Source organism: Amphiura filiformis, chromosome 13 (genome assembly GCF_039555335.1).
Source record: "Amphiura filiformis chromosome 13, Afil_fr2py, whole genome shotgun sequence".
NCBI lineage: Eukaryota > Metazoa > Echinodermata > Ophiuroidea > Amphilepidida > Amphiuridae > Amphiura > Amphiura filiformis.
Genome location: NC_092640.1, coordinates 29,730,101 through 29,870,114, shown reverse-complemented (window position 1 = coordinate 29,870,114; position 140,014 = coordinate 29,730,101). Strand labels below are relative to the sequence as shown.

The 140,014-nt window shown below is 36.5% G+C and overlaps 5 protein-coding genes across 5 annotated transcripts in view; 2 read left to right on the top strand and 3 right to left on the bottom strand.

Moving 5' to 3' along the window:
- Positions 1 to 36,768: 36,768 nt before the first annotated feature.
- On the bottom strand, positions 36,769 to 37,191 carry LOC140167570 (uncharacterized). Its single transcript, XM_072190870.1, has one exon. The coding sequence runs from the start codon at positions 37,189 to 37,191 to the stop codon at positions 36,769 to 36,771; it is 423 nt and encodes a 140-aa protein (XP_072046971.1).
- Positions 37,192 to 37,697: 506 nt separating this feature from the next.
- LOC140167569 (craniofacial development protein 2-like) lies at positions 37,698 to 38,560 on the bottom strand. Its single transcript, XM_072190869.1, has 2 exons — positions 38,478 to 38,560; positions 37,698 to 38,181 (listed from the first exon to the last, which is right to left on the bottom strand). The coding sequence occupies exons 1-2, from the start codon at positions 38,558 to 38,560 to the stop codon at positions 37,698 to 37,700; spliced, it is 567 nt and encodes a 188-aa protein (XP_072046970.1).
- Positions 38,561 to 63,722: 25,162 nt separating this feature from the next.
- LOC140167568 (forkhead box protein J3-like) lies at positions 63,723 to 110,372 on the bottom strand. Its single transcript, XM_072190868.1, has 11 exons — positions 110,013 to 110,372; positions 104,204 to 104,278; positions 96,071 to 96,115; positions 92,886 to 92,984; positions 87,736 to 87,856; positions 83,008 to 83,223; positions 78,437 to 78,490; positions 74,476 to 75,099; positions 67,843 to 67,983; positions 66,480 to 66,647; positions 63,723 to 65,769 (listed from the first exon to the last, which is right to left on the bottom strand). The coding sequence occupies exons 1-11, from the start codon at positions 110,370 to 110,372 to the stop codon at positions 65,537 to 65,539; spliced, it is 2,136 nt and encodes a 711-aa protein (XP_072046969.1). The 3' UTR covers positions 63,723 to 65,536.
- Positions 110,373 to 121,388: 11,016 nt separating this feature from the next.
- LOC140167567 (uncharacterized) lies at positions 121,389 to 135,456 on the top strand. The gene is given in 7 exon segments (XM_072190867.1): positions 121,389 to 121,396; positions 126,068 to 126,201; positions 126,300 to 126,481; positions 128,032 to 128,094; positions 128,097 to 128,285; positions 128,979 to 129,164; positions 129,774 to 135,456. Coding segments are annotated over 7 exon segments (858 nt in total). The 3' UTR covers positions 129,870 to 135,456.
- A 3,760-nt stretch (positions 135,457 to 139,216) lies between these two features.
- The window catches only part of LOC140167565 (BLOC-2 complex member HPS3-like), a 21,411-nt gene continuing 20,613 nt past the window's right edge, over positions 139,217 to 140,014 (top strand). The window contains exon 1 of the mRNA XM_072190866.1: positions 139,217 to 139,323. The gene's annotated coding sequence lies outside the window, so the exon portion shown is untranslated. The remainder of the gene's footprint in view (positions 139,324 to 140,014) is intronic.

The window sequence follows — 140,014 nt, the reverse complement described above, 5'->3', positions numbered from 1 at the left end:
ACATTTGCAATGAATGTATGACTATACCATGCTATACATACATTTGTTATGACTGTATGACTATCCCATGCATGCTATACGTATGATATGAATGTACCGGTATGACTATACCATGCTATACATATATTTGCAATGAATGTATGACTATGCCATAGTATACAATACATACATTTGCAATGAATGTATGACTATAGACCCTATCGAATACTACATTTGCAATGAATGTAATGACTATACCATGCTACATACATTTGCAATGAATGTATGACTATACCATGCATGCTATAAATACGTATGAATGTATGACTATACCAATGCTATAACATACATTTGCAAAGAATGTATGACTATACCATGCTATACATACATTTGCAATGACTATACTTACATTTGCAATCATTATGAATATTATACATTATACGAGAGGGTATCCAAAAGTTTTTGACATCATCCAGAAGGAAAAGAGCTATATTGATGAAATTTTGCCAGTGTAATCACTGGTCCTTATGTACATTATGGTCCAAAAATGGTCTCATTATTATGTTTACTTTCTTTACAGGTTGCGCTAGATGGGCAGTAGGCGCATAACCTTTTCATGATAAGATCCTCCACTTTCTTGAGTTTTTTCACTGTGGCCACATCATCTGTAAGTGATGGACGTCCACTTCTTGGCTTATCTGTGAGGGACATGTGGCCAGTTTGGAAATTCCTTTTTCAAAAAGTAACAGTGCCATATGATGGGCAATCATCACCAAAGATAGCTTTCATTTCATCATATATTTTCTGAGTATTGCAGGCCTAACCCTTCATATGCAGGAACTGAATCATGCTGCATGCCTCAATTTTCTCCATCTTGTAGGTTATGCGCCTACTGCCCATCTAGCGCCACCTGTAAAGAAATAAACTTACTAATGAGACCATTTTTGGACCATAATGTACATAAGGACCAGTGATTACACTGACAAAATTTCATCAATATAGCTCTTTTTCTTCTGGGTGATGTCAAAAACTTTTGGATACCCTCTCGTACATATCACTGCAAAAACAGTGTTTGAAAATCGAGGACATTTGTTTAGAAAGTTAAATGTATAGCAAACATCTAAACACAAAATAATATAAAATGTGTTTGGGATCTAAACATTAAAGTGTTTAAATGATAGACATTTTACTTTCTAAACACAAAATAATATAAAATGTGTTTGGGATCTAAACATTAAAGTGTTTAAATGATAGACATTTTACTTTCTAAACACAAAATAATATGAAATGTGTTTGGGATCTAAACATTAAAGTGTTTAAATGATAGACATTTTACTTTCTAAACACAAAATAATATGAAATGTGTTTGGGATCTAAACATTAAAGTGTTTAAATGATAGACATTTTACTTTCTAAACACAAAATAATATAAAATGTGTTTGGGATCTAAACATTAAAGTGTTTAAATGATAGACATTTTACTTTCTAAACACAAAATAATATGAAATGTGTTTGGGATCTAAACATTAAAGTGTTTAAATGATAGACATTTTACTTTCTAAACACAAAATAATATAAAATGTGTTTGGGATCTAAACATTAAAGTGTTTAAATGATAGACATTTTACTTTCTAAACACAAAATAATATAAAATGTGTTTGGGATCTAAACATTAAAGTGTTTAAATGATAGACATTTTACTTTCTAAACACAAAATAATATAAAATGTGTTTGGGATCTAAACATTAAAGTGTTTAAATGATAGACATTTTACTTTCTAAACACAAAATAATATAAAATGTGTTTGGGATCTAAACATTAAAGTGTTTAAATGATAGACATTTTACTTTCTAAACACAAAATAATATAAAATGTGTTTGGGATCTAAACATTAAAGTGTTTAAATGATAGACATTTTACTTTCTAAACACAAAATAATATAAAATGTGTTTGGGATCTAAACATTAAAGTGTTTAAATGATAGACATTTTACTTTCTAAACACAAAATAATATAAAATGTGTTTGGGATCTAAACATTAAAGTGTTTAAATGATAGACATTTTACTTTCTAAACACAAAATAATATAAAATGTGTTTGGGATCTAAACATTAAAGTGTTTAAATGATAGACATTTTACTTTCTAAACACAAAATAATATAAAATGTGTTTGGGATATAAACATTAAAGTGTTTAAATGGTAGACATTTTACTTTCTAAACACAAAATAATATAAAATGTGTTTGGGATCTAAACATTAAAGTGTTTAAATGATAGACATTTTACTTTCTAAACACAAAATAATATGAAATGTGTTTGGGATCTAAACATTCAAGTGTTTAAATGATAGACATTTTACTTTCTAAACACAAAATAATATAAAATGTGTTTGGGATCTAAACATTCAAGTGTTTAAATGATAGACATTTTACTTTCTAAACACAAAATAATATAAAATGTGTTTGGGATCTAAACATTAAAGTGTTTAAATGATAGACATTTTACTTTCTAAACACAAAATAATATAAAATGTGTTTGGGATCTAAACATTAAAGTGTTTAAATGGTAGACATTTTACTTTCTAAACACAAAATAATATAAAATGTGTTTGGGATCTAAACATTAAAGTGTTTAAATGATAGACATTTTACTTTCTAAACACAAAATAATATGAAATGTGTTTGGGATCTAAACATTAAAGTGTTTAAATGATAGACATTTTACTTTCCAAACACCAATCTGTCCTCGATTTCTCGTGTTTTTAAATTTCCGTGTATATTTATAATGAATGTAAGTTAGTATTGTAAGACTGTCTGACAATACATATATTTGCCATTAATGCATGACTATACACATACATTTGCAATGAATGAATGACTATATCCTCCTTTCCCCTTATGTGGAAAACAAAACAAAACCGATTTACATAAGAAAACATACACTTACTTAAATAGATATATTCCTTAGAAGTCGTTTCTCCTGTTTTGAGTTTTTAAAGGAGACGAGATAAGACTATTTACGTGACGACACTCATCTTTGCAGCAAAGTCTTCATGATCCATAGATAATCGTCTGGTTTTTTATATAGTGTAAAAACTTGTAAAACAAGTCCAATTTCTGACTTGTATTCATTGGCTGGTATGTAGCTAGCTTTGGAAGTTAAATTGGTTTTCTGACTGCAACATAATTATACAAGTCCAAGTTGGTATACCTGTATATAGAAAAACAAAATGAAACAGACAATCAGTATTTGGATTCATTCCACAACCTCAGTTCCAAATCTTCCAAAATAAACTTGCTCATGTGCTCTTCTCTGCTGATATCAGAACCCCAATTTGTGATTTGATGAATGTCCTCAACTGGAATAAACTGTGTAAAAGGTGGACTACAAACCATCTCCTTCTCATGATTTTAAATGCCTCAAGCATGATGTACCATCATATCTTCATTCTCAGTTCATCTAATGTTCATGATGTTAGAACTCGGATAACTTGCAGTCAATCATGCATTACTTTTGATGCCTTCTTGGAATCCGCGGAAGCGTATAAAAGCATAGATCATCTGATCTATGATAAAAGGCGCTACAAAGTTGAACAAGCATAAGTTTGCCCACAATAACCCATTTCAATTCAAGGCTATAACATATCAATATGAATCATAATTGCACAGTAGGCCTATGTATTAGATTGCTTTGTAGTTAGAATAATAATATAATTATATAATCATAATGAATAATTATGATGTTAAATTTGTTTTGTATCAGGGTCTCATGGGAAACCAAATACACTGTAAAATCAGTGTCCCGGGAGCAGTGTTTAGCCATTGAACACATTCTTAGCTTCGCTTTGTAAACACGTTTTAACATCAAATTCATTACTCGTTGACTGCCGATAAAACGCCCAATAAAGACTTAGTCACCGGACCGCGCCGGCCAGTTAAAGTACATGCCCTATCACACCACTCCACACCATACATAAATTCTCCCAGTCACATTTCCCAAATATGAAATTAAAAAAAGTCAAATTTTAATTTACTTCTTTTAAAGTTTGGCAGAGGCGGGGTTCGAACTCCCGGCGCAACGCTTAGTACTCTATGAGCCTAGCGCCTTAGACCACTAGGCCACTTGTCTTCTTGTTATTCAGCTGAAACTTATTTAAAAATATAATCGCAACTTCAACATAGGCCTACCACGTGACAAGCAAAGGCAGAAAACGTATTATATTTTGGAATTTTATCTGCTTAAAACATTAATGTGTATTATAATAGAGCTACCATTATTTATATTATTGAATTCTCAAGCGCATAGAGACAATTAATACGAGCGTCCTATGATACATACACAATACATAAAATCGATTTTGATCTTCGGCATTACTCGGTGACCTCCGATAAAACGCCCAATAACGCCGGTCAGTTAAAAAATGCTTAAGTACATGCCCTATTGAGATAAGCAATCCTTTTGTGATATGTCCATTCATCCATATAATAATAGCAATCAGATTTTTGGATGGATTTTTTTACACAGTGATTGGAGAAGAAGCTATGTAAATAATCAAAAGTACATGTCTACAAATTGACAAGGACAACTCCTTTTGTCAAAATTGTTTTCACCTATTTCTCAGTATGTTAATTAATCCGATTAATTACGTAATTTCGCCAGCGTATGATATATCAGTACTAATATGTAGGCCCAAGGAGGTTAGATATAGAAAGAAGAGGAAATAGATTACGTATCGCATAGGGGAGGAAGAAAAAAAGGAAGGAGGGGGGGGGGGAGAGAGAGGGAGAGGGAGACCGATGGAGTCACAGGGCTCTAAATTACATAGGCGTAGATCGGGGGGGGATAAATGCCACAATATTTTGCCAGGGGAATGGTCAATATAATCACCCCCAATATTGACGCCTGTGTATTGGTTTGTGTCGAAATTAACCTCATATTTGGCCATTTTATAGCCACAGAATGCCATTTTTAGCGCTTTGCGCGAATTTATTCCACTTTTGTCCCATATTTCACCAGTTTAGTTTCAATAGGCCTATGCTAAAATTTTCGCGCGCATTTGTACCATAAGGTTCATTGTACTGGGTACTTTAAAAAAATCCTAACCTAACCTAAAACATAACTTTAACCCTTAGATTGGAGCTCTACTAGAAGTAAAAATATAGATAGTGAACGAATTTAGTATTTCTATATCTATGTGAGAATGATACAATAGAGGCCCTGCATGAAATTATTGATTGGCTCCAAACAAAGGTTTTCAACCGGTGTCCTTCACCGTAGTTATGGCGGAGTGCAGTCCATTCAATCAAATGTTGTCATCAACCTATTTGATCGTAGTGCAGGATTATGTGTGTGAGACGAACTGTCACGGTAGATTGCAATCATGCTTTTGTTGAATGCATTTGAGTAGTCCGCCATATTTACGGGATAACGGGATGATACGTCGCATGCAAGGCCTCTATATGACATGATGAACATAGTCATTGATGCATCAGTTTTAAAATAGACTAGGCGGTTACCCATATTTGGCGGTTCTCGGCTGGGCGCGATTACCAGGCTGATGGTGACATGCCCATATGACAATTTTACTAATTTGACCTCAGATGACCCCAGGGTGACATTGGATGACCCCAAAATGACCTAAACTTATAACTCTAAATGTTGACTGTACCTACCAAGTTTCATGCCCATATATGAGCTTTTACTAATTTGACCTCAGATGACCTGTGGTGACCTTGGATGACCCCAAAATGACCTTCAAAAAATGCTGCTTTAAATGTTGACTGTACCTACCAAGTTTCATGCCCATACGACACTTTTTAGTAATTTGACCTTAGATGACCCCTGAGAGGGGACCCGTGGTCGGATGACTTAACGAACATAGACATCTTCTTGCCAGGACAGAACTACACCCACCCACCGAGTTTGAGCCCTGTAGGACCTAGTTTCATGCCCATATGACAGTTTTTAGTCATTTGACCTCAAATGACCCCTGGGAGGGAGCCCCGGGGTCGGACGACTTAACGAATATAAACATCTTCTTGCCAGGACAGAACTACACCCACCCACCGAGTTTGAGTCCCTGTACGACCTAGTTTCATGCCCATATGACAGTTTGTAGTCATTGGACCTCAAATGACCCCTGGGAGGAGGGGGCCCCGGGGTCGGATGACTTAACGAACATAAACATCTTCTTGCCAGGACAGAACGTCACCCACCCACCGAGTTTGAGTCCCGTACGACCTAGTTTCATGCCCATATGACAGTTTTAGTCATTTGACCTCAAATGACCCCTGGGAGGGGGCCCTGGGGTCGGATGACTTAACGAACATAAACTTTTTCTTGCCAGGACAGAGCTACACCCACCCACCGAGTTTGAGCCCCGTACGCCCTACGACGGCCTCACATTAGCAGTCACAGACAAAACCTAAATCTACAGAATATATCCATTACTCGTCGATACTCGAAAGAGCTCAAAATAAATAACTTAGAAAATTTTCTTGATGTCCTTTAACATGTTTTCATAGTTAACCATCGTTAGCCATGGATATCTATCATGAGAACTGACCGGTGACTAAGTCCGATTTATTGGGACGTTTATCGGCAGTCAACGAGTAATGTTCTAAACATCAATGTTCAATGGCTAAATATTATATGATATCTATCAATATACTCTATAAACATGTTTAATATTTCAAACACAGGTCTGGATTTACCTTTTGGGGGCCTGGGCCAGGCCAAAATTTGGAGGCGCCAAACCCCAGCCCAAACTCACCGTGAGGAAGGCACTCAAGTGGCTAATTGGTTTACAAATAGGGCGCTAAAAAAATTAAATTCCAGACTTTTTTTAAAAACCCAAATGAAGGTGGGGTTTTGCTATGCAGAGGGTCAGTGCGCGCAAAATTGTGCAATTTACCTGATTATGGCCCAAAACATGGTGTTTTGGGGCTAAAGAACATGCACAGGGGCATTCTGACCCATCCGGCCCTGATACAGACAGTGCGAATGAGGTCCAGCCCCCAGGGGGTCCCGGGGGGGGGGGGTCACTCCCATTGTGGCCTGTACACCATCCGCGATAATGAAAACGCGTAAAAAGGGTCGTTTTTCGTGGGTAAGCACGATACGCGCGTATCGTGTTTAGGGTGTCAAAAACATGAAAAATTGGAAAAAAGGGTAGCAAAATTGCAATTGCTAAATACGCGGAAATGAAATTTAGGGTATGAAATTTGGTGTTAGAAATAAAATCCCTGTTTAGGTATTTAGCCAAGGGTTAAATCCATGTTTAGGATGCTTTTCAAAAGTTGATTATCGCGGAGGTGTACAAGCCACAGTAGCAGTGACCCCCGGGTCCAGCCTTATCATGCATAATAGGCAGCCGATCGTGGAGGGGAACTCAGCGTTTTGAGACTTGGTGATATGTTGAAATAATAAATAAATGTATATATAGATACATAAGGTTTCAAAATAACACGCGTTAAAATTAATCGTTTTAACAACATTTTTACCTCAAGCATTGCCGTAGACATGGGGGTAGAGGTCATCCGGGGAGGTCGGTCTAAAATCCATTAAGCCAGTTAGAGGAAGGCTCATACCCAAAAATGTAATGCGCCTAATATAAACCGTTCCCTGACAAAGTCGCCCAAACTTATCTGCACCCATGACTCTTCTTGAACAAATTGCGCGCGGAGTGCGCGAAAATGTCAACATTAAAATATATATTTAATGTCTCGCTTTAAGGGATCCAAAATGAGCGTTTATTGCGTTTCGACAGTATTTTTTGTGGGACATGAGAGCACCTCAGACCTATCGAATTGCATTTCTGAATACGAAGCATGTCTTTATGATATCAAATAATTTTCATTTTTTAAATCACAATATAATACCTATTTTATGACAAATTATAAAAATTTGATATTTTTCAAATTTTTGATATATAACAGTCCTCGAAGTAAATTATATAAATCGAATGATATATTTTAAAGTGTATGTAGCTGGGAGGAAAAAGCCGACAGTCAATTGAAATTTTGACCTTTCATATTGAAGATATGGATTTTTTCCCAAAAAGACCTAATTTGTTTTGGTGTTTTGGGAAAAAAAATCCATATCTTCAATACGAAAGGTCAAAATTTTCAATTGACCGTCGGCTTTTCATCCCACCTACATACACTTTAAGTATAAATCATCAGATTTATAAAGTTTACTTCAAGTACTGTTAAATATCAAAAATATCAATTTTAATGATTTGCCATAAAATGTGTATTAAATTGCGAATTTCAAAAATCAAAATTATTTGATATCAGAATGACATTCTTCGCATTCAGAATGCAATTCGATATGTCTGATGTGCTCTAATGTCCCAAAATAAATACTGTCCAAACGTTCATACCCCAGCCCTTAAAAGCGTCTGAAAATCATTCTTCGGGGATTTGCAGGATTTAAGCGTTATAGGTTTATAACTGCTAACGTTCTCCCGGAAGAATGACCTACTCAGAAGAAACGCCGCGGCGCGCCGGGTCTCGTAATAATAAAAGTATGGCGCAGCCCCGCAGCGCGAACAAAATAGGGCATACATTGGTGGGCAACGGGGTTAAGAATAAGCGCACTTTTTATACAAGATTAGAGCTTTGTCACACCACCATGACCAAAGAGGTCATAATTAAAGTGAATATACGGGTAAAAGAAGAGGCCTAGATCCAGTGGTCCAGACGATTTCAGATAGGCCTACATGCAGGCGCGTAGCAAGCGGGGGGACAGGGAGGATTCAGGGGCCCGAACACAAAATTAAATAAGGGCTGATAATGGAGAGCAGGGCCGGATTTTTATACCATTGGGCCAGATGGGCCCGGGTCCAGATGGGCCCAAAATTGCCCTATGCATCTTTCTTTTAACCCCAATAACGGCATGTTATTTGGTCAAAATAGGGCAAAATTGTAAACATTTCCGCGCTTCGCACGCATTCAAATAGCAAAATTCATGTTGATCTGGGGCCAATATAGTCTGAAATTGAATTGAACAAAATATGTTAGTCCCTAGTCCCCCTTTAGTTAAACCAAAACTTGGCCACTGACTTGAGTGCACATGCCTTTCTCGGCACGTGAGTTCAGGGCCTCCAAATTTTGGCATGGCCCAGGGCCCCATAAGGTATAATCCCGCCTGGTTAAAAGGGTCCGTACTTCTCCTTGTCCATGGGCCCCTGATGCTCTTGCTACGCCCCTGGATCCATGGCACTGATTTTTGTCAATTTACGGTCCCGATATATCAATGGAACCAGAGGAGTTATCAAGCATGACTATCAGGTGAGGCCGGAATGCCGTTACAGGCTGCGCCCTTGCTTTCTGACTCTCGTCCCGAAGCTTTCCCTTGCGGGCCGCGAGTCGCGACTGACCGAAAAAATGGGGACAAATGAAGCATCTGTCGGTGTAGCCAAAATTTTGGATATATCAGAGGCGCTGGTAATTTTCGGTCACGGATTTTGGTTGAATTTTCTCGCAAATGGACTAATTACCACATACAGGTATAGTGAAAGCCTTGACTTAAACTATACCCAGAGGGAAATTACCAGTGGTGTCTATGTCTCACATCACGGACTACCCAATAGTTTTTTCGTGAAATAAGTCCAGAAATACAACTCACCTATATAATAAACCAGATAAACGTCACTAAAACAACTCAACTCACTAAAACTCAACGCGGTTGCCGACTGAATATCACGCAGACCAACTTTGAAACTATAAATGATGCACATATGTCACAAAATAAGATTAAGACGAATCTCTCGACGTAGAAGTTGAATACGTCTTCTTTAAAAGTAAAACCGATTTTGAAACAAATAAAATGCCCAGGGTATAGGTATGGTTGAGAATATTACCATATAAATAAACATTGATGCATATGACCAACCTGGAAAATTCGAATGGTATATGTTCATTGGTGCATATTCTTCCTTGTTTCGATCCTAAAAACCCCCTCAATTGGACGAGACCTGTGCCATACTTTTTGCCTCTCAGGTCCGATTTCTCGAAGCTTGGCTAGTGGTCAGGCTTAGTAAACCACCAGGCTTGTCCTGTTCCGTTTTATTGATTTATCTTTCTAGGTGACGGATACGATGTGAAATTGAAAGCTCTGGTATATAGGACTAATTGGGCTTAAGGGGGTACTACACCCCTGTGGTAAATTTGTGAACTACTTTTGTATTTTTCTCAAAAAATAATAACACAATGGTAACAAAAGTTATGTATATTATTGGGGCAAGGAATCCAATTACTACACTGAAATTTCAGTGACTCACGTCAAGCGGTTCAGTATATATGATAGGAAATGAGGTACATCCTAGCGGTACCTTATTTCTTATCATAAATAACGAACTGCTTGTCTTGGGTCACTGAAATTACAGTGTGTAGTAACTGGATTCCTTGCCCCTATAATATGTATAACTTTCGTTACCACTGTGTTATTAGTTTTTGAGAAAAATGCAAAAATAGACACAAATTTATCGAGGGGTGAAGTACCCCCTTAAGCCTGGTGGCTTTTGAAAACTGACCACTAGCAATGCTTCGTGAAACCGGCCCTATGAGGCCATACAATCATACATACTCCAAATATTCGACGTAGACACTATAACAAGCTCGTCTATCAGGGCACAGTTCTTTAACCCCAATACATGTGTACATTCATTGAATGACCTTTGAAATTTTGGGTACAAAACCTCATACTCTTATTTGTGATTTGCTCCAAAATGGTTATCTTTATACCAAATTTGAGTTTTAGGCCTATTTCGATTCCTTGATCTGATTCATGTATTTATTATTTTGTTTAGTGTGGTATTATCATACTTAAATTCTGAGACTTGACGGGGACAGTCACTTTACTCTCTCGCACCTTACAACACCCAGAACGCGAGTCACTCACTGCCTATTGGCACATTCTCCGATAAAGTGTTCAAAAAGCCAAATCTGTGTCGCCCATAGTTTCAAGTCGTATTCCGACTTGTTTCGTCAGAAAGAAATGACTTTTATTAATAATGATATAACTAATACTTAGGAGTTGCTTTCTAAAATGTGTGGGACTAGAGGTTGTAACATGCCTAGAAAGTATAAAACAATAAAGCTGATTATGCATATCCATTGTTTTCCTCCATGTCGCCAGCCAAGTTGCGTTCCGTATAATGTGTCCCTGTTCGCTATACATGCGCGCATAATAATGGATTATAGGTTCTTTTCATTAGCTGGTATCATGCCCTAATTATAAAGTATAAAACATCACAACGCAGGTTATTAAATTTTTCCAACAGGTCTTTGAAACTATGTCGCCAATATTGTTCACAGATACGTTACCATATTTCTAATGGATAGCAATCTGTCAAAATAACTAGCTATATGAATGTTCTCGATTATGTGATGGATCAAGCAGGCTCCATTATGTGGTACATAACACAATGGTTTCAAAGTTTTAAAAAAATCAGGTCTATTAATGGCACAAAATCCTGACGTTACGTTCATGTCGTCACAGATACGTTACCTAAATTCTACTCCCTCGGAAAAAACGCTGTGATAAATGAAGCCAAATACCATACCAGACTTTAGTACATTGGGTGATGACTGATCAAGTATGGGTATTAAGTCGGTAAGTTTTTACACTTGCACGATTAAGACAAAAGTGTGAAAGGGCTTCACAGATACGTTACCACAGATACGTTACCCCCAATGCGTACAAGTAATATTGCTCAAAAATGAAGTATTGTTGACAAATCACCCATGCATTGTTTTGTGCTCTGAAACTATTAAAGTTTACGATTCTGAATGATTTTCATGAATTCTTCGTGGTTGGAATTTTGCAATTCCTGAGGCCAAACTTGAACGCTTTATCGGAGAATGTGCCTATTGTTATACAAGGCCCCCAAGGCCCACTCAGTCAATTAATTAGGCACTGGAAGCAATTCGGTGTTGAAATGAGCAAAATGTTTAGTTACACCACAGACCTTACACCTTTTCACCTTTTCAGAATTAATTTTCTCGGCCAAATTAAAAGTAATAATGTTAACTTTTTCAGTAAATGTCAGAAAAAACCATAAATGGTTGATATTGTATATTTTTTCCAAATCCTGGTGTTAACTTAGGCGTAAAATTGATAAGTCTTCTAGTGCAAATTTTTCGATTTTAACAGGCTTCAACTTGGCCCATGGGCTTTTGGGGTCAACGTTTTAGCTTTTCAAAGTAATATAGTTCGCTAATGAAGGATTTTCCCATCTGATGTACATCATCGGGGGCTATACATCTTAGTTTTGTCAGGATTTCGGTTTTGATTTAACCATTTTCCTGTTCAGATCGATTTTTTTTCAATATCAATCCGTAAATATATGTGATGCGATCAAGCAAAATCAGTCGTAACTCGGAAATATTAAATTTTCAGTTTCTTGTAGGATAGTAAAAAACATTTTCAAAGCTACATTTTGAAGAAAACCCCATTAAAATTGAACAACCGGTTCCAAAGATACGAGCAATTAAAGTGTTTGCAAAATAAGAGGAAACAAAAGGAACTAGACATTGTGCTCACAGAGCACGGCCCTTAGCCAGTGATGTTGATCTTTTTATGACCTTTGACCTAGAGTTGTTTATGCGATATTTGTATCACCAGCCTATGGTTCATGGTGGTGACGACATTGTAAGGCTACTATGTAATTTACGGGAGCAGCAGCATTTTGAAAGTAATTGGGGAAAGAAAGAAGAAGAATCAGACAGAAAGACAAGACCTAGCTTAGCTAGGTAAATACACAGATATCCTTGGAAGGCTCTGTAAAGATTGTTTACCGATCTTTACAAAACCTGGCAAGGACATACCTATTCTTAAGGCCGGTTCAAAGTGTATATTCGAAGGCGAATATTCGACTTCGAATACTTTTTGGTCGTCAAAATATATACGGCTTCGAATATAAAACTATGAACCGGAGAAAGATATATTTCTACAATTCACAGCGTTGCCCGACTGTTAACAAGTATTGCCTATTGACCAAGGTAAGCAAAATTTCGAGAATTTCTTTAACGTAGTCAATACAATAATAGGTAAACTCAATATTGAACTACTGTCATGATTTAATGTCTGTAAAATAAAAATGAATAAATTAATTAATAAGTTAATAAAGAAATAAATAAGTCAATAAATAAGTCAATAAGTGGCCATGCGTATTAAGTGGAGATGTAACATGCGCGCGACATTTTGGGGTTCATAATATAGGCCTACAGCCTATGTAGTTAAATTTGGTGTCAAACTAAAGCTTGTGATGAGACCAATACAGTAAGCATAATAAATGTTGTAAAAAATTATTAACATTTGAATAATTGGTATATAATATATTTGCGGGGTGGAGGATGATCAGGAGCAAATTGAATATAAGTGACCTCCAGTGGTCATATAATGCAAGAGGTCCATTCCTTTTTTCACATTTTGTTTACAATTCACTTTAAACTGCATACTTTAACACCATATAATCATATTCCAGGTAATTTAATTTGCTTTGAGAAGCAATTTTGCATATTTTATTTTCTGTAATTATCAAACACATGGCTAATTGTTATCTAATCAAGTATAACATTATGATTATAATTATAGGCCTATTAATAGTAATGCGTTGAGTTTTAAAAAAGTAATATCCGCCTTTTTTTTCTTTCTTTTTGAAATGACATACTCGTTACAAAAACAAATCAGCATGGAAAACATTTTTTTTTGTCAGAGGCAGATATTTGGTCTATTCAGTGTCATAAAGCTACAAATAGACGATCTTTTAAAATAATTTTTATATGGCTATTTCTTTTTCAACCTTATTGTTTGTATTTGTAATGTTCACACAATCTGACAATGTCCCAACTTATACCTAATGTGAATCGAGCCATTTAACATGTGCTTGTAGGACAACGATTTTGAATGTTAATTGTGATATTTTAATTCCCCTAGAACACCACAGTTAAGCGTCAAGTCCAAAATTGTAAGTGGGTTTTCTTTTATTTTACCTCATTATTTCGTTAAAACTACTCGAAACCCCTCCTAAGAGTTGTTACTGATATACATTTCATAATTTTGGGCAAAGAATAGCCAAATAGTTGACCGAAATCGTATATTTGCACCAATATTTGACTGAAATCGTATATTAGCATTACCGCCCCTTTGTGGGTTTATTGCAGGCCAAAGTGCTGTTAAATGTGAAACGAGATTACTTGAAATATATATTTCAAGAGTTGAAAAAGTTTCAACTCTACGAATATATTTCTGAAATATGTCTATCTGATTGGTTGATGGTCAAGAGGATTACGGCATCCTCAAAGTCTCTTGCTGTAATTCTCTAATCGATATCTATTATAGGACCGATCTTTTGAAATCCATACGACCGTGTCACACCACTCCACGCCATACATAAATTCTGCCAGTCACATTTCCCCAATATGAAATTTTTTTAAAGTAAAATTTTAATTTTAATTTTTCTTCATTAAAGTTTGGCGGAGGCAGGGTTCGAACTCACGGCGGCGGACTGCTTTGGACACACTATGATTATGAACCCAGCGCCTTAGACCACTCGCCCACTTGTCTTGTTGGAATTCATTTGAAACTTATTTGAAGATATAATCGCAACTTCAACATAGGCCTACCACGTGACAAGCAAAGGCAGAAAACGTACCATATTTTGGAATTTTATTTCAAATAAAAACATTTATGTGTATTATTAGCGCTCAATTGCTGTTAACTGCGTGTTTTATACAAACAAATCCAACGATAAGCATGATAACTGGGCGTCTATATGGACAATGCATTATATCGATTTTGACACGTGCTTGTGTCTCAGTACATTTCCATGGTCAGTAAAATACTATAGAGAAAAACCTACCATTTTCTTGTATACACGTTCGATGTTTTGATCAAGTATGTGAATATTCGACATTAGACCCAAATTTTTTTTTCAGGAAATAAAAGATTAGATTACCATAAAAACGAAACAGTAATCTTTTGCCGGGTCTAATGTTATTTATACATAGAATTTTCAACGTTTTTTCTATCCTTATTCTTGCTCAAATAAAAAAATATTTTGGCGTATATAAAATTGAAATAAAATTCTCTACCTCATAAACGACATCAAATGTGCCACAATTGGGTATCACGAATCGTTATATATGATGTGCAGTTAATATTCATATTTTCTTTTATACAGAGGATGCTTCAGTTTTGACAGGAAAAATATTTTCTTGAAAACCCTCTCACTCGGTTATTTTAAAAAGGTAACCACGCTTCCCTAGAAAGTGCAATAAATTAGCATTAAAATTTTTCTTATTCTAACAGCAAGCGTTTCTAGAATGTATTATGGCGAAATGTGGTGTACGACCGTGTCAAATGAAATAGTCTCGGATCATAATTTGTGCACGATACAACGTTGATACTTCAGATCTCGGAATTTTATTTAAAATAGGCATAACTTCACCTTGAACAGGTTGAATGCTGGCAAAAGTAGATAAAATAACTATGGGTCGAATTTACATTAATGTCGGGATTAATGTCCTGGGCCAGGATAACACGTAGGACTCCTTGGCATTCTAAAACAATACTTCACCAAATGTCCTTGCTTTAATTTTCTCATTTAATTTATATTTATTCTAATTAATTTCTTTATTCACTGGCTCTGTGGTAAATCCAGTATTGCCAAATATTTCTCGTCCATTACCCGTGTTAATCTATTTATTTATTAAAATGCACCATCTATTAAATTCCTGTAATACAATGTATATAGTCCTAGTGTATTTGATAACAAAGTTGTTACACAGCCGTGACGTTAGTCACGGCTGTGTCTTTTTTCTTACAGGTTCTTTCTTTCTTCTTCTGCCGACCATTACATTTGCTCTAGCACTCACATGCTTACACCGATTTTGACCTAACTTGGTCACAACCATCATTGACCATGCCCCTACATGTCATATGAAACTTGTTGGGTCAAAGGTCATGCAGGGGTCATAGGGATCAAAAACGTGATTTCAACTCAAAATGCTTCTTCTCTCACAGATTACGTAGGACAGTGACGCCACTTGCACACATGCATTGTTATTATCCAGTGTCTATGGGGTCCTCACAAATTTGGGGTCAAAGGTCATTAAGGGGTCACTTCCGGTATAAAACGAAAAACCTTCAAAAAATTTTATTTGCTAAGTAAAACATAGGAGAGTAACGATATGTTCATACATAAATTGTAGTTACCCTGTGTATATGTGGTATTTTTTTATTTAGGGTCAAAGGTCATTAAGGGGCCACTTCCGGTATAAAACGAAAAACCTTTAAAATGCTTCTTCTCCCACAAATTACGTAGGACAGTGACACCACTTGCACATATGTATTGTTATTACCCAGTGTCTATGGGGTCCTCACAGATTTGGGGTCAAAGGTCATTATGGGGTCACTTCCGGTATAAAACGAAAAACCTTCAAATTTTTTTATTTGCTAAGAAAAACATAGGACAGTAACGGTATGTTCACTCATGAATTGGGGTTACCCAATTCATATGTGGTATTTTTTTATTTGGGGTCAAAGGTCATTAAGGGGTCACTTCCGGTCTGAGAAGAAAAAACCTTCAATATGCCCCTTCTGCCACAAATAACAGCAAAGTGGTGCCACATGCACCCATGCATTGACATTAGCCAATGTCTTTGGGCGTTTTCATAAATTTTGGGGTCAAAGGTCATTAAGGGGTCACAACACGGCTGTGTTCGTGGGTTAGACCACAGCTAAGTCTAGTTTTTATTTTTGATTGGAATTTGGGTTCCATAGATTTACAAGGGGTCAGTTTTTACACGATTTCATATATAAAATATGTTTGGGCATGGCGGAATTAGTATATGATTAAAAATAGACATACTCTTAGGCCCCTTTTTTAATGTTTGTACATTAATATTAATATTAATAATGTACAAAATGCAAACGAATGTATAAATATTTGATTGTTTTGTAAACATTAATTTTAATGTTTACTCATAATTATGTCTGGAAAGTCAGGGAAAAAAACTAAGGAGTATCGATATTTCCTGGGAAAGTGGATCAGATGAGCAGTGAGTAAAAACATTCGCTCTAAATGTTTATTTGATTTTTATTTTTTTATGAATTTATTAGGCCTACTGGTAAAGTGCAGAAAAAAACTCCAAACGCACTCTAGGATTTTTCATTAGCAGCAGTAGAAATTTCTCTTGCATAGATTTTCGGGTGATCTCGCTTGGATTTAGCAAACAATGAACCGTTCACTTGTACATTTGTAGGTTATGTTTGTAAGCCTAAATATCATATTATTTGCATAAAACATAACTTAACAGCATTGGAATGCTATTGCCTGCCAGGCATTTTCCTTTTTCTGGACGTCTTTATATAGGCCTAGTCCCTTACTTTTATGTCATACAAAATGGGTACGCTTATACCGCACTAATAACGTTTTCTTTCAGTTCGTTATCCGCCATTTTGGAACTATCCAGGCGTATTTTGCACAACTGTGCAGGTTAATTTTCATTGGGGATTTTAGAAATCATCGTTCGTCGAACGATATTCAGGTGACCTCTAGCCTTTCATATAAATCAATAGTATCTCGCTATCAGTTGCGCGATATTTAATCCGATTCAACTCGGCGTGTCATCATATTTTATTCGTTGCCGTATATATTTTGACGTCACAAAAAGTATTCGACAACTATGAACCGACCCTTACTATAATGTATACTTTAAAGCACACATAATGAGGAATGATCAGCTCAATTATTATTTTACATGGCTCATTGAACCACAATGGGCTTGTAAGGACTATATATCTTTGCTGTATGGATGATATATTTGTGTGCAAAATATCATGGGGTAGACTGCTTTGCATTCCTTTTTTAAACAATTCATACCATTCCATGCATTAAAACACAACACATCCACATCCCCAGTGACTGCCCTGCCCAGAGAAAAAAGGATAGATAGCTGTTGGATCAGAACAGGATTGGTGTATTTTCCATGGTGGGATAGAGGGATAATAAATTTAAATGGTCTACTACAGTAGACTAATCATGGGGTCATAGGGCCCCCTAGTAAATTATAGTGAAAATTACGTTTTTGTTCATTGTCCGTAAGTGGAAGAACTTTGACCGCAAATGATCACGTGACATTTGTGGCACCACCCAATGGTCCTAGTGCTCAACTATGGTCAACATGGCAAAAAGCATATGGCTATGATGTCCGATTTAAGGTATTTGGTTACATGCCGGAAATGACCCCTAAATGACCTTTGACCCCAATTCTGTGCACAACTTTTAGACACTGGCTATAGACGATGCATGTGTGCCAGTGACGTCACGGTGCTATAGAATATGGGGAAGGGTAGCATTTTAAGTGAAAAACACGTTTTGGGCTATAATGACCTGGACATGACATTTGCGCCAGACTTTTTCACGTGACATTTGTGGCACCCCCCAATGGTCATAATAACCAAATTTCGTCAAAATTGACAAATATGCATATGGCTACGATGGCTCATTATATGATTGGTAGAAGAAAGAAAGAAAGAAAGAAAGAAAGAAAGAATCAGAATCTAAGAAAAAGAGACCCTTAGCCAAATGCCATTTGGCTAAGGTAAATATTTCCTTTGTATGGCTATATCTCAAAATCAATATTACCGAGTTCCGACTGATTTTGCTTGATCGCATATCATATGGATGAATGGTTCTGCAAGTAAAAAAGGGTGAAATTAAAACGGGAATTCTGATAAAACTATAATATATAGACCCGCACGATGTGCCTTACAGAGGTGGGGAAAAAGATATAGCAACGCACTGTGGTTTTATCTGACATTACTGCAAAAATACAATTGTTGCTTTTTCTTTAACCGAGAAAATTAATTTCAAAGTAAAAGGTGTATCTCAGAAAAGTGTTGGTTTCAACACGTATCGATCGACTTCAGCAGGACTCTGCATAATAATGAAAGGATCCACGCCGTTATTGGTGTCAATTTTGACACCTGGCACAATAACACCAAAAGTGTTAAAAAACAACACCCGTGGGTACCTCTATTGACTCCAACCGGTGCACTTTAAACACTCGAGTTTTTGCAGTGTATTTAAAGGGCATTTCGTGATCCACAGCCTCATCCCCAATATTCTATAAAAAAAAAGTTGAGATTTTATACCACTGCAAACCTCTGGCCACATAATGTACAAAACATTTCTTGCAGATTAATTCGTATAGCAAAAATATCGTCAAATTTGTAGGGCCTATTAGTTACAGGGAGTTACAGGGAGCAGGGTAATCATGGTAATACACATTTATGCCTAAGCCTATGTAATGAAATTATTAGTTTCCCGTCACCCGCCCGCATCACCTTTTCAATTTGACCATAACTTTCATTATTTTCATAAAAAAGTCAATTATCTGAAAATCGAGATGGAAATATTCAATTCAAGAAACATTTATTTCACAACTTCAAAAATACATAGTAATAAAATAATCAAAATTGAAACTCTCAAAATGTCTGACATCCCCTGCTGATCATAATCAGCAGTTTTTCTTAGTTGTAGGGGTAGAGGATGTGGTAAATAATAGAAATTTAAGGATTACCTCATCATGTTTCTAGTGAATACAAAAATTGCAAATTTCTTTTCATTTTAATAAAACCAAATTCAAATCTTTTCTCAATCTGTTGCAAAATGTCTGTAATGATGATCTAAGCATTAATACCTGTTTTGAGATGGTCTTTCATCAACAATATAGGTAATAACCATGTAAATGAAAGTTTTGACAATAATGAAATTTTCCAAAATAATGAATAATGAAATTATGACCTAATATTTAACTGAAAAAATGTGACGGGAAACTAATCATTTCATTTCATCAACCTTAATAAATAAATAACATGCATAATTCGCAAACGCAAAATCGGATTCAACTGAAATTTTAGGAATAAGCTTTTTTCTTGTTTTTCTACTGAAAAATGTCATCAAAAGAGGATGCTCGGATCACAAAATACTCCTTTGATTAAGGCAAACATACCGGGAGCAATTGCAAAACCATCCTGAGACAATGAGTATAAAAGCATGTAAAAAAATCAAAGCGAGAATCAAAAATTTCCCTCTATTAAAAATATACGATGAAATTTCCTCTATAAAAATCCAAGCAGCATGCAGCTGTGTCGCCGTGCCCTGTTGCTTATTTTAGATGGTCGCATAGATTTACTGCGGCTGCTAGTTGTTTTATGTGGTGTTTGTGAATTCATACCTGCGTAATGATCGCTGATCTGCATTCGGGATTTCCCCTATTCTGTTTATGAGCCATTAAAGGGATATTTAAAAAAGAATGGCAGCAGCGGGTATTTCATTTTGCGTGTTTGTGCAGCCTGCCTGATCCCAGCGCAAGCGTAAAAAAATTAGAATTATTTATAAATTGATTCATTTTTAAAGGCCCATTCAGTGATCCCAGCGCAAGTGCAAAAAAAAAAATTGTTTATAAATTGCTTAAAAGTGAAGGATAAGTCATTCAAATTGTCATTCGGTATTTTTGAAATGATAATTTTGGCAAAAAACAAAGAAAACAGCAGTATTGATGAAGTTGAAGCCCTATTCAAATACATAATTTATTATACTGTCAGTAGGCCTATATATAAATTACAGATTCGTGTAAATGCCTTATTTTGTCTTAAATGCATAGCTTTCGGCCGAACCACTGCACTAGCAGGTAAAATCTGAATTTGGATCATTTTTACGATCATCCGGATGAGCAAATCACTGAATGGGCCTTAAGGGCTCGGTCACCCACCTTTGCACAGGACATGAGAGCACATCAGACGCACCTAATTGCATTCTGAATACGAGGAATGATAATTTTGAAGACCTAAAGATTTTTTTTTTCATTCGCAATATAAAAATTTAAAAAAAATATCAAATGACAATTGACTTATCCTTCACTTTGTATTCAGTGATCCCAGCTGAAGTGCAAAAAAAAATTGGTATTTTTGAAATGAAAAATTTGGCAAAAAACAAAGAAAACAGCAGTATTGACAAAGTTGAGCCCCCATTCAAATACATGTAGGCCTATAGCTAATTTATATACCGGGTACTGTCAGTATATAAATTACAGATTCATGCAAAATGTCTTTATTTTGTCTTAACGGCTTTCGGCTGAACCACTAGCAGGCTAAGTTAGCATATCTATGACAATGACAAAGTAGCCTATACCAAAATCTGAATTTTGATAATTTTTACAATCGTCCAGTTCAGTAAATCATTGAATGGACCTTTAAGCAATTTATAAACAATTTCATTTTTTTACACCTTCGCTGGGATTACTGAATGGGTCTTTATGTTAAGTATAGGCTAATAGTGCAATATTAATAGTTTAGACCAACATCAATCGGTAATTGGATACGGAGATCCGTCACCCGGAAAAAGCACATTACGAACAACGCCACACAGTGCCACTGTAAATGATCGTCGACCATGGGAGACAAACATGGGGTAGCTTCGGTCAGTGGGGTAACTCGCGGTCAATTTCTTTTTTCAAATGGACATATTTCCAAACAGCAATATTGTTTTTAGTCATATTTGGTGTCAATTTGTTAAGAAATATGTTTGAAAGAAACAATAGTCTCTCATGTCCAAATTCCTCGAAATTGACAAAATAATTGGGATTTTTGACCAAAAATGAGCATTTTTTACATCATTTCAAAAAAATACATAAATAAAAATCGATATTTGTGAACAAGAATGTGTGCTTGCTTAATTTTGCAAGGGGTCAAATTTCACTCTGACCAAAGTTGCCCCAAATGCGGGGTAACTTTGGTCAGGCTATTTTTAACCCCTCGGGCACCCTTAAAATTAATAAAAAATCGTTTTCAAATTCAAGGTGTAGAAGGGAACCATAATGCCCTTAGAAATATAATTGGTTTTGTAGGGAAGCAGTGGTTTAAAAACTCTGAAAAGTGCCCAAAGTTACCCCCATTTTATGGCATTATTTAGGCAAGGAGGCACGGACATGCAGAAGACTACTGGGACTGAAGTGAAGGGATAGTATGGCCGTTCCGTTCATGGGGAACCCTCAGGGGGTCCCGAGAGAGGGTTCCCCCAGAAGACGGAAATGTTGGAGAAAATAAGGGGGTCATAATCCCCCATATCGGGGAATCTAAAACGTTGTCCGATAAGCCATGCGAATAAACATTGCAAGAAAGTATGGCCACAATATGTTTTTATTTTTTTTATTTATGAAGGTGAATGGAATGGGACAGGGGCGTCCCCTGCTATGGGGCCGGGGAGCCCTGGAGGGACGGAAAAAATCAGCAAAAAATGTTTAAATCGCCCATTTTTTTGGATATTTAATATTATTATACGTTTTCTAAATTCTATCTACGAATAAACATGCAAGAATGGTGACAACAATTGGTTTATATTTGTTTTATTCATGAAGGTGATGCATCTGAAATTAATGGGAAGGTCGAATACATATTGTGACAATTATTGAGAAAATTAATTTGAACAAACACATCTGCCAACAGCTGTGATCGGTGGTGATTTTTTGTGGAAAAGGAGCTCCTTGCCCATTTTGCCCTGTTCTGTTTCATTTTTGTCAGAGGGGCACTTTTTTCTTTCATTTTTGTCAGGGATGGCACTCCCCGCTGGCTACGCTACTGGTTAATATTAGAGTCAGGGTTATGTTAAGGGTATATAGGTTTAGGGTTACGGTTAGGATCAGGGTTTAGGTTGTTAAGGTTAGAGTGAAGTTTAGCGTTAGGTTATAGGATTAGAGGTTATATAATTGAAGACCGAACTCCCGCCCCTGCCCCTCGTTACGCCACTGAGAATAGGGTTAGGGTTTAGGGTTAGGGTTATGTTTAGCATATTGCGACCCATTATGCTTGCAAAAATAAATACACACCCGGGAAGGATAGAGTTAGGGCTTAGGGCAATAGCGTTAGCGTATTACCCATTGCGGCCCATTAGGATGGTTACAAAATATAAATACGCAACCGGGAAGATGATATTTGCACCGTACCTGGAATTTAAGCGAAGTGTGAGTGATGAAACATAGCTATGGCGAATATTACCCTCCCATCCCGAACACGTAAGAATTTCAATAAACTATAGATAATTTTCTAAACTAAATGTTTTGCTGCTCCTATAGACGTTGTGCATATGTACTGAGTTTGCATTTAACAATGTATGCAAATTTGTATACTCAAATCTAAATGCATTTAACAATATGACCCCCTTTTTTTTATACCGGAGATAGAGATTTAGGGCTAAGTTTAACACATTTTCGTGAAGTTGTTACCAATTTTCAAAAGATTTGGGCTCCAGTATAAGTGACATGTTTGTATTTTTGAGGGAATTTCCAAAGAAGACCCATTTTTAATACCAAAATGCACATGCACAGGGGGTTATATTCGGCCCGTTCCCATATGGTCATTACCCCCCCCGAGGTCCTTTACGTTTTGTAATGACTTTTTGGCTAACCCACAATCTTTCCCCGCCAGGCATGCCATCAGGTGACAACAAGATTTGGCATTTGAAACGTTTTCGTAGCCTATATAACTGTTTTCTACCCATTTCCCGGGCCATTTTTGGACGGTAACTAAGTGCCCACACATGAGTGCCAAAATCGCGTCCGCCCTTTCGAACCCTGATGCAACCAAAACTTGTTGGCTTGGCAAAAAGTGAATCCCAGCAAAAACAAAACGTTTCAATAACATTTGCAGAAATGTCGAAAATAACATTTTCAACACGAAATAGAATAATTTAATACTCGTCTATTTCGTTTACCGCGGGAGGACTTCCTCGTCGTCATCAGTGTTGTCAGCTCTGATGTTTTCTTGGAAACAGCCCGATCTTCGTCGAAAGCGTACGGTAAGCGAATAAACAAGTAGTGTTGAAGTCTAATTTTAAATTATTCTCGTGAATCTGCGATTCTATGTTTTCGAAACTGTTTAAAAGTTACCACAAACATTGTAACATAATGTTATTTGTTAAGTGTTGACAAAAGGTTTTTTTAATGTTTGCAAATACATGTTTTACAATCAAACATCATTTTGAAACACAAAAATTTCATATGGAATGTTTTAAACGTTTTGTACTCGACATTTACAGTTAAAACATTTAAATAACCTTAAATGTCAATAGCGTTAATTTAAAAAGATATTTTGTGTTTGCTGGAATATGTATTCACTCCCAGTGGCGTAATCAAGGGGGGGGGGGGGTCAGGGGCCGGTTCCCCTCATCATGACATTGCCGTCGGTAGAACTGCATCAGACCGTCGGTACACGACGTGCCTTGACGAAAATAAAGTTGGGTCAACAATAGACAACAAATTAATCTACACGCTATATATATATAGTTCTTTTCACTTTATACTCGGTTGTCATTTCCAAAAATTGATGCGAGTTGAGGTACTGATTTTCGTTGAAAATGCATCTTTTCTGATTTTAACCAAATTTTTACCAAAATTATTCGAGTAGCTATAATATTTTCGTTGAAAATGCATCTTTTCTGGTTTTAACCATTGTTTTACCAAAATCATTCGAGTAGCTATAATTTTGGAACTAAATAATTGATCATGACCTGCAAATTTACTGTGGACAATACATGTCACGTGTCAATGTTGCATCATGTGATATTTGGGGGGAAATGCATCGCTTTTATGATTTTCATTTTGACCCAAAAAGTTAACTTTACACGGTTAATCATAGTAATCTTTTTTTACATTAAGATATAAAAATATGTTGATTGGAATGTTTAAATCAAAAAGTATACTTATGCCCCCGTCAGACTTTCCTGCTGCTTGCCGCTGCGGCAGGGCGTTTCAACCAATGACAAGCCTTGATTGTGTGCGTTTGTCTGCAATGCGAGTGCGCCACGCCGCTCAGCGGCAAGCGGCATGGTAATATGAACCCCGCATAACGTGCGCTTTCCGGGTAACGAATGTCCGTGGAACTTCAATAATTGGTGCAAATTTAAATGTGCTGCTAGATCTTGATGCTATTCTATAAAGCCCCTCACTCACACGTTCTTTCACTTTTACACACACACCCCGATCCCAACCCCCACATACACCCCACACATATACCCCTACTGAGGATGCAGATGCGCTCCGATAATAAAAAAAAATAGAAGGAAAATGATAGAGAAAAAGAGAATCAAGGATTGCATTTGCATAGGCGTTTTGTATAGGGGTAGCTCGTGTATAGCCATGGGGAATTGCCCAGGCAATTTTCAGGTAAAATGGGGACGGCAAAGAGTAGAGCGTCCTTAATAAAAGGACAAAAATTGACAAATGTGGACTAAAATTTGGCTTTATCCCCCTCACACTAAAATCATGGCTACGCTACTGCTTAAGGCAGGTAACCAAAGAAATCAGAGTTACGACATGAGGAAAAATTTAATATAATAATATTTCTAAAATGAGACTCTCAGATTCGCGGATGTCCTTTTGCAATGTACCATGAAACCCTATAGTGAGCATAATGTGCTTACTATCGAGCGCTTTTAAAACATGCAAACATGAAGAGCCCCTTCCACAAAAGTGTAAAGGCTTTTGAGCAAATCATCGATACACATAAGTTATATAGGAACAAGTAACCTGCACATATGTGTCTCAATCCCATTAGCTCAGTTGGTAAAGCGCCCGGTAAATTAGCGCCGGACCTTTGGTACAATTTCATGTTTTCAAAAGCGCTCGATAGTAAGCACATGTGCTAACTATCGAGTTTTTACGGTAATTGCTTTATAGAAAACGTAATTTACTTTTACATGTATGTAGGAAGGCCACATCTTAGAAAAGGGGGTTTTAAAAGGGTTCTTCGACTGTCCTCCAGGGAGAACCTTTCTTGAACATAAAGAACCCTTATTTCCTGAGGGTGCTCCCTACAAGGCAAAAAAGGTTCTAAGTGGCACCTGTTATGCTAAAAGTGTATAGAGGGTCTAAGGAAGCCTCTTTGAGGAGTTTTTTTTTAAACTGTGGCTTTAGATATCTCTTTAAGGGGGTACTACACCCATGTGGTAAATTTGTGACTATTTTTGCATTTTCTCAAAAATAATTACACACTGGTAACAAAAGTTATGTATATTATTGGGGCAAGGAATCCAATTACTACACTGAAATTTCAGTGATTCAAGACAAGCGGTACATCCTAGCGGTACCTTATTTCTGATCATAAATAACAAACCGCCACTGAAATTCCAGTGAAGTAATTGGATTCCTTGAATCCTTGCCCTATAATATACATAACTTTTGTTACCACTGTATTATTAGTTTTTGAGAAAAATAGACACAAATTTATCGAGGGGTGTAGTACCCCCTTAATGCCATTGTATACTTTTTAGTATTAGCACAATGCTTGGGGCACTTTTCAAGAATCTACCCCTGGCAGTTCTTGTATAACCTTTGGATATCTCCTAAATGTCGTCGTATATTAGCATATAACTTGGGACAATTTTCAAGAATAGTAAAACACCCCAGACTATTAGCACCACGTGTGCGCCCGTGGCTCACACACGCCCGTTTGCTTTAAACACCCCGGGTAAACACCGTCCTGGAAATTCCAGGATCTATATGCTTTAAATTCATTAATATCATATATCATTTTGTGTCATTATCGTAATGTTTAGTGTACAACGTGGACTTACAAACAAACAACCAACTAAATAAATAAATAAACAAACAAACAAACAAGAAAACACCATACACCGATATCAGTATACAAGTCGATTGCTTCACATATTGAGAAGTAACAAAATGCTGAACATTGATCGAGAAGTATCACTTCAAAACATCTGTGGTAGACTCACCTGCGAGCTGCGACTAAATAATCCACGGATATGCACTCCAATATACCACAAATCACCAGTTAGAAATATTTTGTATTAATCCCCCAATGACCCATGCTTCTGATATTGACGGAAGACACTTTTGGTAGAAAATAATACCGACGAAATGAAAATTGAAAATCAGTGCAACGATATATGAGTTCATCTTTGGAATAAACTGCTTGATTTGAAGAGCAAATCAACCCCGCCATGCAAATGGTTTATTCCTCGTCAATATGCACTGTGCGTCAATACGGTCAACTGTACTTGGATTTTTTTCAGAAGAAGATCAATATTTTAATATTTATTCTCTCTAAATTATCATATTTGTGAGCTTTTTGATGGTATTTTTGTTTGTTAACAAATGAATGGCGAGATACATGGTGTCGGTGATGTAAAAGATGAAGATATGGCATGCATGATGATGATAAAGTCATCTGATGATGATGATGATGATGATTATAATGATGAGGAGGATGTCATGATGATGATGATGTTGTTGATGATGATGATGTAGATGATGATGACGATGACGATGACGATGACGATGATGATGATGATGTAGATGATGATGATGGTGATGACGCTGATGATGGTGACGATGATGATGATGATGAAGATAATGACGATGATGATGATGATGATGAACAAATATATAAATAAAGATGATGAATTTTCTGTCAAATATGCCATGATGATGATGATGATGAAGATGATGATGATGACGATGATGATGATGATGAAGATGATGATAGACGATGATGATGATGATGATGATGACGATGACGATGATGATGATGATGATGACGATGACGATGATGATGATGATGACGATGATGATGATGATGACGACGACGACGACGATGTCGATGATGATGATGATGATGACGATGATGACGATGATGATGAAGATAATGATGATGATGGTGATGATGATGATGATGATGATGATGATAATGATGATGATGATGATGATGATGGTGATGATAAACAAATATATTTTCAATAACAGACAGATTGAATTTTCTATGAAATACGAGACGTCAACCTTCATTTTCTATAAAATCACGCTACACTTAAACCCCGCATATTATACTTATAGATGATTGTGTCGTCTTAGTTGTCACAACAATTGCCTCGGCCCACTGGGGCCCACTCATGCACATTTTGAACATATCTTTAACTATTTGATAGTGGCAATGCCTCTGTCATCTCGCCCAATGGTAAATTTTATAATTTCCTTTTTTATAAAATGTATTTTATAAAATTTAAGAACAATAATAATAAATAATGATAGGCATTGGTAAAAACAAAATGATTTAGAAAATAAAATATTACACGCGTACGGAAATGTTTTATGTTGATGTCACGTATCTTTAAACCGTGTACAAATCGACACTGTGTTCAGTGACAAGCCTTTGTCAATAGCGACGCTGGAAGGGAAAAAATAGGGGATTCCCCACTCGATTTCCCTTGATGGGCGATTCCATTCACTATAGGGACAATATTGACGAACAATGATGGATCAATTCTTACTTAGAATGCATACATTGTTATAATATAATGGCAAAAAATAAGCGCCATTGCAATTCACGTGGAAATCCCCCCTGTTTAATTAAATGAGCGAACAGAATGAAACCCTGAATATCTTTAACGTATGTTTACCTTAAGCTCCTTAAGCATGCAAAGCTCGTGATTTTCTTTCTTTCTTTCTTTTTTTTTTTGAAGTGGCGAAAAAGTGGGGAATATCTTCCACTTTATTAAAGGATACAGATAATGTCCTTTTTGTCCTTAAAATATGACACGCTGGAGTGGACAACTAGTGGCAAATGGTGGTCATAGTCAGACCACAAACCTAGCTGGGGCATGTTGGTGTTGTGGAGGTATCTGACCCCTACAAAATGTTCCAAAAATGCTCCCCTGGTCATGAGGTTTGTTCATGATGCAGTCATGTCTACAGTAGAATTCATCACGACCTTTGCAGGACTTAAACCACATTAAAAGCTATAAAACCAAGATAACACTCATTGAAAACAGCTCAACTATGTTACATCAGATCTTCTCTGGTTAAATCCACACACACATGTGTCTGCTTTACCTGTGTGATGAGCAATGAGCTGGTATTATAGTTTCAGTTGGGTGAACGATTATAAAGCAAACGCAAGATAACAATTACTGTGTGGCCTTTGTTCACGAAATGAGACAATATTGTGCATATTGTTAACCACATTCTTGAAAATGAGAAACATAATGGCTGTGGGCCGTAACACGGTTTGGAAATAATTTCTTCATATTTTTGGTGTTATCTGTCGTTTACATATCCTTCCTAAAACACCAAAGTGCGAATATTTCCAAACACCTAAATTAGCTAAAATGTAGGACATGTTACAAAACTATATTTTCTCGAATTTCAGGAGAGTACTTTTAATATTGGCCGGTTATTTTTCACACAGCGACGTTAACTATAGGCAATTACCCATACTTCTATCATACACTATTTGTAGAGGTTACGCGTGAATGGTAAGAGCACTGTGTATTGTGTATAGGAAAACGGACAGTAACTGCAGTATGTGTCACCGAGTTTGAGTCCCGTACTCCTTACAGAAGTAAAATAATGGAATTATAAGATTTGGCCCCAGATGACCTGACCCCTGCATGATGTTCCATAATGTTCCCCTGGTCTTGAGGTTTGTTGTCACCGCGTTTGAGTCCCGTACCTCTTACAGATATCCAGAAAATGAAATTCTACGATTTGACCCCAGATGACCTTTGACATGACCCTTGTACAGTGTTCCAAAATGTTCCCCTGGTCATTAAGTTTGTTGTTACGGAGTTTGAGCCCTGTACCCTTTACAGATGTCCAGAAAATGCATTTAGAAAATTTGACCTCTACATGACCTTTGACCTGACCCCTGCAAAATGTTCACCTGGTTATGGGTTCATACCACTAAATCCGCCTGTGAAGCGGTTTCCGGTAAAAGTTTATCACGACTATAGTCCCAACTTTGCATAAAAATTGTGCAAAATCGGTACAATATTAACAATTTTAGTGTTGCAAATCGTGTTTTGCTAGAACTTGTGAATGTGATCTCTACTAATTTGAACAGAAAACGCGAAAATTTGAGTGATTTTTACGATGATGAGCGCATGAACACACGAGGTCAAAACGCGGTTAGCAGTCGGACGTAAACACGGGAAAATCGTGTCCTTTTATATAGCAATAAATGCATAAAAAAGTAGACCTAAAATATGGTGTCATTTTCAGATATGTTATGCAGAATTTTGTTCTGATTAAGATGATATCAAATATATATTTCAAAGTAAAACCTAACTCGACTTATAGCCTAAAACGTGACCCCTATTTTGCACGTAAAGTCTATGGAAAGCTATTTGGTGGCATGTACCCTTTAAGGAGCAATTCCATGCGTTTTCCGCGCGTCTTTATCTATTTAAAATGCACGCGAAGAAAAAGGAGGACATCAACAAGCGCGTTCATGGACGCCGCCAGGTTTTTCGCTGTATGTGCGTTTGCCGCGAATAGGCCTGCTTTTATTTCCAATTTAATAAAAGTTCCGATTTTGGTAGAAGTTTGAAACCTTTTGATATGAATTAAGAAGAGTTTCAAAATATTGAAAACATTTTTTATTGGTGTTTAAATTACAAAGAAGTTTTTCAATTTCATTGTTATATTTTAACCAATTTTTTTGTCATTTAAACTCAAGTTTTGGCCTTCAATTTTAATAAAATTACATAAAATATTAGATTTAATATATTTAAGTTTCTAGTTTGCTTTATTTATACCACTGTCCAGTATTTTAAATAGTTATAACATTCAAAGTTTAATTTATATTAATATTTAATTTGAGTGATTTTTACGATGATGAGCGCATGAACACACGAGGTCAAAACGCGGTTAGCAGTCGGACGTAAACACGGGAAAATCGGGCCTTTTTATATAGCGCTATTTTTCTCAAAAAGTAGACCTAAAATATGGTGTCATTTTCAGATATGTTATGCAGAATTTTGTTCTGATTAAGATGATATCAAATATATATTTCAAAGTAAAACCTAACTCGACTTATAGCCTAAAACGTGACCGCTAGTTTGCACGGCAAGTCTATGGAAAGCTATTTGGTGGCATGTACCCTTATGAGATCTGTTGTCACTGAGTTTGAGCCCCATACCCCTTACAGCTATTCAGAAAATGAAATTATAAGATTTGACCCAGATAACCGTTGACCTGACCCCTGCAAAGTATTCCAACATGTTCCCCTGATCATTAAATTTGTTGTCACCAAGTTTGAGGCCCGTACCCCTTACAGATGTCCAGGAAATGCATTTCTAAAATTTGACCTCTGCTTGACCTTTGACCTGACCCCCGCAAAATGTTCCCCTGGTCATGAGATTTATTGTAACCGAATTTGAGCCCCATACCCTTATAGATGTCCAGATAATGCAATTGTAAGATTTTACCCTAGTGACATTTGACCCCAATTCTGTCAACAAGTTAGCCGATGCATATGTGCAAATGACGTCATTGTGCTATTTAATATATGGCAGAAGAAGCATTTTGAAGGTATTTGGTTAAATACCAGAAATGTCCCTTTAATGACCTTTGATTCCAATTCAGCCGATACACATGTGCAAGTTACGTAATTGTAGGGTGTAACATGTACACTCATAGAAATGACTTGTTCGCCTTGTTGGCGCAGTTCAAAAGGAGTAAGTTTGGACAACTCAAAAATAGTGTAAAAGTTGCCAAAACAAAATTCATTTTAGTTATCCGAACTTAAAAAATGCTGAAAAAGCTCAAAAAGTTGGCATTACTTAAAAAGTTGATGTAAGTCGTTGCGTCAACTTTTTAAGTAATGCCAACTTCTGAATTAAAGTTCAGGAAAAATAAACAAGGTTCAAAGAACCAATTAGTTGAGTTATTGTAACTCAACATGTAAGTTGATGTAACTCGTTCATATTAAGTTACTGGTACTTATTGTTTTGAGTTATTCCAATTTGGTACTTTGTTACTTAATTCACGTAATTGGATCATTTTATGCACAATTAGCAGTATTCAAATATTTATTTTTGTAATCAGTGCAAAATTTTGTATATTATAGCACACCTCTAGAAAATTATGCTAACCTAGGCTAGTTTCATTTTCTGAGTTGTAACAATTTAATAAAGTAAGTGCAAATGAGTGCGACCAACATAATGATATCGAGTCAGCGTTACTCAAAATTGTACGCGTTGGCATTACTCGGAAAGTTGACGCAACGACTTACACCAACTTACTGAGTAATGCCAACGAACAATTTCTATGAGTGTAGGAGGAGAAGCATTTTGGAATTTGTTGACAGAAGAAAGAAAGAAAGAAAGAAGCATCGGATAGCATTAGAATACCTAGCTGAGAAAAAAAAAACACATTGAGAAAGAAAAAAAACTCCGACGAGAAAAAAAAAACAACACATTGGGAAAGAAAAACTCCACCGAGAAAAAAAACATACTGAGAAAGAAAACAACTCCACCGAGAAAAAAAAACACATTGAGAAAGATAAAAATGTACAGGGGAATAAATAAATAAATAAATAAATAAATACATAAATAAATAAATAAATAAATAAATAAATAAATAAATAAATAAATAAATACATAAATAAATAAATAAATAAATAAATAAATAAATAAATAAATAAATAAATAAATAAATAAATAAATAAATAAATAAATAAATAAATAAATTTAAAAAATATTAATTAATTAATTAATTGTCTGCAGCCAGTTTTGTTCTGCTCACTCCACACTAAGAGCGGAACCAAACTGGCTGCGATGGAGACTATTTCTCGATGACGTTGACATTCGAGCGGGTTTTTTACGGCTGCGGAGGAGACTATTCTTGGTGCATTTTTTTTCTCGATGAGGTTTTTTTTAATTCTTGGTTAGTTTTTCATTTCAATGTGTTTTTTTTGTGTGTTTTTTGTAAGAAGTGTAATTCTTTTCATCTAGGTGACGTGGGCAGCTGCGCAGCTCCATTGTTGCCCACGTAGTTGAAAAGTTCTCAAGTAATATCTACCTGCTTGATATCAAGAGCTATCTCAAGAACAAATACAGGACTTGTTTGTACCTGAGACAAAGCGAGCCTATTTGTGTGTACTTTAGATGCTGCTATGTTCCATCTCTGTTATGGCATCTATTTGGAATCACCAACAGGGGTAGCACTAGACATGCTAGAACTAAAACACTCCAGTGTCCACAGGGACTCCCGAAATTAAAAAGTAGGGGGTCCGGAGTAGAGTTTGGTGAGTCCGAGTTGGACAAATGCAGCAAATAGTATGTCTGCAATAGCGCTAGATTGAAAAACGGGGGGTCTGCTGGGACCCCTGAACTTGCAGAAAATTTAAAAACAGGGGTCCGAACTCTATTTTGGTGGGTCTGGGACCCCAAAAAGCAACATAGCGCTACACCTGATCACCAATCCACTTTATTGGCCTGTAAACAACTATGTAGGTTGATTAAACTACATCACTAAATCATTTAACATGGCCAAAAAATAACAATTGTGAAAAATTAACAATTTTCATGCAAAAAAGTGGAAATTTTGTTAAAATCAGCTAAAATTGCCCAAAAAAGCTCATTTTGTGTCTCAATTCAGAAAAATATGGTGAACTTTTGAGATTTTAAAATGTATACACGACCTTGTTTAAATGTGTCTCCAGGTTTTGTATCAATTTAAAAATCTCTAAAGTATACCACATTTTTCTGAATTGAGACACAAAAGGGCCAATTTTTGCCATAACAGACATGGCTCACACAAAAGTGCTTGCTTCCTATCCCTGTAGGTATATTCGTCTCAGGTTTGTACTCATTTAAATGTATTTTCTTGCTCGTTCCAAATATGGTCAATATGTACAATTCTGAAATATTTGAATTTTTAAAGAAAATTTGGAACTCGTCGTCTGTCGACATGCGCGTGGACAGGGTTAGCAGTATGCTTCGACTATATTTATAAATACGTATTTATAAATACGCACACGACCACCTCCGCGCTGCCATAACAGCTTGTAAGTCTCGAAGTGACCTTTTATAAAGCGTGTGGTCTTCCTGTACATTTGAATGCAAATGCGGTAAACAGCACGAGACTATACTGTGCAGCAAAATGGTCTATTTTGTTCAACTTTGTGATTATATTGCAAACATTTCCGTCTATAATTTTTTCCGTCGTAGATACTTTCTAAATGCTGTGTTTGATAACATATTACAAATTCGGAATCCCCCATGTGTAGGCCTAATAATTTTGCTATTAAATTAATACTTAAATTTGATGATATTTATCTGAAAAATTCCTATCATTTTCAATGGCATGAGGATTTGGTCACGCTTGCTGGTCTTGGTATGTCGTGCCCATGGGTCACGTGAGAATATAAACGCGTATTTATAAATATAGTCGAAGGTAGAGTGTTATCATTATCAGGGTGAACTGACTAGCAAATGAAGAATGAACAGAAAATAAAGGTTAAAACGGGTCAATATTATGAAGGGTCATTAGTTCGAAACAAGAAATAAGAGTCGTTATAAACCCTAATCCTTACCCTAACCCTTACTTCACCCTAACTTATAATCTAACCCCAATCCTAACCCTAAATCTTTACATAACCTTAACCCTATATACTGTTAAACGTAATTAGTCAAAAAGGTCTAATTTTCTATTAACTAAAATTAGTCATACAAAAAGTAATTGTTATTCAAGGAAATGCTGAAATGTTGTATTTTTAATACTAAAAGAGCAGTAATATCATTTCACATTAATTTGCATCGTTTCAACACATTTTCATGACTTATAATTTTCAATTTGCAAAGAATAAGAAATTGCATGACTAATGGCTTCGCGATTTATCGTGATTTAATTAGTCACGTAAATTACTAATTGTTAATTACTAATTTATCGAAAATCTGATCATTTCAGCATTATTGTTCTTGAATAAAAAATATCTTGTATGACTAATTTTAATTAGTCGAAAATAAGTCGAATTAGACCTTTTTTGACAAACTTAAGTTTAATAGTGTATACTTTTCCTAAACATATCCTTGACTCTAATCCTAATTCTAACCCTAACCCTAACCCTAACACTAACCTGACCCTAATACTAACCCTAACCTTATAACCCACATAGCCTTAATCCTATAATCCAAACATACAATGCACGCAAGTGAACGTTAATGCCACTTGCACCCACTACATCTCATATGCACAGTTTATCCCTTACATACCCTGTGTCTTGAATAGCTATTGTAACCCACCAACCATGTGGTTAAGAGGCTAGGAAATATTCCTATAAAAATAATATCTCATATCCTCGTTTGTATGCCTTTATCTAATGCTGGTCCCCTATGACAATGACTATTTAGCACATTTAATCTGGCAGTGAGACTGCTCAGTGTAGGAAATTTTAGCCTTTTTTTTTTTTTTTTATTAAACATGATGTTTGCAATTGGCTTACAGCCATCACATGCTGATAATAAACATGCAAGCTTACACATAACTGATTGGTTAATAAAAGCTATGGTCAGTATAATTAGCTAAGTTTGTTTACTTAGTGATTAGGCATATCATCTGTATAGAAACCTATTCAGCAAGCTGCAATAGGCGATTTACTTCAGAAAATACCTACAATGCACAAAATTAAGTCCACTCTCTGTAGTTAATTGAATGTTTATTGACTCTTGTAATAATCAAGCACCTCACCTCACCTCACCTCACCAGGCTGTGTTCGACCATTGTTGGACGTAGCCCTCTTTCATGATTCTTCCACTGTTCTCTGTCTCTTGCATTTCTTGTCCATGTAGGTCCCATGTAGGCAGTAATGTCATCACGCCACCTCCTCTTCTGTCTTCCTCTTGATCTTTTGCCTGTTCTTGGTTGCCATTCTGTTAGCCGTTTAGTCCATCTGTTATCTTCCCTTCGTGCCAGGTGACCTGCCCATCTCCATTTCGCTTCTTTGAGTTTCACCATAATGTCTTTGACTTGAGTTTGACGTCTTATTTCAGTGTTCTTGATTTTATCCCTTAAGGTAATGTGTAGCATCTTCCTTTCCATTGCTCTTTGGGCTGTTTGTAGTTTCTGTTCCATGTACTTGGTTGTTGTCCATGTTTCTGCCCCATATGTCATTGTTGGCAATACACACTGGTTGAACATTCTACTTCTCAGATACATTGGTAACTTTTTATCACATAGAATGTCTTTGAATCTTCCAAAGCAACTCCAACCTGCCTTTATTCTGATCAGAGCTTCTTCCCTGGTGTTGTCCTCCATCTTCACTGTTTGGCCAAGATATTTATATCCTTCCACCCTTTCAATAACATCGCCTTCAACTACAATGACGTCCTCTGACTGGTGGTTTGTCATATATTTAGTTTTGCCCTTGTGTATCTTCAGTCCAATCTTTTGCTTCCTTTATTCAGATCATTTAACTGGACCTCCATATGCTTTACTGATGTTGTCACCAAAGCTACATCGTCTGCAAATCTCAGATCAGTAAGCTTCTCGCCATCAATGTTGATCCCCCCCTCTCCTGTAGGTTCAGCTTTCTGAATATATCTTCCATTGCTGTTGTGAATATTTTAGGGATATTGTGTCTCCCTGTCTCACACCACGCTGAATTTGGATTGTTTTTGAAACATCATTTTCAATGTGGATTTTTGCTGTGGCATTTGTGTAGATGTCTTCAAGAATTTGGACATATCCCTCATTGACTCCAACTTTACGTAGTGCTGTAAAGAGGTCTTTATGTTCCACTGAGTCAAAGGCCTTCTCATAGTCTATATATCCAATGCATAGCTTCAAGTTATATTCATTTGCCTTCTCAATAAGTTGGTTGATGGCATGTAGATGGTCTACTGTTGAATATCCACTTCTGAAGCCTGCCTGTTCTCTTGGTTGGTTTTCATCAAGCACTCCTTTTATCCTGTTTTGTATTATCCTTGTGAAAATTTTATACACATGTGATAACAGGCTGATAGGTCTGTAGTTTTTATGTCTGTTTTTTCACCTTTCTTGTAAAGGAGAATCACTTTTGCCTCTTTCCAGCAAACTGGTATCCTTTTTTTTTTCAATTTTTGATTATAGAGCCCAACTAGATGTTGAGTAATCCCTGCTCCTCCAATCTTGATTATATCACTAGTAATTTCATCTGTTCCTGGTGCCTTGCTGTCTTTCATCTCCTTTACAGCCATTTCCACTTCTTTTTGTGTTATACTTGGTATAGCTGATATGTCTGGTGATATTGTATTTGGTTTTGCCTCATTTGATTTGGAACTATACAGGTCTTGATAAAAGTCTGCGCATACATCAAGTATCTCTTGCCTGTCATTTGTTAAGACACCGTCTGTTTGTCTCATTTGGTGCATTCTTGATTTCCTCCGGTTCAGCTTTGCAATATGCTGAGGTCCTCTTCCACTTTTGAGAATGATTTCTATTTGTTCTTTTCTCTTCTTTCTGCTCCTCTGTCTACGTTTTTTCCTCACAGTTTTGACGAGCTCTCTATATTCGCTCTTTTCGGGTATTGATTTGTCAGTAATTTCTCTCAATTCTTTCCTCCTTCTGTCCAGAGCCTCAATCTCTTTGTCCTCCTCAGTTATTTGCTTCCTCCTCTTCTCTTGTGGAGCTACTTGCTGCCACTTCCATCACAGTGCTGGATATAGCTTGGTATTTTTGGTCTGCATCCAACTCTTCAATGTCTAATCCCTCAAAGCGATTTTTCAATTCCAACTGGAATTCTGGCCTCTTCTCTCGTAGTCGTAGGATGTTAATCTTGCTTTTCTTTTCATTTCTGATAAATTTGAGTCTTGCTAGTCTTTTGCTGATATGAAGTTTAGCCCTCACCATTCTGTGATCACTTCCTATATCAACTTTTGTGATAACTCCACAGTCCTGGATAATTCCCCTTTGGCTGCTGAGAATAAAGTCCTACTTTGGCATTAAAATCGCCCATGACAATGGTATACTTTCCTTTGTTGGCTTCTATTGCCTTACTCACATCTTCATAGAATATTTCTACTATCTCATCATCGTACTCGCTAGTGGGCGCATACACTTGGATGATGCTTATTTGGTCTCTTCCTGTCAAGTGAAGGTTGAGTGCAGCTACTCTGTTGGAGTAGCTTTTTATTTCTGTGACGTAATCAGTAAGTTTTGGATGTACAAGAAATCCAATTCCTTTTGCTTCTGTGTCCTCTTCAGTTTTACCATGATTATACAACCACATTCCTCCCTGTAATTCAACAATCCCCTGTCCTTCTCTCTTGGTTTCTGCTAATCCAATGATATCCCATTTGAATTCTTGTATTTCATCCAACAGTGTTTCAAACACTTCCTCTGTTCTCAGAGTCCTTGTATTATAAGTACAAATGCAGTCCTTGTATTATAAGTACAAATGTTCAACTTTTGTCCAGCCATTTTTCCCGTCTCAATCTTGAGAGTTTCCGTTAGGCTTTGGCTTCAAGACGTCATGTTGAGCGTTATGACTAGGCAATTTACAGCTTCTGCGTGGTTGATAGCTGTGCCCATTCTGGCCATGGGCTCTACGGCCTCTATTTTTGCTACTTTCCATAATCATGAAGGTTTTTTCCCATAAATCGACGCGCTGGCAGGGCGTGTTGTCGATTGAGGTTTCTGTCAGGGTTACCTCACCCTTATTCTCCTCCTATCTGTAGACAATCCTGGAGATGTAGGTTTGATGTTCTTGAGATGTCTTACAGCAAGCAACATCTGCAACCATCAAGACTGCTCCAACAGCCTTTCAGGTCACAGAATATTGCCCCCAGAGCCCCCGTCTGTTAACTTTGCCGCAAGGCAGAGCTGTAACAGGTGATACGCGATTGACTTGCAATCTTCGAGAACGTGGGGGTTGGTAGCTATAGATTGGCGATTAGGAACAAGAGGGCTGATGGAATGCCTCCTGTGCCTACAACCTTATTAGCTCTTATTGTATAGTAAGAATAGCAAAGCAAGCAAAGGGTAAGTAGCATGCAGGAGAAAGGTAAGGGCATGCAGGGAGAAAGAGGGGTTAGGTAGGGAGAGCAAAGCAAGGTTGGAGTTGCGCAGCATGCAGCCATTTAACACCCAATAATCAAGCAATGTGTGTATAAACATATCCAATGTATAATATATTTTCTGTTACAAAATAATAATTGGTGTTCATAAAAGCTGGGATATGAGACAAATATCCCTAATAAAAGCCAGCATGACCATTTGTAGTGTAATTTGTTTACTTTAGTGATAAGGCATCTAGCATCTGTAGAGAAAACTATTTAACAAAATAATTTGACATGCAGTGTTCCTGAAACACATTAGACGATTTGCTTCCAAATAAAACTTCTTTTAAAAAGGAATGGGGTGTCGAATGGGAAATAACATCTGATGGACTGCTACAGTAGACATTTTGATCCCGGGATTTTGATGTAATTTTCTTCGTAGTAATAGCCAACTTTGTTTCCTGTAGGTGGCTTAAATACCTAAATTCAAATGAGGTTTTTGAAAATTATTTTCTGGAGTCAAGATGCAAGTATCATTTATGTCTCAAATCACTTATTTATTGTAAAATCAGTACAAAGTAGGTTAAAATATTGAAAGTTAGACCAAAGTAGCTCAAAGTACTATACACCTGATCCGTGAACTTGTTATCGTTTGCAACATTTCCAACATTTTAGGACACTGTCTTTTGTAATAAAAATATAACAAAAATCACGGGATTTGTTTCTCGTGTATAATTAAGTTAATAAATGTGTAAGTCCCTGTCACTCGTTGCTCAAGAAAAAAAAATACAAAGAACTGAGAGTAAGATTTTGACGCGGCCAACAAGTGATACGCATTTAATAAATATTCATAAAGTCCTTGCCCTGTCCTGTTCGTTTTAAGTCCTTAAGGTGGTACTACATCCCTTAATAAATTTGTGACTATTTTTGCATTTTTCTCAAAAAATGATAACACACTGGTAACAAAAGTTATAAATATAATATGGGCAAGGAATCCAGTTACTAGACTTGAATTTCAGTGACTCAAAACAAGTGATACGTTATTTATGATAAGAAAAGAGGTACCGCTAGAATGTACCTCATTTCTTAATATATGAACCACTTGTCTTGAATCATTGAAATTTTAGTGAAGAATTGGATTCCTTGCTCCTATAATATACTTTTGTTACCAGTGTGTAGTTATTTTTTGAGGAAAAAATGCAAAATTAGCCACAAAATTTATCAGGGGTGTAGTACCGCCTTAACTCTTCTTGAAACCGATTGATGCTTTGATACGTAAGCATGAAGATGGCTAAAACGACACAATCTGTTAACCCTTTCCACGCGGATGCCAAATTTTCTTTAAAAGTTCAAAACTTTCAGAATTGCGCATAAGTATGCAAATGCATCCATAAAAATGCATTGGTTCTGCAGTATTGGTTCAGTGGTTCTTCAAATAGCTCTTGATATTTTGAGAACATATCTTAAAATTGAGACTTTTCATGTACAAATAAATAGAAAGTGCTGAGATTTTGACGCGCCCAACAAGTGATATGCACTTATTAACTTAAAAATTTATAAGCTTAAATATTCATTAAGTCCTTGCCCTCTTCCGTTTGTTTTTTAAGTTATACTCTCCTTGAAACCGATTGATGCTTTGATACGTAAGCATGAAGATGGCTAAGGCACACATTATACTAGTAATGTTAACATATAATATGCGGGTGCAGAATTGCACATGTTTATGACCATATTTTGAATTAGCATGAATAAAAATTTCCTTTAAAAGGGAAGGCCAGCCTCAATGCAGAAGAGGTCTTGTAAATAGTTTGGGTCACCGTGAAAGGCATTTTTTAGGATCACGCTTACATCCATGTTACATGACAGTTCACCAAACCATCAATGGTGAGAACATGCACACTGAAACAGCAAACAACATTAACTCCTATAACTCCTGTCAACTCTTTAATATTACTCCAAATTGTTCTGTTTTTTTGTCTTTACTGCTTTTTACCCATGCTTATTATTAAAATCAAAAAATACACTGCAGTTGTTAGTTAATTCGCTATGTAAACTCAACTTACATGCACATTTTATTTTAAAATGATTTTATATTATTTCGCAATGTATAGTTTACTATAAAGTAGATAGTGGCAAGCACATGATAAAGGACTGCATGATCATTCACTACAATCTTCACTTTTAAACTGTATTTTTGAATGTGTTGATTGTTAGTCCGAAACTCCTGCAAAGCTATGGACATGGCATCTTACCTACTCCATTCTGTAATAGTCTGCATTGTGTGTTTTCTGTTAAAGATAGCAATAATATCATCAATAACATTTTGAGTCAATTTTATCCATAAAACGATACAGGATAGGATAGCTAATTACTTTGACTTCAATGTGGTCCATATAATGAAGATTTTGATTCTACAACATTATTAGATCTGTTATCAACATATCAATTATGCACTCACAGGCAACCAAACATCATGCTATGCTCAGTAGTCCACTGATATGACCTTGTTCCAGTGATCATTCCCCGCTAATTACTAATTGTTGACCATGTCATTTTTTGGATATGCTGATTGCTGAACAAGTTTATGTTTATATGTGTAGGCCTAACCTATGATAACTTTTTAAGTCATAATTAATTCAAACATAACTTTGGCATTACTCAATCGTTTTCGTTCGTTGAAACGGCAAAACATACTTTCTTTTCCTTGCAAATCGAATTAGCAGGCATCAAAAACATTTCCACCACAAGAAGTAAAAAAATTAATTCATACCAATAGAAGAAGACTATAATCTTAGCTCATCTTTAGTGTACACAAATCCCATCTCAGAATTAGATACCAGCCCTATGGGCTGGCGAAAATGCTTTAAAATGAGTACGAACAAGCTTAGTATTGGTTCAGTGGTTCATGAAATACTTCTTGATATAACATAATTATCTTAAAACTTCTCATTCTCATGTCGAAGCCTCTATTATGATTAAATGCTGGTGTAGCATGTAGACACGTTAAAAAGAGGAAGCTAGAATCACAAAATTCACCTAAATACCCGTTTTTTGTCGCAAGTTTCTGGTATATGAACAATTCATAGAATCTGTGATTGCAAAAAGTGACAGTGTAAATTTTGCACTATTTTAGGATTTGTAATTATCTATAAAAAAAAAATTATATAAAGGAGATTTGGTTTCTTATCCTGGGACGAGCCCGGCATGCCCGGCGGTAGACCGGGGGATGAGCATGAACAAACAAAATGCATAGGCCTGGAGGGGGGTAGTATAAGAAGGAGAAGGACGTTTTCAACTCTCTGCACATGGGTGTTGACTGCAGACATTGGCAGACGCAAATTTTCTTCAAAAATTTAAAAATGTCAGAATTACATTGTCATGACCATGTTTGGATTCAGCATGACAAGTGCATTAAAATTAGTACAAACGAGCCTAGTATTGGTTCAGTGGTTCTTGAGATAGCTCTTGATATTTTGAGAAATTATCTCAGGACTTTTTATTTTGAAGCTTTGACGCATGATATACACACTTTTAGAAAAGAAAGTTCTAAAATGAACCTTTTGTCCTCTATAGGAGAACCATTGAAGGTTATTGGGAAGAACCATGGATTTTAAATTAATAAATGCGTATCACTTGTTGGAGTGAAATGTACAAACTAATGCACGCGTACTGAGAGGTGGATGCGTCTAATGCACGAGTCCCGCGGGGGGGGGGCGCATTAGACGCATCAACATCTCATGCAGTACAAGTGCGTTTGTACAATTTCTCGAGCAACAAGTGATACGCATTTATTAAACGAGAAAAAAAATTTAATGCTCTTATTTTTATAACAATTTTTGTATATACACTCTCAGAAAAAAAGGTTCAACTTAGAACCTTTTTTTGTCCTGTATGCAGAACCCTAAGCAGTGATAAGGTTCTAAAAAGAACCTTAAAAAGTTATATAAAGAACCTTAAAGATTTAAATAGGCCTGGGGACATTCAAATTCATTTATTCAGGGACTCATCACAAAGTTAAGAAAAGTAAAACGTAGAAAAAAGTATCATTTCCTTGGATAAAGAACATTTTTTTTCTGTTCTACTTAGAACCTTTGAGGGTTCTTTCTTTAAGATTCCTTAAAGGTTCTTCAAGCTTAAGGTTCTACTAAGAACCTTTTTCTTGGCTATAGAACTTTTTTTTGGTTCTTTTATAAAGAACCCCATTGGGTTTCAATTGGGTTAATTCTTTGTAGAACCAAAAAACGTTCTGTAGCCATCAGACATATCAAATAATCCAAATTGCATTCTAAATAATAATTTTTTGAAATCCGCGATATAATACAAAATTTATGGCAAATATTAAAAATTGATTTGATTTGATTTGTGTTTATTCATGCATATCATTCAATTTACAGATTTCACATAATAAAAACATAATAAAATTACATTTAAAATTACAATATACAATACAATTGCAGATATGCATAGGATAACCCTTTAAGCCCTAAAAAGGGCTTGTTTCCAAAGGGGTCCTTTTAAACATTGCACACATTAACATCAAAAATATCAAAAAAACTAAATATGACTATCAAAAATCAAAAAATGATATTTTTCAACAACAAAAAGGACTCAAAAGGACATTCCTCGTATGGTGTGTCTGTGCTCTCATGTCCCACAAAAATACTTTGCAAACGTCGCTGAAATCCGCGATATAATACAAAATTTATGGCAAAATATTAAGAATTGATATTTTCAACAACAAAAAGGACTCAGAAGGACATTCCTCGAATGGTGAACACCGACACCGCCTGGCTAATAATTATTTGGTGCAGCAGACACATTAAAATGAATACACGGGATCGATACACGTGAATTGCTATGCACGATTTTGATATCAGACGAAAATCTTCGGATACCGGGTTAGAAAATGATGAATATCTCCGTAAATGAATTTTTCTCAAGAAACCATGCAGATGTGGTCTCATACACTTGAAAATACGTGTTGAACAGATATGATGGTCGCTAGAATGCGCTTTGAAAATTGGCCGTGCGCTTTGAACTCAAAATCGGACCAAAACTCTAATTTTATATTGCGTTGGTCCTGTATGGACTACAACGTGTAGTACAGCTGCACTCACTACTAGGCAGTATAAAAGTCGATGACCATTGACCTCAATGGGGTATACAAGCTTAATCACGCACAACCAAGATCGATTACCCGGCTATTGTGAGTAGCCTAAGTCATGTCCCTCGACTAATTATTCGTCTCAAAGAGCTTCAAAGGTCTGAACCAAATGGCCAATCGTGGCTGTGGATTCAACCTACCATGGCGATTTCTGCCATGAAGATATAGGGTCGATGACACTGTGTGGTGTATCTATCTGTGCTCTCATGTCCCATAAAAATAATATGCAAACGTCACTGTTCCCTAATAGGATAATTTAAAAATACAACACTTTTTTGTGTGGATATTGTGATTCACGCTTTTAACTATTAAATTTCGCGATACTCTGGATATCAAGTATCATTATCATCATCAGGGACTGAAAGTCATATTGACACTGACGCACGCAAGACTTAAATCTAAGCACAAATACTATACATTTTAAAAGATTACATACTAATTATGGAGTTATAAATTCAAGTTATAAGTTTGGTATATTTTCATATTTTGTATATAATATATAGGCTATATACTCACATTTGGTCAAATCATGCATACATGTCCTGCGCTGCACATGGTCTAGATGCGGGAAGTTTGGGAAGTCCCTGGACAACATTGGACATGACAGCATATAACAGATTTCGTCCGCAACTTGTGGAACGGGTGCACAAATAAAAAAAAAAAGTCACCTCTTGTGTGATCCATGGTTGTGCGTTAATGTAGTTATTTGATTAAGGCGAGTTGGAGGGAAGCATGACCTTACAGCGTTTGCACTAAAATAGTGAGACAAATAAAGCGGACACACAAGAGGAATGGTATTTGGTTCTATAAAAGAGATCCCAATGCTTGATATAAAGAGAGGTGTCATTTCTGCCCCATGTGCATGATTTACTCGAAAGGGTGAAAACTCTCGTTTTGATATATTATTTTGTCATAACTCAAGAATTGCAAGACCTATAAAATGAAGACCTGAGCGCAAGAAGACCGTAAGTCCACTTGGCCCCTCAACATGTATACACTAAAGTTGCGTATAGTTTCGTGATGTTTTATACATGTTCAGGGGCCAAAACAAATCTTTCACAACCTTTCATGATGTTTTCAACCTGGAACATGTACGGTATTAAACATTATAAAACCGTAAGAAACTATACGTAACTTTAGTGTATACATGTTAAGGGAAGGGGTATGAACGTTTGGACAGTATTTATTTTGGGACATTAGAGCACATCAGACATATCGAATTGCATTCTGAATACGAAGAATGTCATTCTGATATCAAATAATTTTGATTTTTTGAAATTCGCAATTTAATACACATTTTATGGCAAATCATTAAAATTGATATTTTTGATATTTAACAGTACTCGAAGTAAACTTTATAAATCTGATGATTTATACTTAAAGTGTATGTAGGTGGGATGAAAGCCGACGATCAATTGAAAATGTTGACCTTTCGTATTGAATATAGGCCTATGGATTTTTTTTCCAAAACACCAAAAAAAATTATGTCTTTTTGGGAAAAAATCCATATCTTCAATATGAAATGTCAAAATTTTCAATTGACCGTCGGCTTTTCCTCCCAGCTACATACACTTTAAGAATATATCATTAGATTTATATAATTTACTTCGAGGACTGTTATATATCAAAAATTTGAAAAATATCAAATTTTTATAATTAGTCATAAAATTTGTATTATAGTGTGATTTTCAAAAATGAAAATTATTTGATATCAGAAAGACATGCTTCGTATTCAGAATGCAATTCGATAGGTCTGAGGTGCTCTCGTGTCCCACAAAAAATACTGTCGAAACGCAATAAACGCTCATTCTAGATCCCTTAAGGGCCGAAGTGGACTTACGGTCTTTTTGCGCTCAGGTCTTCAAAATGTAAATGAGATTATTGGCTTCCTTGTGTCAATTCCTATAAGATCAATATTATTATTACTAAGAAGAACACTGTAGTTTATTAAATTTTTGAAAAATAAAAATATGCAAAGACAACAAAGCAAAATAAAAAAACTCTCATGATTTTAATATAGTTTATGTTAAATTTGATAACTGGTTATAAAAGATATTGGAAAATGTGTTTTCCAAAAAAATTAGAATGCATAACCCCAATACAAGTCTTTGGGCATAATTTCACAGCATACTCTTTTTTTTGGGGGGGGGGGGCAGCTGCATGATTCTGTATAGTCAGTGGCGTAGTGAGGGGGCACATGCCTTGGGTGCCACCCACAATTCAGCATCGATTCTGTACCCCCCCAAAAAAAAAAAAAAAACAAAAAAAAAAAAAAAAAAACACCCGCATGTTTTTGACCTTTATTTCCAAAAAATTGTCAAATATTAAAATTTAATTTATTGCATTAGGATTTACCTATGTTTCATTTGACAAAACAGGATAATAATTATGTTCAGTAATAGTTAGGAAATTTTCATTAGAACAAAACCAAATAATTTACTCACTATTGATAAATATGTTTTAATCCCCAATAATGAATGAATTTTTTCTGGACGCGGGAATAATGCGTTTTAACACGCTGAATTAAATATATTCAAGTCGGGAGTTGGGAAACCACTATTTAAGAATATCAGATATACAAATCATGTTTTGTACAGGAAGAAATTCATGAACCCTAACTGCGGTCAGGGCAGGCTATATTCATAATTGCCCTGCATGCAAAATAGCTTGAAATCAGGAAGAATCTCGGTAAAATAGACACCTGGGCACACCTGCTATCTACTGAAGACAGCATTGTTACGTGTAACAGCCTATAGGCTAAAAATAAAGTAGGTTTGTTTTCTTACTAGCCTGCGTGTTATTATTATTATTATTATTATTATTATTATTGTTAATAATTAATCAACTTTTTCCATTTTTTACCATTTTTGATCAATGTAAGTTAATTTCTTTCTTAAATTGACTATTCCTAATGTTTCTACAACTTATGGATACAATTAAAATACCTCATAGGCCTATGATGTCACTTTATCTGTTGCTAAAAATTCATCTTCAAGGTACAGAATTCAACAGGTTTCCCCCATGATTTTACCAAAATTTTTCTTTGAAATTTTCACATGTAAAAACATGTTCTGATTTTTTTTATTATAACTACCTGGATTGTGCATATGACTAACATTCCATTGATATACTTTTGACTTTATCATTGGGTATAACGATTTAAATAAAAAAATCCGATTTAAATTTTTAAAAATCAGATTTTTTTTTTTTTAAATCATAAAAATCAACAACCCTGATTATTATTATTATTATTTAATATTATTTATTATTTTATGATATTTTTGTCTTCTTAGAAAAAAAAAAAAAAAAACCATTTCAAGCAAAGCGTTATGACACATTTTATTTAGCCTAAAAATCGACTTTTTTTTCTAAATACATTATATTTACAAGCAAATATGAAATCACTAAATATCTCTATAATTTTCCCGTTAACTGTTAATTTTCACATCTAGCTTAATCTGCACTATAGGCCTAAATTTTACAATAAATACAATTTGTTAATTTGGGGATATTTTACCATTATACGACCCTAAAATTTACCCCCCCCGAGTTCCCCCACACATTTCGCAGTTAGGTTTTCAGGCCACCTACAGGATCAGGACACAAACTTTTGTTAGCCTAAACATCCTTTTTTGTAGGGTCAGTCAAACGCATAATATAGTCGGCCCTTCATAATTCCTACCCCCCCCCAAAAAGTATAAAAAACAAAACAAAAAACAGTGATCTACAGTGATCACATACTAAAGAGTGAAAATTAATTCCGATTTAATTCAGAGTGACCAAGGAGTGAAAGTTGAAATCCACAAAAGAGTGAAGTTTTAATTTTTTACAAAATCTTCAATGTGATTTACGTTATCTAGGCCTATATTGGTTTCACCTCTTAACATACCGTAAAACCTCGTCTACAAGCACATAGAGTGCTTCTGATGAAAGCTAAATTAACCCAGGCGCCATTATGGAGTTTGAGCAAATAAATTACAGATCCAAGCATATACAAACAAGTATTATTGTAAGACCAATCTATTGTATTGGGATATTCACGCTTGTTTCGTATTAACTTAGGTTTCATCAAAAACACTATATATATGTGACGTGTCATGTCAAAAGGAGACACTTTTGGGCAGGATCGTAAATGGAGAAATAACCAAAAATCTGCCCGGGGTGATTTTTTCACAATTTGGTTTTGTTGCGAATTTGTGATGTTATTAATGTTAAAAATATTGTCTGATAGTTTCTGACCGGAATATAACTGGCATCTTGTATTTTTTGAGACATTTTTCAAGGTAATTCCTACTCTCAACATTGTCAATAATATTTTTAAAGGCTGATATCTCAATTTCCAATTTTTTAATACCATAACTTACGAACTCAATATCTTCGCTTAGGAATGTCCGATTTCATTGGGGAAAACGGCGTTGTGAAGCAAAATATCTCTATATATGTAAAATTGATAACCTGCCCAAAAGTGTCTCCTTTTGACATGACACGTTACATAATGCTTGTAGGCCTAGATGAGGTTTTACGGTAATAAGAGAGTAGGGCTTCGTGCGCAACTGTTATTCTAAAGCATTGTGGAGGCTAACAAACAACGCGAAACTTTTTAGTCAATGGCAATAATACAGACCCATACACAGAATAAAAAGCCAAGCTCAAGTTTTGTTGAACTTCTGGTACCGATATTAAAAGGCACAACTATTAATAGAGGGCGTTTGTACAACGTGAAATCGTACCTGAATCGTACCAGGCTGTATGATCACTGTGATTATTACGATTTTAGAAAATCGAAAGCTATAGTAGCATAATCGTGGAGGAAGAAGCGAGTCCCAAGTGGAAATTTGTTAACAACAACAACAACAACAACAACAACAACAACACAACAACAACAACAACAACAACAACAATTATTGGATTCACTAACCTTTTGGTGTTGTCGAAACTTTAATAGTCAAAATTTTGCTGGATAGGCCTACAGCATTATAAGATACCCAGTTCGCGCCTTTTTTTTTGGGGGGGGGGCATTCCGAAAAACCAAAGCTAGTACATTTAAGTGTATTAACCAAATTTAAGTCTCATATGCAAAATAAGAGCAAAAACCCTATAGGCCCCTAGCCTATTAATTGTTTCATCACATGCAGACTAGTTTAAATATTGAACGTTTAGTTAAAACTGTAATTTGAATGTTTGATCACGCAAAGAGATCCGAAGCTTGGGGAAGAGATATCAATATTCTGCAGCAACACGGTTTTATATAGAACAAAATGAGAAACATTAATGTTTTACCTGTAAAATATCGTCCGATTTCTTCTGTGTGCGTGGCTGTAGGCCTACATCAGAATCCTATTGCGTCCAAAAAAATTCCCTTTCCTCATCCTCACCACTTTCGATTATACATTTGCTATTTATGTATTTCCTATTATTTTCTTTTCCATGTAAATGACTTGAACCCTTCCACCCGGATCTGCAAGGCTGTATGAAAACCTGGAGTAAAACGGTGTCATCACACAAATTTTGTTTGTCCCAGGGGTTTACAAGGAATTGGTCTGATCCCATTATCATGACCAGAATCAGGGGATGCGCGGGACGTGGTCAGGGAACACGGGACCATATTTCAACCTGTATACTATAGTCTCAGATTTCAATAGTATAATAGCCAGTGTTTGATATTAAAAGTGGGTTGCATCTTTCTTCCATGGTTGCACACAACACAATTTCAAAAGTTTAGTCCTATCAGGGTTCCCACAAAAAGCTACTATTACCAATTTTAACGCAAGTAGGCTTAGTTTAGACAATTTAAAATCCTCCACTTCCTATTTTTGAAGAGAAAAGTTTAAAGTTCAGATATAAAATGAGGGATATTTCTGAAAAAAAAACCAGACAACCCCCGGGTCCTTGCAATATTTGAATAATTAAGTAAACATACACCTGCGATTTCCTAGAATCTGCGGATGAATTAGTCGCTTGTTATGAGTGACTTAAATCTTGACCAATGAATGGGTTCGTTTGAAGTAGCTTTGGTAAGAACAATCTATTTCATTGGCTAGGAACCAACTACTCATCGCTCGCGATTTGAGTGTAAACTCAGGTTAACTTCCAGTCCATAGGGCAGTTTTCCACGTCAGATTGCAGATAAAAAGCTAGTGTCAATATAGGCCTAGAATAACTTAATAACGGAAGTGTTTTGGCGGGAAATCTGCCAAAACCAGTAGTCAGAACAATATAACTAAGTTGACCCTAACATGACCGTAGGCCTATTATAGGCCTATAACAGCTTTCAGCAATTTGCAATAGTTGTCTGCAATAGGACTATGGTAAGTAGGCCTATGCCTACCAAAGATCCAGCACGCAGGAAATGTTCTGAAAGGAAGTAACTTTCATTTAGCCACTATTAAATGCCATAGCCTATATCTGGTTAAGGCAAGACGGAGGGGAGATTGATCTAATGGTGTTTGAACTCAAATATTGAGGCAAATAAAGATGACACAAAAGAGGAATTATATGGATTGTATAAATGAGACCTCTATATGCTTGATATAAGGGGTGTTATTTCCGCCCCATATGCATGATTTTTTTAGGGAGGGGAAAAACGCACGACTTTTGTTTTAACATATTATTGGTCTTAACTTAAGAACCGCAAGACCTATGGAAATATAAACGCGATTATTGGCTTCCTTGACTCATTTCCTACATGATCAATGCATTAATATAAAGGAGTTTTTTAATTAAATTGCCCAAACTTGACAAATGTGGCTCCTGCCATCCGACCTACAGCATTAAGTTTCAATTCGGTCATTGAATACACGCATCAATGTGCTAGATGCGATCATAGTCCAATGAAAGATAATGAGGGAAGATAGATAATTCACTTTTAAACAAACACTTGACATATCTAAATAATCTTAACTATATATAGGCTAATCTAATACTACATAGTGTAAAATGTGTGCATGGTCAATGTGAAACTGTTGTGAATCAAGAAATGTAGGATTTTAATAAAGGTCCTAGCCGGGGGCACTAGCACCTGTACCTGATGGAAGTACAAATGTGTTCAGTGGCATCAAAACACAAATCACAATTTTGCTATTCTACCCCGGGCTTCTACCTCGAGATACACCTCATCAACTAGCACGGAAATCATGCGTATGCCTATATAAATGTACTGTACTATTGCTTTAACTCTTACATCCCCAGTAAACTTGGTTGGTAATTTAAATAGTTATTTTCCAAAACCAATTTCCTGATGTATTTTATAGCTTTTCTGTCTGTTGAATCTGATCAGGCCACTTATACCACCATAAAAAACAACACACCTGTACTAGTACAAACAAAATACATGCACACAAATAAATATCAAAACTAAAACTACAAAAAAAAAAGTTTTCCCTCTTCACCAAATGCAGCTATTACAAGCAAACCGATGACATTAATTCAACCGATTCCATTTATTTCTATTTTTCCTTCTCAGAATGTCTGCCTTAAAATGGTTTCACATTTAAATAAATTGACTGCTATTCTCAGTGCCAGAAGTCGGCAAGTGCAATAGCTGCCATGTGTAGATGAGTACAATATACTGTTTGTAAATTGCAAAAATGCTTTAGAGGAGCTATTGCACTTACCCACTTCTGGCACTGAGCAGTTTCCTTGAAATCCACAAACTTCAATAAAATCCTCAACAAATCCACACCTACTTTAGTTGGTACTGCAGAGTATAATATTATGTCATATAGGCCTACTGCGCCAATAAAGTATCCTTACACTTGGAAAAATAATCACAATTTCCAAACTGAACAATATTGGGGTAAATTTGTTTTTTTAATAGATAATTTTTAATACATAATACTGCAGCACATTATGACACCACATTGAATCCAATGTGACTTCAAGAAGCAAAGTTGCAAGCATTTGATTAGACGAAGGTCCAGTTTGAAAAGTGACAAACTGGCCTATTCAAAACTCCACAGACCACAAATCTGGTTTGAGAGTGGTGAATGGCTAATTTATGCGTTTGGCTTTAATTTAAAACATAAGGAACAAAAGAACACTGAAACAAAAGAACTGACAAATAAAATGAAAGTTATGAAAATATAGAGAAGTAAAAACTGAAATAAAACTTCTTTAAATGACGCTTCATTGAAGAAATCGTGTTGTCTCTTTGTTTCGCTTGTTGGATCTTTTTGCGCCTTGTATAGACCAGTTTGTCACTTTTAAAACTGGACCCTTTTCTATTCAATTGCTTGTAACTTTACTTCTAAGAGGTAACATTGGATTCAATGTGGTGTCATAATGTACAGGATTAGATAGTGCATCTATTAAAAAAACAAATTTACCCCAATATTGTTCAGTTTTAGAATTATGATTATTTTTCCAAGTGTAAGGATACTTTATTGGCGCAGTATAGTATGGGTCCAAGGAAACCAGGAAAGAACTTCCCATTCCAATAAAAATCCCCTGTATAAATTCACATCTATTTGAGTTGGAGAGTATAGTATGTTATGGTTTATATTTTTGATTTCCTACATATCATGGGAGTTTTTTCACAATTCAGTTGAAATCCATATACCCCCAAATGAGGACATGACCTTAACCCTAACACCACAGGTACTACACACATTATATGCATTGTACATATACCCCATGTGATGCAATGATTCATCCCAAGTGATATAAATTGATATGATATACGCATGGTTTTGATGTGGAAGAGAGAAACACCGCATCCCTGACCAAAACAGACAACTTCTTTGTTCATTTTCTCCCAGGGAGTCCCTTTATTCCTTCTTTCCTTGTATGGGTGCGTTAGGGTTATCTCCCACACATGGAATGCAAATTTCAAATGGAGTTACCCATTCAGGTATCCCCATTTGAAATTCACCCTCCCTGTGTGGACAGTTAAAGTCATGTCTTCAAATAGGGGGTGTATGGATTTCATCTGGAAAAGCATATTGCCAACTCATAAAACTAAACCCTCTTTTTAAAGGGACTGTCAGAGAACCGTCAAGGACCAAAAAAATCTGATGAAAATTTTCTGAAGTTGCTTAATAACAATAGTTGATAAATCGGGAAAATACCTGTAAACCATTTCCTTTTCAGAAATATCGACAAAATATGAAAAAAAATAAAAGTGCATCTTTGTCTCACTTGACTATTAAACAACTGCAGAGTCTTTTGTAGGGGCTAGTTACAACATTAGTATTAAAGATTCAAAAAGAGCAACAAATGTGTGGGGAAGTGTAGTTTGATTTGACGAATCTCTGAACATCCCTTATCAGATATTGTCGTTTGCACAGCATTTTTTATGGGAGCTGAGAGTACACCAGACATATCGAATTGCATTCTGCATACGAGGTATGTCCTGATATCAAATACTGATATTTACTTAAAATATATGTAGCTGGGATGAAAAGCCGTCGATCAATTGAAAATTTTGACCATTCATATTGAAGATATTCATTTTTCCCCCAAAAGACGTAATTAAAAAAAAGTTTTTACATTTATAAAGTTTACTTAGAGGATTGTAAAATATAAAAAATATAAATTTTAATTATTTGCCGTAAAATGTGTATTATATCGAAAATTTCAATATCATCAGAACATTCTTCGTATTCAGAATGCAATTCGATGTTTGATGTGCTCTTATGTCCCTAAAACATACTACCAAAATGTTGCTACCAGAGCCCTTAAATCACAAAGAACACTGAGAAAACTCTCATATATATATTTTATACACATAGTTACACAAAAACATGCAACTCATTTAATGACGCTATAAAGACAGCACTCTGTTATCAGTATTATTGTACAGTCTCTCATTTATCAAGAAACAAAATGCATAATAATGAAAGAAAACAACACGATGAGAATCATATTTACACTTGTACATAAATCTAGGTACTTTATAGGCCAATGGGAATATACAATATGTGGTCACAAAATGTACAATGGAAATTTTTTTCACAGAGCTCAATATCATTATGTACAAAGTTGCTATAGTACAAAAAAAGGTTCATATATAATATGTATATTACAGAAATAAAATGTACTATGATAAAAAATACAACAGGAAAAGTAGCTTATCTTTATATCAATGTTTTGAAAGATAAAATTTCTTTACAAAAAAGTCATATTCTACAAGAAAAAGATGCATTGGGTTACAGCAAAGGAGATTTGTGGAATAGCAGAGCCATTGGATTCAGAGGAGAGGTCTACAGCAAGGAGAATTAATTACACTTGGTTTCAGAGAAGAATGGCAGTCCCTTGCTCAGATTGACGCCAGCACCCTTGTTAATTAGCGTCATATGCGGAGCTTTGTTAACGCCGACCAACGTTTTGACAGGTAATCGGTCAATCAGATTACCGCATCACTTGTTATGATTGTCAGTCCATTGAATCAGCCAATCAGAACCCCACTTCCATGTTTTAAGCTGTGCACGCTCTCAAAATGTAAACTGCCATTCTTCTTTGGCAGAAACAGTGATGCAACAATGGAGCCACTAAATAAGTGGATACAAGGGGCATCTGGTGGGTTAAAAGTTGACGTGTTCATTTCATATAAGGATGCAAAAACCAAGATCAATGTTTTAATAGATATTTTTTCTGAGGGGGTCAGGACATAACATAAGTCAATATGCCTCATATCAAACTTATGACCTAACCAATGCCAAAGATTGTCATTTTCTTTGCACACAGGTACTTCACCACACAAAAGACGTTTTAGATACTAGGGTTGTTTGGACTCATATTAATGCATTTTTCATGCCGATGCCAAATATAGTAATGAGTTTTAATAATTATAATTTTTTGTAACAATATTGTAACATTTTCAAAGTTGTCACTCCACTCGAAATCCGCACCCAAAGGGTTAATCAGCACCCAGCACTTATGCAAGTACTTTAAAGGTAGTTGGGGTGTGGCTTGTCCAAATAAACACAGCCAAATTAAAAAGTCTCCACTAGTTCCATCCCCATTTAATCAGAGTCTGATGAGTTTATGGCAAAATAATTTATATAATAATTTTCTTTACACCTTCCTTCGAAGATTGATACCAAATTTGATATGAAACGTTTAATCATTGTGCGCATAGGAACTGTTGTTTGGAAATTTGTGCAATGGAACTAGTGGAGACTTTTTAATTTGGCTGTGTTTATATCATTAACCATAACACCACTGAACATCTAAAAACCTCACAGCATAAAGCAGCTGCAAGCCCAAGCATACCATGTGATCAGAATGCACAATTAGTCGAGCAGACATGCACATAAAAACGATAGCCGGGGAGTGTAAACACTTGTGGCTTGCAATCCCTGCTCTTGTGCTTAGCCCTTGAAGGGTTTGGTGGTTCAAAACCGGACCAGAGAAAACAATGTTCTCTTCATCTTCTTTCGCCACAAAGAACTTGAGGGTGTTAGGATTAAGGAGCTTTTCTATGCCTTTGGAACATGCATGGTTCTTCTGTGATTCCATCTCCTTTTTTGACACACATTCATGCTACAGATGCACCAAATGGGGGGGGCATTTTAATTAACAAAACAAAACTCAGATGAAGAAAAACTGGGACCAACAAAAAAACTTCTCTCCATTTCCATCCTTGCACACCATTCCTTTACAAACGTCTTCACTCTACACAATACTTAAACTTTCCTTCATTTATAGAAAATAAACGTTTACACAATAAACCTTGTTTACAATATATTTCTATTCACAAAATTTTGAATTATATTTTTTATGTTACATTTTTGGCAAAAAAGAGCTTTCCCAACACCTTTTCCTTATTTTTATTAACATCCTCTCATCAAGAGCATTTGAAAATATCTTCCACAGGGGGAGTGTGAATTTCAAATGGAAAATGAACATATTAGGCAGCTCCATTTGAAATTCATACACCCTCTGACAAAGATTCAATCTGAATCTTCAGCTAATGTGTTCATTCCATTTCAAAAACATACTCCCCCTGTGGAAGATATTTCCAAAACCTTAATCTTCCACAGAGGTAGTGTGGATTTTAAATGGAATAGCACATTAGGCTTGCAATACAAACTGTTTCCAAAAGCAATTCTATTGGAATTTCCGGAAAGTGAAATACTTTTTCCCCTGAAATATGAAAATAAAATTTTTATCACTTTTTTGTTTTGCAACAAAAATCAAACCGACCTTGACATATACCGTATACTTCATACATCTTCATTATTTTTGTCCTAAAGATTTTGTCATTTTCAATAAACTTAGATTGTACATTTCAGACCCAAAAATTTAATGACAATACAACCAAACTAGGATAAATTTACATATTCGTACCATAACACAATTCGTCTGTCACAACATATAGTGGCGTAGAGTGATTTTTTCAAATTTTCCTTTTCACATAGTGACATATTATAAGTTTAGAGCTAGTTATAGCCTATAATGGTTATTCCTATTAAAGATACAGTTTAATAGTTTGAACCTTAAACTTTGATTTCAAAACCATTTAAGCCACTGAGAGATAATAGTGGAGATAGTTTTGGTAATTGTGTAGGTCAATTATTTATTGGTGGTATTTGGTGAGTGTGATGGGTGTAAGTGGGCGTGAATGTGTGTTGCAGTTGTGTTAATGTGAGTGGCAGCTTGTATGAGTGAGCAAGGAAGGTTATTTGCATTTGAAGTGTCTTTGTTTAAAAATATTGTCAATTTATATTTATATGCCATTTATTATTTAGCTTATGTAATTTTATATGTGCAATATAATGTATGTAATTCAGCCTTTGGCTGCGAAATGCATTTTTCTAATAAACCTTGAATAAATAAAAATAGATGTATTGACTCCATTATTAGTAACATATTCTTCAAACATGATTTTCTCGGAAACATTTTTTGTCCATCACATACACCACTATGTGTTGCAACCAACGGATGTTTCTTGGAAGAACCGCCTGCATGGAAGGCATGACCTTAAAATAAGAGTCACTCATTCAGGTAACCCCATTTGAAATTCACACTCCCTGTGTGGACGACTGAGGTCATGTCTTTCATAGGGGATGTATGGATTTCAATTTGAATAGCACAATTTACTTCATCTTCTATGATAAACCTCTGTAACATCAGGAACTCTAATAAAATTTCAATAGTTTAATAATATATAATATATTTGAAATTGATTGTATTTTATACTTAAGGCACATTAAATAATTCACAGATATGACCCGACATCTATAGTTTGTATGGCTTATAATTGGCAAAAAATTATTTGGTTTTTATTACTGCGCACATTAGTAAGTCACAACTTAAGCTCACATAAATTCACATAAATGTGCGCCAGTCACGCATAACACAATGCGTACTGTAGTGCTGCACCCAACTGCACACACACCATATTATATCGATACACAATGCTACAAGTCTTCATTTTTTCGCCAATTATCAGCCGACCAAACTTTAGCACCATATTTCTCTACATATGTGCATGGGAAAATGTGAGAGAGAAAAACAAAATTGTATTCAAACTTTGCTACATTTGAAATCATTTAGATATAGCCTGTAGTCTTGCAATCATAAATATTTTTTGATCTGCAAACATACCTTTGCAAAGATTTGCACCAAAGACCTTCTATTCAGACATTCTTGATAATATGACCTCCCTTACTGTCTACCTTTCAGTGGTGGCGCCAGGAATTTTTTCGGGGGGGGGGATTTCGAGGGGGGGGGCAAAATCAACAAATTTTGCGCAAAAAGTGGTAGTTTTCGTTTTTACTGGAGGGGCAAGAGTTCTGACTGGGGGGGGGGCAAAAAATTTGCCCCCCTGGCACCGCCATTGGTACCTTTCCGAATTATAGAGAGGTTTGATACATCTTGAAGTACATACCAGACAAGCAAAATGAAAATGCAGCTAAGAGAGAATGTGCATTTATATATGTTTAACACATTGGTATGAAAAGGGGACTTATACTTAATCTACAGGCACTTGAGGTCGGATTATAATATAATTCAAATTTATACTATCATAATAATTTTACTATTAATCTTATTTCAGCCATACTACCATGTTTGTTATCAAATTCAGCAAACTATTTTTCACCCTGATGTGGATGCAGCCTCAAATCGCTAGCATTTGCTCAAAGCGCTGGCGTGCACATGCTTTAAGACACCGCATAGATGCATGTACGAAATAGGCCTTATCATGTTGATGTCACTGCAACATCAGAGTGGAAAATGGTGTAATAATTTTTTGGTGAGACCAAGCCTACTACATCATTTCAGATAGTAACTCTCATGGCCCAAAATCTTTCATTTCATAAACAGTCAATACCACCAGTTACCAATTATGTTATGGAGAGCATAATTATTTTTTCTAGTTTTAGAATTAGTCTCACACCAGCATTCGGCAGAGGCGCCCTTTTTACTTATACTTGGATACATTGTACTTATTTTGTTTATTTACCTCCGACATGTCTGGGTGAAATAAAATTGCAAGGATGTTCATGAGTATACCAGGGTCTATGGTAACATTATTATAATAGACCCTGGTATACTCATGAACATTGGACTATGCCATTGGGATGAGGCCATTGTGTAACTTGGTAAGCAAAATATAATGGTAGTTGCAGAATCAAAGTACATGAAATAATGGTATTCAGGAGCAATTAATGTATAGTATTTTTCTTCCTACAAAAATAGATTTCCTTCAAAAGAACAGCGCATCGAGACCTAGTTGTACGCGTTTTAGAAAAATGTGCTTCTTACTACTACTTAGTATTATATTAAAGATATATGAAAGTTCTATGAAAAATATACACTGGAAGTACGTAGAGCAGGCTTGACTTATAATTGACTCATAATGAATGAAACCTAAAGAAATTTCTCGCAATACAGTACAAGTCAATTCCAATCAAGCGTCTTGACTCTCGTGGCTTATACAATATCTGTTAAGTTGCAGAAAGTTTTTTGTGATATTTAACTTCACTAAAAAAAAAAAATAACAATTTAAAATTCTAATAAAATTATTCTACTTAGTATATTGATTTTTGAATAAATTATTATTAGTTTGAAAAAAGTTCAAGATTATTTCTGCATTCCAATTGTAAAAGATTGCATCTATTGCACTTTTGGATCAACAATAACAATGGTCACAGACTACTACAGACTATTCTCAAGCAGGTAAGGTCCCTAATGAGGGCTGATCATGAAGTGCGATAGACGAAACTGCTATCCACATACTATGTATTTTTACTGTCTTTCGCATAAACGCAGACATTTAATGCTGGCATGATTGTTAGACATGCAAAATCGAACAATCTGCCCGCATGAATATGCGAGAATTCACAGCATACAAAGCACCAGGATTTTGGCTGTTTGCAAATAGTCCATGCACTTGACACTAAAACAAAACCCAAGCACAAAAACTTGATCAACTTAAGGAATTGATCTTTATAAGCACTCGCACATATATCCATGGACTAACCGCAATGATTATTAGCTTGACCTCAAACCGAGGTACGCCTATGAATAGGTCAGTATATAGTGAGAAGTCTTTCTGTGCAATTTTCCATTGAGACAGACATCGCATTTTCAGTTTCCGGTCTTCGATTTTTCACTCAAGCAATTGGCTTTGTTCTCCTTCTTGACTAGCAGGAGTGTAGATTTAAATGGCATCAACCCATTTGAAATTCACACTCCCCACATGGAAGGTTAAGGTCATGTCTTCCATAGGGGTGTATGGAATTCAACTGGAATAGACGATTGGGGGTACTAAAAGAAGGAATGACAGTGTCAAAAATATTAGTTTACTTGCCAACATAAAATATGTAAAGTATGTTGTGCTAACACACAAGCCCGCAAAATCCTTACCAAATGAAAGACTATCTAGTTGTACTCCTTGCTGGTAATAATTAACTACAACATGGCAGATTTGACATAATAGGCCTGTAATTTTCATGTAATCAATATAGCAAAATATCCTTGAACAAAGCTGTATGCAGTATTGGGCTAGTCCATTTAATATCCACACTACCTCTGTGGAAGATGTTGGATTCAACTTCCACGGGGGCAGGGGGAGTATGAATTTCAAATGGAATTAACACATTTGACAGCTTCATTTGAATTTCATACACCCTCTGAGAAAAATTCAACCTGAATCCTCCACAGAGAGATGGCGAGTTTCAAAATAGAATTGGTTAACGTGTTAATTCCATTTGAAATTCATACTCCCCCTGTGGAAGATATTCCCATTATCTTCCACAGGGGTAGTGTGGATATTAAATGGAATAGCCCATAGTAGACAACTGGCTCAGTCTTGTACAACACAATACATAACAAGGGAGAGTGTGTGTCTTGTTGGCCCGAAATATATGTGGAATAATACCATGCTTTGTTCGTTACTACACATTTTATCACAATTTTTCGTGGATAAAGCCCAAGCAGCACAGACATGGAAGTGCAGTCCCAATCATACCAACAAATCTATGATCTGTTCGGTCAATTGCATCAATGCTTCATGCACATGCTCATGATGGTTTGCAAAACACTGCCTATTAGTGTTACCTCATTCACAAGGTTTGGGTCAGATTTCTGAGCCTGCTCTGACCATGATTGAAGCTCACCGAGAAGATCGAGAGTACACAAAAAAAACATAACACCATTCTGTTTGGTATTTGAAAAGTTGTTGCACGGGTGCTCATCCACTGACACTTCCATCTTGTAAACATACCCCCTTCCCTTACGAAACAGTTTCACAGCACACACTCAATCCCTGCTTTCACAGCACACACTCAATCCCTGCATGCATTGCGGCAGACATCATGGTCGTCAATTTTAGCTTACAAAATATACTGTAACTTTTTTACATCAACGTAAGAACAATTAGGTCTACTTCATTACACCAGGTGTCCGCTACTGAAAACTTATGTCATGTTTCTGTCAAAAACCTGGCCTATACTGCCCAACACCGCCTAAGGCATCACATTGAACAGTTGCTACAGGTCGATACTAAACAAATGACATTTATGTACATGCCTTTGGCCCCAGCCTTTTACCGCAGTTTGACAGAACATGTGACATATTGGTATACGCTGTCACCCATCAACTTGAATAGACCAAATACTATACAGTGTTACTACAAGTACGTAAAAATAATCCAATCTAATGAAATGTCTTATTTTTTATGGTGTGTCTTGGGCCACAGTGGTCAGGGAATTACTTGTATAGTGTGCTGAGGCTTGTGACTTTATGCCTTTGTGTGGCGCACTATAAATCACTGCACTTAGCCCAACTTTTTACACATGAAATAACCAATCATATTGGATATGATAATAAACACTGTAGGTATGGTCATCAAATGTCATAGAGTGTCAAGCATTTATTTCTGTTATTAATTAATTATTACAATTATCTAGTATGATTGCAATTAACTGAACATGCTGTGAGTATTTTACCCTGCAAGATTATATTTGGTGGAAACATGAAACATTACAATTCCTTCAAGAGAGATTCTGCTGTAAACCTGTTGATCTAGTAATTGGGCTATTCCATTGAAAATTCAAAATACCACAGTGGAAGATTTTGGAAATATCTTCCACAGAGGGAGTATGAATTTCAAATGGAATGCACACATTAGGCAGCTCCATTTAAAACTCCCCCTCTCTCTTTGAAGATCCAGGTTGAATATTTCTCAGAGGGTGTATGAAATTCAAATGGAGCTGCCTAATGTGTTCATTTCATTTGAAAATCATACTCCAACTGTGGAATATATATTTCTAAAATCTTCCACAGGGGTAGTGTGGATTTTAAATGGAATTGCCCAATATCCCGAAGGAGATTGTTTAATAACTCTGCTAAAATACTATCATAAAAACACCTGTTATGTGTGATTCTTAGCTCATTGGAACCATAACAAGTAATGTACGCAGGTAATGAATGACATCAATTATAAGGTATTCCCAATAGCTCTCCTCAATCACTCTCTTTACCTTCAGGAGAGCAATTTGTTGCCCACCTAAAAAAAGACCAGATTCAAAATGAGAATCCGGAAATATGAGAGAAGCCTCTGAAAGTGAACATGAAACATGTACAATTCCTTCAAGAGAGATTCTGCTGTAAACCTGCTGATCTAGTATATCCCGAAGGAGATTGTTTAATAACTCTGCTAAAATACTATCATAAAAACACCTGTTATGTGTGATTCTTAGCTCATTGGAACCATAACAAGTAATGTACCAAAGTAATGAATGCCTTCCCAACAACTCTCCTCAATTGCTCTCCTTACCTTCAGGAGAGCAATTTGTTGCCCACCTAAAAAAAGACCAGATTCAAAATGAGAATACGGAAATATTAAAGTGGACAAATCTGAAGGGCTTCCCTACATCTCTCCTTAATCACTCTCCTTACCTTCGGGAGAGCAATTTATTGCCCACCTAAAAAAAAGACCAGATTCAAAATGAGAATACGGAAATATGAGAGAAGCCCCTGAGAGTGTGCAAATCAGAAAGGCAATTCTGAGTCAATAGCCTTGTCGCACAGACATCGCCATTTTGTGATCTCCACATGCAAATTCTCTAAGAAGATGGCTAAAGAAGCCCCGCCCAATGTAGTGCAGACCAATGGGATGCACAGCTGCTTGATTGACAGGTGTACACATGTGGCCTGCGCGACTGACAACACAATCATTAAATTCAAGGGCATGTTTACAAATTGGGGTCATATTTGTTTGACACTTGATTTTTGTAGAAACCAAGTTCATATTTCAGAAATAAGTTTGCTCATTTATACATGCAGGTACAACAATGTACCCAAATATTATTATCCCCCTTTATTTTGTACCTTTAATAAACCCTATCCATATGTTCTAGCTCCAAGTAAAAATACACAAAGTGGTTTTAGACAAACTATACAGATTTCAATTTGCAACTGAATTGGGCTATTCCATTTCAAATCCACACTACCCCTGTGTAAGATTTTGGAAATATCTGCCACAGGGAGAGTATGAACTTCAAATGGAATGAATACATTAGGTAGCTCCATTTGAATTTCATACGCCCATGGAGAAAGATTCAACCTGAATCTTCCACTGAGGGAGGGTGAGTTTCAAATGGAGGTGATAATGTGTTCATTCTGTTCATTCATACTCCCCCCTGCGGAAGATATTTCCAAAATCTTCCACAGGGGTGGTGTGGATTTTAAATAGAATAGCCCATTAGGCACCTTCTACTGCAATTATTCAATGTTGTAATTATAAGCTCTAAATACCCACTAACCCCCAAAACATTGCACTTCAGTCCAAAGGATTTTTTAACATCTACAAAACTAACCATCAAATAAAATGTACATTAAGGTGATGACATGCGGTCAAATAACACAGTCCACACAATAAAATACCAGGTACTTTATATGCTTCTACTAGCTCTAGCTCCCAAGGTATCCACAGGACCCTCTTCCATGTTTGTCCTCTATCTCGATATGCCAAGCAGATTTGTAAAGCATTGTCCTCTATCTCGATATGGCAAGCAGATTTGTAAAGCAATTAACACATACCCGGTACCATTTTCATTGTATGGACTGTATGTATTGAGATTCGAACCCACTGTGTATGTGACATAATTTATATTTCAGGCAACTATATTTTAGCAGTTCATTCACACTATGAGCCATTTATAATGATATATATGTGATCTCAAATTATTCATTGAAAGTTTTAAGCTCCATGTACTGTGTTACAGTTGTGCGAAACCATACTTAAGTTTGTTCGGCTTATAATTGGTAAAAAATATTTGTATTTTGTTGCTGCACAAATCAAAAAAGTCCCAACTCATGCTTGTGTCAATTCACATTAAGCGTGCACTAGTCACGCATTATGCATTGTAGCTGCGTGCACGCCATTCTATAACAATACACCATGTTGTGAGTCTTATTTTTTTCGCCAATTATAAGCCGGGCCGAACAAACTTTACCTCAAGTATGATTCCACACAACTCGACTCGAATTAATTTACTACCCATTCAGTCAAGAGACAATTTGAACCTACAAACCCATCTAACTTTTACTGCTATTGAGATCATTTTAGTATAGCTTAGAAGCAATGCACAGTTACTTCCATCCAAAACTCGGAACTGGACATCATTTTAAATCTCATAGCAAAATGTGTGTATCTTCCCTGATTTAGTATAAAATGATTCATCATATAAATATGGAGAATTACGCAAGATGACATGATATATTAACTTAGCATGGGAAACAACATTTCTATCAAAAAAACTTTCTGAAAATTACATTATGTTGTTTCCAACTGTGTTCTATAAAACTTTTCTCTACTTAGGATTACAATGATGTGAAAGGCACAGATTCATAATGGGAGACGGACAAACACATAATGGGCTATTCCAGTTGAAATCCATACACCCCATACAGATAACATGAGCTTAATCTCCCACTGAGGGAGTGTGAATTTCAAATGGGGTTACCTTAATGGGAGATTCCATTTATAATCTACATCCTTTGTGTTGGAGATTAAGGTCATGTCTTCCAGTGGGTGTATGGATTTCATCTGGAATAGCCCAATGATGTGAAAGGCACATAGATTCATAATAAAAGATAAACAAACACATCAATATTACAAATATGAAAGAAACTACATATTACGCTATGTGCCACAGTGGCATTAGTCTCATACGGAGACTGGGATGGGTTTGTTTTTGGTAGGTGAGGTTCAAAGGATGATATAGTCTTCAGAAAGACTACATTACAGTTCAATTCAAAGATCTTCATACACAGAATATAGTTCAGAATACTGCAGAGTACTGCAGAATACTCTTTTCACCACATTTTGATTGTGTTTATTTATGCCATTTTTGGCACTAAGTTTATACTGGTTTTGTTCAGAGTTTGGTCTCTTTATTGTCGACAAGGTCTTAATTCTTCGAACTATTTGGTACTGACTCCAGTCCACTACTAAAACATTCTAAAGCCCTGCAAATCTGTTCTATTATATTTCATGGATTTTGGGCATTAACACTTTTCTTGTAGAAAGACTAAGAGCTTTAGGGTTTTCCATGTTAAGTCATAGATGGCATGACACTTTTAGAGGTCTGGAAAAAATGGCCAATCCAGGAAGCTTATTCAAGGGAAATTTCGGGATTTCCCCATGCAAGAAAAACAATTAGTAAGTCTTTAGTGGTTTCGCCGTTGGACAAGTTTGAACTGCCAAGCGTCCGTCAGGAGTAGCTCCGACTTCTTGAGGACAAAGTACCCAAGTATGAGACATGTAGGCCGCCCTCTTGCTACTGATGGCTCTGAAAAGAGCCGTTCACTGAAGACTGCCCCTTCTCAACAGAGAACAAACAGACCTCGCCTATCTCTAATGTAAAAAAGTTTTGGTGGCTCTGAAAATAGCCGTTCACTGAAGTGAAATACATTATAAATTATTTGTATCTTGGAGTGAAATTTGATTCATCTTCCCAGGATCCAAAACAGTTTTTTCAGCCTGCTCTTTTGACCATGTCACTGGTATGAAGATCTATGAATTTTACATGCATGATATGGCATTGCAAAATTAACATTTCCAAGAGTGTACATATACACATAAACCGTTAACTATAACAGCTTATCCCAATCAAAATTATCCTCTACATCGTCGTTCCCAAGATCCGCCGGCATCGGAGGTGGGCGTGGCTGTAATGGTGGCATGTGTCGTGGACTGATATCTGACTGAGGCGACATACCCACAGCGCTGCCGCACGGACTCAGCATCGATGGCGGCGACCCCATCATAGAGGAACCTCCTGGCGTTGACACTGTGATACTATTATTGCTGCTATTGTAACTCCCTGTAAAGGTTTAAGGGAAAATACAAAAAAAATTCAATTAGTTCATAGTCCGTTCTAGCAGGTATGATGTTGCTAAGACTTTTGAATAGCAGCTGCAATTCCAAGGGAGGGATTTGGGTTTACGATTTATTAATTGTATGACAATTACAATAATACAATGAAATTCAAGTTACATGCATTTCAATGGTATAATTGTCAGGAACACAAGACAATCAAATGAGAACTGAAGTGTAAAATGCCAGTAGTGGCTTAAGACTTGCCTGGAACGACATCCACCTTTTGTTGCGTGGGGATGGTGGACCCTCTTTAAGACATTGCGGATTATCAGGAAGGGCTTTCAGGCATCCTAACTTAGCTTGACACCCTAAGTCAGTTAGTTGACCAATGAGAAACTTATGTGTAAATTTCAGTTCCCAGATTTTGTGCAGTTGTGCCAAAGTTAACCTTTGACCTGCATCTGACATATTTGATACATATTTAGAACATTAAGCTTGTGATCTCATCAAAACAGTGAACAAAGATGTGGGGGCGCATCACGCTATGGTTCACAATCACAACCAAAAAATCGCATATAATTTTTTGTATCAATCACATTTTGGAATGTTTGTTTTTCTGTAAATGTCGCAAAAACCACAAGACAGTGACACAAACAGTTGGCAGGGGACAAAGAATTCAATCTAATCGAAGCCACAAAAACCATTCAAACATACCCGGTGATAGATTCCCAAGGACCGGATTTCCACCAAGTCCCATACCACTCTGCTGCAGTAAACCCGTCTGTTGGAAGAACTGGCTGAGCGAAGCGGCCAAGTCTGCAAACTGTTCCGGTTCCAGCGACCAATTCTTCATGTCTGCTTGCCTCATACTCTCCATCAGACCTGTAACAAAGGGACGAGAAAGACCTTGAGGAAACAAGGGGGAAATGTGTCAGGAGTTGCAGTGCAAAAGAATGGAAGTGATTAAGAACAAGATTACAAAGTTAAGTGTACAAAGTGTGAGACATACATGTCTGTGAAAATTAATCACATGGTGGCATGTGTCGTGGACTGATATCTGACTGAGGCGACATACCCACAGCGCTGCCGCACGGACTCAAGTCTGTCTTGTCTCAAGTTGAGCGTGACACATGTTGGATTTCACAGTAGATTTGAATCGCATGCAACAACCTAGTACAGCGGGGTGTACATACACACAAGCGTAGAAGGGCCATTTTCCGCAAACGCGTATGTGCACTGATTCAAATCTGCAACCATTCAAAGCCTTGACTATTGCAGCAGAGTATGTTAGTTAATTAATTAATTCAAGTTCACTACAATCGTGTAAAAATCAGAATTTAGAAAAACATTGAGGGCATCCTCCTCAGCAAATTATATAAATATTGCTGGAAGTACAGACCTTTCAAAGAGACTCATAATTATATTCAGCTAACTTGACAGGATAATACATAAGAGTAATTGCCAAGTAGCCCAATTAAGTGCCTAAGGTGCGACATTGGCATCACTGAGTGACAAGAAAACCCACACACTTAGACTTAAGTAACATAATTCATAGTGCGTTACATGCAGGTAACCTCCAGACAACCCATAAACCATTAATTAATTTAAGACTGAATTAAAAATACTAATTTGCGTCTGATGTCACCTGTCAATCAAACTCAAATTGATTTGTTTACGAGTTGTTATTATGATTGAAAACACAGCGGTAAAACAGTTTTAATTCAGTCTCCAATTATACAAATGTAGCACCATTCATAGCCAAGATTTTATTAAGGCCAGGGCAGAGATGCCACTCAGTTTTACTAATGAAAACAACCTGGAACTGGCTAAAAAACCTGAAAAAGCATGTGAATGCAAGCCAAAAAGCCCTAAAACAGGCTGAAAATAAAAACACAGGAATTTGGACTCACAGGAATTTGGAAAAACCTGAAAAGTGGCATCTCTGGGCCCGGCTATAGTCTGACATCTTTTGGGTGATTTTTCGCAAGACGACAGACTATGAGAGCCTTGCCTTTTAAACTGCAAGGTCCTTTGATCCTACAGATAAATATGACAACACAAAGTTGGCTATAATTACCTTGGAACTGTGAGACATCAATGTCAGACCAATTGTAACTACTTGCTGCTTTCACACTCTCTTTCAGCAGGTCTATATTGTTCAGCCAATCAAAGCTGGCAGAGTTGGAGAAGTTGGCAGAGTTTCCTAGGCTACCTTGACCTGTAAATAGGGGGAAATGATGATAGAAAAGATAGAGAGGTGCATGATGGGAAAAGATAGAGGTGCATGATGGGAAGGAAAAAGAGACATGTGATGAAAGAGAAGAGGGGCAGAGAGGAAGGTCAGGAACAGAGAAGGAGATATAGAGGAGAGAAGAGAGAAATGGCAAGAGGAGTGAGCGGAAAAAGGCAGATTGCACGAAGAAAAGAAAGAGTAGAAGGAAAAAAGAGGAGAAAATGTGATGAACACATCAAGAGCAGAAAAAAAAAAATAAAATAAAAAAAATAAATAAATAAAAAAAAAAAAAAAATTCAAATCAAATCAAATCAAAAAAAAAAAAAAAGATGAAGCAGAAAAAGAGATGACAAAGGGAAAAAGAGTGGCAACAACGTGAAAGGAAACAAAAAATGATGAAAGGATAAGGGGAAAGACAAATGAAAAGAAAATGCAAGATTAGAATTATGATTGTACCTTCACAAATGATTCATTAGGAGACTTGTCATTTTCTTTGGAAGGGGGTCCCAAATATGCGTGAGTCATTAGTTTTTGACATACTACGATGGGGGGGTGTTATAACATTTTTCAAACATGAGCTCCTTTGATATCTTCAAAAAGCCTCAAAGTCATTTATAACCCCATCTCTTGAACTGCATCAATTTGTATTTGTTTGATGAACAAAAGGTAGGGGTCATAAAAGTTATCAAACTTCGGGTCGATGGTTTTAAAAAAAAGTTGACTCTAGTCACTGACATAATTTTTGAAACCTCCCCCATTTTCAAAGAAAATGACAGCTAGCCCCTTAATTTTAAAACCATTCACTTGCTTGCAGTTTGGGACAAATAGGATTTTGCGCAGGCTTTCTGTGTGATATTCAGCTGGCAAATTCAATTTTTTTATTTTGTTTTTAAGATCACTTAGTCTATGCATGGAATGCTTGATGTGTTTCAGTTATGACAGCAGAAAATATGAAATATAATTTATATAATGTCAACGTTTACCCTTATAAAACTTTCGGCAGCTTGTTTTACCCGCTTGTCCGTGAAATCCATAAATATCATGCAATAAAATTTGTTGAAACTGTGAACCTGGCAAATCTTCATTCTTATGACAAAAAATAATTTAACCTCATGAGAACCACCTGCCGATTGGCCAAAATGAATATTGTGTCCAATTTTTAACCAATCAAGGAGGGTATTAATAAGATCATCTGCAAAATGCAAGTTTGACCATAAATACGTAAAAGCCTAGTCATAATTGGCAATTGAAATGAGCATTTCAAGTTATCAACCAATCAGAAATGCTGTTAGATGACCAGTAGTGTCCAGGAGGTCAATATCTACAAGGCTTTAAATATTGCTACACACACCAATCAAAATCCATAGTAAGTAGAATACATATCACTAAATAAAACAATATCATATTACCAATTCACAATTATAGTACAATACTTATACTATGTTCAACTTGTAATAGGTGAAAATTATTCATTTTTTGTTACTCTACAAATCAATGAACTAAATTCACAAATCGCCAGTCAGTCACACCAAAATGCTCTTTGCATATGTGTTGCGTCGTTGGGCAGGAAAAACCTCCTATGTGTTTTTAGCCCCTGAACATGTTTAAAGCAAAACTGCCAACAAGTTACATAGGGGGTTTTGCTTTAAACATGTTCAGGGGCAAAAGACACTGGAGGTTTTCCATGCCCAACGACAGTATACACCATTACGATGCAAGAGTCTCATCTATTAATGAGCTGAACATAGTATAATTTTAACCTGTGAAGTTGCAAATTTAATAGTTAGTGCTGTAGCATGCATTGTTTAATAATGAAGGAAAGCAAAGGCATCCAGATATTCAAATATGTACAATGAGTAGAACATCGGACTAGTAATAAATGGTCCTGGGTTCAAATCGTTGTTTTGGCTACTAATTAGAATCATTAGAGAGAATCCAGGCTCTGCCATATTGGCATGTCACATAGAGGGCAAAATAAAGTATACCTTAAGATTGATCTGCCATGCACAAAAAACTTTTTTTATTGCAAATTCCGCATGTAATGTGTTTGTGCAATAATGTGCTACATTGTAGGTGTTATTGTTATGCGCAAATTGTGTAAACACAGCCCTGACTGTATTTGATGTTGCTCATTACGTCATGAGGGCATGCGTGGAAAAATGGCAGAGATCTATACAATATTTTGGTCCCTTTGTGTGACATTCATTCCACATGGCTGCTACTTCATTTCCCCCAGTGTTAAGCAAAGTGTTATACAGTAGGGTCAGCTAATTCTGTCCAGTATTTTGTTAGCTACATGAGTCACCCTATAGAGGACACATACATTCTCTTGTTTTAAAATTAGTATTTTACTCCATATTCGGAATACATTTTTGTCAAATCAAAATTTCAAATAAAAAATACTGTCATCTCAGATTATCTCTAGAAACTTCATCTAAAAATGGTTATTGGTGAACTGCTTTCTTCAAATAAAAACGTAAAACGAACCTCTTAACCCCATGAGAACTACCTGCCTATTGGTCAAAAAGAAGTTTTCATTATCGATGGGACCAATCAGCAACATTGTTAGAATAATTTCACCATGCAAAAAATTGGGGTGAATTATTTGCAAAGCTCTATTCTGATTGGTGATTAAAGTGAAGATATCACATAACTGACAAATCAGAAGCAATGTTAGATCGGCAGGTAGTGCTCAGGGAGTTAAGACACAAAATTGACATAGTTTAGCATGCTCTGTAAGTATAATTAGATGCAGGTTATGAAATGTTAGCTATATACTGGTTGCATGGCAGTGCATGATCGCTGGCATTTGCATGGCTAAATAGTTGCATGCATTCATTGACATTCAAAATGACAATGCAATAGGCGTGAAATTATAAAGATTATACAATTCTAAAAACAAATGTTGTGAAAAAATCACATGCAGGTCTTATTCGATAACTTCATGATCAGTAATTAATAACTTATAAAATCATGAATGGGATGGGTGTGGTTGTCGCCTCAACACCATCATCATGCATAATTTGCGTGTCACAGGCAGTAGCTGCAATAATAAAACTTAATGTACATTTAGGTACGTGTTACCAAGGTTACTGCTACCATTCTTACCCAGAGCACGATCATTTCAGAGGACAGTGGCATGGTCAAAGGAAATACAGGGTGTCCCAAAAGTCTCGATACCATTTTAAACGTTCATAACTCTAGTATTCAGCACGCGATAACAAAAGTGAAGGTATCGTTGAAAAGAGAAAACTCTGGCAATTGTTTTGACACCAAATTTGACATATAAACCCACTAACATAATAAATTATCTACGGTGAAACAGCTGGGCATATTACACACAAAAACCATACAATACGTTTACAGCTCATCTCCGGATCCCAACTATCCATTACCTTCTCTCAACTTCCAAGACCAATTTCTCTCCATTCAATTCAATTGCAAATATCAAACAGTTCTCATATTATAGAAATAGACTATCAAGATGACATACAACACCAGGAATTGTGTACTAATGCTTTGATTTCATTCAGAAATCAAGCTAGCAAAAGCTATCTTCTAAAGTTGTGTAATATTCCATTCTCCAATTATCTGCTCTCTCACAACATGCACAAGGTTCCTGCACCAGGAATGTAAGGACATAACTCTTAATAATTCGCAGTGGATAATGAAAGACGGGGAGGTCAACATTAAAGTATCGTTCTTCATATTGTAATTGCAAACCCGAGGAAACAACCAGTTGTTTTCCATTACAAGTGTTCAAAAGTCAAGGGATATTCTAATCTTCTGTCCGTGCTTCATCATCAGTGTGATCAGGGCCATGGTTGAAACTTCTATTTGAATATATAACCATTGTTAGATTGGAAATTCTATGAAGAAATGATTTCAATATATCATCATCAACCATATCATAACAGAACAAGATAAGCTTTTTCTTCAAAATTTTACTAGAATAGAAGGCGAGGAGCGAAGTCTAAAAATCGATTTTATAACCTCAACGCGAAACGCATATTTTTGGTTACCAGTATTTACATGTTGCATTTGAGTTGCATTGTTCATTGGTCATGTATGTCTTATTAACGAAGGAAAATGTACCATGTTTGGCATCCAAATAATTGCCATAATTTACTCTTTTCAAATATGTATTTTGATTTCCCCTCGGTCAATCCTAGCGAAAGATATGACGGTTCAAAAAGGTATCGAGACTTTTGGGACACCCTGTACATCAGATTTGTCAGAAATGCCAAAAGAGAGTGAGTGTTACTTTTTTTTTTTGGTAATGGTATCATTTTTTTTCTCACCAAAATGAATTGCCTGCATAATTACAGTCTGTCTACATACATGTAGAAGTACAAAGTAAATAGACCTCGGAAACTGGAGGTATGAGAATAATTATTTCAGTGCAATGCTTCTTTGGCGCGCCAACTGCTGCGCGATTTATACTTGCCAAGCGCAACACGCTCTTTACGTGCTGCGTGTGATGCAAAGCATCGACCCCTGATACCACAGATTTGGTTTGTACTTGGATGTAGACAGACTGTAAATAACAGATGGATGAAGCTTTCAACAATGGAAGAAACCACAACTTCACAACTTTACTAATCTTCCAAGCTTGTGCAAGTTCCTTCAGGAGGATCATTTAAAACAAAAAAACCCAGTAAGTGTGCAAGTGGAAAGTCTCAATATGAGTAAAACAGTTGCCCAGGTATGTATGCAACACAATGACAAATATTGAGCATGCGACTATAAACCACTTTGAAAGTCCAAATTGGACTCATCAAAACCAAAACATAATAATGATATAAAATTGGATTGATTGAGCCCATATTTATTGGTCTCGAGCTATGAATATTTTAAAACTCATAGCTCGACCAATAAATATGGGCTCAATCAATCCAATTTTATATCACTATATGCCACTGCCACATACATTTTCTTCTTAAATAAATGATAATTCCGACTAGAGTTTTCCCCTTAACCATGTCACACATATATCTTAATCATGCATATCATTTCAGAGTGAGCAAAAAGTTTGCATCGTAAGTCAAATTTAAATTCTGCAAGCAACCTTTTTTAATTCTTTGTTGATAGAAAATTGCAAAAAATATTAATGGTATTGGGAAGTTAATAAAAAGAGAGAATAAGACAAAGCTTTTGAATGGGCCTTTCAAGTTGAAATCCATATACCCCCCTATGGAAGACACAACCTTAATCTGCCACAGAGGGAGTGTGAATTTCAAATGGGGTTACCTGAATGGGCAACTCCATTTGAAATCTACACCCCGTGTGAGAGATCAAGGTCATGTCTTCCATAGGGGTTGTATGGATTTCAACTGGCATAGCTGTTCTGCATTCCTTAAAATCATAAATTATGCATTAAATAATAGAATCAAGTGTGTCATATCTAGTCAGGCTTATACATGTACATCTATATAGCTCAAGAGCAATACTGCTATACAATGTGTCAACGAAACATTTAAGTCACCTTCACCTTCAGTAGCCCTAGATGCATATCTACAGCCAGCAAGTGTTGTTCCTCAACAACGTTTAAGCTAATGTTCAGTTGTAACAGTTCAGAACGGTATCAAAGTTCGCATATTAACTGTTTAAGAGAGTGATATGTTAAAAATATACTCTGCCAAAAGACTGACCGCATTTCAGGAACACATCAAATGGTTTGATCCATCTTATCAATGAGAGTGCATTCTACCGCATTCAGCAGTCAATACATAAAATTCTACCAACTATATCATGCCTGACTAAAGAAACACTTAAAAGCTAGTACAATTATAAAAAAAGTCTGCATAGCAAAGAAAACAATAAAGAAATTATCAAAAAAAGATGAGAAAACAATGAACCGGAAGCATGCAGGAACATTCCCTGTGTTACGTATATAAATCAAAAGGTGAAACGGGCTATTCCATTTAAAATCCACACAACCCATGTGGAAGATTTAGCTATAGTCTGCCACAGAGGGAGTATCAATTTTGAAAAGAATACACAATTGGGTAACTTCCATTTGAAATACTCACTCCGGTCGTGGAAGATATAGGTAAAGCCATAATACAGGGGGGAGTATGGGTTTCAAAATGATTAATGCTAGCCAATTACATTTGAAAAACATACTCCCTCTGTGGAAGATATTTCCAAAATCTTCCACAGGGGTAGTGTGGATTTTAAACGAATAGCCAAATGAAGGCTAAACAAGGCAGCAGCTACCTGTCATAGATCATAGGCAAATCATAGTGCAAAATAATAAGCATACTCAAAGAAATGTGTCAATAATAATATCAAGCAATGGTCACGGTTAGTTAACCCCGGGGGAGAGGAGAAAAGAATGCAATGGGGGTAGGGGAGGTAAGATGGGGGAGTCAATACGATCCTGGTGTGCACTTGCAGCAGAACCGGGTGTTAAGTATAGTTACACCCACAGCATCCCAAGCATGATTTGATTGCAATATATAGTGGCATCCTCACCTAACGAGTAATATTGCTGTTGCTGTTGTTGAGATGATGACGATGTTCCCGGTGCCGATAATTGGTTACTATTTGAATTTCTCATAGGTGGCTGCCCACCCTGACCACCGGGCATATTTCGTGACAACCCGGACATAGTCGTAGCTGTGTTTCCCCCCATATCTGACACTGATAACCTGCTCCGGGTCCTGGATGCCGGCCCGGACACTTGCCCCGGCATGTTGTGTTGCATAATAGATGCCTGACTGACATTAATGTTATTTGATCCAGGCCCTTGATGTTGAAGATGACTTGGCATAGGTTGCATATGGTTAGTAGGCATTCTTGGCCCCTGTCCCTGGTGTACCCCAGGGAGCATTCTTTGGCCCTGTCCTTGTTGAGGCATTCTTGCCTCTTGTCCTGGGTGAGTAACAGTTATTCTAGGCCCTTGAGAATTGGGTATTCTGTCTTGCTGTGCAATAGGCATTCTAGCCCCATGTCCCTGTAGTTGCTGGCAAGTTTGATGCCCAGCGGCCATATTTGCAGATGACCGAGTTGTTATTCGAGTTGGCTGACCAGTCATGGGTTGACCGCTGCCCATGTTCGGTCTCTGATTTGGCATATTTGACGGATAGCGTGGTTGGCCTGTGGATTGTGACACAGTGAAACAGACGCCAAAATATGAAGTATGACAATGTCAAAACAACAATTAAGGTGAAAGTAGCGGTTTTTATTTAAGTAATGTTGATTCTGATGAATTCCACAAACAACCCCTGGCGAGAAATTCTTGAAATGAAGTCTTAAATAAATATGTGAACCAGTTAGTCAACTCTGATAATAAAAATGGTTGTTAAAATACTCTTGTTTCATCAGCAACCTGAAATCAAAAGTTGAAAACTATTAAATCAAAGAAAAAAATTTGCTTTCTATAGAATTACAAAAACACTCACTATTTATTAAAATTGTGTTAGAAATACAAGTACTTATACATTACTTAACTTAAGCTAAATTTAATATTAACAGAACATCCTAAAATGAAAATCTGTGGTCCAAGTATCACTATGGACCACAATAGCCTCACCCCAATGGCATAGTTCAATAACCTCAAACAATCACAGTGCAAAATTTGACCTCATGTTGCAGAGTATGAGTTATTCTACTCAAAATTTCGAAGGTCATTCAAAGAATGCACAAATGTATTGGGGTTATAGAACTGACCCCTGATAGATGAGCATGTTGTGGATCCTAGTGTATCAGTTTGAGAGGTTGGCACAGATCATCCCTGCAAGACGGTGTTGCCAAAACTTTTCAGTGCCAAGGCATGGCGAATTGGCTCGCCAGGCCATGGTGAATAAGGCTGAAGTTGCCCAAATTTTAAGATTCCAAAAAAATTGCCAAAATATACCAGAGATTCAGGCAGTTTTACCAAAATTTTCACATTTTTTGCGCATTTCACAAAAAATTATAGTCTTTGTCAAAGACTACTCGCAATTTAGGGGGACACAAGCTTAATGGTTTCCAAGAGTGTGTGGTTCCCAGTAGTTTATCTCCCTATAGGTAATATAGGTACATGGTCTGTAGCAAAGACTACATTGTGCCCTCATTAACAAAGGACATACAGACATACTACTGGCTTGAACAGGTGTGTCAAACAAAGAACACCAACGCAACAGCCAGGATGACTTAAAACTATCAACTTGCGACTCTACGCTCTCATTTTGTGGTAGATCACAAATATGTGTATGTTTTACTCCAAGAATTCATTTTGCCCAAATCAGAACAAACAAAACACTACAAAACAAACCATGAAATTATAAACCCTCCCCATCAACATACACACAAATAAATTACTGAAACTCCAGATTCAGAACAGAATAACCAACTAAAATGGTATGTTTGAAAAGGAAAAAGATGTTAACAAAACAGCAGAGTATGTAATTCATATTAATAAATAAACAAATACTTCAAAACAGAAAATGAATTTGTAGCACCCTTGTAAATTTAGAGTCCAATAAATAGAATAACCATTCATCACCAAACGAACATTCAAGATTGGTCATTTCTACTAATGCGAACATCGTCACTAGCCGTGTTGATTAGGGGATTCATTTATAGAATCGAGGGCCTGATAGATCTACCTCGAACATAAACAATGATCATGCCCGCAAGTCTATTAATAAACCCTGTTCATAAATACCCCAATATTCAGTGATTGTATTTCAGCAAATAATACCAAAAAATAAAATGTTACTCTTAAAAATCCCATTTTTATGTGTTTTTATCTATACCGAAATTGTCACGCTAAAGCAGCCATGCATCAACATTGTTCATGTCCAGCCCTTGACCAGTCATATGCGCTGTTAGATAACGCCATGTATGAACCATAATAAATCACGCAGAATCTCACATCATTACTGCACAGTTCATCATGTGCGGTTATGATGTTTGAATTGATGTGCGCAGGGTTAGGATAAAATGGGTGACAGCTTTCGGGATAGACCAAGAAGGTGGTTTACCCTATAATATCAGTATCATTAAGCTTATAGATGAAAGTAACGATGAAGTAGGTTTAGTATGAGGCTAAGAACAGAATGGTTCAATCAATCAGAAAACATGCAAAAAGGATTGAAAACTGGTCTCAAACCGATCAATGCAATGTGGAATATACCTCAGTTGAATGATAGACAAACTTTTTATTACAAAACTTGAAAACACAGAAAAAATGTAGATATAAATATTCCTTCAAAATAAACATGCAACTTCATTTGCGGTACCCTGGATACTAAAATTGGGAAATTATAGCCAAATCTGTCATGTACATGTAACATTAGGAAATGACAATGCCACAAATATTCTTACAAAGCTTTTGCATATTGATTCCAATTGGAATAGAATAGAGTATCTTCAAAGCAGCAGTAACAAAAATGTATGTGGTCTTTCTTGGCCTTATGACATCAAATAATAGACTACAAAGTATTCCTCGGCTGCCTCTTTGAACATAAATAAGGTGAGCGCTTGTTTTAATACAGAATAAATTTGATCCATTCAAGTAATTTATATTTAACGTAACTTTTTATAATCCCACAATGCATTGCTTCAGAATCCCCATCCAGCCAGTTCAAACAAAGAGTTCAATTCAGAAAAGATAATATCTGTCACAGGTTAGGTAACACAGCAAGCAAACAGGATTATGGGAAACCGGGTGCTGGGGACTATAGGCAAAGAAATTAAACGGGAGAACTGTTCTTGATTTGTACTATACTTGATTACAAAAATCAATGTTTGATTGTCACTCATAGGGATTAAAATTAGCCATAAATTTCTAAGCATTAATTTCATAATTGATTACTTAACCCCATGGGCACTAGCAGCAAAATTATCAGCCTCTAAGAACTAATTTGATTGGTTACAAAGATGGGTGTATCATATATTGAGCCAATCAGAGATGTGGTAAGAATAGTCAGTAAGGTTGAAGGGGATTAAGGTTAAAATTGCTGTAAGATCTGACAGCTCTACTTTGATTGGTTACAACGTGGGGGTATATATCATATATTGAGCCAATCAGAGACATGATAAGAATAGTCAATAGGGTTGGAAGGGGATTAAGGTTGAAATTGCTGAAAGCTCTACTTTGATTGGTTACTCAAGTCGATTACATCATAAAACTAACCAATCAGGGGGTCTGTAAGTGCCCGTGGGGTTAATCTGATGTAACACTAATGAACTGATTTGTGACGAAACAGCACAACATAACAGCATCAAAATATTGTATTAGTTAATATTATGCCACTGCTTATGAAATTAACAAATATTATAAAGCACATGTGCATGTTTTAACATAGCCATGCAGTTACGCATGTAATTATATGGTAATTTTCAATCTTGATGTGTGACAAGCAAAACTGGTATATATTCTCCTGGTTGTTGAATTTCTTTGGAGTGGGGGTGGGGGTGGTTGGAGGGTGGGGTGGGTATATCTCACCTGCTACGGCTAAAAACTGTGACAGTTGTAACTGGTTGTTGTTGTTTACTAGACCTGTGATTGCAATTACAAAGGCACATTGTAGGGCTTAGAAAAGAATTTTTCATTCAAAACATAAGTACTTAGATCAATTTGATAATTGTGATCAAAACCTTCAATTGATGAACTAGATGATGACGACCTTGGCTTCTGCTATTTCACTTTGTTTCTGCACTTACAAAATAGAATTTTCTCTTAATAAACTTCTTATCATTACCTGTCTGTACCGTAACATCGCGGGTATAAGCTCAATCACCCCCTAGACGGGTGATTCCATTCCAAATATGGAGCGGTCATTCCAGTGATACTATCAAGCAAAATGAGTCAATGGTTGAAAGAAAACATAATTTATGCCATTTATTTGAAGGTGGGTGGTCTGATTTTTTTCATAATGGTTTCATGTACCTTACCACGGCAAATATTGCCTAAACAATCCGATTTCAAATTCTGAGTTAAATTGCTCAAGTAATATTGATTATAGAGGCAAAATTGTGTTTAACAATGGACCATAGAACAATACCGGTATTCTACCACCATTGGGGATAAAGCTACCCATTTTTTGGTTCATACCATTTAGGAAGCATATTGCTGGCATAAGATGAAGTAAGAAAAATCATGTTTAGCACATATTGTTTCTAGATTCCTTTTTAGGAATCTTGACATTTAACCGTGAAAAACTCATCTTGCTCAATGGTGTCACTCGTATATATTGTATGAGAAACAACTTTATTCCAAATTCCATGACCTCAGGGTTACCTTAAGTAGTACTGACAAATAAAAATCATTAACCAAACTGACCTATTAACAGAATTAAGAAGACGTGAAGACTTAAGATGCAACACACAATATATGACACGATCAAGGGAAATGAGTCGGATGTCGCTAATATTGATTTTGAGATATTGGCAAAGAAAGTGTTAACATTTTTTTGTTTCATATTGTTTTCAGCGATTGATAAATTGATGTAACTTCGCAAAGAAAAGTCGTATCAACATGAGGTTTTCAGTTTCTGAAAGTTCTAAATGTCCTCTTTAGAAACATAGGTAAAACTCATTTTCGACCAGGGTCGACATGCGACTCATTGCCCTTGATTATGTATCATAGGGCTGTCTTATGTGAGTTTTGTTACAAATATCTAGCGAATATTTTTTGGTCTTCACCTTTTAGAAATCCCATAAGCCTTTCTTGGGAGACCACTGATGTCGCCACGCCGATGCGCATTTCACGGCTCTTACAAGCGCAGTAACAATATTCGCTAAACGTGTGTACATTGGCGTGACGTCAAATGACAACATCTCGGGTCTCCCGCAAAGGCTTATGGGATTTACCGAAAAGGTGCATAGTAATGGTTTCTCTTGCTTTTCAATATTTAATGATAAAAAACGACACAAGACAGCGAAGGCATATCGCTTTTTGCATCTGAACTCTCTATGTGAATTAATTTAGTCAAGTTGAGTAGCGAGAAGATTCCCTCCATTATTATCAATTCCTGAAAACAAAAGAATATTCATTAAATTATTTGCAAAATCAAACACAATACAAAATCGAGTTGCATGCACAAATGCACTTGATGTCAGCATTACAGGAAGCCAGGTAGTATACAGCATTGTTAAACGACAGACTGGTGCCAATTTGCATATTTTTTTCCGAACCATTACAATGTGATTTTTGCATGCAAAATGAGGCTAGTTAAAACAAATACATATTATACAGGAAATTCAAGCTGAATTTATAGTTCACATTCACTAGTGATGAGCGATTGGTTACCGACCAATCAGATAAAATGTTACATCTTGTGTGAAAAGAAACAACCATTCTCATTGGCCGAAAAGCAATTAACTTGATCATCCCTGGTAATTGAATGATATTCATCAATGATATAGATGTCACATTTTATCTGATGGAAAATAATCTGGTGCTTTCAATTATATTGGATGTATGCTTTTTTGTAAAGTCGGAAAAACAGCTGCACATTTTCATAATTACTTTTTGGCTCCAACTCGGAATTCCTAAAAGAAGATGTCTTACCCTTCCCAGAATCCTTTGCAACATAATACATCAGAAAAGTCATTTCATCAAATTTCTTTATACATTCTACTTGTCTTCATATTGAAAATAGACTGGCTAAACATGGGTCTATACTAAGTCATGAAATACAATTATTTGCAAGTTCTGGATGTGCTCTGTTCATTGAGATACCTTTTGACACCATATCAACCCATGTTGCAATGTATAGCAGATCAGTACAAAAAATTGAAGAAATGCATTGTGGGAAGTGTAAGATATCCTCTCTGGTATTGGACACAAATAACATAAAATGTGCAGGTCTACAATATGACATGAAACAGTGTTCAATTCTAAAGGTAAACACACTGACTTGTACTAAATTTTCTATATGATAAATCCGCCAACAAAAAAAAGAAGAGCTGCAATTAAATATTGGAAATTAAACTTGTTGTAACTATTTAGGCTCTATCAAGAAAATTCATACTACCAACATTGGGGGGGGGGGGGGCTTTTTAAATCCCAAATATTTTGTTCTGCGGGAATATTGTGTGTAACAGTGTGCTAGAAAACATATCCTTAACCCCATGAGAACTACCTGCTGATTGGCCAAAATGAATAGTGTGTCCAATTTTGAACCAATCAAGGAGGATATTAATAAGATCATCTGCAAATGCAAGTTTGACCATAAATAGTTTAAAGCCTAGTCATAATTGGCAATTGAAATGAGCATTTCAAGTTATCAACCAATCAGAAATGCTGTTAGATGACCAGTACTGTCCAGGGAGTTAAAAGGGATGAATTATTGATCTAGTTCCTGTTTTCAGGAAATACAGGCAACAAATGTATTATATCCACTCGCTGCTTTGGAGAGACCAATTTTGTAAACAATTGTTTGTTCGTTTTCTCACACTAGGGTGGTGGCTAGTAGGGTTGCTAATAATCAAACATCGTAATTGCGACTATTACGGTAGGCACCAATTTTTGACAATGACCAGTTATACTAGTCGAATTATGTCCTCAAAATAGGGAAATTATATACATAAAATGTTGCTTAATTTTCTTACTTATTTTGCACTTAGTTAAATGTGTATGTACTTATTAGTTGATTTGAATTAGCAATATTTTGTGTTTCAGTCCAAAAAGAACATTGAAATCATGCTGAATTGTATGATAAATATTACTTGCACAAGTCATTCTTTTGACCAGCAATGTAATGTGTTTATTCGTTCATTTTGGCCTAAGGTACTTGGAGTTCCATTCAGATTTTGACCTCAAAATAGTCATTATAGTCATCACTATTTAAAGGAGTATTTCGTGATCCTAGCATCCTCTATTTATGTCATTTTTCAGTAGATATCCACGAAAAAAAAAACTATTCCAAAAATTTCAGTTGATTCCGATTTTATGCGTTCATGAAGTTATGCATGATTATGTGTATTACACTGCTCCATAGACAATGCGTTGTAATTTCGTTCTGGTGCACCAGAACGAAATTCAAATTTCACAATATCTTTGCTAAACTAATTAATGTGCAAGAAATATTTTGTACATAAACATTATGTAGCCAGAGGTTTCCAGTGATATAAAAATCTCAACTTTTTTTGAGAAAAGTGGGGGATGAGGCTGTGGATCACGAAATGCCCTTTTAATGCTGACTAACAGACTACTTAAAAAAAATTTAAGCATGTGCAACACCAGCGGTTCCAAGAGAATACATGGTACAAGTTGCGGTGATCGACAGAATCAAAACAGGTAATAACATTTTCAAGTATAACTTTGTCATGAAATTTGCTAATTTTACATAAAACTATTATCATTGGTACTGGTAATAGACTATCTGTGCAATTCCACAACATACTTTTGAAGTAGCATACATTTATTTTCAGAGACATGTGTTTTATATCACCAGGCCTTGTCTTTTGAAAATTGCTGGCGAGTGACAAATCACTCTCCTCAAAACTTGTCAGGTGAGCTGTAGGTGAGTGATTTTAATCACTTGTATTAGTATTACACCAATGTAGGCGAAAGTGATAAAAAGCCCTCCTCAGCTTCATTTTAGGCGAGTGATCACTCTCTCTCGCCTCAAAAGACAAGGTCTGCATGTATCACACAATTTTCATTATGGCATAATTATTGTAAATCAAGTTTTAGTTCTAGTTTTGCAAGCTTTAGTTGTATTCAAGTTCTGTAAATACATGAACCAAACAATTATCAGGATGCATCGTTGGAAGTGCACATTATGATCTTTACCAAACAAATCTGGGCTATTACAATTGAAATCTATACACCCCTTATACAAACCATGATCTCAATCTCCCACACAGGGGGTGTCAATTTCAAATGGCTTTACCTGAATGGGTGACAAGAAAGAATGATCAGTTTACCAACCCAAGTGGGTTGACTCCAAAATGGGTGACTCCATTTGAAATTCACACTCCCCTATGGAAGATTAAAGTCATGTCTTCCATACAGGGTGTATGTATTTTACCCGGAATAGCCCAATGCTGCATACATATGATCCTTACCTAATGAGCTAAATTGCGATGAGTTTAATTGACTGCCATTTGGTGAACCTATCGGTGACCCAATGGACGGGACAGACGGTGACCCTATAGACTGCACTGATGCTTGTGAGCCGATTAAGAAAGCTTGCTGTTGGCTCGATTGGGATAGGGACCCTGACGATACTGACCCCGCTGACCCTGATGTGTCGGCTTGTGAGAAGTGTGCAAAGAGACCACCTGGAGTGCGGAGAAGAAACGACAAAGGCAACATGGTTAACGTTAGATACATGAAAAATCTCATACTCATTTTATAGACAAAATATTTTACACAGAAAAAATTCTGAATGGGCCTTTAAGCCAATAAGGTGGGTGGTTGCAGTTTAGTGGTGACTGAATGTCAACAATAAATACCTGGATTTATTCCTAATGATGAATGTGAAATGAAATAAATCATTTTGCTACATGTATTACTATTATATATAGATTTAACAAGTTTCTGCAGACATCTGCTTTTGTGCTTACAGAGAAATAAAACAAAACAAAATACACCCATGATATTCATAAGTAAACACACTGAATCAACTTTAAAAAAATGTTTTGCTTGGAATTGATCAGTTTGGATTACTGAGTACAGGTCTATAACCATGTAGAGTTTTTTTTTATGCCTTTTTGGTCAAAAAGGTCAAAATTGTGAAAAAAGTCCACTTTTTCAACATCCGCCATCTCCCCAGTCCAAAAAGGTCCAAATTTTGAAAAAAGGTCCACTTTTTCAAAATCAGCCCACCAAATAAAATAAATCCTGGTTACAGGTCTGACTGAGTGAATGTGTTCATAATGTAACAATTTCTTTGTTGTCAATTAACCACAGTTCACCCACCCTCTCCCCCTGCGAATTGTAAAATTATTTGGTTTTAATAGGCTGTTCCATTTCAAACTCACATTCCACCTGTGGAAGATTTTGTTTAAGTCTTCCACAGCGGGAATATAGGTTTCAAATGACTATTGGGGTAACTTCCACTTGAAATGCTCACTCCAGTTGCGGAAGATATAGATGCATCATTATACAGGGGGAGTATGGGTTTAAAAATAGTTGAATGATGGTTACAATTTAGATGCAAGCAGATTTATTTTTAAAAAGTCCACACTTTGTAACTCCTGAACCACTACCCCCCCCCCCCCAAATAAAATCCTTCCTAATGTATAGGCCTATGGCTAACCATTTCGCATGAAAACTAGCAGACATGGAAAGTATGGAAGAAGCCTGCTCATAATACAAGTTGCAAGTGGTTCTAGCTCTTATGTAGGCCTATATATAAATATGTCACATTCAGGATTTTCCCCAATGGCTGTCGCATTGTGACAGAGTTGGGTTTTCCCACTTCACAAACAGAACAAAATCAACCTTTCTCTGAAGCGACTGTAACAAGGTCTTTTTCTTGGGTACATCCTTAACCGCGTGATAGACGACAGGCAGGTACAATATTTTGAGTAGTGGATGCCAGTGCATCATCACATAGTGGATAATACAAGGCGGTTCTCGAACCACGAGTCTCGCCTGCTTTTGCGACCGCCTGCTTTTTCAATTACTTTTGGTAGCGGTAAATGAATTTGGCGGTTATCGGCTGGGCACGATTATCTGGCTGATGGTGACTGTACCCACCAAGTTTCATGCCTATCCGATAGTTTTTACTAATTTGACCTCAGATGACCCCTGGTGATCCTGAAATGACCTTCCAGAAATTTGGCTCTAAATGTTGACTGGACCCACCAAGTTTCATGCCCATACGACAGTTTTTACTAATTTGACCTCAGATGACCTCTGGTGACCCCAAAATGACCTTCCAAAAATTTGGCTTCAAATGTTGACTGCACCCACCAAGTTTCATGCCCATCCAACAGTTTTTACTAATTTGACCTCAGATGACCTCGAAATGACCTTCCAAAAATTTGGCTTAAAATGTTGACTGTACCCACCAAGTTTCATGCCCATACGACTGTTTTTACTAATTTGACCTCAAATGACCCCTGGTGACCTCCAAATGACCTTCCAAAAATTTGGCTTTAAATGTTGACTGTACCCACCAAGTTTCATGCCCACCCGACAGTTTTACTAATTTGATCTCAGATGACCCTGGTGACCTCGAAATGACCTTCCAAAAATTTGGCTTAAAATGTTGACTGTACCCACCAAGTTTCATGCCCATACGACTGTTTTTACTAATTCGACCTCAAATGACCCCTGGTGACCTCGAAATGACCTTCCAAAAATTTGGCTTTAAATGTTGACTGGACCCACCAAGTTTCATGCCCATCCAACAGTTTTTACTAATTTGACCTCAGATGACCACTGGTGACCTCAAAATGACCTTCCAAAAATTTGGCTTCAAATGTTGACTGTACCCACCAAGTTTCATGCCCATCCGACACTTTTTACTAATTTGACCTCAGATGACCCCTGGTGACCTCGAAATGACCTTCCAAAATTTGGCTTTAAATGTTGACTGTACCCACCAAGTTTCATGCCCATACGACAGTTTTACTAATTTGACCTCAGATGACCTCTGGTGACCTTGAAATGACCTTCCAAAAATTTGGCTTTAAATGTTGACTGGACCCACCAAGTTTCATGGCCATATGACAGTTTTTACTAATTTGACCTCAGATGACCCCTAGATGACCTCAGTGACCTTGACTCACTAACCAATACGAACCGGTTCTGTCTCGGGTCAAGATGCACCCACCCACCAAGTTTGAGGAACGCGTATGACTCATAGTCTCCGAGAAAATAGGCGGAAAGCAAACTTTAACCAAAACTTTAACCAAATTTGTCACATACACACATACACACAAACACACATACATACATACATACGGAAAAGTGATTATATAGTCTCCTGCCTTATCAGGCGAGACAAAAAACGAAATTTCATATCGCTTATTTTCATTCTTAGTCAGTTTAATAATATTTTAGTATCTATAAACTATTTTATTAAGCAAAAATTATTTAAGTTAATTACCACCATAAAAACTCCTCTAATTCTAAAATGAACAAAACTTGTTTACAACTTCACACCTTCGTGTAGTAGTGCATACAATTTTCTAAATATGTGCACCTCTACAAGCGTGTTACACATCATTATCAATACTTGTGATGACATGGGGTCGTCTGCGACCTAATAGACGGCACCCAAAATCAAGGGATTGTCAAATCAGATGTGTCTACGAACTAGACCATTCCCACTGACTAAGAATTCAGCATTTTACACCCATTCTAAAAGCACAAGATTGAAGAGAACTTTCCGAATACAATGGAAATGTACTTTCCAAATTCAGCAGACTTGAATGAATTTCACATCAATTTTGCTTCCTACTTAACCCCCTGGGCACTACCTGCCGATCTAACATTGCCTCTGATTGGTTAATTACATGATATCTTCACTTTAATCACCAATCAGAATGGAGCTTTGGAAATAATTCACCCCAATTTTTTTGTGTGGTGAAATTATTCTAACAATGTTGCTGATTGGTCCAATTGATAATGAAAACTTCTTTTTGGCCAATCGGCAGGTAGTTCTCAAGGGGTTAAAATGAGCCTGGACAGAGCACAATCCACATTCTGTGTAGAATCAGGGCAAAATTAATCTTCCGCTTTCAGCAGCATTGCAAAGAATCAGGAAGGAAGCGATCCCCAGGTATTCCCTATTGATAGCACTCTAACAACTTCCTATGAAAAAATCACTAGGGTGCAAAGTTCACGGAATGTGTGCGCCGGAATACAAGTACCCACAATACCTAGGGTACAAAGTTTCACCAGGTATGTCTGCTGATAGACGTGTACGTCCTACAAATGTGTTAAGCACTTTGGAATAAAGTTCACACACAGGCCTACAAATTCATTTCCCTGTATGACTTATAGTGGTTATATCCTATACAGGCAAAAACAAGGTCTGATGAACTTTTTTCAATTCAAGAAGAACTTTTTTGACCACACTCTCCGATGGTTGTCATTACAGATCCTGAATAAAAACGAGCCACCAGGAATCATAAATTTATTGCACCTGCCACATATGAGCACCATGATAGGTATGTCCACATTGCTCATTATAGAGGGCAACGTTCAACTCAAAAAGCTCAAAAAGTTGCGACCACAGTAAATGGCTTAACTGTGTAATCCCCATAGGAAAAAACAAAATTTTGAAATTTGGACACCAGAAACTTGTGTTACGTAGTCTAAAAAGTGCTGGTCCTTTATCCTTGATACAGAAGTCATCATGCAGTGATAGTTAGATTTCATAAAATAAAATTTCCTTTGTGTAAAATGGATCATCGTGGTGAAAAATGATGCATTACTGGCTCTTTTGTACAGTAAGTCATTGTAAGGCATTGTCAAAGATGGCCGCAGAAAAATGAAAATTTTTAAAAACAGACATTTGCCCATAACTTTGCTGATATTTGCGCTACAGACATGGTTGACCCCTCATTTTGTAAGTTATATGATCACCTTTTTAAACAAAATAATTTCCATGTGAAAAAACCTACTTGAAAATTTTGTGATCATGCCTAACCATGAGGGTGCTGGGATATGGGGTGGTAACAACCCATCTGAAATTAGTATGACCCCACACAACAAGTTGCTCCAGCATACACAATGGTGCTGTAATGGCAAGTTGTATTATGATAGCTGTACATTTTTGTACTACTGCTGAAGCCTGATGTTAAATCCCAATCATACTTATTCCCTGGACTTACCTTGTGAGCTGTCAAATACTGATTTATAAAGCTCTCTAAATGATGCACTTAAATCTTCCACATTTGTTGATTGTAGTAGCCTCTGACTAATTTCATGTGTGGGCACTGATGAGATATGGACCTGTTGAATTGAAAAAAAAAAATGAAAACAATATTAGAAACCTGTTTGTCCATCTTCCTGGTATCACTAATGGTATAACAAAAGAGTATCAACTTAGGAGCCACAATTGCATGTCGCTCAAGGAGGTCTAATAGTGTAATTGGGATTTCTGCAAAATGTAGCTTTGCAAATGCTTTATACAATCATGTAAAAAACTGAAAATTGATATGCCCAACTTCAGAATGATTTTGCTTGATCCCACCACATTTGTTGTTTTCTCTAGAAAGATTTCAAAATTTGTTTTCATTCTACATTGTATTTTAGCATTTAAGGGATCTAGAATGAGCGTCAATGGCGTTTCGACAGTATTTTTTGTGGGACATGAGAGCACCTCAGACGTATGAAATTGCATTCTGAATACGAAGCATGACTTTCTGATATCAAATAATTTTCATTTTTTGAAATTCACGATATAATACAAATTTTATGACAAATTATTAAAATTTGATATTTTTCACATTTTGGAGATATAACAGTCCTCGAAATAAATTTTATAAATCTAATGATATATTCTTAAGGTGGTTATGGAGTAGGGTGCATACGTAGCCCCCTAATTTTCAAAAATGTAAGCATTGAACTTCTACCTACCCCTATAGTGTTCCACTTCCTAAAAGAACCCCTCATGTGAAATTTGGTTGAAATCGATCATTGTCTAGGGGTCCCACGGGCCGTTCAAAAGTATTTTGCTACTGTAGCACTAAACGCAAAAGGCAGCTATTTGGAATGCAATATATGTATGTAGAAAATGATAGCTGCTTTATGATTCATTCTGCATAACTACCCTGTCCATAGTTTCTAAGTGTTTTTCAGAGTCCTAATTCACAAAATTAAATGCAGAGCAGCTTTGGGCAATGTAAAGTACATAGTTATCAATAGCTGCCGTATGCTATATTTCACTGGAGCTTCATGTACACAGTAATATATGGCACAACGGCTACATGAATTTATGCTGAAGTCACAGAACTTTAATCCCAAAGGCAGAACAATGTCAGAAATGGTACTAACTATGCTGCTGAGCACTAACTTAAAAAGGAAGCTGTAAATACCTGGTTGACTGCTTGTTCTTGCATGTTTTATATTTTATTGTCATATTTCTCTTCAGATTTCCGCTTCCAAAGGTTTGACATAAGTCTTGTTTATCACATTCAAAGTATCAACATTATGAGCAGATGCTTGGTATGCAGCAAAGTTAGACCAGCTTTTAACATTCTCTGTGAGAAACTCATGGTCTATTTGTAAAACTTGTAACCTTTTGTGAACCATGAATCTTGGTTGACTAGATCAGCAAGGGTAGTACACTGGTCTATGCATTTGGGGACTTTGGGCTTCCTAAACCTAGTACCGTACCACGATCACTTGGTGCATGCATTAGAGTCTATGCTGAGGCCTAACAGCCAAGAGTCCATCAGCTAGTGCTTGTTTCTCCTCTTTCGGTACAACACTACTGAAGAGTGCATGTGGTACCATCTCTGCATTGATGTGCAGAGATGCCTTTGAAAGCTCCGATTTCACTTCTTAAAACCACAGGATCTACGACCTCGTACATTAACAGAGAGTGGTACAGTTTCAAGTCATTCCATGGTGCATTGACAGCAGACTTGCATGGAAACCACCACAAGCTGCTATAGATAAGGGTAGCAAATGAATCCCTCACTCTTGGCAATTGTTGTCTTGTTGTAATTGTTCCTTGGGAAAGTTCAATGGAGATTCCAGCAGACAGATCTTTATGGCATCATAGAAGCTTGGCCATCAAACATGCTTTGTGCACTGCTCGGGGCGGGCTCTGGTTTGCCTCAAGTTCACGGTGTCCTTGCCACCTAAAAATACAAGACATAGTTCCACAAACTCTTGATGATCATCTTTTGAAGGCCTAATTTGGGGTATAAGGTTTACTGAGCACTAGCTCTCCAAAGTCTCCAAGCATGCCAATCTTCTATCATCTTCTGAGTGCTTTCTGTATGGGGAAAGGTTCAACTAAGTAAAGACGCCGATCACTCTTTTATGGCAGTAATTCAAAGAAATCGCAAGAGAAGAGATACATCAGGCAACTTTGAGACCTCAATCTTTAAGTCATTGAACATATGAGTATAATTTCACCAATGTGATGCATACAACCTGACCACAGGATTGCAGGCCTAGGTGTTGCTGAATGGTCACACAGGCTGTGTCACATGTTAGACTCTGTTGCTTCCAGTGGTGTCAAATACCATGTTAACTTTCAGAGAAATTAACAGGAAATCAAAACTTCATGTGCAACACTTATAGTTATAAAATACAAATTATAGGCCTTCAATCACAGACTTTTCCCATGAAACATATTAAAATACATGTGGCAGCTATAATTGTGTACATATTAATAGCCCCAAAAGCTGCTTTATGTATTTTCCTTTTATTCTATTTCAACAAGTAATAACTAATGATCTCACAGCATTAATACAAATAACACAGAGAAGGCAGCTATTACATTTGCAATACATTAATGAGGCATTTAGAAATAGCTGCCTTATGAACACAGGCAAGGAAGAAGATTCCGAACTTTGGGCTCCCTGTGGGACCCCTAAACGACTTTCGATTTCGTTTAAATTTCATAGGGGGTATTTTCTTAACCAATGGAACATTTTAAGACTAGGTAGAAGTTAATTGGTAACTATGAGGGCTACGTATGCACCCTATAATATGGAGGCATTATAAAAGTGCTCTAAGCATGTTTTAAACAGATTAATTGAGTAGAGCAAAAGTACACTGATCAATATGCCTTTTGTTTGGAGTCAATCGGACATACGGTTTTCAAAATATATCAATTTATATTTTCTTTGTATCTTATTGTTTTTATCAATAATCAATAAAGTTAATGAGCTAAAATGACTGGAGAAGCTCATTAACATATAATTTTTGCCAATATTTTGCTAAAAATCCATGCATAAATGTTCAGGGTACTTTTATTTTGCATACTTTTGCCCTGAAACTTGGTCAAAGTGTTTCTAATATGTTCTAATGTATTATATAGTGAAGCCGCCCCCTCATTTGCATATTTGCATAATTAATTAGCATTTATGCAAATTAGCTCATTAATTATGCAAATATGCAAATTAGAGGGCGGCTTCACTATATAATACATTAGGATATATTAGAAACACTTTGACCAAGTTTCAGGGCAAAATTATGTAAAATAAAAGTACCCTGAACATTTATGCATTGATTTTTAGCAGAATATTGGCTAAAATTACATATTCATGAGCCTTTGCAGTCATTTTAGCTCATTAACTACATTGATTATTGACAAAAACAATAGGATACAAAGAAAATATAAATTGGTATATTATGGAAACCGTATGTCCGATTTGACTCCAAACAAAAGGCATGTTGATCAGTGTACTTTACCCTACTCAATTAATCTGTTTAAAACATGCTCAAAGCATTTTCTAATTTCTAGAAAATGCATCCAATACCACCTTAAAGTGTACGTAGCTGGGAGGAAAAGTCAACGATCAAATGAAAATTTTGACCTTTCATATTGAAGATAAGGATTTTTTTCCCAAAAAGACCTAATTTGTTTTAGTGTTTTGGGAAAAAAATCCATATTTTCAATACGAAAGGTCAAAATTTTCAATTGATCGTCGGCTTTTCATCCCACCTACATACACTTTAGGTAGAAATCATCAGATTTATAAAGTTTACTTGAGTACTGTTAAATATCAAAATATCAATTTTAATGATTTGCCATAAAATGTGAATTTCAAAAATCAAAATTATTTGATATCAGAAGGCCATTCTTCGTATTCAGAATGCAATTCGATATGTCTGATGTGCTCTAATGTCCCACAATAAATACTGTCCAAACGTTCATACCCCTTCCCTTAAAGAGCTCTAAGCTTGAGCTATAAAATATTGAATTTGTTGTTTAAAAATCTTTACAGATTTTTATTATTTAAAATTTTTCTTGAAACAACTCTACATTAAGATCTACATGAAAAATTTCTCGAAATAAGTACATTTACACGCTATTTATAGTAACATTTTATGTGACAATAGACTGGACGGCCTCGATCTGGTAAGTATTTGTTTACAATCCAACGTTCCATGAAAATGCTTCACGGTGAAATACATGTAATTAATCAATAACCCAACTCAATACATGTAGAATACACTGTGCGATATTGACAAATTTTATCAATAATCTGGCGTATTTCTACATGGCAGAAACCACTTAAGGGGGGTACTACACCCCTGTGGTAAATTTGTGACTATTTTTGCATTTTTCTCAAAAAATAATAACACACTGGTAACAAAAGTGATGTATATTATTGGGGCAAGGAATCCAATTACTACATAGATATTTCAGTGACTCAAGACAAGCGGTTCAGTATATATGATAGGAAATGAGGTACATTCTAGCGGTACCTCTTTTCTTATCATAAATAACGAACCGCTTGTCTTGGGGGTCAGTCCATCTCAAATCACCTAATGGGTTGGCTGGTCACCCTCTCAGATTTTGTTTAAAATCACTTATATCATAGCCCTATGTACCAAATGAACACATTTCAAACAGTAGGTCTCTACTCCTTGTCGTTTCCGAGAACCGGCCTATTGAAAATTGGGTCAGACCCCCCTTTTTGGACACATGTGTCGCGACATTAGTTTTCTTCCGAGTTTAGACAAAAAACATCAAATATTCAACGAGCCATAACTCAGAAACGACAAGGAGTTGAGACCTACCGTTTGAAATGTGTTCATTTGACCCATAGGTGTATGATATAAGTGATTTTAAAGAAAATCTGAGAGGGTGACCAGCCAACCTTTTCTGAAAATTAGGTGAGTTGATATGGAACGACTCTTGGGTCACATCATATTTGCCTAACAATTGCTATCTGCAATATACCTTATGGTGCAGGCAGACTGTTGGCAACACCTGAGAAACAATGGGTTTCAAGTTTTACAACATCCTTTCCCGATTTCAAAGACATCAGCTAGAGAGTGCTTTTGATCTTACCTGCGGTGCCCCATGTAGGCCAATCTGTGAGTGTGATGGTGATACTTGTAAACCAGGTAAACTGTTCCCAATTTGTATATCGTCTGGATGATACGGAGACTGAAAGGAAATAAATGGAAAATGTTGCTTTGTTATTTAATTTAAGGCCCGTTGGAGTCAGGTGGCATGAATTTACTAAATAAAGGATTTTCCTTTATCAACCGTGTATTTGAATATGATTATTATGAAATTTTAAAATGCTTACAAAATCACAAACAAAACAAGTATGTTAAGGGTATACGAGGTATAGTTTGTCGAAAAGCCAAAAAAAAATTGATTTTCATTATTTGAATCAATATATTATTGAAAAATAACACTTTGGTGTTTTGCAAAAGTTCATTCTACAAATCATATACTTTGAAAACTTGCTTAATTTATTGTTGTTAATGAGTTATGTACGTTTTACAAAAGTGTTGTTGTTTCAGCCCTCTTTACAACATAACTCAAGAACCAAAAGACCTACAAAAGTATATCTGTGATATTTGAATTCTTCTACATGCTTGCTATGAATTGAGCAATGCAATTTTTGGTAAAGCTCACTACCATTCGCAAGATGCTGTGAACTACTTTTTTTCTGCTGCTTCGACCAACAATACATCGTATAACATTAATAAATAATATTAAAGCAAGCTAAGACTGTTGGGGTTTGATGAACCCCACTAATAAATTAATTACAGTACAAATTGAATTAATTTACTGGGCAAGTGTCACCATAACGGTTTTAACCCCATGAGAACTACCTGCCAATTGGCAAAAAAGAAGTTTTCATTATCAATTGGACCAATCAGCAACATTATTAGAATAATTTCACCACACAAATTATTTACAAAGCTCCATTCTGATTGGTGATTAAAGTGAAGATATCATGTAATTGACCAATCTGAGCCAATGTTAGATCTGCAGGTAGTGCTCAGGGGGTTAAATTCACTTCCGTGTAGTGCACCAAGAGAGTAAGCCAATATACCGTGCTGGTATATACCAGGGATACATGTATGAGACCATCCCTGGTTTTTCAAACAAGGAACCAGGTTTATCAATGTAAATCCTGGTTCCTTGATCGACAAAACAGCTTTTTGGATCAAGAAATCAGGTTTTTTAATCTAGACGACAGGCTCTTCACGATCAGGACTCTTTTATTGCACAAAATACATGTATGTGCTGTATGTGTGAGCAGTTTTGACATCTGTTTTTCATGCCGCTCACTGCCTTGTTGGAATAGTCAATTTTTATTGTCTAGATTATGGAATTAACGAAAAGTTACACCTTGAATCCTTGATGATTTGAATGGGTATGAAATGCAAAACATGCACTTTCAAAAATTGCTTAAATGCTTATCTATGTCGTTTTATGAAGATGTTTCGTTTTGACATTTCTTCACTTCATACAAGAACCACAAGACCTGCAAATGTGTCACTGTGATATTTGAATTCTTTGTCAACCCACTTCAAAATAACCCCAACAATTTTTGCCAGAGGGCATTACGATTCACAGGATACATTAGAAACATAAAATTACATACAAATACTTGATAGAATTTAAAGAAAATAAGTACAATGTTTATTGTAAACTGAAAGCATTCCACCAAAAATTAAATAATAATGACAAAGTAGACTGTGTGAATTGGGGTACCAGTAAATATTCAAATTTATAATATCTACATCCTGGTACAACAGGAACATGCATCAATTCAAAAGTAATGACCCTAGCTGACTACATGTAGTTGTACTATGGTCCCCTACCCTCCCAAGCCAAGCTCACCCTCCTTGGTCTTGAAGACCAATGGATGCAGATTGCAGACCAGGTTGGTTGTCATGGCAACATGGATACATACATACACAAAACATCACCAGTCTTACCCCCACCTCATGATTTGCACATGATTATGACTAGAGGATGTCTAAATTACACGTACATTAGCACATTTTGAGCTTATTTGTGAATAAATTAAAATATTTACACGATAAAGAGATGATGTGGCCTATATGCTTTCATTCTAGCAGGGCAAGACATTATAAGTGAAGCCATAATGTACCATCCATTTCCATCAAATAATTTTAATTTTGTAATTTTTTAAAACCCAAAATGGTAAAATAATATTATTAGTAAATTCTGTCAATTTTAAACAGCAAGGTAAAGCGATAGAAACCCCACTGGCTATTTTGGTTGTTACTTTAACATGGAGTATGACTTAGTCAAAATTGCTCCTATGTTGACTTGACAAGCACAACAAATTTGGCTGATAATTAATTAAGGTGTAAATTGTGCAAACATTACAAATAAAATATGCTAAAAAATCAGGTATGAAACAAATTTCAATAGCATAACTTATGGGTGAGGATCAGAATTAATGATTCAAGCCCCAGAAATTACAATTTTAAAAATAACTTAAAAACTTGGGCAAATGTTTAAAGTTTATGCTACTTTTTGCGATTCACTCCACACACTGTACTCTTGGATAATACAAGTTAGAAGTGAAAGTAGTTGACAATGATTTGAATGACAAAAGATGGCTCCTATGTCATATGCCATTTATAGTTTTGTTTCAATTGAACGTAAAAATGGCATTAAAAATAGATTTACGATTGTAATTATTATTTCTAAAATAATAATATTGAGTTTTCGTGTACATTAACTGTACAATGTAAATACAAATCTCTGAAACGGACCATTTGTAAAAAAAGAGGAAAATGCTTTAAAAAAGAGGAAAATAGAGCAAAATCATGCTAAAAAAGCCCAAATTGGGCTCAAAATAACAAATAATGCGTAAAATATCTGGAATTAAAAAAAGAGGAAATCAAAAGTTTCAGGTCTATATCAACAGTTTATCCAAATCATGTGTGGAAATCTGTGTTTAGGGACCGTTCACAAACACTTGTTAGGGGGGCCTGATGCAAAAAGGGGCCCTTTAAAATTTTTGACCCTCCTAAGGGGGGACCTGAAAAAAATGACTACAAATTTTCCTGGGAAAATTGAGTTATATGCTTTTTTATGGGGATGACCCATAATTTTCATGTCAAAAATGGGGGCCCTGAAATTTTTGAGATCTAAGGGGGCCCGACAATTTTTTGCGATGACATTTGTTTGCATCAGGCCCCCCTAACAAGTGTTTGTGAATGGTCCCTTATATTTTTCCAGTGCAAACTTACCCTACTTCCATGTCTGTTTCGTTTATTTTTGCCACTGCCACTAATGAGTCAGTCCTGAGGATTCTGATCTATGGCCCAATCTGAACCCTGCAGTTTGAGAAGAAACAAAAACATATACATATCGTAAGTCTGTGAAACATCACATAAATTTGCTGTTCAAAACAATGTCACAAAAAATATCAACATTTCAATACACAATATAAAATACATAGTGTCCAGACCTTCATAGAAGACATAGCACAGGCACTTGTTGAAAGCGAAGGATTGTGGTTGAGTGTTTACTTGTAAGCAGGCTTCCTGTTAGTGTGCGTCATTGCGTCCAGACGCGTATTTTACAAATTTGGACGTAAGTTCACATGGCTAATCAAGTATTTTGCGTCCATATCACATGCATGTGGAGTTGTGGACAGACAAAACTTCGAAATTTAATCATTAATTGATGATAAAAATAAGACATTTTTATTCTTTTATATTTTTAAACCCACCTGCTTAAGAATTGTAGTAAATTCTGCAATATTTGTAAATGCAACGTCAGGTAATCGTGCACTTTTTGCAAGCTTTCCGTACGATCGTTGTTTTATGGGAAAGTCCCCATTGATGCTTTGTTTACAAAGCTTGCTGGACTGATGACGTGCGGCTACCGTGCAGTTGCTGTTTATTAAATATTTATCACAAGCTGACAATATTCAGTTTTTAATGTTTTAAGTTTATTTTCTCATAAATAATCTACGTTTCCTTTATTAGTATTATTGTTACGATGAATAAAAGCAATTTTAAAGACAAAATCCAAATGATAACCTTTTTTGTATTATTTGTGGCAGCGTGTTTTAGCTTTTATAGCATCAACAACACGTTTTAAAATGAAAGAAACCCGGAAGTAAAAGTACGAAAATTTGCGCATGTTTTTGCAGCTGTTTCTGACCACGTTTCCTACCAAAACTGACACAGAAATGAGAAAAATTATCATAGCGACTGGAGATGGAATATCATGGCGAAAATGCACTTTTATTTTATTTTAACAGTCAACATTTGATGAAGTGTAGACCGGGGTACGGGTACGTGTGTTAGCAAAAAGGGGCTGCCATTCTGATCATGAAATTCCGCGGCGTTTCCCGGTATGATTGATCGTGAATTTCAGATGGACGCACAAAAATATGTCTGGACGCAAGTTTTTTCAACCTTGTCAGCAAACTTGCGTCACACATGACGCACATTTTTAAATCCTTAACGGGAACCCTGCTTGTAAGTGAACTGTATCAAAATTAATTACATCTTCATGCTTAATTTCTAAAAAGCAAAACTATTTAAAAGTCAAGTTCATCTCAACCACCCCAACTTTAGTTTACAAATATGTATCAATCCCCAAAATGAATATTTGATGAAAAAAGAGAAGAGGATAATCACTATTATTTTTTAATCCATTCATTCCCAAGCAAAAACATTGGCTAGTCCATAACACATTAATAATAACTTAAGGGGGTACTACACCCCTGGTCAATTTTATGCCTATTTTAGCATTTTTCTCAAAAATTATAGCACATTGGTGACAAGTAAGATATGTATATTATAGGGGCAAGGACTACAACTACTACAACTGAAAATTCAGCAACTCAAAGCAAGTAGTTATTGATTTATTGATCAAATATTGGTTTTCCCTCATTTTTGACTGTAACTCCACAACTGTTGTCTGTGCTGAAATAAAATTTCCAGTACAGTAGTTGTAGTCCTTGCCCCTATAATATACATATCTTACTTGTCCCCAATGCGCTATAATTTTTGAGAAAAATGCAACAATAAACACAAAATTAGGCAGGGGTGTAGTACCCCTTTGAAGGCATTTAGGCCAGGACATACCAGTATATAACTTTATCAAATTTTAAAAGCAAGGTGGGAAAATGCATGGGGGAGCATTTGGTTTTCTTGGCAAAAACAATAACTTTCCCATCCTGGCCTTTTGACAAAAATTGTGTTCAATTATGTGTCTCATTTTTTTTTTCAATTTACAGAATCCACATTTCCCTTTGTTTGGGGGAAAATAAAATAATTGTGTTACATCCCAGGTCATCATCCCCCCTGTGTAAATGTTGAACAGTCCCTATCTGTATACATTCAGCTATAAATTTTAAACATAAAAAAATAATGAATGTTGACCTTGGGAAGTAGGTCTAAATAAAAAGGCACGTTTTCTTTCTTTCTTTTTTTGGCAATTTTGTTTTCAATTTGTCATGCTGTATGCATCTTAGCTTTATTCTATTCCTGGCTTTATGTGATATTCTAAAGCATGACATATTTGTGTGCATGGAAAGTTTTGTAAATTTCTCTACTGGCAAAGAGTTTTTATGCTGGCATATATTTAATTTTCCTATAATATCGGAACTAACAGAAATTGATTATTCTCAAAAATCCATGCTGCAAAAATGACGGTTCTTCCAGAAATGTGAAAATTTCATGCCTGGAAACTATTGTGCTTCACAGTTAGTATGGTATATCAATTTGTTTGTCCATGCACAAACAAATTGATTTCTCCATGATCTTCCGGGTATTTTCGTGAAAGGTTTAAGGATGCGTATGATTTTAAAAGTGAACATTGGCATGATATTCGCAGCAAATTATGTGAAAGCATTTTGTATTTTCTATGGTTTAAATACAAAACACTGATCAAAATCTTTCAAATGAGTTGAAATAATTAATAATGATCGTGTAATTTTGCATCAACAAGTTCTTGGAATCCTAGCAATATTTTGTGTGCGGAATAATTAACCGGGTAGGAAATGGGTAAATACCACTAATGACATACTGGGAAATATTATACATAGAAAAAACTGTGGTTTTAACCACAGACTGAAAAAATGGTTTTTTTTCCTGCAAGCAATCCAGAATTTCCCTCCAGTTTTACCAAACTTCCCTCCAGTATGACGCATTTCCCTTATGAATTTCTTTATTTTTTTGGTTAAAAACCAAAAATTTCCCGGCAATGGGCTTCCCGTATTGCCCACTTTTTCGTGCCATGGTTTTAACCACTTGGGAAAAACAATTTTGTTGGCAAAATGGCAAAAACTAAAAAGTGATAAATAGTTCACTTTTTCATCTCAAAACAAATTATTAAGTTAGAGGCTGTGCAATAATTATAATCCCTGGGAGGGTAAAATTGGGGGGCAGAAATTTTTGGCAAGCCAACAGGGGGCAGGCAATTTTGGCAAGCCGAGAGAGGGGGGAGGCAAGCGATTTTTTGGCACACATTCATGGGCGCCTTTTAATTAAACATTCTAAAAGGCTTGTGAAAACAGTTCGGAAATGCTTTAATATGCGAATTTTCCAGCTCGTAACATATATCTGGACCATTATAAGGTTTGCTAAGTGGGATCCCAAATATTTTTGGCAGGCCGAGGGGGGGGGGGGGGGGGCAAGCGATTTTTGGCAGGCCATACGGAAATTTTTTTGCACAGATCTTTACAATAAACACTTTCTTGTACAAGGCCACATTTTGTATCTATAAGTAACATACTTTAAGAAATAAAAGGCATGGGTTCTCATTGCTCACTAGTACATAAACTGCTAGTGATATGTGGCTTATCAAATTCAAAACTTTTTCATTTTAAGGACTTGAAGTTGATGAGAGAAAAAAAAATGTTGAATGATTCATTGAAAGTTGTGTGTTACTGTTACTGTTTATGGGCTTTCTGTATTACTTTTCAATATTTGACTGACTATATGAGTTTTTGCCATTTTCTGCTGGTTTAAACCAGGTAAAAACAAGCCACTTTGCCAGCAAAAACCTGTTTTTCGGCAAAAACCGAACCTTGCGGACTTGCCAAGTTGGGTTGGTTGGTCGGTCATTTTTGTTTTTTTCTGGAAGAGGCTTATAAAGTAAGTTGTACATGATCACAGAAAGCATGAAAAATCTGGAAAAAAGAAAATCTGGAGAATATTTCGAACCATTTCTGAATATTTTTCAAATAAAATCCTATCAAAATTAATCCTCTTCGGCCAAAAAAAGCTGTTTTTAATTTCATCGCCAAAAGCAAGATAAAACATGGTAAGGGCGACATAGAAAGTTGCAACAAATTTTGGAAGAAATAGCCTGCATTACAGCTAGTGCACTTGGATATAATTTGTTTTCCAATGCTCTGCTGCACTCATCCACTTCTCTATTTCAGAATTAATTAAAAATTAATAATGCTCCAATTATATGCAAACAAATATATATATATATGGTCACTTGGTCAGTCGGTCATAATCAATAATAATATACTTGCTTTTTGTATGGCGGTAAATACACCTATGGTCAAATCCATTTAAGTTTTCTGTGATACGGAGGTAGAAAGCGGAATTTGCTGTTGTTTTAAGTAAAATAAATGTGTAAAAAATGGGTAGGGCCTATATCTTGTAACAGACAAAACATGGTAAAATTACCAAAACAGGAAAGCCATAAGAAAATGGAAAGTGACAAAGAAAACTCACGGTTTTACATAAATTATGTGTACTGTATTCATTCCAATAAGCGCCCATGCCCCAATAAGCGCCCACCCAGGATATTTTCAATTTACTAAAGGGTACCATCAATGTTGAAGTGACGGATGAGCGTCGATACAGTGAAATAGCTGGAGGACTAGAAGTCCTGTGTAAACTTCCAATACATTTTTTACATCAGAAAAGCTACTAGAACGTCTCAGGACCCATTTATAACATACCGTAAACCGGGGCTACATTGCCACAACCGGGGTAACTTTGCCACCCGACCGGTAAAATGATATATGCCTTTAGTGCAGAGTACACAAAAATAACACAAGGATTCCAATTTGCCCATGTGAAAATACATTATATGCCATATACCTGTACATAAGTAGTTCATGTATATGGTGGTTAGTAACTTTGGAAAATCATTTTGAAAATTTGGGTTTTTTTAACGCGTTTTTCATATTTTGCGAAATATCGACCCCACAGCCGCAAGTACTGACTTTACAAATTCACCCAATGTATAATTTGATACTTTATTATGTCCTTACTACTGAGATAAAATATCAAAACCCTCAACCTGTAGATTTGTACCCTCACAGCCTTGTGAAGTGTTGGGGGCTACTTTGCCACCCCATACCGGGGTAACTTTGCCACCCTAATTCATATGTTACACCGACAGTTTCGAATAGATTTATAGATTAATTCTGGAATACCCTTCAAACCAGAATGAAATCTGTAAGTTAAATGGTTCAAAGGGTGTTCCTGAGTTATCCATACTAATAGTTCTTATTATTTCAGGTCATATCACATCAGTACCATGGGGCTACTTTGCCACCCAATGTATTGACTTCTAGATGTGTTCAGACAGGTGTTTTGTCATTCCTGTTATATTTAAAAGATCCAAAGGGTGGCAAAGAAGCCTTAATCAAAAGTTGAACTTGCTTCAAAATAGGTCTGGCAAAGTAGCCCCGACCCATGGGGCTACTTTGCCACCCAATGTTTTTTTAAAAAAATGGGACACAGAGTGCCCCAAATGTTTTCATACTACATATGCAAAATGCACTGGCATATAGCTTTCCTAATAACACCTATATGTAACAATTCATGCAAACATAAAAAGAGGGCGCACCACAACATCCAAAAAATGTGGCAAAGTAGCCCCGGTTTACGGTACATAAATTTGTCTCTAATAAACGCCCCTAACCAAAAAATTAGGTAAACCAGGTAAAAAATAAGCGCCCACCCAAAATGACTTTATTAAGCGCCCTGGGCGCTTATTAGAATGAATACAGCATATGTACTGTAGTTTAGTCTACAATACAACTTAGCGTCTGTATAAAAATCTATATGTGTGCTGCATAGGTAATCACTTTCAAATGCAGATGCTTACTTCATAATGGCCTGAAAAGTTGGGAATCCAGGAAGCTCCAAGTTTGTTTGTTTGTTTGTTCCAGGAAAATTTCCACTCAATTTTGAGTGGGTGATGTGGCTGTCAATCTGATTCAGGTCAGTCACATTTAAAGAACTTGGAAAACAGATAGTTTTATTTCCTTCTCTCTTTCCAAAAACTTCTTTGTGCATATAAACACATTAAAAAAAAGTTCCCACCACTTTGAGTGGCTGTAACATTCAGTAGCGTAGCATGGGTCATCACGTTGGGTGGGCACCGACCATGATTGGGGGCCCCCATGCCCCCTATGATGCTACGCCACTGGAAACATTGAGCATATCCTCAATAGAATCAATATGAATGAATGCAGTTTTTTGTGTAAAATCAGAATGATTGTGAAATTCATGTTTGAATGGAATTTGATATGATTTGAAAGTTGCAAATTCAAAATGATTACGTACAAAATTACCAGTACGGTACATAAAGTTTTAAACATGTTCCACTCACCTGCAATGAGTGGTAGTCATCAGTGTGTGTCATTGATTACCAAATCTCTGACAATGATCTTCTCAATAGACCACTTGACATCATTGTTTATCAACAAAGACGAGGGACTCGTCTATCTATATGCTTGAATGAACCGCTACACTGTTCAATAGCTTTCTTGTACTATTAGTGAAACCAAAAAAAGGGTGATGTTTCAAAAAGCTTAGGGTACCCGATGAATGAATTGAAGCAGCTATTCCTCCTGAGCATTTTGACACCTTTTTAAAAAAAAATCGGTTGAAAAATGAGACAGTGCCGACCAAAAAACTACGCATACGCATAAGGGGGATTTCTTTTCGCTAAAAGGTAAAGCGCCCTCATGGCCTAATTTTACCCAAAACCATTAATTTTAAAGACACTAAAAAGTTTCATTTGACACAAAGTGCATACAGCATTCAAGTTTTGACTTACTTTTTGTGGCCAGAATGGTGAAAACATAAAGTGAAAGATATCCTACTTAAAGGAACATTTTCTAGGATGAAATTTTGTGTAGAAACTGAATCATATTTCTGCCCGAAATCCTCAAATATGAGTGAAAATGTGCTCTAAAAAAAAAGTCCTTCAAAATGGGAATACTTAGGGCTAAATAAACATAAACTTGCTCTAGAGGGAGGTATGGGTAAAAGAGCAAGTTTGTGTTTGACTTTGTTTAGCCTTAAACCCCCAGTTTTGAAGGACTTATTTTTTTAGAGAATCCATTAATTTTTTCACACCCTTAAAATTCTTAGGGGTGGGGGTAGCATATTGCAAGTTATTTTCTTTTCTGTAAATCTAGCTTACTTATTTATTATATTACCATTTAGCTATTGCAATACTGAGCAAAAAGACACTTTAAGCATCCCTATAGCTCATACCATTGTGGAGATATATGGCCTTTTCAAATAGAAAATGAGGCAAATATTGTACTTTTTTCCAAATCACTTGTCACCCGAACGCTCAAGTTTCTACTGCTGCTACGAAAAAAAGAAATATGTTGATCCCATTCAATGCTTTTAATATCACAATTGTACCCTTGTTACACAATTAATATAGAAAATTAGGCTCTATTTAATAGTGTTCATGTTCATACACTCACAGGAAATCAATTTTTTTGTCACCCCAAAATGGCTATTTTCGGCTAAAATCTGACATAAAATTGAATTTTTTTTGAAAGCTATAAAAGATAGGGAGTTTTAAGTACCAAAATCTGAAACTATGTGATATTTTACCCTTGGAAACATATAGGCCCTAAACAATCAAGAATTTTTATTGTTTTCAACCCTAAATAAAAAAATTTTCATAACTTTTGTCCGCCAAACGTAAGTCAAAGCTTGAACGCTGTCATAAATGACCTTCCTGGACCTAAAACTATGTAAGTAAATACCAAAAATGCATTACATAATCTTTAATAATGTGATAAAATTCCCTTAAAACTAGAAAATAAAGGTCAAATTTCCCCCCCCTTGTGTGTAGTTATTTGGTCGGCACTGTCTCAATTTTTGGCCGATTTCAATAAAATTGGTGTCAAATTACTCAGAACAACAAGATGCATTAAATAAGCTGGTACCCTAAGCTGTTTGCAACTAAACCCTTATACAGCCTATCACTAGTACTATATGAAATGTGGTGGGCGATTTAAAATGCACATGCCCTGAGTAAACTACGATGCATACATTATCATACATTATGCTATAATTTATGCACACTAATTTTTATGCAACAAAAACACAGAGACAGATAAATTTCGGATTGATTCTTACCTTTCCTGGATCATCTTTAGAACGAGGAACCTTCATAAAACACTTGTTTAAAGATAGATTATGCCTGATAGAGTTCTGTCAAAATAAATACAAGAAATAAACAAATTTAATTTTTTATTGATATTATTTGCATACATATTAAAAGGCAAATCTGGACAAACACAAGTTGGTCTCACAATTGACTTCGCCTGATTTCAGTGAAATGTCCCCCCTTTTGATGTGCTGCATCAAATCTAATGTGTATTTCCCAAAAATGTATGTGTACGGTATCATTTTACGATGTTATTACCAGTAGGGGTGTCTAACGTGTAGCGGTGTTTCGGTACACCGAATAAAACCGGTGCTATTGAAGCACCCACTCGACGGTGGATCAAAGCGTTATACACCGTGTACACCTGAAAATTTTGATGGTTTGGTAGACACCAAACTAAGTTTAATAACACCGTCGCCCATCGGTGGTTTTTGATGTTTATGTTTAATCGATGTTTTTAAAATTGAGTTCTTACTTGGAATTACACTTGAGTATCGCTAAGTTTCTCAAAAGTAAGTTAAACACCGTCAGCCCATCGGGCGGTTTTTGATGTTTTAAAAGAGAGTTCTTACCCCGGGTACTTACTTGGAATCACACTTGAGATCGCTAAATTTCTCAAAGCGTCCGACAAGACCGTGTATTCATGCACGGCAATCGATTTTGTGTTGATTATGAGCTGTTTACAATTACAAAGCATTATTATAATACAGGCAGCGTTCAGTGGCATGTCCGGGGGGCATCCATCACACGATGGGCGATTCACCCTCCAACTCTCTAGAATCGCCCTGGTATAAAATGAACCACGAGAGCAAAAAAAACCAAAAACAAAAAGTGACACACTCAAAAGATTCAAATCACAATGTCAAACAATACTCAAATATTCCTTTGATTTTCCCAGACCATTTCCCACATAAAAAAAAAAATAAATAAATAAATTAAAAATAATAGTGCAAACTTGCTCTGAAAATCGGAAAATTATTCACGAGTTATCAATTCTTCCAGTCCACGTCTAGCCTCTTCCCGATTTGTCATTGTTTACCATTCACAGAGTGCTAAAATAGCGCATGGTTTTTAGTCACGGCGAACAGTCACTCAAAAGTTTCAAATGCATTGGCGGCCGGCTCCAAGCCAAGCCCTGATAGTAGGTATGTCACAGTGGCTGCACAATAATTCTGTCATACTGTGCACGCATACATAACAGTGAATCAAAAAGCGCGCGGATCAAAGTTGGCCAATTTTTGAAAACATACATGTCAAAAAACGATTTCCTCGTTATGTTTCATTGATCACAATAATTTGTCTTTTTAATATATGGTAGGTGAAACATTTCCTAAATCACTATCATCTCCTGAAATTAAACACTGCCTAGTTTAAGAGTTAAGACCTGTTTTATGAATTTTTTTAGATCGTCCATAAATCAATAAATATAGGTCTCTCGAAATAGAGGACCTAGTACCACCGGTCTGAAATACCAGTGTTTGTTATCATGTATTTTTTTCCTTGGACAATGAGTGAAACACTTCCCTATACCAATTGAAAACTCGGTGCACTTAGGCAATTAACTGCAGTTTCTTTATTCAACATCACAGCAGGTTCATATTTGACAAAATCATGCTGTATGAATAAAACATAAATAAAACATTGAAAAAAGTAAAAATTACATATGCCTAATTAACATAAGAATGGCATAAATATATAATTAGATGTAATTAGCTAATTTGCATAATTAATGACTTTTTGTGTATTTTTTGTTACCAAATGAAAGAACTTTGGGTACTTATGTGTGCAAAAAAACCCGCATCCTCATATCATGTACGGTTCTCTGTTGGCATTATTTTTGCATATTAATTAGCTGGACTTAGTCATTTTTAAGCTTTTATTTGTCTGCAGATTGGTCAAAATGGCTAAAATTGTATATTTGGTGGATTTATTACATTTATTCGAGGAGAGATTTTTTAATCTTGTTTTTTTTAACGAAGTCCGGAAAGATATGCAATTAATCTGTGATACTTAAATCAATGCTACCTTTTCAAGTAAGTGTCCGAATAAGCATTACAAATCCCAAAAATTACCATTTTGCCATTTATAGCAATTTGTGGCAGGTTTTCACTCGATTTCCGGGTATCTTCAAGTTGACGTTACATCACTTTGCATTATCCGATTTCAATTCTGTTTTTTGTTTTTTGAAGCATTCATAACGATGATTCAATTAAAAGCGTCAAATAACATGTTTCTGCTGCACTTATTTTTGGGGTGATATACCTACTGATAGGGATATTCCCACAGAAGACCACATGGCGGGGTTGACTTATTTAGTAAGCAAGGGCGGGCGCCCGTATCATTTAGAGATCTTGATTGTGATTGGTCAGATTTGGATGCCTAGTGTTGTTTGATGATGTCAACAATACCCAAATATGGAAATATTGGGCGTGACAAAGCTAATATACCAAGACAAACCAAGGGATTTCCCCCTTTTTTGAACGGAAAATCCCTAGACATCCCAATGCTTCAATTGATGAGCTCATGAATAATTAATTAGGCAAACAAACGTCAAGATACTTTTTATATGGAAAATTCCCACAGTGGAAAATTCTTACAGCATGAGCAATAGTCTACCTTTCCGCTGTGAGTGTGGGACCGGGAAAGTATGGGGAACTTTTTACCTCGATATTCTATAAATATGAAATGTTTGTCGTCGGAAAAATAATACAAATAATTAAATGGATTAATGAGGTCCATCTGCATGATGATCAATTTTTAGAACACAATATTCAACATGTTTACGTAGCTTTTGTTAATTAGTTTGCTTTTATTTATTATTATTATTTAATATTATTATTATTATATTTTGATACATTGATTTTTTTGTAGCATTGTGATCATAAATCCATGCATGATTTTAACGAAATTAAAAAAAAAATTGAGTCCTTGCCGTGTTTCTTTATCTTTCTTTTTCTCAATTTCACAATGCCTTGCGTGTTTTCTTGAAAAATTAGGCCGTTTTTTAGTAATTATTTATTCATCTGTTTTTTGTTTTTGTTTTTGATTATCTATTTATTTATTTCAATTTATGGCACTGCTGTCATGTGCTGCGCTTGCGTATAATGTTTTTAAATCAAAGTTTTCCATTCTCAGGTTTGAATTAGATTTTTTTAAAAATAATCACAGCATTTTTGTTCGTTTGTTAGTTTTGTTTTTATAGTATTATGAAAAAAAGAAAGAAACACATGTATGTTAAAATGATGTCTGAGTGTATTATTTACTTCTCTTGTTATTGTGGATATTTAAAACAACGAAAAATATTCTCATCTATTCAGTTGGTCCAGCTGACGGTACTTGCTTCCAGGGTCGCTAGATTATCTATGTCAGGTCAAACCCCAATCTATATTTAGACCGCGCGATGTGTGGGAAAGTACCGTACACGTGTTTTGATCCCGGTTTTGATTTGGTAGAATTCGTGCCAGGATAATTACCTGATAATTTCAGAATTTAGAATAACAACGATAGACAATTCCCAGGATATAAACAACGATCTTGGTGGAAAATATATATATCTAAATAGGTAAGAAATGTTTTGCGAGATGTGAGGGAAATGCAACTTTATTTATGAGGGTAAAAATGTAGCCTTTCAAGGATTTGAGCATGACGAAAGGGGTATTTATCCGGGGTATTTATTTGGCAAAACGCATAAATTTGCGGTTTCAAAGTTTTTTTTTTTTTTTTTCGTATTTCGAAAATTCAAGGTGCGTATTTTGGCCTCCCAAATTACTTTGTTTGTACAGGAGGCATGCTTACTCTATTATAATGATCGGCAGAAGTGAATCAGAAATCAATAATCAGTCTGTCGAGTACGGTGATTTCGACGGTGTTTACACTTGCCATCATTGATTGCATGTGATGTTCTGATGCCTGACATGCCAGTCATTCATTTTCGGTTGACCCGGTTATTTCGGTGTTTTATTTTCGGTGGCGGTGTTGGGTGTTTTACTGACACCGCTACACGTTAGCGGGTGTCAACGTTTTACACATGTCAATGACCGCAAATGCACTAGATCCATTTAGGAAAATCACGAACTGTTTAAACGTAAAAAAAACAAACATTTTTTCGGCCAAAAAAAAACTATTGGAGTTGCAAAACAAGTCTACAATTGTTGATAGCAAATGTTGGACCCTTTTAAATCAATTTTAAATTATTTACGAGAAGTACACACAAAATTAGAAAAGTGGTAAAGTGCACACCGTATTTGCACCAGACTGTCAAATTGTAAATTTTTTTACATGTGCGTTTACACAGTTAACTGACCGGATTGTACATGTGGTCCGTTTTTTTAACCGGATAATAGACAAATAAGTGTTAATTTTACACCCCTATCCCTGACACCAAATTATTGATGGGCCATGATGACACAAAGAAATCCACCTCTGACCCCAAATTACTGATGGGCCATTGACGGCACAAAGTAATCCCACCCCTGACACCAAATTATTGATGGGCCATGATGGCACAGAGAAATCCCACCCCTGACACCAAATATAATGATGGGCCATACGATTACATTACATTACAAGCATTTATATAGCGCATCTACATCAAGAACAATGCACTTGGAAACACAAGAAACAGCAGGAACAATGGAATAAAAGACAATTAATGCATAAATAACTGAGTTTTGAGAGACTTCTTAAAAGTGGATATGGAATCAGAGTTTCTGACAGACTTTGGGAGAGCATCATGTTTTGGGAGCAGTATGAGTAAGTGCGATTTGAAGCAGAATGAAGATGGCGTCTGGTATATTTGGTACACTTAGTCGAGTGGTATCAGATGCTGAACGGAGACTTGTTCGTGCTGGATGGTACAGATGCAGGCAAGATAACGATGGCACGAAGTAATAATATCCCACCCCTGACAGTGACACCAAATTATTGATGGGCCATGATGGCACAAAAAATCCCACTCCTGACACCAAATTTCTACTGATGGGCCATGATGGCACTAGAAAAGTAATCCCACTCCTGACACCACATTACTGATGGGTCATAAACGATGGCACAATGAAATCCCACCCTTGTCAGTGTGAAATGGAACAGTGGCAATGGAAGTTCAGAAGTAAACATAGCCGATCAGGACAGGCGATCATATCAAAAGTGTTGTTGCTAAAATTGCTCTTCAACAAAATTTTAAACTGTTCAAAATAGGCAATCTTTATTCAAGAAGGTATAGTTGACTCATCAAAATTGTAAGTTTGCTCATATAGCCAAGCTTTTAATCTCACAAAATCTGCAGTGAGCTGATCTTTTTCTGAAGTTTGCACCGCTTTGCGGTCATGACAGTAAGTATATACAGGGACATGTGTCATGATACAGTTTAGCAGGGGTTGAGTTATGAAAATAACAGGTATGCTACAAATCGCACTTCTGGAAATCATGGAAATGTTTATACGGCGGACTTAGGACTGTCAGACATAAATTGCACTCGGAAAGAAGTTTAAAGGAATTGGAGACTGGAGAGGTGTGCTATAAATCGCACACAGAACAGGTGATTTTAAGGTGTGTAATCGCACTTGCGTGCCTAAAAACTCAATCCATGGTTTAGTGTGCGGTACTATTAATTGAAAGTTGAACAACATGTTCATGTGTTCAACATGTGATGAACCCTCATACCCTGGCCCTCTATGTACTAGCAATGGCATGCTACTGCTATCATAATCATGCATGCCTGGGAATGTATTCATTGATTTTTTTAACATTCAGTGACATATTGTCATCGACTGCACCTACCTTCCAACCATTCCCTGCATCCCTATAATAAGGAAAATTATCGCATATCCACTGATAAATTTCGCTAAGTGTCATTTTCTTCTTTGTAGAACTGTTGATAGCAAAAGTTATAAGATTTGCGTACGAGTATGGTGGTTTACCATCCTTAGGCTGCGAATCTTCATAAGTTGCAGATGTGTCAAGCGGGCTACTGGGCGGTTTACGCATTGCGACAGTTCCTTTAGTGGGATCCGATGGACTTTTCGGAGGTCCATTTTTCGGCCCAGCACCACTTATTGCCCCTCCAACTGATAATCGAGGCAGCCAGTCCATGGAAGTCAAGCTACTTCCCAGTACACTAGTGCTTTCCTCGGTCGCCATTTTGGATTTGGGACTTGCACATATACCGCCGGTTTACTCAAGCGGATTGATATTTTCGTATGAAAATAACTTTTTAATCCATTTCAAATCAGATTTCAGCTGTCAGAATTTTAACAAACTCGATTTAAATGTTTATTTAGAAATAAACAAAAGTTATCAGTTGAATGTTTTGTTTTAATAAACCCTAATTCAAACTCCGATCTTGAGGATTACTTTTGAGCGGACGTGCCAGGAAGACGACTTTTTCACTACTTCTTGGCATCATACCCCCTGCGAAGACTGCCATGGTAGCGGCTTCCGTATTACGTCATATTTCGCGCTGAATCTGAACATCTTGTGTTGATTGATAAGTAAACTTGAATGCTAATCAAGAATGAGGGGGTATGCCGCACTAAAAGCAAATCACAGATCATGATGTAGGCCTAATGGTCAAAAGTAAAACTCAAGTATTAAAGGCCAAATAGTGATTTGATTTGACATTTGATTTCTCAAGAGTAGCCTATTGAATCGCAAATTTAAAAGTAAGTTCCCCTCTCTATTTTCATGTTAGGGGCTGGCATTTTCTTCGGAAGGGGGGGTCACAAATATGTCGGTGACCGGAGTCAATTTTTTATGCCCCCCCCCTATCGCGGGCAAAAAATTGTTTACGACCCCCCTATCGCGGGTCGAAAAATTTTATGACCCCCCTTCCAACTACACAGACTCAAGAAAAATTATTCATTGCCGGAACTAAGGCGCGGAGCGCGTCAAAACTTAAAAGTGAAGAAAGCGTGTGGAGCGCGGTAAAATTTTTATTGTAAGTGTAAAGAAGACGCGCGGAGCGTGTAACAATTTTGCATAGATTGTACACACATTTTGACTGCGAAGTGAAAGAATGCGCGCGCAGCGCGCGAAAATTTTAAGTCACCAGCCCTAAATAATTCTATAACCCCCCCTATTTTGGGTGTTAAAAAATTATAACCCCCCCTATTTTTGGTCTGAAAATTCTATGACCCCCCCCAGTATATTTGTGACCCCCCCACTTCCGAAGAAAATGCCAGCCCCTTATTTTGTACACACCGTGATTTTTCCATCCAGCTCACCCTGACCCAGGGTTATGCGGGCCCTGTAGGCCTATGAAAAACCAAAAAAAAACCAATAAAGACATTTTAAAAAGTTACGTATAACGGTGTACTAAAAGTAAAACAAAATTAATAACATGTTCAAATCACACTAACAAAAGTCTGATGGGTAACCTGATCGACAACCTCACCCCCCCCCCCACACACACACACACACACTTTACCTCATCAAAATGCTGATTTTGGTATCAGATGAAAGCTCATATTTTTTCATAAACATATTGAAATTGGGCGTTCCAAATCGGTATATTTTCGAAGATATCATCAAAAAACTGTCGAATTAGTCTCAAATATGGTTTGAGACTAATTAGGCAATTTTTTGATGATATCTTCGGAAATACACCGAGTTAGAACGTCTAATTTCAATATGTTTATGAGAAAATAGGGCCTTTCACTTGAAATCAATATATTACATGATCATGATGATTATCATTAATAAAAACAGAGAGCGGGGTAAGTTGAGCCACCTCTCTAGAAAGAAAATTAAAACTGATCTTAGTTTGCACTTAGGCCCTATTTTTAGCCTATCTGACATACCGGTAACAGAGGCTTCTCAAGTGTAATATGGAATCTCTTGCACATAGGGTATACGAAAGCTGCATTAGAAAGTTCATTTTTCGCAAAAAAAAAAAAACCAATTTTTATGGTTTCACCCAGAAAGAAAAAGGTTAAAATGATAGCATTCTGGATTTGAGGATGTGATATATCATGGATAGGCCTATATGAACACTATTTAGAAAACTAGGGTTAACTGTAACAAGTTTTAGTCCCGCGGGAGGCTTGGTCGTTGACAAAAAGGGTCACATGGGGTAAGTTGTGCCACAGGCCATGGGGCAAGTTGAGCATAGGAATAACCTGCAGAAATTTCCCCAAGTTTTTTATTCAAAGTAAAATCTTGTCAGAAATTACTTTTATGCAATATTTAGATCAAACTACCTCTAGGTAGTATACCTATATATCAAACTATTTTTCGAATTAAATATCTGTAGACAACATTTTAAAAAAAGGTAAAATTGAATTTTACAGCTATGCCATGGCATCTAGGCCTATAGGGCCTACCGTGCATTTCTATTGTGGCTCAACTTGCCCTCGCGACTGGCTCAACTTACCCCGGTAAGCTGAGCCAATTTGCAAATGATTTTTGGCGTCTCACTGTGAGAAAGTGCAAAATATTGATTAAAATTGTGTCATAAACCATGTTTCATTTGTAACACTGCATTTGGGTTCTGCTTTATTTAGGCCTATTTGAGCGTAGTGAAAGTAGGCTAAATGTAAAAACTCACCCCGCTCTTCCCTATTTCTTCATGTGTTCACTGTTAAAAAGCTTTTGACAAAAAATAAATAAATAGCCTAAATAAAATGTCGTCATGTCGATCCTTTTTAATCGTTAGGCCTACGCGGCTCTCGGCTTAGCCACCGTAAGCCTATAGTGATGTTTATCACGTCTGAACTATCATCATGGGCCTACAACTTGAGTTTAAAAAAAATCGGAATTGCTGATGATGTGCAAATGGCAAATAGGCCTAGGCCTACCTTTAGGCCTTGTAGGCCCGGTCCAATCCGGCCTAGACACATATAGGCCTATAAAAATAACAAACAGCCCCCCAAAAAATAAAACCCCTAACAAAACAAAAATAAAACAACAAAAGACAAAACAACAACGCCTACAACTGTAGTACAAGATTGTACCCTATGCGACGACGACGCGATGTTGATTTCTTATTTCTTTGTTTGCACCTTTGTTTGTTTCTTTCATTTTTCCTTCCTTCTTTCTGCCTTTCTTTCTGTGCCTGTTTGGCCTCGGTAGGCCCACATTCTCAGTATCATTCATGGATTGTCAAAATGCCCGGGCATGACCATAGCTCCACCACGCGCGTAGTAGGCCTTTGGCATGCATGCCATTAATCTCGTAAGTTCGTTTTCCTTCTTCTTTTCATTGTGCCGTATTCATAGTACATAAAAAAATTTACATACTGTATGAATGTAACATATAAATGGCAAAAATCAAGAAAATTAGAAATTATCATTTTTTGCATTTGATGATTTTAACATCATACCACACTCGCATGCATAAATAAAATCATGGTCTTGTTTTTCAACAAAAACAAAACATCAAACTATTTTGTATCTGTTTAAAGTTGATATAACTGTGACATAGACTTTGTGCAGTCTTCAATCAATTAACCCTATTATGTCAACTGAAAGCTTCCGGTCTAATTTTAACGGTTAACCGCTAGAGTTGATTTAGTGATAAATCGCATACCGTAAATAATTTATAGTTTTGGAGGCGCCCCGTTTTCCCATTAATAGTGATAGGTTATAAAAATACTCAGGGTCTTATCGGGGGGGGGGGGGGCACTTCAATTTGAAATGGAAGAGCTAATGGATATAGGTGTAGGGCTGGCACTTTCGCACTAAGCATGCTAAGAGCTGCTAAGGGGCATTCGGTGAGAGCAAAATGTAAAAAATATGGGGTCATTGAATTGGGTGACTCAGGGTGAGAGCATGATTTTAGGCATTCGGTGAGAGCAAAATGTAAAAATATGCATTGGGTCATTGGGTGAGAACATGACCTTTTTTTAAATGGAATCTTTGGGTGAGAATCGAAACTCAGCACCACAGAAACCTCGAAAATCGAATTTCTAGTTCTAAATGGTTTCAAATTCCTTTGTTTTTTTCAAAATAAGTAACAAAATCAGTGATAAATGAAAGTTGCTGTTCAAATTAAACTTGTAAGGGTCTTTGGGTGACATCAAATGGAAATAGGGGGTCGGGTGACAGAGCATATGTTCGTAAAACGGGGTTTTTGGGTGCGGACAGCGATGCTGAAAAGGGGGTCTTAACAGCCCTACCGATACGCGTCATCCAAAGTTGGAGTGCCCCCCGGGTCTTATAAGCAGCTCATCTCAGTTCTGAGCATTTTGAGCTATTTTAACCGGGATTTTAATAACACCGGTTGGAAAAGCTGGTGTCGGTCACCGTCTTTACAGCATGAGCATTTGTCCCCCGTGATTTTTCCGTTTATCTCCGGGTTTAATCTTTGGACACTTATTATTGACAATGACACAATTATTTATCTTATTCTATAAGCTTTAACAAGTTTTAAAAGCATAAAAAACTGAGGCCCCTTCCCCTATTTTCAGCTGAAAAGAAATTGCCAGTTTTTGCGCTCTAACAGCTTCTAAGGGACCGTTCACAAACACTTGTTGGGGGCCTGATGCAAAAAATATCATTTCAGGCCCCCCTGGAGCTCCCTGGCGCCTTCTGACATGAAAATTATGGGTCAACCCCATAGAAAAGCATGCCGTGTAACGGTATATAGGGCATAAACTCACTTCCCAGGAAACTTTGTGGTCATTTTTTCAGCCCCCCCCCCCATTTTTAGGGCCCCCTTTTTGCATCAGCCCCCTAACAAGTGTTTGTGAACGGTCCCTAACCACGTATTCCAGTGTCGAAAATCAGCCGTTTTAGCCATTAAGGGCCTGGGGTATGTGACGTTTGGACAGTATTTATTGTGGGACATTAGAGCACATCAGACATAACGAATTGCATTCTGAATACGAAGAATGTCATTCTGATATCAAAATAATTTAGATTTTTTGAAATTTGCAATGTAATACACATTTTATGGCAATTGGCAAATCATTAAAAATTGATATTTTTGATATAAATTAGTACTCGAAGTAAACATTTTAAATCTGATGATTTATACTTGAAGTGTATGTAGGTGGGATGAAAAGCCGACGACCAATTGAAAATTGTGACCCTTCGTATTGAAGATATGGATTTTTTTTCCAAAACACCAAAAAAAATTAGGTCTTTTGGGGAAAAAAATTCATATCTTCAATATGAAAGGTCAAAATTTTCAATTGATCGTCGGCTTTTCCTCCCAGCTACATACACTTTAAGAATAGGCTATATCAAAAATGTGAAAAATATCAAATTTTAATAATTTGTCATAAAATTTGTATCATAAATATCGTGAATTTCAAAAAATGAAAATTATTTGATATCAGAAAGACATTCTTGTTTCTTCGTATTCAGAATGCAATTCGATATGTCGGATGTGCTCTCATGTCAGCCAAGTTCCAGTGGTATAAAAATCTCAATTTATTTTGGAGAAAAGCGCGGGGATGATGCTGTATTGCTGTGGATCACGAAATGCCCTTTTGCTGCATTCACTGTATTTCAAGACCCCCCCAGTCCGTCATGCTTTACAATTATTACTCACTCGTTGACAATCGATTTCTGCCAATTCAAGTCTTCATGTCAGTCTAAGCTAAATGCTACGGGAAACGGATAAAAAAAATATTTAACAACCGACAAAATTGAGATTTTGCTGGTACCAATATACCTTTGTCTTCGCCTGTAGCACACAGAATCGAAGCGAAAAGAAATGAGCTTTTCCACTGCCGAGTATTGGTGAAAATTGAATCTCTCGACTGGTGGGAAAAACGCTTTGTCCGGATTTAGCTCATAATTTCTTGTAAAAACCACAATTTCTAATCTAAAAATGGCAGAAGAATGTGCACCAGATCTCAAGCGTGACAGCACTATGGAAGTGACAGCACAGGTAAATTGATTTTGCTTCAAATTTTTGATATTTCAGTCTTGGTATCGGCTGATTTGCGATTGGTTACCCTGTTGTTCATGTTGTTTTACATTGATTGGCCGTGCATACAAAAAGCCCATTGAAAAGCGACGGCGCGTGGCGATCAAATTGCTTCCTTGTTCTTTGTTCACCGCGTGAAACACTGATAGGTCTATTACACAACCAGATTATCCACTTGAAGAGATATTATCGGGATGTATTTAGATGTGAATTGGATCATTCGATTTGTTAACAAATCGGTTGTGAAGTGGTGGATGTTCTTTGTCTGTCATGTCTGTGCTGTGTCACAGTGACAGTCATGTGTGCACGTACCGGCCCAGTCATTGTCAGGACAAGGTCAGTGTCAAACTGTACTGGACTTCACACACAAACACACATGATTGCATGTTGACAAAATAGTATTGACAGCTGAGAAGGGGGACTCACTAGTGACTTATTTCTAAATAAATAGGCATGGGCCAGGGCCCAGGCCTTAAAATTTAAAGTTAAACCATCATTCATATTAGGCCAAATAAAATAAAAAACATGTTTCACGTCCGGGTTTTTGAAAAAAAGGAGGAAGAGGGGGCATCTGCATCTGCTGATATACTGCCCAACACTCCTTGTTGCTGTATGCAGGTGGAGTAATCCGAGCAGGGTTTAGTGAGTGCGCAAGTTATGATTTAGTTTCTTAAAGGCCCATTCAGTGATTTGCTCATCCGGACGATCGTAAAAATCATCAAAATTCAGATTTTGGTACCTTTGTAATTGGCATAGATGTGCTAACATAGCCTGCTAGTGGTTCGGTCGAAAGCCGTGTATTTTAGACAAAATAAAGCATTTGCATGATTCTGGACTTTTGATACTGACAGTACAAAAAGTCCGACTCGAGATCGAAAAGAAGCTCGCTCTCCACGCACTAACACGCGTTGCGTATTGTTTCTACTACTTATTACATCAGTAGCTACTATTTTAAACAAAATACACAATTTTAACTGTTTTTCATATTTGAATTGACCGTTAGTTTGCCTCGGTGACCTTTAACATGTTTAATTGCTTATTTTGTTTTCTACTACAAAATTAAGCGTCTGTTTTAAATCAATTTAGACTCTACTTCCCCGTGTTAGAAACACTGGACTAGGAAGTTTTTCCAGTCGATTGGTGGCGACTGTACTGAAAATCTCGATTTTCTCGAGTCGATCTGAGTTGAAGTAGAAAACCTTTCTAAAACTTCTGTTTTTGACTAATTTGTCGATGTATTCAGGGAAAAGTGGTTTAATGAAATTCTGTAGACTTATTCTTTATTTCTAAGCAACTCTGACAAATTTCCATTTTTTTTTTAATGTTCCTGTGAAATCACTGAAAGGGCCTTTAAGTGTTCATGGAGTTGTTGCTTGAATACTTCTTGGTCAGTTGCTGATGTGATGTGAAAAGGTAATTGGTTCCAATCGACTATGGTCCTTGGGAAAAAAGAAAACTTGTAGCAGTCTTTCTTCGTAGATATACGGTGGTAGGTGTTGTTTATGTTGACAAATCTAGATGAGCGTGTGGTCGGGCGTAAGATGGTTCTTGCCGGGATGGATAGGTGACCGTGTACTGCGTCATACAGCACATTCAGGCGACGCTCCTTCCTCCTCAAAGAGAGAGGATCCCACTTTAAGGCGGTGATCATAGATGTAGGACTGCTTGTATACTGGTAGTCATTGAAGACAAATCTGGCTCCCCTGCGTTGGATGGCTTCTAACTGAGTAATCTGATCTTGTGTATATGCATCCCAAACAGCGGCACTATATTCCAGATGAGGTCTTACGAATGTGGTGAAAGCCCTGGCCTTAGTTCTTCTTGAACAGATGGAGATGTTGCGTCGTAAGAAGCCTAGACTACGATTGGCAGAGGCAGTGATCTTGTCCATGTGATGGTTCCATTTGAGGTCAGACGTAATTTCAACTCCCAAGTACATGTAGGTGTGGTTTGAAGTCTCCTGAAGGATGGATCCTCCCAACATGTACTTATGGGTAGATGGGTTCTTAACATGAGTCACTTTCATGACGAAGCATTTCTCCGTATTGAAGGCCATCTGCCACCTAGTTTCCCATGCTCTTAGCATGTTGAGATCTTGTTGCAGCTGCTCTGCGTCCTCTGGTCCACCGACAGTTCTATAAAGAATGCAGTCGTCTGCGAAAAGTCTGACAGATGACGAGATGTTATGAGGCAAATCGTTTATGAAAAGTAGGAAGAGCAGGGGACCCAGAACAGTGCCCTGGGGAACCCCTGAGTCGACATGGATCCATTCCGAGTGATGACCGTCAACAACCACTCTTTGATGGCGCTCTTTTAAAAGGATGATAACCATTTGAAAGTGTTCCTCTGATACCATAATGGTTGATTTTCATGAGTAATCTGTTGTGGGCAACTTTATCGAGCGCTTTAGAAATCCATAATCACCGCGTCCACCTGTTTCCTCTTGTCAAGCGCTTGAGCCAGGTCGTGAACTGTCTGAATGAGCTGTGACTCGCAAGAATGTTTTCTGCGGAAGCCGTGCTGTTCATCACACAAAATACCATGCTGGTCAAGGTGATCCATTATGCATGAATGAAGGATATGTTCTAATGTCTTGCTGCATATCGATGTCAAGGACACAGGGCGGTAGTTGGAGGCTTTCGTCCTATCTCCTTTTTGAAGATGGGGCTGATGTTTCCTCTTCTCCAATCTTCCGCAAACTTCCGTGTCAATTGATCTCTGAAAAATGCAGGTAAGGGCGGGTGCAATCTCTTGAGCATATTCTTTGAGAATGCGAGCTGGTAGATCGTCTGGACCTGTTGCTTTATTGGGCTTTAGGTTGGCAAGAAGTTCGTGAACACCTTTAATACTGATCTTAATTTCAGGCATAGCTGGAGAAGGTTCAGAGTCCATTGAAGGCATGCTGGTCATATCTTCTTGAGTAAAGACTTCGCGAAATTGAGTGTTAAGTATTTCAGCCTTTTGGGTACTATCAGATACGAGTTCACCTTTGTCTCTGAGGGAGCAAATACCAAAGGAGTCTTGTTTTAGGCTCTTGATGAATCCCAAAAACTTTTGAAGTTGCAGAACACGAGCGCTTCACATAACTTCTATGCTGCCTTCTTGTCTTCCTTGTAGCCTCCTTCCGAAGATTTTGAAATCTTGCATGGTCTTCTGGGTCTTTGGTTTTATTATAACGATTATAAGCCCGTTGCTTGCGTCTATGCAGTCTCTTGATGTCTTGATTAATCCATGGAGATTGTTTACCCTTGGTGATTAACTTAGAGGGAATGGACTTGTTCATAGCATCCGTCAGTCCTTCTTTGAAGTCATTCCACATATCGTCAACTGAGCAGTCACTGTTATCGAACTCCCTGGTGATGTTGTCAGACAATTTAGTGATCGCATCCTTCAAACTGGAGACATTTGCTTTCCTGTACAGGAAAATTCTCCTTGGTTTTTGCTTGGTCTTGCGTGGTCTTGTGTTGACAATGATGAACGGTATCCCGTCGTGGTCGCTCATACCTGGCAGGACGGTTGATTTCTCCACCAGGGTAGAGTGTGTGGTGAGAAACAGGTCAAGAATATTGTTGATCCTGGTAGGCTTAGTAACCATCTGCTCAAAACACTTATCATTCACAATGTCAATAAATTCACGTGACAAGCCTGGTTTGTAGCCCCTGGTGTGGTAGAAACACTGGTCCAGTTAATACCTGGAAGGTTGAAGTCGCCTCAAGCCACACCTGTTGACCTTTGGACAGTTTTATTTTATCCAGTGAGTTGCTTGAAGCTGCTTTAGATATTCATATTCTGGGAGAGTAGTAATCTGTGGCGGTAGAATGCCCCAATAAGCAGGGGTTTGGACCCCATTATATCTAGCTGAGTCCATAATATTTCTGAGTTCGTGTCCAAGTCAGGTCTGTGCGTGCCTATAAGGTCACCCTTAAGAGCAATTAGCACACCCCCTCCATGTAAGTCACAATCTTTCCTTGTTACGTTGTAGTCAGGCGGAAATATCTCACTTGACAGGATGGTACTATCAATATGGGTCTCCGTACCAATTACCACATCAGGCTGATTAATGTCCAAGAATGTTTGCAAAGCAGCTTTTTTACTCCGTATACCTTGGAAATTTATAATAACAACTTTCAGGTGATGTCTATTGGTAGGTTTGGACCAGTGTTTACTCAGAGGCCGTATGTCTCAATTTTGGCCCAGTGAAAATTATTTTTGGCGCAAACAAATTTGCAATGCTGTATTACAATTAGTCAATTTGGGGAATTACTGAGCCAAAATTGGGTCAATTTGGCACAAAAATGTTTCATTTGGCCCACCCAATTTCCAGAGAGAGTGAACACTGGTTTGGACTTCTTAGTACTGTTATCCTTCACCCTAGCTTGGGGGATGCTGGTGGCAGCAGGTGATGAAGAGGCTAGGGGTGGTGGAATATTCGCTTCGTCATCCAAACTGCTGAAGCTATTAGACATGTTAATAGAGTCTAGAGTACAGAATGATTTAGAAAAATTTGGCATGTTACAGCTGCAACAAACCCAAGATACCTTACTGCTACCAAGGGCTTCATAAACAAGGGTGTTCATATTCATACAACTTGAGTGATACCATTCATCACATTCATCACACTGCACTGCCTTGTCCTCCCGTACATGGTTGATGGCATATTTGACATGGAAATAAAGGATTTTCACTTGAGTCACCAAGGCTGCCGTGTGTGCTTGGTCCTGGATTAACTTCAGTGTCTCCAGATTGGGAGATGATCATAATGCAATAATACACAAGAAACAGTTTACAGTTATTGCCATCAAATTTTAGGTTACATGGAAATAGCAGTTTGTAACTCTTACGTAGCACCAAGGGTACTGCCGGGAGATATTTGTAGGCAAAATTCACTTTGATATTAGTAAACATAGTCGAACCGCAACTCGCATGCCATAGATCAAACAAGCACGGTGATGAGCTCGTCATCGTAGAGTTGGTACACATGATGTAATCAATGCAAGCTTCGTCATGGTAGCTATTATTTCTGAAGCTGTCCACAGTCAGGATTATGGTAGTAAATAATATGAGAGTACTCACAGTAATGAAGTTCGACATTTTGAACAAGAGTCATACATACAGGTCACCAAATCCAACCCAGCAATACTTGACCTCACGCCCGACGAGTCGCCGTAACTAGCACATCATCGAGTTCATGTAGGCCGCCATGATGGATTGATGGTTGCTTGGGTAAACAAAGGGAGTGGTCAACAGTTGATGAAGAACTAAAATAATCGGGATCAAGTCACGATGGAACAGTACAATCACGCCAAAGATGATTCAAAATATATAATGAAACACTTAGTTTGTAGATGGAATAACAATATGGGTGAAAAAGGTGGAATTTACACCCAGAAAATCAGAGCGATCTGAAGATGGGACTGATCACTCGCGCATGCGCACTCACATCATTTTTATTTTTTATCGCAAAATCGGTGTAAATACCCATAATTAGAGCTATTTTAACGGATACAATAATGCCTGGAAAGAGGAGGAGGCCTCTTTTTATTTGTTGTTCTGAGAGATAGGCCCCTCTAACTATCACAAAACCTATAAAAGTGTTCCTTGTATATTAGCAAGGCTATAGAAAGCACCTCTACTTCCTAGACATATTTTTTGAAAAGTTATAACTGAATTTCAAAAAAAAAAAAAAAATTGAAGAAACCTCAAAAAAGGAAGCGGGAGGGGACGTGAAACATGTTTTATTTTTTATTTGGCCTTATAGGTATCACAGGGAAACCTCGGTTAACACATTTGTTAGTCAATCAAATAGGCCTAAACCGGCAATACAAATTTACATTGAAATTAAAAAGGGCCACGCGTTTTGAACTCGCCACCCAAAAATGGTGGTGTTGTTACGCTTTTCCAAATCGAGACTCGTTCAAATTGTTATATCTCTGCTTTAAACAAAAGGTATTGAAGTGTGTTTGGTGTCATTTTGTAGCTATATAAGTGCCCTAACAGACCTCCAAAGGAGAATTGTTTATCAGCTAAGATAGTGGAGTTAGAGTTGTTTGAGTTCAGAATGACCGAGGTGGTGGATGAGGCGGTGGCGGATGAGGCGGTGGCGGTATGTGCAAAGTCTATGGGAAATAAAGATTTTGTGTGTGTGCGTTGAATCAACTGATCATATCTTTGCATCCATATGGGCTACAGACATGGTTAAGAGCTCTTTTGAAAGATTATTAATTCTGCTAATTGTTTTTAATCATTTTTAACTCTTTATGATTGGTTTAGTCTATAAAATGCAAACTTTATGTACAAAACTACCCGTTTTCATATTAAATACTGTAGTAAGCAATGCGGATGTCTTCAAAATCTAAAAGTTGCTGTAAATTTTTAATTACTTATCCTATCATAGTCAAAGTTTACATTTTCTGAGAGGAAATTTGATGAGGAATCTAAATATGGACTTACTTTTTTTTGTATGGGTTAGGGGTAAAATGTTTCAGTTCAAAATATGTTGAATTGTAAAAAATTTGAACATATTTTGGGACACCCTGTATTCGAGATTACCAAACAGCTGTGATTTTTTTTCTTCCAGAGTCAGTAGGCTCCCCCTAACCTCTAACCAAATCAATGTTGTTTACTTTCAGTTTATAACTGCAAGTTAGTAATAAGCAATGCATTAAATGACCCATTTTTTATTTGGATTTTTTTTTAATTCCACCCTGTATAACTTCAAGGTCACCCTGTACAGTGAGTTGAAATGTGTATATTTAAATTGCTTTTGCCTTCAGCTTTCCAAAAAAGTATACTTTTGCTAGTTTAGGGTTGATAGTTGTGGAGATATTCTAATTTGAAACTTGATTGGTGTAAAAATTCATAATATTTGTGATGTAACGCTAAGGGTGGCGAGTTCAAAACACGTGGCCAAAGAACCTTTTTAAGAAGGAAACCTTCATAAATATGTTGTCTATACTTCACTTGACCCAAATATATGATTTTTTTTGGTGATGAGAGACTCGCACATGGAATTTCAGAGAGATTTTGATAGCAGTTCCATTAAAAAAGGTGCTATCGTCATGAGACTAAGATCTAGAAACACCCCCGTGCTGTTATGGGGAATTTTGCTAGGAGAATCTTTTTGATGAAAGTCAATCTTTGACAAGATGTAACTTTGCTACGGAAAGTGCTATGACAAAAAGGTTTTCAGTGTTGGCTTTCTTTACTCAAGGGCTTTAATTTGATAAAATGATGCAGTTTGATGGCAAATTTGAATTCACCTGGCATACCTACATATTACGTACATGTAATGTTATGATGTTAGGTTTTTTTAGACAGAATCAAGGACTTTTAATTTTATATTTGTTATTCACTCATTTTAATTATTAAATGCATATTTGATTGAAAACAAGAAGTATTTCTGGTTAAATCCTGTCCAAAACACACAATTTTTTAACCATAATAATTAAAATGATCAAGCATTTGTCCATACTAGCCTTTTCAAAATGGAGGAAAAATTGAGGAAGAGTCCATGAAAAAAAAAAAGGATCGACATACTGACCCTCCAAATTTTGTCTCGGAAGGGCAACCAAACAATTTATTTTTTTTGGCCTAATGTTGATCATATCTATTAGGAATGATGCTATGATGCTGATGCTGAACAATTTTCAAATAGCATCCATGGATTAAATATCATCAATAATTTTGCAATATAATTAAATCTGCAGTGCCAAAATGTACCATTGGGTTGTGTAATTCGTTGTCGTAGTGCACGTTAGTAACCATTACTGGTTCAAGCCTGGGCTCATACACCTCTTCCGAATTATGATATGCCATAGGCTTTGTGTTGTAATCATATCGATCAGTGGTTCGTAACAAAGAAAGCGTGAGCCAGTTGACCTAGCAACGGCCATATTCTAACGTGCACTATGCCAGCGAATTGTGACCATGTTTCAAAATAAAGAAAATGAATGATAAGTAACATTAATAATTAAAAATTACCTTGTGCCTTTTTAAAAATCAAACCAGGAAACTAAGAATTAATATTATTGTGAAGAAGAGCCTTACATCAATAAAACACTTGAATAAGTTCTAAGCACAAAAAGTACCGGTAAGTTGTACATTGTACAAGAACAGTCATACGGTGATGGACACCGGTTCAAATCCTTTGTTTGGCGCCAATGAATAATTTCATGCACAACCTACTAGTGTATAATGTAAATTTATGAGCTTTCCTCTCGTTTGAACAGTAAAAAACATATTAGTGCCCCTTATTTGAAATGCCATTGTTAATCTGTGACTGTGAGTGACATTGTGACCAAGACATTTTTAGCCTGTGTTTGTCCAATGATGTTAGTTTTAAATTATAGGTATTCATCGATTACTGTAATTACTGAACTTGTAATTCTAGGGAAATTACACAATTTGTTATAATTCATAATTCTATTTAGGCCTATTATAAATTGTTTAAAAATATATTTTTATGTTTGATTAGTTAAGTTTTAAATGTATTATTTTAATTATAAAATTTGTTTTGGAATAATTGGAATAAGACACTGTATGTTTTTGTTGTGAATTTAATTTATAAGAAGTCAATCCAAAGGCCTGTTAGTAGTAAGGCCAAGTAAAAAATAAAACATGTTTCACGTCCGGGTTTTCGAAAAAAAGGAGGAGGGGGCTTTTTATTTACTATTTTTTATCGCAAAATTGGTGCAAATACCCATACTTAGAGCTGTTTTAGCGTATACAATAATGCCTGGAAAAAGGAGGAGGAGGCCCTTTTTTATTTGTTGTTCTGAGAGTTACACCCCCTCCAGTAATCACAAAACCATCCTAAAATGTTTCTTGTGTCTTAACAAGGCTATAGAAAGCATTTCAACATCCTAGACATATTTTTTGAAAAGTTATAACTAAATTTCAAAAAATTAAAAATATATTTGAGGAAACCTCAAAAAAGGAAGCGGGAGGGGACGTGAAACATGTTAATTTTTTTATTTTGCCTAATAGAAAATACTAACCGTAAATTTTGTATTCTTATTTCTCTTTGTAGTTATATTATACAAGTACATTTAATATTCATAAGTCATAAGTTCTTCTCCAGACTGTAAATTTTAGTAGCAGACTTACTCTTACTTCCATGCTTTGTGTTTATTTTTACATTTTTAATTTAAGTTATTTATGAATTTTTATTTTTGTATCAAATTAGGTTTAAATCAGAAGCCTTAGAGAGAGCCCACCAGTCATACTTTTGCAGGATCTGGGACAAAGTGTTATAGGTGGTAATTTGTGTGTACACAGCCGAACAGTTATTTTGGCAATTAGGAGTGCAGAGAATGTGTTATTTTCATCATGATTTCCCAACCCTTTACCACTTGACATGTGACGTCATTGCCCGGCAGTATGTGCGGCTTGCGCGTGAATTATGCATATTTCCATTACAAGTGCTTTGCCCTGCACCAGTAATGTGCGTACGCATCGTAGTTTGCTCAGGGCACATGCATTTTAAATAGCCCACCACATTGCGTACGATGATCTAAGAAAGCCATTGAACAGTGTAGCGGTTCGTTCAAGCATACCGATAGATCAGCCCCTCGCCTTTGTTGATAAACAATGTCAAGTGGTCTACGTTAATAACATATTTCGCAAGGTGTTAATTTCATGGTTGGAACTCCCATTCAAAAAAATAAAATCTTCACAAAAATTACCACTTATAAATACACTACAGTACCGGTACCTAAGTAAGATAGGATGTTAACAAGTGATTAACTTTTGCTAATAATTTAATAATAATTGATATAATTTTATACTTAATTCATTATTTTTACTTACCTTTGAACCTAATGTACTGCTCATAGTATTACTTGAAACTTTTTTTAAAAATTCTAGATAATAGCAGAGACAAAATAACAATTAGGGTATAGTATGATGGACTTTGCTTTCTGTAGTATCTGCTAATACAAATGACTATCTTGTGCTTTTTGCAGGAAGGGCAGAGTTCTTAAAGCGGTCAGGTGTCAAGACCTGATTGCCAAACCGGAAGAGGAAACGCCATCCGTTCACAGAGATACAACTATTGAGGCAACTGTCAAAGAGGCAGAAGCCTTTTTAGAATCAGAAGGTAAAGTGGAAGGGCGGACAAGAAATGAAGCAGCAGCAGCAGAAGAAAAACCCACAGAAGAAAATTCAACAGATTCAACAGAGGACAAATCCGCTGAGGAAAGTTCCACAGGAGACAAACCCGCCAAGACAAAACAGTAGAGGAAAGTAGTTCCACAGGAGAAAAATCTGCTGAGGATAAAACAGCCGAAGAAAGTATTTCCACAGGAGAAAAATCAACAGATGCAGAATCGTCAAAGCCCAAGGTACCACGAGACAGCACAATGGTTGAAACAGCCAAGGTATTTGAACCACTAGCTCGCTCGCTACTAAAGAAAAAAACCAAAGACAATTGCAGTAGGCCATGCTCCCTCGCTCACCTCCTATCCTCCACTCATCAATGATCATTTTGCATGAAACAAACTGTCAGCAGTCTGCACTTTTCTCTTTATTATATTATCTGGGTTTTTGTTTGCAGATTATGAAAACTGAAAACACAAGTATAAAATTTTATTTATTTATTCATTTATTTTCCAGGTTGGTTAAACTTTGTGATAAGATGATCTTAGACTGTTTTCTTAAATCTAGAGCAAATGTACGCAGGAATTGGAGCTTCAACTTCAAGTACATCTGGATTGGAGCTTCAAATACTTAGGGATTAGAACGTGAAGAGAGTGATTTTCATCCAACAACCCAGCAGCACATTTTCTTTCCTTTTCTGTTTTCCCTCTCCTCTATGCATGTGACAGATTTGGAGAATACGACTACAAGATATCAACAAGATGACAACGGACAGTCCTGAATTCCTGACTATTAAAAGGCACAAAGTTGTCCTCTTACAGCATTTCGTTGCAGGGATAGATAGCCGTGCCGCTGTGTACATGCCGTTGCTGATTGCTCGTAATGTGAACGTTGCAATTTCATCAGGTACATACAAAATGCAGAAAGTTCAAAGGTTAATCAGGCATAATATTTTTCCTTTTTAAATAGGAATTCCTACTTTTTTATAGTCAATATTTACATATTTTCTTTTATTACATATTTCTGTTATGCCTAATTTTCCCTATTTTTTGACAAAGGATAAATATCATGCCTGTTAATGTTATTGGAGTCTGTTGTACCTGTTGTAAGATGTGCCTTTTTCATACCATGTAATTTCACAGGTGATGCACGAATCACATAAGAAGAAGTGACAAGTTTTCATCACCCTAACTTGAGAAATTGTCAGGTTTTGTGTTTATGTAGGCATGTGCAGTCATGTTATCTGTGAATTTTGTGAAGCAGCAAATATCATTTCATCAATCACATTCTATTGCAGCATGGTTTCACCTCAACTCAACATTGAACACCTTCTGTATGCTCTTGATTTGAACCTGTAGCTAAATTGTTTGCATTCACTTGATGTACACTATATTGTATTCACTTAATGTATATTATATTGCATTCACTTAATGTACATTACATATGATTTGTTGCAGCATTGAATGAAATAGCTTTTGTTGCCTAGTAGGCATGTACGCAGTACTGCAAAGGATTTAATACCAAAAAACTTTTCTTGGCTCTTTCCAGAACTGTAGCACCCCCCAATTAACTCTTTCCCCAGTACTGACATTCACCTTAAGTGATGTCTTTGTATACAAACTTACCACACCCTTTTCTCTGTCCCTTAGGAGCACAAAGTTGCAACACTTTGTACTAAGCAAATGCCATCACAACTGCTGCATGTGACAAATGAAAAATAGCTGGCTAAACTTGCTGTATGTGCATTGTGCAATTGCTGTTGAATACTTGATCTAAAAAACCTTGCATGGATACCATTGTGGCAATGAATCCTATTTATGTTATCTTACAGGAAGGAGCTGAATTCTTGAAGAGGTCAGGGGCGGAAGACCTTGTCGCAAAACAATCGCTGAAGCGGATGAAGAGAAGCCACCAGTTGAGAGAGACACCACCATCCAAGCCACCGTCAAGGCGGCAGAGGCGTACTTGGAAGGAGGAAAGATTGAAGGTAGCACAAGGGCAGAGACGGAAGCTATTGCAGAGGCAGCGAAGGAGTCGGAACCACCCAAAGTAACAAAGGACAACACAATGGTGGTAACTGCAAAGGTAAGCAATGAACGTGCATGCTGGCGTGGTATTTTCCGTTCATGCATGTGAACGAGTAATCGGCGGATTCACAAAAAGAAAATGTCAATTATGTACATCCAAACATTATTTTAGGCAGGCCTTATGTTAAGTATGCCAGGACCAAGAGCTAAAATGAGCTCCTGGTCCCAAAGATAGCTCCTGGTCCTATAGTTTGTAGTTTGACACACCAGGAGCCAAAACTGGGCAACCATGGGGTAAAAAAAGCCTGGGTGCCTGCTTAATATAAGCCTTGATTTTAGGGTTGATCAACAACGTGTGTATGCTGTTTGTTACAGGCAATAGATTGATTGACACTCTTGAATATAATGAGAATCATCATCCAATATACAACATTATTATGTTTTGATGAATCCAAGTGTGTGAAAATATTGGAGCCAACACATAATAATGATTAAATTGGATGCTTTACGCTAATATTTATTGGTCTCGCTATGAGTTTTAAAATATTGACTCGACTCACGCCTCGCCCAATATTTTAAAACTCATAGCTCGACCAATAAATATGGGCTCAATTAATCCAATTTTATATCACATTGTTGTTGCCTGTTGGGGCACCACCTGTTGCTCTTTGATTTATGCCCGGCCTGTTTTCAGAAATTTTGAAACAACCTAGGTCAGTGATATATTATGCTCACCGATTCAATTTTGCAGGAGGGAGCTGAGATTGTTGGAGATGAGCCCATTGCAGAATCTCGTGCTCAAACAAAAGCTCTTAAAGAAGCAGCAGAGGAAGAACAAGCAGAAGAGAAGAAAGACGGAGAGGAGGCAGCGGCGGAGGAAGAAGACGAGGCGGCTAAATCTCTAAAGCGAACTCACACCATGGCAGAAACACTACAGGTCAGTAGATCAGTGTTCTTCTAGTTTTGTGCAAAAATGTACAAGTTTTCCATTGAAAACACAGTAATTAGGGTCAACAAAAGAAGAATTGATTGTCTTCATCGGAGCAAACCTAATCAGGAAATCTTAGAAATAAGGTTTTTATTTTTATTTACTATGTAAAAGAATACCAACCTTAATTTTGGAAAGTCCAGAAAAAGTTCTTCGCACCTCTGTTAAGTACGGTACCAGGGGCCCCAAACAGACCCATTTGTGATGCAGCATCTCATAGGGGGGACTTTGCAGGTGAAGTCAATTTTTAGTTCAGTATTTCTGCTTTGAAACCATTTTTCAAGCTTTAAAATGACACATCATTTGCTAAAATTGACAAAAAAAAAAAAAATAAAAAAGCATCCCAAATTCTTTTTTTTTTTTTTTTTCGGTCTAGTTTATCTTAAAAAAGCACTTTGCTAAAAGTCTTTCCTTTTGATGTGCTGCATTTATGGCACATCCCTGTGCGATCATTGTACTGTACCCCCAGTTTGTTATCAACGGAGGACCTCATACATGTCTGAATTTATTGATATTGTACAAAATTGTTTACAATTTGATTTTTTTTTCACCCTGCAGGAAGGAGAGGAGTTCCTGAAGAAACAGAAGACCAGCAATGGCGATGCGGCGGAGGCCCAAGAAGAAACAGTAGCAGTGGACGGAGATGATGAGTGATTAGGAGTCGGTGCAACCTGTCATTCAACCTACCGGTCCCTCCCTCCTATCTTCTGCACTTTCATCTCTATGATTATTGTGTTATTTTTATCGTATTGTATGTATTTCATCAGAAACAACAAAAATTTGAACTCTTTTTATGTGTTTATGACCAGTGAGTCCATGTGTGTGTGGCCAACATGTACTCAGGATTCCGCAAAATGGTAAAAAAGGTGTGCCTCATGTGATCCTCCAACATACTTCCTTTTGCACTGTTAAAATAAGGTCACATTCAATGCCCAATTGCACAGTTAGATGTTATTCAAGCTATGGTAAAGGGCAGTTAAGGTGTCCAATTTTGAATGTGATTTAGAGCAAAAGGAAGTATTGAAAATAATTAGGATTTTCTCCTGAGGTGCATTTTTTTAGTTGCCAATGAGCTGTCCTTCTGTACAGGGTATCCAAAAAAATCTTATTTGTGTGAGTTTAAAATACATTTCTGTACAGTAGATTTTGGGACACCCTGTATACCCCTATACTGTATTATATGTCCTTAAACTGTATTACACAACAAAAACAAAGAAATCATGGACCACTTTTTATGAAAAAGATACTTTTGTAGATGCTGTAACTGTTAGGCCTAAAATAGAGGCAAAATATTTTAATGTTACCCAGATAAAACATTAAGAAATGTTACAAAAAGGGTGTTATGAGAGAGAGAGAGAAAAATGTGTGCAAGAGAGTGCATTGATTTGATCATTATTTTGTATTTTGTGTTTTTAATCTTAATATAATATTGTTTATGTAGATTTGACGATCTGTAGAATTTGGCATGTGAAAGTATATTGCTTGTATATCAGAATTTGCCATCCAGGGGGGCTATCAGTGGAAGTGGAACCACTGATAACAACATACTAAATGGGTTCTGAATTGTGTTCATAAAATGGTAATGCAGACCCATATCTCATATCACGGAAACTGAATCCAATGCATGTTTGTACATAGATGATTTACTGAAAAAAATGACATTGTCATTAAATGTTGTTTAATCCCCTGAACACTACCTGCCGATCTAACATTGCCTCTGATTGGTCAATTACATGATATGTTCACTTTAATCACCAATCAGAATGGAGCTTTGCAAATAATTCACCCCATTTTTTTTTGTATGGTGAAATTATTCTAACAATGTTACTGATTGGTCCAATTGATAATGAAACCTTCTTTTTGGCCAATCGGCAGGTAGTTCTCATGGGGTTAATCGGAGCATCTGTCGTTACCTCAACTCAAAACAATTTTGACCACTTATATAGAAAGAGACGATATATATTTTAGTAAAAAAGTTACATTCCTGATTTCTTGTAGTAAAGTTCGCTTGGTGAATTAAGAGATGTGCCAAAAAAAAAAAAACTGAAGAAGATATATTTTCATCAAATACATGGAGGTGTTTATGGAATTGCATTGAGCCTCAAGCAGATTGAGCCTGAAGTGCCAAAACTAAAATTGCCAATAAAATTGTTTCGCTTATACCAAATTTAACTGCAGCGCTCATGACCTAATATTCTTTAGTTTACAGAGGATCGATTCACCAGTGTTAACTTTTGCAAGAAATTGAGGTACGTTTGACGAGAAATTTACAGCTCCAATTCAAACTTCTTCAATTAATACGTCTGATATTACAATATCTGAAATATTATTCATATATATCAGTATTCATTAAGTCATTTTGCCTTTTTTCAATTTAGTCCAAAGAAATTATTAATGATACCTGAAATATGTAACATCAACTCTTTGTTTATTTTTAAACTCTGGAGAAAACATGTTAGCACATATTATAAGCCTCGAAAAATATTGAGTGTAAAATGCTGTGTGGTGCTACATGGGTGAGTGTCTTTCAAACGGGTACTGTACAATATTCCTGCAACTTTTTGCCCTCAACATTATGTGATTATGCTGGATGGTGTCTGCGAAGGGTCTGCTGTTTTTAGAGGGACCAACTTTCTGAAGTATACTACCCAAAAGTAGTCTTGGGGTCCATTTCACTAAACTTTACGAAACTTCGTAAGTCTTGAAATCCTTCATAATTTACGATGAGTCGTAAATGGTACCCTTCGTAAGTAATAAGGATTTACTACAGGGACCATTCGTAAAGTTACGGCTAGTATTTGGGTATTCGTAACCTTAAGAACGGTTACCTGAGTTACGAAGGGTTAAAAGTTTAGTCAAATAGACCCCAGTTGTTAAAATGGCAATGCTATGCAATATTATGCAGTAATACTTTCGGTTATAATATTGTGGTTTTTTTTAAAGGGGACCAGCGGAATAAAATGTTAACAACTAGACTGCTTCAATACTTCTCTGAGTGCTCTTCAAACAGACCACCAGCCAGCAGCACAAAAAATTACTCAACTGAGAATCCAAAAGCTGATGATATAATTATTGTTTATAAATCCCGTTAATGAAAGTCACTTTTGTTTATAAGTAAACAATTTTGAATTTTATTATTATATTACCAAAGCATCTCCCTGTTGATTCAACTCAATTTTTTAGAATTCTGAATGTTAACGATATAACCACGCAGCATTTTTTTTAAAACACGATGCTTAAATTTGAAACTTACAAAAAAAAATGTTCACGGTTGAAAACTTGTCAAGCATTATATTTATTGTGTATGTGTACAGTGCTTGCCAACAACTCCTTTTGTACTTGTTTGTATGCAACGGGCTGTTCGTTTAAAATCCACACACCCCTGCAAAAGATATCACCAACGCCTCAAATCCAGTTGTATGATATGGTCGATCCAGCTGGAATTTTTTACCATTTGGTGATGAAAATTGTTGGATCTAGAAGAGTGGCCAATTCTGATGGAATTCCAAACATTTTCCTGGGGGGGTGAGGTTTTTAAATGGGAATAGCCCAATTATTCCAATCATATTTGATGTCATAGTGAATTCGGCTAAATCGATGGTTATTATTGCATGGGTATAACTATGTGTGTACAATTATGAAATATGCACAAAAAATTGCTACAACTCGGTAAGTAACAGTTTTAATCGGTGATTATTGTGAATCTGGTTTTACGTTGAATGGGAAATAAATTCAAATTACCTCACTCCATATCTAGATGTTACATCAATCATAGCTTATTATGTGCTAAATGAGTTGCGTGTATAAAATAGGCTTAAGTATCAATGTATACCATAGTAAATTGATAACATATTTTCTTTTGTATTATTTTTTGGTAGTTGTGCTATGAACGAAAAATGTTCGGTAAGATTTTTTTCTGTATGTAATATTAATGCAATCATTGATAAGACGGTGTGCAGTAAATTTGCAAAATAAATGACCATTGTGTATCGGGAGGATATTATGTTAAATTACTGTACGAAATGCTACAAATGAGGCAATGGGTATAAAAAAGAGGGGAAGCCAATCGCTTACGCACATATCTTCAACTTGTACAACACAAATGGGATATTATATACCTCACAAAATCCAGGGCTATACGAAAAGTCGTAAATCCTTTTATAGTGAATAAACTATATTGTATTAGAGGGCCAATAGACGTGTCAAACATTTCCACCAGAAATTAGAAAATGACCAAACAAGCTTTGTAATTTGTAGTAGAAAACGTGTTAAATTAAAAAAAATAAACTTTCCAAGTTTTGTTTGTTCAAACCTAAGCATACTGTATGATGTAAGAGAGGACGAAGAAGAGATATTGGAATGACTTCTCTAGTATGACATTGGCATCGTTGAGACAGGGTGTTTGTACTGGTACTGTCTTACTTAGCTCTTCTGGGGCTGTTTAGGAGAGCCGATTGCAGTATTTCAGGAGATTGATACACTGATCTCACTCTCCTAGATCTAAAGACGGAGCCAGATATAAAGGAGGCTACATCATTCTTTTGTTTTTGTAATTTGTTATTCGTTTTGTTCGCAATCTCAGAAAAGGATATATATTTACCAGATGTCCAACCTGGAGAATAAGGCTATAAAACGCCTTTTTTTTTTTTTCTCTGAAACAACTATTATGGAATGAATGATATTGTAACGTGCACACTGATGTCGCAAGATCCAACTAGTATTCATGGTGTTTTAATCATGAAGTTGCCAATCGTCAATTCCAGTTGAATCCATACACCCCCTATGGAAGACATAACATTAATCTTCCACACAGGGGTGTGAATATCAAACAGGCTACCTGAATTGGTGACTCCATTTGAAATTTACACTCCCTGTGTGGGAGATTAAGGTCATGACTGCCATGCATAGGGGGGTGTATGGATTTTAACTGATATAACCCAATTCAATAACAGTAAGTGTGCTATTTTTTTGTTATTGAAATACTAGGGCTTTATCATGAAGGTATCAAGCATGAGGTACGTAATCAAGTGTGGGATGAATCGGGAATTACTCGCTAGCTTTCAAATTTGCTGTAAAATAATTTATGGGCAAATATAGGTTGCATACTATATTCTGGGACTAAATTTGCGTGCTCGGTTTTGGGATCTTAGGTGCATGGTGCGAGAAATTCATCATCCATACCACACTTGATTCCACCACTGTATGATGTAGATTACTTCAATTGATGGGGGAAAGGAGTTGAATCAAGAAATGTGGACAGGGCTGGAAAAGTGTTCATTGCTCGGGAAGATAAGAAAAATTTTCTCCGTAATAACATTAGCCATATGTATTTTGTGCATGTGGCAAGCAAAATTTCCCTCCACATTCCAAAATATTTTCCAAATCTCAAAATTCCGCACAAAGAACTTCCCGCATTTTTTCCAGACCTGGATGATGTGTTTACAAGAGATTTGTTGTAGTTTGCATCAACAAGGGCAATTTCCTATTTTTCAACAAGGAAATTCCTATAAATGCCATCATTGAAGGTATTGATCATGTTGATGAATTCAGCAAGCCCATTTCTTGTAAAAGGTAAAGACCCAGCAAACACAAAATGTTTTTAAAATGTTATAAACATGTTAAAACACGTTTTGGTTTTAGTCAAAAACGTTTTAATAACATTTAAATGTCCGGTTATAAAGAGTATGAAACATTTTTAAAATGTTTTATATGATAAAATACTACAACATTTTCAAAATGTTATTGCAAAATATTTTTTGGCTCAACACCAAATAAATTCTGAATGTTATAACATTGCATGTTCTGTAAAACATTTTGTGTTTCCTGGGAAGTTGGTAAGGCAGTGACTCAAGCCCGGATATTCGGGTACCCGCCCGTTTTTTCCCTACCCGGATACAAATTCCATTTACGGATTACCCGAATTAAAAAAAAAAAAAAAAAAAAAATTGAATTTTGCACATTGTTTTGTAATTTTAATATGAAAATTGATACATAGTTTTCATGTCATACTCTATTAATGATATCAAAATGCATTCAAATTCAATGCTATCATTAATAGAGTATGACATGAAAACTAGTATCAATTTTCATATTAAAATTACAAAACAATGTGCAAAATTCAATTTTTTTTTTTTTAGGTCAACCATGATCCTAGCATTTAGGTCTAGGTCCAGAAACACTACAAAACCGAAAAAAAAAACTTTGAAAAAAATTGAAAAAAAAAAAAAAAACAAAACAAAAATTTAATTTTTTTTTTTTTTTTTGCAATTTCGGGTACCGGTTACCCGCCGAAATTTACCTCGGTACCGAATACGTCATTACCCGATAGGTCACAGCCTTAGAAGTTGGAATATTCCACATTGTTGATTCAACTTTGGATTGTTTGGAGTCAAACTGAAATGGTAATGTATTTGTAAGAGCCGTCTAGTTTTGTAAAAGTGTTTTAATATCTACAGGAGCAAGGAAACCAAAGCCTATTTGTTTATTGTTTTTTGCAAAAAATTGTATTCTGTGCTATTTAATCCTTTTGTTATTATTTAAACTCTATGCAGGCATGGATTATATGATGCATATTAATTTTGAATCATGGCAAATGTAATTTATTGTTATTAAACACTAAGCATGAGGAATTAATGCTATCAAAAAGTTCTAGTTTTTTATATCAGAACTCGGAAGAGTTATTTTACTAAATCTATGATGTATAAAATGCCAATAATATTTTTTAAATTGCTTATCATACCACATAATTTTGTATGAAGGAAAAACAGTATTAATTGTAAAGCATAAAGGAAAGAACTAGTTTTGTAGATGCAAATATTTAACCTTTGACCCCATGTATAACCTCTGCTTATTTTAATCAGTCAATTGTGTGTGTATATATAATTATGTTATGTAAAAATAAGCCCTTTGTTATTGATAATCCTCTTAATTTTAAATATAAAGGTGTTGATTAATTGGCTAATGAATTGTTAATTATGATATTGTTAAACGCTACAGTATGCATTGGTTTGAACAAAAACAAGCAAGAGAAAGAACAAAAAAAATTGTGTCATCTTGTCTTTTTTTGTGTGTGTGCAATAGCTTTAGAATGGGGACACCCCGTCAGTCAGAAACACAGTCAATACGAACCTCTGTCAGTCTGGAAACCCGTACCCTAACCCAAACGGGTTTTCGGACTGACGGGGGTCAGACTGACGGTGTTTTGGACTGACGAGGAGAGCCCTTTGGAATATTATTTTGCATAATTAACAGCAATATGGGAATGAGCACCGAGCAGAGAAAATATCTTGCACTTCCCACAATGCATTTCTTCCATTTCAATCTAGTGCAACATGGGTAAATAGTTAGAAAAGTATAGTAACTCGATGTACAGCACATCCAGATCTTGAAAAATATATTTATTTTTTGACTCGTATCGAGATAGACTAAATCGTGTCTGACGTCATCTGTCAATCAAACTCAAGCACGGTTTGTGTCTTGTCGTGATGATGACTTGCTGAATGCGGCGGTTTATGTTAATTTTACACCTTCAAACATACAAACCATCCCAAAAGATAGGTCTTTATATAGGAAACTTTCTGTCTACAATGCCTAGAAAAGTTGGTTTTTGCCTTGAAAAGTATGTAATTTTTCGCCATTTTCTGCTATTCCTTTTCTCCGATCAGCATCAGATAAATCGGCCTTCCTTTTACGCTCTATTAACCAATCAAGGATCGTAATTGACAGTAACGTCAGACGCGATTTAGTCTGTATCTCCGTCTTATAATGAGAGTATCATTTGATGAAATGAGGTGACAGATCATGTTGCAAAGGATTATGGGAAGGGTAAGAAATCTATTCTTTGAGTACTAAAATCTCCCCCATCTTAATTGAGACCAATCAATGCAATCAGTGGGTCCAAACTGCTCATTAAACACCATTGTCTTTTCGTAACAAATTAGAAACAGTCTTATAATTGAATAACAAATTTTAATTTTCCTGACACAAGGCTCGGAATTGATGGTGATCACAAGCCTCCCAAGCTTTACTTTTCTCACTGTTCTCAAAATGACATGGCCTGTGTAAAATCAAAAGTTTGTATCCGTGAGGTACTAAGAAAGTGAATTTGGTTTGCAGTTTCAGCCCACATGCATGTTACAATCCTGATGTTATTCTTAGAACCAATAATGATATAAAATTGGATGGATTGAGTCCATATTTATTGGTCAAGCGATGAGTTTTAAAATATTGGATGAAATGTAGTCTAGTCCAATTTATTTTGGATTCATCAAAACATAATGTTCAATATTGAAGGGCCCAGATCTTTCCAAAGTGAGGCCCTGCATTCACACATGACCTGCTCCCATGAAATGAGTGTAAAGTTGGGAGTTTTGAGACGTTCCAACTGTTGATTTGATGTTCTTTGCTTGAAATCAGTATTGACAGTCACAGTGGTATATGTCCTTAATGAATTGGGACAGAATTAAATAGGCCTACAGAGTACAGCATACTATGTCCCATTCACAAGGGACATACCATTGACTATAATACAGGTGTCTTCAAACAAACAGCAAATCAAAAATTGGAAGGTCTCAAAACCACCAACTTGTGACTTAACACTGATTTTGTGGGAACATGTAACATAATGTCCTTGTTAAAACAGCCAATATCAGCAGAATTTCCCACAAATTGGGATAATAGGAAAAAGTTATTATCAAACAGTGTTCCAAGGGGGGAAACTTGAATGCCTGGTCATCGAATGACCTCCTTAAGGAGTTGCTGCCTGTCAAAGTCCGTGTCCATGGAGCATGTGGACCCTGATAGCTCCTGGCCTGCATGGTAGGGGAAAGAGCGTCCCACAGAATCATTTTACCATGCAGTAATGATTTCTGTTTTATATGACCCATAAACCAGTATACTGACAAACAAGCAAGTATGTTTTGTATGTACAATTTACAACAAGAACATCCAGAAAACAAGAACTTGGGCAAGAGGCCCGGGCAAGAGGAAGACCAAGGAATAGGTGGGCAGATGGGGGCCTAATGATGAAGTGCGCGGATGAAGTGCCCACAAGACATTGAAAATGGTAGAATCACCATGACCCAACTAGCTCCAACTCAACTCGCCCAAACAAGAAGATTACATTTTCTCACAACACTATGAAAGGCACCACTGGCGGACAAAAGTATATTATAAGGTGAGTAAATAGAGTAATCACACTGAATTCCTACATTGAGCTGAACAGGTGAATTGCTGCCTGATGGCCGGATGGGACATGCTTTCAATCACCAGTGGAAAGTGGGGCCGGACTGTGTCAGATTCAGTTTTCCATGCAGGGTAGAAACTTGAAATTATAATGAAATTATTTGGGTTTTTACGGCAATATTCCTTATACAACGAGTCAATCTGGTCTGTTCAGTGCAGTACTAGGAGCTACTAGGCCTACAGTTGCAGGTACTTGCCTACTATCTATACACCTATCCGACTTCGCCATTACTGCGGTGTCCCCGATGTAAAACTGCGGTGTCCCGAGGTCGGGGGTTCCATCCATTATTTATTGTGTGCTATACAGAATTGTACCCGGGAATTGTACACAACAGTGATATTCAATACACAATCATGAGTATTGAATTACGAATTAAATCTCCCGCTCTGGTACATCTGTGTTGCCGTCAATAGAGGGCCAAATACAGTAAACGCTTCTCGGATTGGTGTATTCGCCACTTGCACGGTTCCGCCATTATGCACTATGTGCGGGGAGAGCCTCGAACTGGCAGCATACATGAATGGGAATTGAACCAGTCATATAACATTCTGTGTAAGGTTACGTAATTCTTCCTTTCATGTATGTTGTCAGTTCGAGGCTTTCCTCGCATAGAGTGCATAATGGCGGAACCGTGCAAGTGGCGAATAGGCACTGATATTATTCCCCAGGCCTCAGTGCATTTTTGATCACATTGGCTTGCCATACAACTGGCGCTCCTCTGACGAAGGAATCGCTTACTATGTCAGCTTACTGCGAAAGTTTGTAAAATTGGACACTGTGACGGACTGTGTGACAATGAAGTGTTAGTGGTGCCGTGAAGTGACTTGAACGTTCTTTGGTCACTGTTCATTCATTTGGAAAATGGTAATCAAGTTCATGAGTTGTGCTTAATTCAGCATCTTTTGTGGAAAAAATACCGATTTTGTCATGTTTGTTTACGTTTGTCATGTTTGTTAAAGTTCCATTCATCACATCACAGTTCAATTAGATTTAATATGATAAGCTTTAGTTTACTCTGGTAGTGGCCATAATCCGTATTTACTTAAATTACTATTAAGGGCCAGACGTACATCATATAAATGCCAGAGACACTTTACATCCCGGGCTTTACATCAATTAAAAAGACTATAAAGTGGGAGCAAGGGGAGGGAATGCTTGAACGAACCAGTTGCCAGTAAGCTTATAAAAGTTGAAAGCACTTCAATCAATGAATGGTTGAACGATACAAAAGAGGGCATGGAGGGTGAGGTGGTCGAGCAGTTAAGGCATTTTTCTTCTTCTTCTGAAGTTCTGTGTTAAGTGCTGCTTCATTAAATGAAGTCGAGAGTCTCACGTTGTGTTGCACTGCTCGACCGGAAGAATACGGTGTGATTTACCGTTATGCTGGTTTCATACTACCCTGCCGCTAAGCGGCGTGGCGCACACGCATTGCAGACAAATGGACACAACAAAGGCTTGTCATTGGTTGAAACGCCCTGCCGCTTGCCGCAGCGGCAAGCGGCAGGAAAGTATGATGGGCGCTTTAGTCCGAATAATCAGTTGAGTCCCAGAACAA

What these genes read in the sequence shown, in the direction of transcription:
- LOC140167570 (XM_072190870.1), bottom strand. Translation starts at nt 37,191, where the DNA reads ATGAGACAAACAGACGGTGTCTTAACAAATGACAGGCAAGAGATACTT.
- LOC140167569 (XM_072190869.1), bottom strand. Translation starts at nt 38,560, where the DNA reads ATGTTGCTTGCTGTAAGACATCTCAAGAACATCAAACCTACATCTCCA. An exon ending in AGGAGGAGAATAAGGGTGAG is followed by an intron (nt 38,182 to 38,477) that starts GTAACCCTGACA and finishes TTATAATACAAG; the next exon opens with GACTCTGAGAACAGAGGAAG.
- LOC140167568 (XM_072190868.1), bottom strand. Translation starts at nt 110,372, where the DNA reads ATGGCGACCGAGGAAAGCACTAGTGTACTGGGAAGTAGCTTGACTTCC. An exon ending in ACAGTTTTTAGCCGTAGCAG is followed by an intron (nt 75,100 to 78,436) that starts GTGAGATATACC and finishes CACAATCCACAG; the next exon opens with GCCAACCACGCTATCCGTCA. An exon ending in CCTTGGGAATCTATCACCGG is followed by an intron (nt 65,770 to 66,479) that starts GTATGTTTGAAT and finishes AAACCTTTACAG; the next exon opens with GGAGTTACAATAGCAGCAAT.